Source organism: Sceloporus occidentalis, unplaced genomic scaffold (assembly GCF_023333645.1).
Source record: "Sceloporus occidentalis isolate IW3139 unplaced genomic scaffold, rSceOcc1.0.p SCAF_145, whole genome shotgun sequence".
In the NCBI taxonomy this organism is placed as follows: Eukaryota; Metazoa; Chordata; class Lepidosauria; order Squamata; family Phrynosomatidae; genus Sceloporus; species Sceloporus occidentalis.
The window spans coordinates 2,077,718-2,221,896 of record NW_028317125.1 but is presented as its reverse complement, the minus strand read 5'-3'; the positions used below and the strand labels follow the sequence as shown (position 1 = coordinate 2,221,896).

At 40.4% G+C, this 144,179-nt stretch overlaps 3 protein-coding genes across 4 annotated transcripts in view; all 3 read right to left on the bottom strand.

The window, feature by feature from the left end:
- LOC149280871 (CREB-regulated transcription coactivator 1-like) overlaps positions 1 to 12,411 on the bottom strand; it is a 99,301-nt gene extending 86,890 nt beyond the window's left edge. Inside the window, exon 1 of one of the 2 annotated variants that reach the window (XM_089500014.1) lies at positions 12,283 to 12,411. In XM_089500014.1, the coding sequence (XP_089356140.1) occupies positions 12,283 to 12,408 (126 nt within the window). In that variant the 5' untranslated portion in view covers positions 12,409 to 12,411. The remainder of the gene's footprint in view (positions 1 to 12,282) is intronic. The other variant, XM_089500013.1, reaches the window with a different exon arrangement.
- Positions 12,412 to 61,795: 49,384 nt separating this feature from the next.
- LOC149280870 (kelch-like protein 26) lies at positions 61,796 to 74,118 on the bottom strand. The gene is made up of 3 exons (XM_089500020.1): positions 74,072 to 74,118; positions 65,553 to 65,735; positions 61,796 to 63,377 (listed from the first exon to the last, which is right to left on the bottom strand). Exons 1-3 carry the CDS (start codon positions 74,116 to 74,118, stop codon positions 61,796 to 61,798), a joined length of 1,812 nt encoding a protein of 603 aa, XP_089356146.1.
- Positions 74,119 to 94,336: 20,218 nt separating this feature from the next.
- Positions 94,337 to 114,048, bottom strand: LOC149280869 (transmembrane protein 59-like). Its single transcript, XM_089500051.1, has 8 exons — positions 113,884 to 114,048; positions 108,596 to 108,698; positions 104,047 to 104,141; positions 98,945 to 99,094; positions 98,426 to 98,534; positions 97,872 to 97,983; positions 95,764 to 95,881; positions 94,337 to 94,498 (listed from the first exon to the last, which is right to left on the bottom strand). Exons 1-8 carry the CDS (start codon positions 114,046 to 114,048, stop codon positions 94,337 to 94,339), a joined length of 1,014 nt encoding a protein of 337 aa, XP_089356177.1.
- Between the last annotated feature and the right edge of the window lie 30,131 nt (positions 114,049 to 144,179).

Below are 144,179 nucleotides of genomic sequence, written 5' to 3'. Positions count from 1 at the left end.
AAGTACTGAAGTATTGTCACGTAAGGGGAGCCAGACATCACGGGAGATCCATGGTGCCGGATGAGGTGAAGCTGAGCACTATGAAGACTAAATGGGTGCAAGCCTGTGCTCACAGAGAAAACAAGGAAACAGACACCCATGGAAAAGTTTTCCAACGCGCCTAACACCAGCTAGCTAGGCACATAACACTAGGTGCCCTACTGACTCCACAACCGTACTGAAAATAAAGAAAAAAATACTATTAGAGTACTGTCTCAAGTACTTGTAGGAAGTGCATCCTTCCATCTATTCCATTTCCAAAAGCTCCCATTGGCAATCCATGAATTAAGCTGGATGTGCTACTAGGTACTTGCAGAAAAAACTAACTGTTTGTGATGAATAGCGACAAAGCGCACACGCACTGATGAATGCGTTATAACATACAAGGAGAGACCTTTATTGAATAAAATGTCCCCTATACATAGACAGTTATTATAGTTGTGTATGTTCCTTTGTTCAAGTTACTTTCATTCATTATACCTTTATTGAATAACATGTCCCTTATACATAGACAGTTATTATAGTTGTGTTCCTTTGTTCAAGTTACTTTATTGTTTTGATCAAAACTTTGCTGAGGAGCGCTGTGTCAAGAGCAGATGCAGCCAGTCAAATTTAGGGACAATGAGGATGTGTATGTTAACAACCGTCCATAACAATTGCACTGTTCCCTATTTCTGTCAGAGACAAAGCTCAGGTACTTGGAAAACAAGACTGCATCAAAGTCTGTTACAGTCATGTGGGAGAAGTTGATTCTCTTTTCCCCCCCAAATATATCTTTAATGGTATATTTTACGCATACATATTGCTACTGAAATTCAATTTTATTACCACCATAAGAGGTAGAGGTTTGTATTTTCTTGCACAAAAAAATTGCAATGATGCAACTTTAAGCACTGCTTACTTTGGCATTTATGCCAAAAAGACTGCTCAAAATGAAGACTATTGGTTATATATGCCGATATGCCTACATTTTTAGAAAAATAATCTGGGGTTCTAAATCAAATGCATTACAAAGTAGTCATGGCACATCCATTACAAAGGGATTTACCGTTACCCGTAGTATCATTGTACTGCGGGATGGCGTCCTATTCTGGCCAAGACATCTAAGAGAACATAGCACATTATATGTGTTAAAACAGGCACAAAAAATTGTGTTCCCGCAAATTGGTCGTAGGAGTGAATGGATTTGTTGATAATAGACTGCAAAAAAAGTAGCAAAATGGCCCTAGCGAAATAATCTGGGCTTGGCTTCTTTTACTTTTTTGTATTTATTTACTTTACACACAAATATTCCATTGCCTGGCTTTGAAAACAGAGACTTCTATTTAAATTAGAAACCCATCACGGCAACTTTTAAAGTTGTGATGGTCACCTTTTAGAGGCAAATCTTAGGCATACAAGAAATCAAGACAGGTAAATTAATATTTGTCTTATTCCTTTGGCACCTATACAAGAGGTGTCCAATATACACTTATATCCGTGTATGTATATATATATATTATATAAAGTGTGTGGGAACAGTAAATAAAAGAAATATAAAAACTGCTCTAGTGTAAAGTAGTTCTGGCGCTTAAAGTGTTATCATGTGGGTGGTTATTAGTGAGAATGGAGGTGTTTGTACAGATACTTGGGCCCGTAGCATAATGGATTGCAGTGTAGGAAGCAATAAAGAAAGAAAACCTTAGCCTGGAGATACCTATTCTACTCTAACAGCCATCATAGGGCTATTTAAAAAGACAACTGGAACTTGTTCCCTGAATGTGAAAGCAATCCTTTCTCTTCTTCCTATCCTGTACACTACTCACTGTTGGTTCATTTCAATATATGCTACACTCTATGGGGGGGGGGGATTTACAACAAGAGGAATAGTCATAATAACAATCATAATAAAAAAGAGTAAATAAGACTTTTTAGACCCAAACTGAACCAGGTAACTAATAGTACGCTTGGGCGCACTAAAAACTTAGCTACCCACAGAAAAGTTTTAAAAACAATGGTGAGCTGGCTTCGGGGATTAAAGATAAAGCCACAAGTATTTTTGTTAAATGATCCATCTTCAAGTTACAGCGATAAATATTTTCCAGTTGTGTTATTAATACAGGGCACAGTCCTTTGCACATGAACTTTTATTGACTTTGAATAATTTAACATACCCTCAACCTGAATCCTAAAGAAAGCATCCTTCCTCCCCATTTTCAATACCTCCACATTACACCCAGTACAGTTTAAATCGTCCCTCTCCTTCAATCTCATTCCCTCTTCAATCTTCAACTACATTGTAAGTTTGCAAGAGGTCTCCATCTGGACCACTATGTTTTATCATTGGAATCTTACTGTCTATTTGCATACTGTCAACTCTAACATTACTGTTAATTTTCACTCTTATTGTAATAGCACTAGGGAATCTACAGGCGTTCTAGAAATAAATAGAATGTAATTCATTACTCTAGACAGAGTGCATGGGTTGGACGTATTCTCAGATAGAGACACAGGTACAGTATGCGTATCATGCTAGTATTTTAGAAGTAATGGCTAAAGTTTACAGCACTGCTAGCTAGGGCTGCAACTAACGATTATTTTAATCGATTAGTTGGCCGATTATTTTTTCGATTAATCGGATAAAAAAATGCAATTTTTTTTCAATTTAAAATAATGTAATAAAAAAAACGTACAATTTACACTTTCATCTCTTTATTGCAATGGCTTCTCTCTCTCTATTAACCTTCTTATTTTACTGACATAATAAAAGCTACAAGAACCCAAACACTTTCTCAAACTAGGTTTTAATACAAAGTTATTAGTAAATATTAATTCATGTTAACTATTTTTCATATTTAATAAAAACTATGAGAAGAAAGCCTTGTTTAAATTTTTTTTTATTTACCAAACTGCTCCCGGTTATGCACATCTGACCCCCAGCTTGCCACTCTGCCCCCATATATGCCTTATACCTCTTATATGCCAGATTCCACTGTGCCCCCTGATATGCCACTGTGCCCCCGATATGCCTTATACTCCTTATATGCCAGTGATATGCAACTGAGCCCCCTGATATACCTTTTACCCCCAGATATGTTTTATTCCCCTCTGATATGCCTAATAGATATGCCTTATACCCCCTATATGCCCAGAAATTCATAATACCCCCCCATACACCACTATAACTCACACATATACCACTTTGCCTCCTCCCCCCTCCCATAATCCACTCTGGCTCCTCCCCCTCCCATACTCCACTCTGGCTCCTCCCCCTCCCATACTCCACTCTGGCTCCTCCCCCTCCCATACACCACTGTGGCTCCTCCCCCCTCCCATACACCACTGTGGCTCCTCCCCCTCCCATACTCCACTCTGCCTCCTGTCAGCAACGGAGGTTCACAAGACACCAGGGAGCCGGGTAGAGAGGCAGAGTGGCGTATGGGAGGGGGAGGAGCCAGAGTGGTGTGTGGCTCCCATACACCCCTCTGACTCCTCCCCCCTCCCATACACCGCTCTGCCTCTCTACCCGGCTCCGTTACTGACAGGCACTTTCACTGCAGCTTCATAGAAGCCTCAGCGTAAGTGAAGGTGAGTAACGGAGGCTGTCTGTGCGATGCAGACCCCCACCGGCTGACAGAGAGGATGATTCTCTGTCAGCCGGTGGGGGTCTGCACGATGCACACAGCCATCCTCCGTTACTGCCCTTCACTTACGCTGAGGCTTCTATGAAGCTGCAGTGAAAGTGCCTGTCAGTAACTGAGTTGGGAGAGAGGCAGAGCGGTGTATGGGAGGGGGGAGAGAGACGGAAGTGATAGACCGGCCGACAGTGAGGGGAATCCAGGTCCCCTGCAGCGTTGCGGGGGATCTGGATTCTAGTGTTATAATCCGATCTCTGTTTGAGGTCGGATTATATAAGGAGAGGAGTTTTTCAGAGCATTTGCTCTGAAAAAAAACTTTTTATAATCGATAAAAATCGATTCGATTAATCGATAATGAAAATCGTTGACGATTTTCATTATCGATTATTATCGATTAGTTGTTTCAGCCCTACTGCTAGCTTTGCACCCACTCACAATAATCACACCTTGAATATGACAATTTGTTCCAGGAACCATTTATACAAAGGTTTTTTTACCCCTGAAATGAAGTTTATTGGAATATATAACATCAGCAACATTTGTCATATGTCATTTACCTGCAACGCTTCTACAATGCATTCCCAAGCGGCCATCAGCAAAATGCTATTACATATTTATGTATTAACAGTAGGTTCAAACGACAACTATAATAATACAATCTCTGAGATGTCAAACAGAATCTTAGCCAACTTGTTATGCACAAGTATTGACGCTTGCAACTCACCATCAAGATTGTGTGTGTGTGTGTGTGTGTGTAACTTCTGCTGCTACTCCTAAAGTTATTTAAACAATGCACTATGGCAGGGGTGTCCAAGTTTTTTCTGCAGTGGGCCACTTCATCAGAATTGTATACGTGCGAGGGCCGCACTCATTTTTCACTGAGAGAAAATATGGCCTTTAATAAGATATGCAGATTAAAATAAAGTAAATGACACAAAACCTTTACTTTTCCTCTCACTGATTACTGGTTTTTCTGGGCCTACAAATTCAAGATTCTGGATAAGTAAAAATAAAATAGTTCTATTTATTTTAGCGATGCACTAAAATGAAAATTCTGGACCATAACCGAAAATTCAGGGTTCACTTAGCCGAAACTGAAAGTGACCACCCCCCCACATACTTTTAATAAAAGTAACTTACACACCAAAATTGTACAAAAAAATTATATATTATGATTGTTCACAGCAATCTCAGGCAAACCCAGATTCCAGCATGTACTGGTTGGCTGGGCATTGTATTTTTTGTCCAATTTTAGTGTGTAACCACACTTTTATTAAAAGTAACACACCACAATTGGACAAAAAAATCAACAATATGACTTGGCATGATAGGAGTGTGATTGCTAACAGCAAACACACTCTTTTTATACACAGGCAACCAGTGAATGCTGGAACCTAGGCATGATGGGACTGTGATTGCTGTTAGCAGATTGCTGTTAACAATCACACTCCTATCATCCCAAGTCAGCCAATACATGCTGGTACAAGGTGGCTGTAAGTGCAGACCCCATACTGCTGGCGGCATCAATACACAAGGGGGACAGCTAGCCAGGTTTCAGCATGTACTGGCTGACTTGGCATGATAGGAGCGTGATTGCGAACAGCAAACACACTCTTTTTATACCCAGGCAACCAGTAAATGCTGGAACCTAGGCATGATGGGACTGTGATTGCTGTTAGCAGATTGCTGTTAGCTGTTAGCAATCACACTCCTATCATCCCAAGTCAGCCAATACGTGCTGGTACAGGGTGGCTGTAAGTGCAGACCCCATACTGCTGGCAGCATCAATACACAAGGGGGGCAGCTAGCCAGGTTTCAGCATGTACTGGCTGACTTGGCATGATAGGAGTGTGATTGCTAACGGCAATCACAGTCCCATCATGCCTAGGTTCCAGCACTTACACATCCATGCTATCACACACACACTCATTCATTCACAGATTCATTCCCTTAATCAGACAGTCATTCACACAACCTACCCCACCCCCTTACCTGCTCTACAGCTCTCGATGCCGCTCACAGACTTCAGCAGGGGGCGCGGCCTCCCTCGTTCTCCCCACAGAGGAGGCAGGACTGGAGCAGAGAATAGACCCTCCCACAAGTAAGCAGCAGGGCTCTTGTGATCCTGGCTGCCGATCTCACGCGGGCCGCACCTCGAGGTTCCGCGGGCCGCATTTGGCCCCTGCGCTATGGCAAATTTAGAATTGTATAAATCTAGTACACACTTTGATTTGGTGATCAACGCTTACCTACGATATATTATTTACATTTGCATAAAGACACACTTAAATGTGTCAGTAATATAGAAGAGCATGTTTAGATTAAATAGCACATCCATAAAATATACTTTGGCACTGTATCTTTGTTTTACGTTACATTTCTCCAAAACCTTTACAGTAATTGACAGACAACAAAGGACAAGGATCAGTTGAGCTAAAATCTGTGAAGATGAATGCCATGCAAAATGTCCATGTTGCTGGTATTGAGAAATAACAATAGGTCATCTAGCTATCAGGTAGATGGGGGGTGTTTGGTACCTGTACGTTTGTAATACCATGGCGGTCGTGATCACCCCAGAGTTAACAACGTATAAGGTAGTATAACAACGTGAAATATTAAAATATCAGGCAGGAGTTTGCTGTTGCGTCTTACGACCCAGCTCATTAGTGTCGTAAAGCTCCTGGGTTACACCCCCCCCCCCCCCCACCAAAGGGCATCTCCAAGAGGCAAAAGGATGATGAATCAAATTGTGTTTCATTTCTGGTGGGTCCTGCCTGCCTGCCTCCTGGCAGCACCAGGTCTCATGTGTATCAGCACCTGGTCCCAGAGCAATCTCTCCTAGCTCAGGGGCTAAACCACCGAGTACAAAAGACTGCTAAGCAGGCTAAGCGTCCATCAAACTGAAGTGACTGAGGCTCCTTGCAGTGTTTTACACAGAAAAACTTGGCAGGAAAGGGAAAAGGCTACATTTCTGCAAACACAGCAGAGACATAGAAGGAGATAGAACATCTGGTAGAATTCACGTTTCCCATTTCTTCTTCCCCAGAACACTGAAATCTGTACAACACAGCAATTTGTATCCAATAGGTGCCTTTAATAAAGGTTTCTTTTTTTTTTTTGTTTTTAAACTACCCATACACTGAGTCTAAAACTCATACCCCATATTTTTAAGGATAGAATGAATAAATCAAACCTACAAGGTTAGCTTGATGATCAACAAAAAGACAACTGGGGATTTTCATAGAGAAAAATATATTTTTAATAGAAAAACCAAAGTGTCAATTTGAATAGCGAGAACCAATGATGCTTTTCAATGTAACGACAGTTGTGTCCCATTTTAAGAAATTGAACTGTCCAGAGGCGTGCGCATACCCACACACCCCCTGAAAAACTCTTCCCCTATACTGTCACTAAACAAAAATATTAAAATGTAGTAAATAAGTTCACATGTTGATGTATGGGAAATCTCTTAATCATTAATATTTTCCCTTTTAGAGCGAGTTTCACTGGTCTGCTGCCAGAACTATACATCCATTAAGGGATTAGATTGACTTGAAGCAAGAACGCTTCCACGAGTTGCTAGCCCAGATGAGAATGGATCAAGTGGCACAAATGCTATGGAGTATCTTTTTGCAGTCAATGAGTACTTTGCACGGCAGATGGCAAACAGCAAGAGTATAGCAGTCCCTACTACATTTTTTTTTTTAATAATAATACATAGTTCTTCAATTGACCCAACAGGGTTAATTTTTTGAGTTAGTGGGGAATGTGTTAAGTTGGGGTTAAAAAAACGAAAAAAAATACACTTAAATGAAAATGATATAGCCATATAGATGTGTTTTCTTAAATCAAGGCATGATAAATATATGTTTGGTATCTCTCCCATTTGTTCTAGCTGTGTATAATTTATATAACGGTAGGACTGAATAAATGTGTTTTGCTATTTTTTCTCCACTTTAAAATGTTAATTCTAAAACAAAAATTCTCACATAAATGAATATGGTTTGCTCGATTATAAGACGAGGTTTTTTTCAGAGCAAATGCTCTGAAAAATACCCCTCGTCTTCTAATCGGGGTCGTCTTCTAATCAGACCTCAAATAGAGGTCTGATTATGAGACCAAGATCCAGATCCCCCGCACCGCTGCAGGGGACCTGGATCCTCCTGTCTCCCACCCCACACACACACACTTACCGGTGCTTCCTGCTGTATTGCCGGGGCAGCGGGTTGACGTCTAAGCGATTCGCGTAGACAACGTCCGCTGCAGCCGGAAGGAGGTGTGGCTAGCAGCAGGGGTTGTCTGCGTCCGTCGCGGATACCTTCCCCGACTGTCAGAGATCAGGGGAACTCTGATCTCTGACAGCCGGGGAAGGTATCCGCGACGGACGCAGACAAACCCCCGCTGCCAACTCCACCTCCTTCCGGCTGCAGTGGAAGGAGACGTCAACCCGCTGCCCCGGCAATACAGCAGGAAATTGGAAGCCCGGTAAGTGTGTGTGTGTGTGTGTGTGTGTGTTAAATGGGGGCATAGGGCATTTCTGGAATGCCTTATACCCCTATATGCCACTCTGGCACTTAGGGGGTTAAAATGCATATTATGGGGCAGAGTGGCATATAGGGAGGTATAAGGCATTTCAGGAGGCATAGTGGCATTAAGGGGGCATTTAATAGAGCACTCTGCCTCCTGAAATGCCTTATACCTCCCTATATGCCACTCTGCCCCATAATATGCCTTTTAACCCCCTAAATGCCAGAGTGGCATATAGGGGTATAAGGCATTTCTGGAGGCAGAGTGCTCTATACAATGCCTTTTAACTCCCTTAATGCCACTCTGCCTCCTGGAATGCCTTATACCTCCCTATATGCCACTCTGCCCCATAATATGCATTTTAACCCCCTAAATGCCAGAATGGGAAATAGGGGTATAAGGCATTTCTGGAGGCAGAGTGGCACATAGGAGGTCAAAAGGCATACCATGGGGCACAGTGGCATATAGAGGGTTAAAAGGCATATCATGGGCCACAGTGCCATATTGGTGTGGCAAGCCTTGGGGCAGATGTGCGTAACTGGGGGACAGGTTGGAAAATACAAGGAAATAAAAACAAAAAAAAATATTTTTCTCAATCATAGCTTTTATTTAAAAAAAATAGTTTACATGAATTAACATTTACTGGTAAAACTTTTTTTCCTTTAGGGTCGTCTTATATTCAGGCTTTTTCTTTTTTTCCTAAGTTAATATTCAGATTTTGGGGGGTCGTCTTATAATCAGGGTCGTCTTATAATCGAGCAAATACGGTAAATCCTCAAGCCCCAAAAAACAATATGTCATTTATACGGGCACACTGCCTTAGAAAAGTGAATGTGCATTCGTTCCGTCTGAGAAAAGTGAAGTCTTTCAGCAACTGAACCACTTAGGGCTCATTTTTTCTTGCAATACACCTAAAAGCTTGTCTTAGTGCAAACGCTTTTTGGAGCAGGAGTCTAAATAATGTTATGATTTCCCTTCGTTCAATGTCCAAGGCAAACATGAGGCTATATTTATCAACATTAAGCCAAAATTGCGGTCAAAAGGTGTCACGCGATCATCTGTGTTAACGGAGGTCCACTGATGATTAACATAAGCATTAACATCAATAGGAAAAGCACATTTATAAGTATTTCAATCTTCCAAAGGCAGAATTCTTGCAAGAACACCACTCGGTAAACACCAGTTGGTAAAGTATTTTAAGAAGGAAAAAAAAAACAGTACTTGGCCGCAAGGAGAAGCTGAAGCCCCCTTCTCCGTGGCCAGTCTATTCCAACCACTGGCTGCTTAAACATTGAAATCAATGGGATACTTTTGCAAGAGGGAAACCATGTTAATCTACAAATGGCCTCTTGTTTCACATGCATTATTGTGTATATGATGGCCTTTTAATTATTCAATAGAACATCAACTCTGGGAATCCTGCAAATCGGAGAGAAAGGGTTTAATTCACTAAACTAGACGTTTCCAGGAAAGTTGAGGCTTAAATGTTATTAAAGGGCCGAGCGAGCATCTCGTGCATAAAGGACTGAGCAGGCCATGCATAATGAAAAATGAATAATTCAATCAATGGGGTGACTTTCAAGAAATATTGATTTAACTATGAATTATGTACAATCAAGTCCTACGTGGAGAAGCTCGCTGAGGTTAGCCCATCATAAGGTATAACGAAGTCGGTGGGTTGTGACTCCAACTCTCTTGCAGACTTGCGGAGACGCACTGGGGTTGATGAGGCAGCACTGGAGATGTAAGGCCAGCGGACGCCTGGCGGCGTAACTACGGCTGCCGGGGAGCTGGGCATGACAGGCCGCACGCTACGTTTTTATGGTCGCATGGCAGTGCCAAATCTGCTGAATGGAGCATTCGCCCGGGGTGTGCCAGATGGCCAATCCGGGCCGGCCCCAAACTCCGACGCAGATTAGCCATCAAAAAGCTATACATGCAGCTGGGATTTCAATAGTTTATTTATTACATGCCCCATTAAAAAAATCTATTGTTTTCCGGATGTTGCTCGAGTTGTGCATAGACACTTCCTTTTATATACATTACCAAAGTTACCAATGACACAACTGGGGCAATCACGATGTATGTTTACTAGCCCTCATCACTTATAACACAGATGTTGTTATCCTGAATATCTTGTGGCTGCCACGGGGAAATAAATCACTCATGCTCTTGAACTACACACTTACCTTACATTCTGTTTTAACCCATTTTGTTATACAGTCATTAAAAAGAAAATTAAACTTGTTCTAACAAAAACAGCTGGTTGACGTCTACTAGTAGTACTCAAGTGTCTTGTTACAGCGTGACATCTTTCACAAGAGGGCATTCACTGCCAAAAAGTACAGATAGGACATAAAAGGTAAACCTGGGCACATCCCCTAGTTAATTACGCATAGGAACGGTGATCAGACAGACTACATACATTGACATAAACGACCATGATCTATACAGCCAATGATACACCACATGAAATACAGAGGAAATTGGTTTATTTTTTACTTTTTTTCCAGCCACATCGAATGAAGAAAACAACACGAAACATCTTTGTACACGAAGGACAGACATTTCCTCGGCTGAACAAACTGCACATAGCTTTATACTTCAAGTGTTACTTTTAAACAAGAGAAGCGCACACTTCACATTATACCGGAGGGGAAAAAAAACCACAAAAACAGTGAAGCCAATCAACGCAAGCTTTTCTCGAGGCATTCGGAAATGTACTTTTCAGGAAAAAAAGGGTCTATTCACTAAAGGAAGGGTTGGCAGGAAAGTTTGTCGGAAGGGTTTGTTTTATCTATACATTATGAAGATGCAGGATGGCGCAGCATAACGTATAGGTTAAATCAGCATTCTTCAAAGCCTTATACATTGAATTATGCATTATACAGGGCCAGCCCCTTTATCTTCCGCAACTTGCTTAACATGAACAGCGCAACTCTCCCTTTAGCGGATATAGCCCAAAGGGACTTAGATATCTGAAATGCTTGAGAACCTACACACAAAATAGACAATATTGGGAGATCTTCCCCGTTCGGTATGGAACATATCTAACATGAGAAAGCATGATGATTTCTCACTCTAAAGGCAAGCGCAGATTTATTAAACACACAACAATATATATATATTTTATATGAATAATCATTTTAACACCTAGAATAACAAAGTGCAAGGAATTATACGATTGTATTAATGGTAATGCTGTCTCTCGTAAAATGCAAGTATTTTTTTCACATAGAGCAAAAAAAAAAAAAATATTTTAAATAATAAGTCTAATTACATACTTCTGGTGCCAACGGGCAGAGCCCGAGGTGGCAGGCAGTTGAAATATTAGCCTGAAGTGATCTTTTTTTAAAGCATGACACGCAAACTTTAGCAACCCAAATAATTCGACAGACGTAACGTTTCTTAACTGATACTACAACAGATTCCGCAACGTACACGCGTTACTTTATTCTCATCACGGGCAATCTTAACATGCCCTCCTGGACAGCAGGACACACATGAGAGAATGCCAGTGCGTTGGCAGGGTTACCCACCTATCCCCCTCTTTTCTCTGGGATAGTGGCAACCCCACCTGCAGGGGTGAATAGTCACCATGGGACCAGTGTCACCAGGCAGCATGCATGTCCCCCCATTCGGGAGAGGTCTGGTCACTCTGTGCCTGCCAGCCCTGGCACCAGCTGTGGGAAGAGGACGCTGACAGGACTTATGCTGTAACAAGTGGCAGGGCAGGAGATGAGTAAAGCCCGGCACCTGGGATGCTAGCTGCAGCGACTGACACATGCCAGGCAATGGGGGGGGGGCTAATGAGCCATTATTTGGTCGGCCAGGTGGCACAGATCAAGGGCTCGGTGGGATGTAGTGACAGGCCTGCTGCTCACTCTGCCTGCCCCAGGCCGCCCCTACTGCTGCCTCCTCCCCCTGGCCCTGCAGGAGGAGCAGCCTTCACTCCTGTGCAGGTGCTGGCCTCCACCTCCTCTTCCTCCTATACCGAGGGGGGGGGTATCTGCTAATGAGCTGCCCACTGCCCGTGTATCTCCCTTCGCAGCCTCCCCATACACCATCCTGTCCCTCCAGAGCCTGGAGCTTCCCTTACCCGTGCAGCCCGGGTGATGCTCAGGTCCTTCATGACCTCCTCGAAAGCGGCCGTCTCCTCTGCCTGCTTCTGGTTGTGCAGGGCAATTTTTTCACTGAATTTCCGCGGATTGTTTGAGGTCGCCATCTTCCCTCCTCCTCCTCCTCCTCAGGATGCGCGCTCCCGTTCTGGACCTGACGTCGCACGGTACGAGGAAAGGGAGAGTACGGAAAGTGCGACGTCACGACTGGCACTGCGAGCGCGCTCCCGACTGCCGTCCCGGGATCGAAGGGACTTGGTGTGTGTGCCCTATAATAAAACGAACATATTGTGCTGCTATATAACACTACGGGTTGTGCGTGATCCTGACTGGGGATGCAAAGCGTGATTTATATAGCTGTAGAAAGTGGGTGTTTACCTATTTTAATGTACATTAATGAACATTGATATACCTCTTAGGTTCGGATAATAATTTAAGGTCAAATATAAAATTATAAACATAATAATATAATAAGACATACGGTAGTTACCTGTATTTGCTCGATTATAAGATGAGTTTTTTTTCAGAAAAAAATACCCCTCGTCTTATATTCGAGGCTGTCTTATAATCGGACCTCGAGTAGAGGACTGATTATAAGACTAAGATCCAGATCCCCCGCGGCGCTGCGGGGGACCTGGATCCTCCTCTCTGGTAATCTTCCGACCAGGGAGTCTGAATTACTAGGTATGAGTCGGGGGTGGCATAATGGGAAATAAGACATTCCTGTAGGCAGAGAGGCATATATGGGGTTAAAAGGCATTTCTGGGGCACAAAGTGGTATAATGGGGGTTAAATAGCATATCATGGAGGAAGAGTGGCGTATAGGCAGGTATGAGGCATATATGGGGGTCAGAGTGGCATATAGGGGGGTATAAGGCATATCCTGGAGGGCAGAGTAGCACGCCGTGGGGCAGGTTGGCAAATAAAAACAAAAAAATACTTTTTTTCAATCATAGTTTTTATTAAATCTGAAAAATAGTTTACATGTGAATTAATATTTACTAGTAAAATGTTTTTTCCTTTAGGGGAAGTCTTATATTCAGCCTTTTTCTTTTTTTCCTAAATTAATATTCACATTTTGGGGGGTCGTCTTATAATCAGGGTCGTCTTATACTTACGGTATTTGTTGCCCTGGAAGACGGGCTAATTTTTCTAGAGTTAGAAACGTATACAAAGTATACTGTACCTAGTGGAAATAATTATACATATTTATGCATATATATACATATTATACGTGTGTGTGTATATATATTTTTTTCCCCAGTTCAAGTTAAGCTTTTAAGGGAAATTGTACACAATATAATATTAAAAATGCAACCAAAATTGTTTTTCCTTTTTATGTCAAACCCAATAGTAAAAGTAACAGGAATTAAATCATTTTGTAAAAAGCAACGTCACGCAAAACCCATGTACAGAACACGATACAGAAGATAATTAAGCTAAACAAAAGATGGAAAGAAAATACTGTTGCATTGTCCTGCCTGGAGAAGAAGGGAAGTGACCCAGGGAAGCAGTTCTTCACCCAGACATCAGTCTTTAATGGAAGTCAATTGTATAATTAATTTCTCAAGACTTCCAATGGGAGGTAAGACAAATATTTCCATTGCCTTCGAAGTCAAGCACTAGAGAAACGTTTCTCTATATACATGCCGGAAACCCTGCAACGCCACTACATGAATACATGGTTGGCTTCAGGGTTCCACTTTGCTAAGTACATATCGTGTTCTTCTTTGGCACTAACAGGATTTAAATCCCTTACATTTCTTAAAAGTGTTTTTTATCATTAATGAATTATTAATAAAAAAAACAAACATTGTAAGATACAAAAATAAGGCTGATTAGATGTGATGTAGGAAAGTTTTACTTTACTGAGAATGTGGAAGACAGAGCCATAGCTAGCTCCTTTTGCGCCTGAGGTGAGAATGGCAAATTGTGCCCCCTACCTATTTTTTATTCACACTGCCTTTACACATAACTGCCCATAAACACACATGTACACATACATTGCCCTCACACACCCCTACCTTTACACACATATGCACATACAGATGCACACACCAGCTTACAAACACACATGTACCTTCACTGCTCTTACACACACCTGACCATACACACACCTACCCATACACACTGCCTGTACACACACCTGCCCATTAACACGCATATACACATACACTGCCCTTACATACACACATGTGCACATACAGACACACACCATCTTACAAATACACTTATTGTAAGGAAGGTCTGAGATGTGGAATGGAACTTTGTGGAGTATGGCTACATGTGTATCATTGTCCTGAAAAGCTGGAAAGAAAATTACACAGGGAACCATGCTGCAGCTCTGAAGTGTAAACATAACATAAATGTGCTAACCTACCCATACACACAAACAAGCCCACAAACACACACATATACAGTGCATATATATATATATATTGTGACAAACCCTATAGCATGAGGGCCATACATGTCACTTTTAGGGGTCTTAAGCACAGTCCTCTAGGGCAATCAGAGTCAGGAACAGCAGCTTTGAACAAAACAGCGCTTTATTTTAACCGCTTAAACCACAAAAACCAAATCATAAAAAGAAAACCTAGCTCCCAATTGGAGCCCTCTCTAACTGAACTATGCTGGTCCAGACTGACCAGCCTAATCACCCACTACCTCAACCTCCCAGCCAGACCCAGCTACGCCAGGCTCTGGAAAACCTCCCCCAGACAACACACAATATGTCCAGGCAGGTATTGTCTCACTTGGCTCAGGGATTATCTTCTTCAGGGCCTCTCCTTGGAACAAAGGAAACTTCCTCTTCCCCTAACAGTCTCTCTGAGTATCAGGCTCCAGGGGTTTTTAATGCCCAGCACCTGTGCCTGACGCCGGCCCCATAGGAATCCCGGACCGGATCCTGCGGACTTCTTGCCTCCTGGAAAACCCAGCATGGAATTTCCACAAAATGGGGAAACGGAGCATTGGCCCACCCTGCTCTCCAATTGCTCCACCCCAGGGACCCATATGTATAATCTGCATAGCAGCTGTACCCAGATGCCATGCCAATCAACTCCCTGGGGTTCACAGTCTCACAATATATATATATATATATATATATATATACACATATACATACACTCCCCTTACATCCCTTTCTCATCTTCCATCCTCCAACCTTCATCCTCTATCCTTTCCTGTGAGCGCGAGGCCTGTCATTTCAGACCGGTGATTTAGTGCTCCCTCATCACTATGCGCCGGCTATGGAGGCAGAGCGCAGGGATGACGTCATATTCCGGCGCTCAGCATCATTTGCCAGCGCAAAGTGATTAGGGAGCACAGAAGCCAGGGTCTGAAGTGACAAACCTCGTGCTCCCTAATGTTGGGTCATTTAGAAGGGGATTGTGATTTCCCCTGACAGCCCAGCAGGCTGCAGCTGCTGATGGAGCGGCTATGTGCCTCTCTCGCCTCACCCTTCCTACGGCCCTGGTGAAAGATAAGTAGAATAACCTCCTAGAAGACGTAAAGTCTAATACAGCAAGGGAGTTTTACCCCTTGACAACAATTGATGTGCCAGGCATTTACCACCATTTCCTATGTGTGTGAAAAATAAACGCAAAACAAGTTTGACAATGGTCCTTTTCTTCTCAATTTTCCACCACATTTTATTTTTTTTATAGTACATTATATGATATGATTAAAATGGTAGCCCTTCTTGTCCTGAAAAACCAATAAATAACTTGTGTGAGTACAGTAAATAAGAGAACAACAAATAAAAAACAGCTCTACCCTTAAGGGGTTAACCATGCATTGCATACTCATAAAGACACCCTGAATCTAAGACATGACCAAGGAGTGATTAAGGTTTGAATCTTTACATCAGGGAAAAAATGTGCTGAGTGGATGGGCTGATCTGGTTCTTATCTGCTGTCAAATTCTATGTTTCTAACTGTGTTTTTTTGTAATAATACATTATTATTCATAATAATTATTCTTTCGCCAAATTACTTATTTAGTTATATCTGACTACCAATTGCCTGCAAAATTGCAGAATAAATATTTGTAAAGCCTTGCACTTGGCTATATCTGTAACCTCCCCACTACCTTAAAAAACACTTCAATCTGGTTTCCACTCTCAACTTTTCCAATGCTGCTCTTAACTAAAGTGGCCCATGATTATTGACTGCTAGGTTCAAGGGTCACATCTGTTTACCAATCTTTCTGGACCTTTCCATTGCTTTTGCCATAGGGGACTATTTTTTTCTTCGTCAAACATTGGTCTCAGTGACACTGTCCTTTCCTGGTTCATCCAACTTTCATTGTCTCCTTTTCTAGACACTCGTCACCAATTTCCTAAAACGTCTAAACCTCTGAATAATTCCTAAAAATCAATCTCCCTAAAACTGAACACGCCTTCCTTCCTTCCAGCGCTTTGACACTCTCAATGTCAATGGTGTATCCATCATGCCTACCCCAAATGCTCACTGCCTCTGTGTCACTATTGACTCTAACCTTCAGTTCAACCATCATATTCAATCTTTCTCCATACACTGCTGCCTACATCTTAACCCCTTAATGACAAAATGCATTGTTTTCAATGGGTTTAGGGACCGCCCATTGTCCTTAAGGAGTTGTTCATAGTACCCCTTTCCTACAAGATGCAACTAAAATACTTGTTGGTCATCTCCTGTTGTGACTGAAAATCTCGCTTATACCTAACTCACCTCCTTAAAGGTTTCTCTAGTTTATGCATCGCTCTTCCCTCTGTCAAAAACTTTAGTGACTGCCCATACATTTTTTTTATTACTGGTACAAGTTTAAAATAAGTATTAAGAAATATGCAGCTGTTTTCTTTTTAACAGTTCTAGTTTTTAATTAATAGAATATTTTAGGCAAAATAAGATATTGTACGCAGCTGCATATTGGCCATAAAGTGCTGTTGGTTGCCCATTTGACGATGTGGATTCCAATGCACAGTACAAACACAGCTGGCTTCTCATGTGGACCAATGCTGCAATGAACAGCAGGGAGAATCCCATATTTATAGGTATTATCAAGTATACATTGGAATGGGTATGCTCTTTAATTAATTTGCACATACCAAGATTAAATTAACGTGAAACAAATCAATTAAATGTGAACAAATAGCTACTGCAAAATCTATAAATAAATGTTGCGTAACATGCTGTTGTTTTGGAGGAACATTTTGGAACACAAAAGGAAAGACTTTACTAGAGCCAGAGTTATTTAGTTTATACTGATCATATAGGCATAATAAATATAACTTTACTGAAAAACACTGCTAGGTATGGTGCAGTGAAATGCTCCTGAATGTAAGCTAGCGGTAAACGAGCTGGCTGCGGTGTGCTTGAGGCTCATTAATGTTTGGCTCATGGAGTCTGCACAAAAGCCTAGGTGGACTCACCATAAAGTTGGTAAAGATTTAAGAGGGATTATTAGAGGTTTTGACTCCTGCCAAGCCAAGTCTGGCTACTGGGCTTGTGCACACACCAGGCTTTGGACTCAAGCCCAAAACTCTTCTAAGCTCTCTATTTATCTAGGTTTTTAACGTAGATGACACAGTATGCCATGCAGACACATAAATGAACCTATTCCATGGTACAGGGAGAGTTAACAAAGAATCTGTCCTGCCACCAAGATATCTACAAATCTGAAAGTGACAGATCCCAGCCATAATTTCTCTGGAAACTAACCAGACTCCTTTGTCAAAACAAGAAGCACATTTAAGTAGGATAGCTTCAAAGGGAACCAGATATACTGTCCTGGGTGATATAAAATTTCACAGGGACCAGGCACTGGGGTCACACAGGGGACATAACATGTTCATAGCTGTAATGTAAAAAATACGCTTAGCATTTTGTGCCTTAGACATAAAACATTAATATTTTCCACAGGCTGACAATGCTCTAACCACTTATAGTAAATATGATAGTAATGGGTTGTACACAGGGCCTGAGTATGGGATGTATTATTTTCCAAGCAGAGATACAAGAGATGTTCGGTAGCTACGCATGGTTAATAACACAAGGGATCTTGTGAACCCAACAATTCTTCACCTTAAGTATTATTACCGTATCAATTCTATACCTAATATTACATGGTGCTAGGTTTTGTGAAAGCGTTTATGACTTCATTTATTAGGAGAGTCATGAACTAGGGTCCATACTCTCATCCTATGTGGCACCCAGTGCTTCATTAAAAAAAAAAAAGTGCCAATCAGCTCTCCTTTATAATTTTCTTTAGCAGATCTATCATAATTTAAAACTTTACTATATAACCAAAAGTATGTGGACACCCCTCCTAATTATTGAATTTTAGTCATGCCCATTGCTAACCGGGGTATAAAATCAAGCACACAGGCAGCTATCACCATAGACAACATTGGCAGTAGAATGGGTCATACTGAAGAGCTCAGTGACTTTAAGTCAGTTCATAAAATTTCTGCCCTGGTCCATTTTAAGTGCTATTATTGTGAAGTGGAAGTAGGAACTGTTCAGCCACAAAGCAGTTGACCATGCACACTCGCAGAGTGAAACTGCTGAGTGCTTAAGTAAGTAATGAGTAAAAATCGCCTGTCTACTGTTGTATTACTCACTACAGATTTCAAAACTGGCTCTAGAAGCAACATCACTACAAGCATTGTGTGCCAGGAGCTTCCTGAAATGGGTTTCCATGCACCTAAGCTAAATATCTGCAATCCCAAGTGTCGGCTGGAGTGGTGTAAAGCACACCGCCACTGGACTCTGGAACAGTGGAAACGTGTTCATTGCAGTGATGAATTGAAGGCTTTTTTTGACAATTACATTAAGTTTATGTAAATTGTCAATGTTTGCCGTGTTGAACCATCTTTATTCAAGACCTCTGCAATACACCCTGGCATGCTTTCAATTAACTTCTGGGCCACATCCTGACTGATGGCATCCAATTCTTCCATAATCAATGCTTGGACTTTGTCAGAGTTTGTGGAGGGGGGGGGTTATCCACCCCGCCTCTTGAGGATTGACCACAAGTTATCAATGGGATTAGAGTCTGGGGAGTTTCCTGACCATGGAACCAACATTTCGATGTTTTGTTCCCCGAGCCACCTAGTTATCACTTTTGCCTTATGACAAGGTGCTCCATCATGTTGGAAAAGGCATTGTTTGTCACCAAACTGTTCTTGGATTGTTAGGAGAACTTTCTCTTGAAGGATGTGTTGGTACCAATCTTTATTCATGGCAAATTGTGAGTGAGCCCACTCCCTTGGCTGAGAAGCAACCTGAGACATGAATGGTCACAGGATGCTTTACTGTTGGCATGACACAGGACTGATGATAGCACTCACCTTGTCTTCACCGGATAAGCTTTTTTCTGGATGCCCAAAACAATCGGAAAGGGGATTCATCAGAAAAAATTACTTTACCCCAGTCCCCAGCAGTCCAATCCCTGTTCCTTTTGCAGAATATCAGTCTGTCCCTGATGTTTTCCCTGGAGAGAAGTGTCTTCTTTGCTGCCCTTCTTGACACCAGGCCATCCTCCATTCCTGAGCAAGCTCTGCATACTTGGCTCCCCGATCCCGCAGCTGAATCAGACGGTCCTGTCGATTGCTGGACTTTCTTGGGCACCCTGACGCATTCTTCAAAACAACTGAACCTCTCTCCTTGAAGTTCTTGATGATCTGATAAACGGTTGATTAAGGTGCAATCTTAGTAGCACCAACATCCTTGCCTGTGAAGCCCTTTTTGTGAAAAGCAATGATGACAGCGTGTGCTTCCTTGCAGATAACCATGGTTAACAGAGGAAGAACAATGATTTCAAGCACCACCCTCATTTTAAAGCTTCCAGTCTATTATTCTAACTCATGATCTCCAGCCTTGTCCACGTCAATACTCTCACCTCTGTTAAGGAGGGAATCACTGACATGATGTCAACTGGTCCTTTTGGGACAGGGATGCAATGCAGTGGAAATGTTTTTTGGGGATTACGTTCATTTTCATGGCAAAGAGAAACTTTGCAATTGATTGCAATTTATCTGATCACTCTTCATAACATTCTGGAGTATGTGCAAATTGCCATCATCTAAACTGAGGCATCAGACTTTGTGAAAATTAATATTTGTTTATTCTCAAAACCTTTGGGACAAAACTGTAGCGGCAAAGGGGGACAAGCCCATATTAACCCCCATTGTTTTGGAATGGGATCTCCAACAAGCTCATATACTGTAAGTGTGATGGTCTTGTCAACATACTTTTGGTCATCAGAAACAGACATGAACCTAGATGTATTTCTAGAATATTTGCAGACAAGCTACCTAAGGAACAGTGGTCAAGGTAACATCATGGCTCAAGAAAAAGGAATTAAATGTGCTGTATTTGCTTCTTTTTTTACCTCGTATATGACCAGTACTATGCATTGATTAAAACTGCCTTACTAAAATGTTTAAACCTCAGTCAAAACAGTCTTACTATAGAACAAAATTAAATACAATTCATCACTTATTAACTATGAGTAAGTAACCCAAACATATGTTATTAAAATTAAATAAATGTTAAAATTATCCACTAACTAAGCTTAGACCTAACAACTGCTAACTCACCAGTGCAACTTGCTTACTAGCTAAAGTAACCCTAAACCCAATTACCGTAATTTAATAGTACTTTCCTTACTAAACCCCCATGAAATTAATTATGTAATAATTTGAAAATAATAATATTACGTTTATAACAACAATGTAAAAATACCGTATTTGCTCGATTATAAGACGACCCTGATTATAAGACGACCCCCCAAATCTTAATATTAATTTAGGAAAAAAAGAAAAAGCCTGAATATAAGACGACCCTATAGGAAAAAAGTTTTACCAGTAAATGTTAATTCATTTAAACACTTTTTTTAATAAAAGCTATGCTTGAGAAAAATATTTTGGTTTTATTTCCTTCTATTTTCCAACCTGTCCCCCAGTTATGCACATCTGCCCCAGAAGTGCCTTATACCCCCTATATGCCACTGTGCCCCATGATATGCCTTTTAACCCTCTAAATGCCACAGTGCCCCATAATATGCCTTTTAACCCTATATGCCACTGTGCCCCATGATATGCCTTTTAACCCTATATGCCACTCTGGCACTTAGAGGGTTAAAAGGCATATTATGGGGAAGAGTGGCATATAGGGAGGTTTAAGGCATTTCAGGAGGCAGAGTGGCATTAAAGGGGTTAAAAGGCATTTCACAGAGCACTCTGCCTCCAGAAATGCCTCAAACCCACATTTAACACTCCCCCTCCCTCCTCCAAACTTACCGGTGCTTCTGAGTTGGGGGGGGGCGCATAACACAGGAGGGTCCAGGTCCCCTGCATCTGAGCCCCAGGTGCTTAGTCCGGGCAGCATGTAGAGCTCCACGCGAATCGCGTAGAGCTCTAAGCACCGGGGACTCAGAAGCACCGGTACGTTGGAGGGGGCATAACACAGGAGGATGCAGGTCCCCTGCATCCTCCTGTGTTATGCCCCCCCCCCCTCCAACTTACCGGTGCTTCTGAGTCCCCGGTGCTTAGTCCGGGCAGCGTTTAGAGCTCTACGCGATTGTATCGTGTAGAGCGTAGAGCTCTACACGATACAATCGCGTAGAGCTCTACACGCAGCCCGGACTAAGCACCGGGGACTCAGATGCACCGGTAAGTTGGGTCGGGGGTTAACACAGGAGGATCCAGGTCCCCTGCATCTGGGTCCCCAGTGCTTAGTCCGGGAAGCGTGTAGAGCTCTACGCGATTGTATCGCGTAGAGCTCTACACGCAGCCCGGACTAAGCACCGGGGACTCAGAAGCACCGGTAAATTGGGGGGGTGGGATTAACACAGGAGGATCCAGGTCCTCTGCATCGCTGCGGGGGATCTGGATCTTAGTCTCATAATCAGACCTATTTGAGGTCTGATTATAAGACGACCCTGATTATAAGACGAGGGGTATTTTTCAGAGCATTTGCTCTGGAAAAAACCTCGTCTTATAATCGAGCAAATACGGTAATCATAGGTGGTAAAAATACTACTGATATGTTTATTCTGGCAGACTTGTAAACAGGATGTACTCTTACATCCTGTACCACTTGTAAGGTGTAGCTGTCACAACTGCTAGCACCTAGGAGCACACACTGTAGAAGTTGGTAGCTTTTAATGGTTATGGTGAGGAAAAAACAGCTGCAGGAGTTGACAGAGCTTTGCCAAACTCAGATGAGTCCATAACCCTGGTATAATGTCACGACTGCAGTCACCCAGGAGCACACACCGCAGAGGTTCTTCACCCTGAATCACCCAGCAAGAGGCTGAGCCTCCAGTTAGGCAGATGATCTCAGGTATAGGCAAGTATAATAGGCACTGAGTATAGGTGGCAAAGCACAGTAGGATAGCTGGATAGGTCATTCTGCAGGTAAAATCTACAGGATGTACTGGATGCCAGGCAGCAACGCAGGATAGAGGGTCCGACAAGCCAAGGTTGGTTCAAAGAGTAGATAGACAAGCCAGGTATAGGGCACAGGTTAGGACAATCGGGTACAGAATCGCTAGGCAGGAGTGTAGTCAGGCAAGCCAAGGGTCAATAACAGCACTTCAGGAAACAGCAAATGCAGTATAGGAGGACCACACTAGGGTGCATTAGATTTGCAATTCCAGGGTTTAAAATCTGGTGCTGTGTTTGTCACGCTTCCTGATGTGCGTCACCAGCGCACCCCCTATTGTGCGTCAACAGACTCCTCAGCCAATCCACGTGGCCACGCTGGCAGCCATCAGGTAAGTGAAACAGAGACCTTGTTCCGGCTAGCTGTTCTCTTGGCTTCATGACAGTAGCATCAACAGAAATCAGACCTGTCCTTACCTTTTGTTTCTTTAACCCCTTCGTGACAATGGGCGTTTTAACATTTCTGCGCTGCTCGTGTTTAGTTGTAATTTTCTTCTTTCCCGTTTACTGAACCCACACACATTAGATATTGTTTTTTTCAGGACAAGAAGGGCTTTCTTTAGATGACATTGTTTTGATTGTATCATATTATTTACTATTAAAAAAAGTATAAAATATGGTGAAAAATTTAGAAAAAAATGACTGTTTCTAACTTTTAGTTGAAAAATCTTTTACTCATCTATAAAAGGTAATGAAAAAACCTGCTAAATAGATTCTACTATTTGTCCTGAGTTTAGAAATACCCAATGTTTTTATGTTTTTTTGCTTTTTTCTACACATTATGGGGCAAAAAGTACAGGTAGCGTTTTACTATTTCAAAGCCTTTTTTTCCAAATCTGGTAATTCTTCCCCCCCATGTGCCATTTCGGGTATCTTTGAAGCCGGCCAATGCAATTTACCCCATCAAGTCATATATTTTTGAAAACTAGACAGCCCAGGGTATTCCAAGTGCTAGTATTTTAACCCTTTCCAAGCACTAATTCTACCATCAGCCTTTGTCAAACTTTATGGTAGTCATTTTTTTTGCATTTGTTTTGTCACACACATTTTACTTTAGGTATGAATAAACAGGTTCTGGTATATGTCACTATCATAGAACACCCCAATATGTGTTTAGCAACATCTCCTGAGTACAGCGATACCTCACATCAATGATTTTGCCTGGGTGTTTGGGGGCAAAAGGGCCACATTTGGGGCATGCGCATTTTCAATGTTGAACTTTGGCATTTGGGGATCCACTGCCCATGCCCTATTTGGTACATCTTTGAGCCGGGCCATTTCAGTGTGCCCAACAAAACCATATATTTTTGAAAACTAGACACCACAGGGTATTTTAAATGCTGGTATTTTTCCCACACACACCTACTTTATGTATGAATTTACAGCTCCTGGTATATGCCGCTGTCACACGACACCCCAATATGTGTTCAGCAACATCTCCTGAGTACAGTGATACCCCACATGCATGGGTTTATCATTTTTGGGGGGAACTAAAAGGCATTTTTCTAATTGGAAATTAGATGTGTGGCCATCCTTCCCCCCGTGTTAATTGGGACATTGTTGAATCCAGCCAATTCAATTTACCCCATCAAATCATACATTTTTTAAAAGTAGACACCCCATGGGCATTTAATATGCCAGTATTTTAACTCTTTCCATGCGAAAATTGTTTTAAGCTAATGTGCTAATTTTAGGACTTGCTCACAAAAATATATTTTTATATATATATTTTAATTTTTTTTGCCTTTTTTAAAACATTTTTAAGATTTTTTTTCAACTTGAAGGTTCCTCTGATAGTGACATCAGAGGGAAATTATTTTTACATTTTACTGTTTTTTTACTATTTTTTTTCTAATGATTATTAATTTTATTTTATTTTTAATTTATTTTTTTCTAATCACACTGTGATTAGAAAGCTGGGCTCCATTGACTTGCATGGTTGAATGCAGTACCTGTATTCAACCTGCAAGTGGAGCCAGAGTTCTCTAGAGGGTCAGGAGACCGTCTAGCGAACTTTTTCGTCTTTATTATTTTTTTTCCCGGGCCGCCGCCATCTTGCTGATGGTGAAGATCACCGGCAGCTGCGGCTGTGACCGCTCTCCGGAGCGGTCACAGTCCATCAAGAGGTAAGTGTTTGGTGTCGCTGGATGCCTCCTGATCGAGGCATTCCAGTGACACCATTTAAGTTTAGGTTGATCGCCTCCTAAATGCTTTTAAAACGGGCGTCCGCCGCCATACATTGTATGGCGGATGTTGACGCCCCGGGGAGGGGCCAGACATGGCCCCTGATTCCGATCATGGCGTTGCTGAATGCCTCGAGGTCGAGGCATTACAGCAACGCCGTTTGGGTAAAAAAATCGATCATGAATCGATTTTTTTTACCCGTTTTAACAAATGACGGTCCTGGCACGTCATTTGTCGTTAACGACATGTTTTTCCGTGACGTGCCCGGACCGGCAATTGTCATCAAGGGGTTAAGTCAAAATTGTTGTTATGCACTACTTGTTATGTCCTGTTTGCCTTTATGATCTCCACTGGTCATAAACTCTGGGCACTATATTCTAGGACCGCTACAATTTAATGCCTATCCTGTTGTCACACAGATGTTCCATTTTTTCCCCCCAAAGTTGGTACTAGGCAGTCAAATGGCTTCTTTTGGCCTCCCTCCAAAAAATTCGAACAAGAGAAGGAACAAGGACAAAATGTAGAAGGAAATTACAAGAGTTGAGAAAACAAGAAAAGCTTCAACAGACACAAAATGTCTAGGTACTTTGGATTTTAATTTTAATTTTTCAGAACAAATTAGCACAATAGTTAGTGCAAGAGTTTAAATAACCAGCCGATCAGGTAACTGGTAGAATCTACAGTTATATGCAGCAGATGTGCGCATCACACAATGCTGAGAGGCTGCATTATATCTCCCTCGGGTGGCGAAGTCACTAAGTACATGCAGAAATCAGACACTGCAGTTCAAGCCTAACCACGTGGCATGACCTGTGAGGAGCCTGACATAAGGAGAACAGCAATGCAATAGACTTCAAAAGAAGATAAGTAATCAACGATTATGTGGAGTATAAGTTAATAAGTTAAGTTGTTCTGTCATCAGACCTGGAAGCAAGGCTATGCTGACAGCAACTTTAGAAAATTGCATGTTTATCTGAAGCTAAGTTTCTCAAAAAACAGAGATGAAATAATATTGACATGACATACATTTAATATAATTTAGACATCTACACGCTGCCCCGGCTGCATGACAGGGGAGTCAGAAGCACCGGTAAGTTTGGGGGGGCGGGGGAGTGTTAAATGGAGGGCATAAGGCATTTCTGGAGGCAGAGTGTTCTATGAAATGCCTTTTAACCCCCTTAATGCAACTCTGCCTCCAGAAATGCCCTTTTAACTCTCTATACGCCACTCTGCCTCCTGAATTGCCTTAAACCTCCCTATATGCCACTCTTCCCCATAATATGCCTTTTAACCCCCTTGATGCCAGAGTGACATATAGGGGTATAAGGCATTTCTGGAGGCAGAGTGGCACATAGGGGTCAAAAGGCATATCATGGGGCACAGTGGCACATAGGGTTAAAAGGCATATCATGGGCACAGTGGCATATAGGGGGTATAAGGCATTTCTGGGGCAGATGTGCATAACTGAGGGGGCAGGTTGGAAAATAAAAGGAAATAAAACCAAAATATTTTTCTCAATCATAGCTTTTATTAAAAAAAATAGTTTACATAAATTAAACTTTTTTCCTACAGGGTCGTCTTATATTCAGGCTTTTTCTTTTTTTTCCTAAATTAATATTCAGATTTGGGGGGTCGCCTTATAATCAGTCGTCTTATAATCGAGCAAATACGGTAAATTATACAACATGAATTATAACTGTGTCCTGAATTTACTCATTTAATTATAGTCTGAACATGAAACGCATACGAGCATTTTAGATGGCGGTGATTCAGATTACAAAATACATAATTCTTAAATCACAAAGAGGTGGTTTATTGTATGCCAAGAACTATATCTTACTCTTCATCCCCACTGATACATACACATTCACACTAACATCATACATACACCCACCCATGGAAACACAGAATACTACCGTATTTGCTCGATTATAAGACGAGGTTTTTTTCAGAGCAAATGCTCTGAAAAATACCCCTCGTCTTCTAATCGGGGTCGTCTTCTAATCAGACCTCAAATAGAGTCTAATTAGGAGACTAAGATCCAGATCCCCCGCACCGCTGCAGGGGACCTGGATCCTCCTGTCTCACCCGACTCCCCCCCCCATCATACACACACTTACCGGTGCTTCCTGCTGTGTTGCCGGGGCAGCGGGTTGACGTCTACGCGATCCGCGTAGACAACGTCCGCTGCAGCCGGAAGGAGGTGTGGCTAGCAGCGGGGGTTGTCTGCGTCCGTCGCATAGACCTTCCCCGACTGTCAGAGATCAGAGTTCCCCGCACCGGTGCGGGGAACTCTGATCTCTGACAGCCGGGGAAAGTATACGCGACGGACGCATACAAACCCCCGCTGCTAGCCACACCTCCTTCTGGCTGCAGCAGAAGGCGACGTCAACCCGCTGCCCCGGCTGGAAGCACCGGTAAGAGAGGGGGGAGAGCGGGGGAAGGGGGGGGGAGAGTGTGTGTGTGTGTGTGTGTGTGTGTGTTAGTTAGTTAGTTAAATGGGGGTATAGGGTGTGTGTGTTAAATGGGGGCATAGGGCATTTCTGGAGTGGCGTTAAGGGGGCATTTAATAGAGCACTCTGCCTCCTGAAATGCCTTATACCTCCCTATATGCCACTCTGCCCCATAATATGCCTTTTAACCCCCTAAATGGCAGAGTGGCATATAGTGGTATAAGGCATTTCTGGAGGCAGAGTGCTCTATACAATGCCTTTTAACTCCCTTAATGCCACTCTGCCTCCTGAAATGCCTTATACCTCCCTATATGCCACTCTGCCCCATAATATGCATTTTAACCCCCTAAATGCCAGAATGGGATATAGGGGTATAAGGCATTTCTGGAGGCAGAGTGGCACATAGGGGGTCAAAAGGCATACCATGGGGCACAGTGGCATATAGAGGGTTAAAAGGCATATCATGGGCCACAGTGCCATATTGGAGTGGCAAGCCTGGGGGCAGATGTGCGTAACTGGGGGACAGGTTGGAAAATACAAGAAATAAAAACAAAAAAAATCTTTTTCTCAATCATAGCTTTTATTAAAAAAATAGTTTACATGAATTAACATTTACTGGTAAAACTTTTTTCCTTTGGGGTCGTCTTATATTCGGGCTTTTTCTTTTTTTCCTAAGTTAATATTCAGATTTTGGGGGGTCGTCTTATAATCAGGGTCGTCTTATAATCGAGCAAATACGGTAATATAGTATATACATTATGTAATACCATGCAGTAGCACATTACACAGGCTAACACACATACATGTGAAAGCCATACACTTACACATACATACACACACTCACTCTCCTGTTATCCATGCAGCTCATATACTTCTCCCACCCTGTCCCTCCCTTCAGGGTGCTGCTGCCGCCCTACTACTATGGAGGTGACATGTGACCCTGCTGGGCTCCTCTGTTACTGGGTGCCTTGGTGCCATGTATTTGTGGCACCCTTCTTAGCCAACCCGTGTATAGAGCATTAGCCATCATTCCTTTTGGTAATATATTCACCATGCATATCTCACTCATGCGTCTCACAATATTTACAAGTGAACAGACTCAATATACTTTCAGTTATTGGCCAATTTATCTCACTAAAATAGCCCAAATGCTGTTATTTACATGTAGTGCTTGTTTTGTATTGCCATTTTTTTCCATCAAGAAATAAAAAAAGGATAGGTTGATGCTCTGAAAGGCTTTACATTTGCAGTGGACTGTAGCAAAATAAGGGTGATTCCAAGTTTTCCAGATAATGGATCTTTGAACCAAATAATAAGTAACATTAATAATCCTCTCTCATTGACACCAAGACCACCTCTATTATGTAGTCTAAATTGGTATGGTGTACTAGCATGAGGTTTGTCTTGTTTTAGGAAGGAAGTGCATTCAGAAGGGGCACTGCTACTCTAGTTTGCCTGGGTGCAACAAAAAGCTTGAAATCCTTCTAGACGCTTCCTCAAAATGCCAATATGTAGCATTAAAGCCTCGAAAAAACATTGGTCTTAAAAAAATGCATTGTAATGCATAGTAAGCAGAGAAGCTGAAATGTTTCAAATAAAATATGTAGACTTTTTATAGTTAGAACAAAAGTCTAGGTTATTAATCTGCTCTAGGTGTTAAGAGAGCAGCAATTACTTTGTGTCACAGATGGGGAAAAGTAATGTTTGAAACATTAACTTTTTGGCAATATCAGTTGCTAGCTAAATATATTAATGGTGATTCATTTTTTTAAATATTGCACATTAACCTGGCCAGAGGCCATTAAACAAATTAACACCAATAAATCCTGCGTTGTCCTTCCTTTTTTCTTTGTAGTTGATGGCAGCAGGAGTTTGCAGCTAAAGGACAGCTCTAATTGCAGCCTACCCACCCCATACTGACACTGTGATATCTGCCACCCAAACGGACTTCAGTCCCCTCTTGATACACTTCATATCTTATACTTGGCTGTTCCATTATTGATGTCTGCATACACAGTGGAACTGAGTTATGCATTTCTCCTACTTTCTAGGGATATATTAAAAGGACAGTATAATGTTCCCCCCAAAAAACATCATAAGGGGGTCATAATATCTCTCGCTGGTAAAGAAGGGGTGATTCAGTCATTTAGATCAGTTCTTTGTTGATTTCGATATTAAAATATAAAGTTCATATTAAAAGTCTAGGCCTAGAATGGGAATATAAATCATATTTTAGGCTGCCTGCAGATGTCCCATACTACTCCAGCATATGTCCTAGTCACCTGCTTCCCTAATGCTGATTAACAACAGACAGAGTCAGAATATGATGTTATACCTGCACTGTGCAGCCACTAGAAGGTAAAATGATGTAGATCTGTACAGGATGAGCTTAAAATAGACTTAGAGAGGAATAATTTATAATTAGTTTAGTGGATGATCATGTCATCCCCTAAAGGTTTATTGACACCAGGCAACATGGTCTCATGTAGTTTGTACCTAATTTCCACATCATTTTGTCATGAAAACCTCAATAATATAGCAATTTGTTTGCTGCTACTTGTAACAATTGAAGGTGACAAACTGTTTTAGCCTGAAAACACAGAGTTCTTCATGCTGAGATGTAGAACAGATTATGAACAGTTATAGTCACAAAGAATGCTGTGCTGTCAGCAGGACTTGCCCACTGCCTCCAACTCCCGCAGGGTCACAAGAATTACACAGCACCTGAACAGAATTTAAACCAATGGTGATTATACTAGATTCAGCAATTCATTTAATGCAATATGTTTATCTCAAATCCACGCAAATAATCATGCGGTTGTTAGTCTGCTGAAAGCTTGTAGATGCTAAAACAACTACACATACATATACACTTATGTGAAAAAAGTATAAAAAGTCTATACTTTTACATATCAGAACATGATACCAATCATCTGTTCCTTAGCAGGTCTAAAAATTAGGTAAATACAACCTCAGATGAACAACAGCACATGACATATTACACTGTGTCATGATTTATTCAAGAAAATAAAGGCAAAATGGAGAAGCCATGTGTGAAAAACTAATTGCACCCATACTGCTTCCATAGGAATAAAGATGCTAAGTATCTGATTAGCAGTCAGGTGCTGCTAATCAAAAGGCCTCATTATTGATCATCAGCAAGTGTGACCACCTCTATAAAAGCCAAAGTTTTAGCAGTTTGCTGGTCTGGAGCATTCAGGTGTGTGTTAACAAGATGCCAAGGAGGAAATACATCAACATCTTTGAGAGGCTATTGTTGTTGCCCATCAATCTGGGAAGGGTTATAAGGCCATTTCCGCACAATTTAAAGTCCACCATTCTACAGTGGGAAAGATTATTCAAAGTGGAAAACATTGAAGACAGTTGCCAATCTTCCCAGGAGTGAATGTCCCAGCAAATTCACCCCAAGGTCAGACCATGCAATGCTCAGAGAAATTGCAAAAATCCCAAGAGTTACATATAAGACTCTACAGGCCTCAGCTTTTAAAGTTCATGACAGTACAATTAGAAAAAGATAGAACAGAGGAAAAAGCCTCTTCTCACTAATAATAACATGGAAGCACAGCTTAAGTTTGCAAAGTTGCATCTGAACAATCAATAAGACTTTTGGAACCCATGGGACCTGGAAACCTTGGAGTCATTGGGTCGTTGAGTCGACCATGAAGTCCTTTGTATACCAAAGTATTAACAAATGCCTGCAAACTTTTAATGAATTGAAGCAACGTTGTAAAGAAGAGTGGGCCTAAATTTTCTCCACAGCGATGTGAGAGACTGATAAAGTCCTACAGAAAACAATTACTTCAAGTTAATGCTGCTAAAGGTGGCCCTATAAGCTATTGAATTCTAAGGTGTACTTAGTATTTCACATATAGCTTTTTTGTTGACTAAATCATGTAAACATTTCATGTGTTGTTCATCTGAGGTTCTATTTACCACATTTTGGGCAGATAATTCTTATTATGTCCTGATATGTAAAGCCATAGAATTCATACATATATTGTATCTGATGTCCCTGTTTTTTGCAGGACAGTCACGATTTTCAGAAGCTGTACCACATTTGCAGATAGTGGGAATCATGGGTCGATTTTGGAGATTTTCTGTTGCAGTGCAGACCTCCATTGTAGCTCCCATGTGGTGACCTTGTGGCCCTCTGAAACTAAGAACTATTCTATTCTATTAGGGTGCATACACTAGCACTGCTAGAAATACGTATTTTATTGTAGCACCAGTGTATACACTGCCCCTGTATTTGCCTGTATTTGGTCACTTACAGGGTTAATCACATTATGCTGATTAAGAGCTCAATAATTGGATTAAACACTTTAAAGGAAGTAGAAACTAAAGTAGAGCACATGAAAGAAGAATAAAGGATTATGTTGTTTAATTGGCTTCATGGAACACAGCAGGATAGAATGTATGCATTGTCTATTAATATTAGTCTGCACGGAAAAGGTGCAGTAATTTGAATTGATGATCTATAGACGTGTATATCAAAATTTGAAATAAACTCAAAAAAGAAATTGCCCATGGGGAATACTAAAACATTTAATTTTAAGAAGGCCAATTTCAATAAGATAAGGGCAGCTTTACAACATATTGACTGGCAAAAACTCTTCAGGGATAAAAATACTGAGGAAAAATGGAGTATTTTCAAACAAATATTAGCAGGGTACACTTCTCAGTATGTACCACTAGGAAACAAATATAAAAGAAACAAATTGAAACCGATGAGGCTTAGTGGGGACGTTAAGCAGAAAATTAAAAATAAGAAAATGGCTTTTACAGCATTTAAATCAGACGAATGAGAGGCATCCTATATAAGATATAAGGAAGCCAATAAAGCATGCAAAAAGGTGATTAGATGGGCTAAACTAGAAAATGAGAGGGTGATTGCCAAAGAGAGCAAAACTAACCTCAAAAAATTCTAAGAAAACAAAAAATGAAAACGTAGGTTCATTAAAAACAGATAGGGGAGTGTTGGTCAAGGAGGACCAGGAAAAAGCAGAAACTTTAAATGACTATTTTTCCTCAGTATATATTAAGGAGGAACCTATGGCAATGGATATACGTAGGACCACTGAGAAAAATTTTCAGTCAAACTGTGAGTGGATGGCTCAGGACAAGGTGCTGCAGCAACTTAAGAAAATGAATGTTAACAAAGCTCCGGGGCCTGACGGTATTCACCCACGAGTACTTAAGGAGCTGAGTCAGGAAATAAGTGAACCTCTGTTTCTAATCTTTCGGGATTCTTTTCTTTCAGGAATTGTACCAGAGGATTGGAGGAAGGCAGATGTGGTTCCTATTTTCAAAAAGGGTTCAAACTCTGTGCCCGGAAATTATAGACCTGTGAGCTTAACTTCCGTGGCTGGGAAAGTATTTGAAGGGCTGTTTAGGGATAATATTCAAGAATTCCTTGGGAAGAACAGTATTATTAGCAAAAATCAGCATGGTTTTATGAAACATAGGTCCTGTCAAACTAATTTAATTGCATTCTATGAAGAAGTAAGAAGAAGTGTCGATCAGGGTGTCGCAGTGGATGTAATCTACTTGGATTTTGCCAAGGCGTTTGACACGGTTCCACACAATAGTTTAGTATTCAAACTGAAGGAAATTGGTCTAGATGCAAATTCTTGTTCTTGGGTAGAACATTGGCTTAGAGATAGAGAACAGAGAGTTGTTATAAATGGTAAATTTTGGGCACCTATTCTAAAGAAGGATATCAGCACTAGAAAGGGTGCAGAGGCGGGCTACAAAATTAATAAAAGGAATGGAGCACTATAGTTATGAAGAAAGGTTAACCAATTTAAATCTGTTTAGTTTAGAAAAACGTCGCCTCAGAGGGGATATGATAACATTATATAAATATATTCGGGGCCAATACAAACCATTGTGTGGAAATCTGTTCATAAACAGGACTATGCATAGGGCACGTGGTCATGCGTTCAGACTGGAAGAAAGGAGATTTAGACTAAAGCAGAGGAAAGGGTTTTTTACAGTAAGGACAATAAGGAATGTGGAATTCTCTGCCTGCAGAAGTAGTTTTATCGGAGTCTGTACAGACGTTTAAACTGCAACTGGATGGATACCTGGAGAAACATAATATTCATGGATATAATCTTTAATTATGGGAAAACAGCTTATTGATCCAAGGAGAAATCTGACTGCCATTTTGGGGTCAAGAAGGAATTTTTTTCCCTGGTTAGTGCAAAATTGGAAAGAGCGAAACCGGGGTTTTTTTTGCCTTCTTTTGGATCAACAGCAACAAATTAACAGATATAGGAAAGGCTGAACTTGATGGGCGCTTGTCTTTTTTTAACTATGTATGTAACATATATGAAAAATACAGCCACTGTAATGTAACAGGCAAACCTTAACATTATTTATCTTTCTTCTGTATATTAAAGAATATTATTTTTAAACAACATCATCACTAAGAACAATAAATCACTAAAAAAGTAATGTGATTTATTCCATCTATTCAAATAAAATTATAACAAATAAATGACACATACACAATATAGACAAATTATTATCATTCAACATTGAATCAATATAATGATTATATCTGTCAGGCCTCATCCAGGCTATGGAGCTGCATATCTCTAGTTTCCCCTGTCTTGCTACAGTTTGCTGTGATCCATTCCTGGATTTCCTTGAGCTTTGCTGTTTACTTCTGACACTTTATTCCAGTTCTGCTCTTAGCTTCAGCTCTGCTTCCTTTATAAGTTGTGTCCCACTCATTTGTTATGTTTGTCTCAGTCTGCAGTCTAAAGGTATGTCCTTCTCGGTTCTGTGTTTAGATTAAATGTTTAGTTTCAGCTTATTAGTGATTCAGTAGACACCGAAATATTGAAGTAATTTGGCGTAGAGGTGGGCTAAGCATACTATGGCCATATGATGCGACGGAATCTCCAATTGTTATCACATAGTCCTAGGCTAGTTCTTGTGTTCATGTTTGTCTGTCTCTTATGTACCTTTGCCCTCATTTCCCTGAATCATCTGAGGATTTCGGTTCCTCTCTCCTCTACCCATGTCCCAGTCTCTTGTGGTCCTTGTTCCCTGTCCTTTGTTGTGTCCTGTATTATGTATGTCTTGTCTGGCTATGTTTCTTGCTCGGTCTCCCTGTCCCTTCCTCGCTCTGTCCCCCTTGCTTGCTATGTTTCAGCTGTTACTCTGCTTAGCTTCCATACTCCCAGCCTGCAGCATCCTGCATTCGTCTGGAGAGCTATGTCTCATGCCTGCTCCAGGGTGCCTGCAGGATATCTCCATGTTCTGCTTTGTTCTGGACAACATCCGCTGCTATGTCATGGCCCTGGTATGTGGGCGCACAACCCTAGATGCCCACTCGGGAGAGTGCAGTCAGCCTGCACCAGGCCCTGTCCAACTCGGCTACTGTGCAATAACTCCTGAGCTCCATCTTTGGGTGCTATGGGTCATTACAGTTGTCTTTATGGAAGTCCATGATCTATTACATATATCATACTCAAATTTACATAACTAATATTACTGATTAATTTAAAATTCATTATGATAGGGCTAATTACTATACTAAGTTGTATGGTTACAAAAACACAACAATGTTAACTTACTCACTAATATAACTTGAAGCTACACACGGTAATTAGTAACATCTGAATAACATCAGCTAAGACAATTAAAATAAATTGTAAATGGAAGCTGCTTGTGCACGGGGCAAAATTACAAAACACTTCTGTTCCAGATTCTTACAATAACAATACCTGTAAATAAATATATAAATAATATAAATATATACTAAATACATACGGTGCCAGAATCAACACTATAGTTAAGAGAAATAAACAACCACAAATGAAGCATGGTTTCTTGAGCAATTACGTTTCTGGTTTATTTATTATTGATGCTTCATTCTTAAACACTTTATGATATTAATACCCGCTGATTGAAAACACCCTATTAAAAAAACCTAAGGCTATAACAGACTCATCTATAGCGATGAAATACGTTTTGTACAAATACTTTGGACTATTTCGCCTTTCTGCACATAGTTGGACTTAATTTATTTTTATATAAAGAGAAAAGGAATCTGTTTTACACACTATACTATCTAATGTCTTATTGCATTAAACTAACATATATAGACCTCCTTGTCATTAAGGTCATAAACTCTTATAATGAGCCTAAATAAATGCAGTGTGTTTTACCTGTCAGAAAACTAGCCATTGATAAATTCTCATTGAAGCTCTTCCATGATACCATGTCAGGAGTTATAATCCAATAGGCTTTCCTTTGAAGCAGTCTTTTTGATCTATTGCCGCTTTTCAATAATTGTGGAATGGGATCAATAGCTGTGAATCTCAATGAAGACAACTGATGTTTCTTAATGAAAAAATGTTTTGCCACTGGCTTATCAGAAGATCCATCCCTATAACAATTCCTGTAGTGGATCAATGGCTACTGATTCTTTCCCATTAGAATCTGCACTCAGGTTTTCCCACAAATGCCAATCCACATGGACATGTGATCTTATAAATTACATGATCAGTCTGGCAGGAGATTACGTGTTGAATATCATATTGTTTCTGTCTATGCAGATGGTGAAATCTGTTGCCTAGTATCATATGGCTGCAAACTAGACATCCAAGACAATAAAATGAGCCACTTCCTGCAAAAAAAAAAGGTATTTGATGTATACCTTTCCCACTGGTCCGTTTTAACAACATTTGCAACACTTTCCAATTCACCAGGACCACTTTTATGATTTGTTCAGTTGCAGTATGATAGATCATAGGAAACACCATTTTGTTGTTTAACCGAAAGAATACATTTAGGGCTATAATTGGGCTGTATCTCTTTAGATATATATATATATATATATATATTTTGAAGCCCAACTATGTTTGTGCAGAAGGGCGAAATAGCTTTTTTGCAAAATTTATATTATCTCTATAGAATTCTTCAAGATGAGTCTGTGATTTTCTCCCTATGAAAAGAAGTGGTGGGCAGCAGCAGAGGTTGTCTACACACATCGTGCAGATGTCAACCAGCTGTCTCCACAACCAGCTGTCCCCAAGGATTCTGGAACACGGGGGACAGAGTAGCATATCTACAATTAAGTTACATTATGAATTAAGGGGGAACCTTTAAATGGCTATAAAGTATGAGTATTGTATTGTAGCCCCCACTTTATATCCTTTTTTTAAGGCACCCATTAATTTTATTTAACGTCGAGGTATTCAGCAACACCAAGATCGGCATCAGAGGCCATGTCTGACCCCTGCCCGGGGCGTCAACATCCGCCATACACTGTATGGCCGCGGATACCTGTTTTAAAAGAGTTTAGGAGGCGACCAAAGCCCAGCTTTCTAATCACAATGTGATTAGTAAAATATTTTAAAAATAATTAAAAAAAAATATGGGAAAAAAGCTAAAAAAAAAGTGGTAACATTTAAAAATAATTATGCATCAGAGGAACCATCCTGTTCCAGTAAAATGTAAAAAAAAAGTTGAAAAAGAATAAAATAAAAAAGTTTATTATTAGGAGCAAGTGCTAAAACTAGCGCTGTATTTTCCCAAAACGCTTTACATGGAAAGAGTTAAAGTAAAAGCATTTCAAATACCCAAACCCATGCATGGGTGGTATCACTGTACTCGGGAGATGTTGCTGAACACATATTGGGGTGTTGTATGACAAAGGCTGGTGGTAGAATCCCATGAATGGAAAGGGTTCAAATACTAGCAATTGAAATACCTCAGGCTCTCTAGTTTTCTAAAATATATGGTTTGATGGGGTAAATTGAATTAGCCGGCTTCAAAGATGGCCCTATAAGGATATGGCGGCAGTAGGACCAGATGTAAAAGTTGCAAGTTAAAGTTTTACCTCCCAAACTACCTGACAAACCCATGCATGGGGGGATATCACTATACTCTGGTGATGTTGCTGAACACATATTGGGGTCTTGTTTGAAAGTCACATACACCAGGAGCTGTAAATCCATACCTGAAGCACAATTTTTGTGATAAAAAAAAAATATATATATTATTACCACAAAGTTTGACAAAGGGTGGCAGTAGAACTAGTGCATGGGAATGGTTAAAATACCTTGAGGTGTCTAGTTTTCAAAACTAGATGGTTTGATGGGGATAATTGCATTGGCCGGTTTTAAAGATACCCGAAATAGCACATGGGGCAGAATGACCAGATTTAAAAAAAAATTGGTTTTGAAATAGCAAAACGCTACTTGTACTTATTGCCCCATAACATGCAGAAAAAAAACAAAAAAACATAAAAACTCAGGACAAATAGTAGAATCTATTTAGCATGTTTATTCATTAGCTTTTTGGATGAGTAAAAGATTTTTCAAATAAAAGTGAGAAAAAGTGTTTTTTTTCTAATTTTTTATCATAGTTTATTATCCAAAAATGGCCCTTCTTATCCTGAAAAAAATATAACTTGTGTGGGTACACTAAATGGGTGAGGAGAAAATTACATCTCCGTCCCAAAGGGTACAAAAAGTAAAAAACAGCCTGATTCCTGAGGGGTTAAAATGACCATTGGTTTTCCAGCATTCTCTTCTCTGTATTTAACGTATGCTGTCAAAAGCAGGACTAACTGCATAATCTATAGCAACAATTTTAAAATACATGTATTCCTGTTAATTAAATAGAATAGTTTTACCATTCCATTAAAGAGTGTGGTCTATAATTGGGCAAATACAGCCAATACTTATCACAAGCACTTATTCGGCTTCCATTTTTTAAGAGTTTGAAAGAAATTTTAGAATGAATTAAATGCCCAGTTCTGTAAGATAAATAAATCAATTATGTCTTAAAGAGGAAACTTATTTATTTTAACCCCTTAAGGTTATTTTTTAATTTTTTTCACACAAATTGTACTTTAGTTATAGATATACAGGTCCTGGTATATGCCACTGTCAAACAACACCCCAATGTGTGTTCAGGAACATCTCCTGAGTGCAGTGATACTTGACATGCATGGATTTGTCGTGTTGTTTGAGATTTAAAATGCCACATTTGGGAAGTGCGCTTTTTTTGTCCATTTTGGAAAGTCTGTACCTATGCCCTATCTTTGAGCTCAGCCACTCCAATTTACCCCATCAGCCATTTTTTTTTATATTAGACACCCCTTGGGTATTTGAAGTGCTTTTACTTTAACTCTTTGTTGAGATTTTTGAGAAATTTTAGCACTTGCTCAAAATAATAAACTTAATTTTTTTATTTTATTTTTTTAATACTTTTTTTTATATATATATTTTTTACACATTTTGCTGGATGGTTCATCTAGTGACATCACTGCATAATTATTTTTAAATGTTAGCACTTTTAATTTTTTCCATATTTTTTTTTTCCATATTTTTTTTTTTTTTGAATATTTTACTAATCACATTGTGATTAGAAAGCTGGGCTCCATTGACTTGCATGGTTGAATGCAGTACCTGTATTCAACCTGCAAGTGGAGCCAGAGTTCTCTAGACCATCTAGCGAACTTTAAAAACTTGTTTGTTTCTTTTACAGGGCGGCCGCCATCTTGTTGATGGCGAAGAACACCGGCAGCTGCGGCTGTGACCGCTCTCCGGAGCGGTCACAGCCCACCCAGAGGTAAGTGTTTGATGTCGCTGGATGCCTCCTGATCGAGGCATTCCAGCGACACCATTTAAGTTTAGGAGGCGATCGTTGATCGCCTCCTAAACGCTTTTAAAACGGGCGTCCGCCGCCATACAATGTATGGCGGCTGTTGACGCCTTGGGGAGGGGCCAGACATGGCCCCCGATGCCGATCTCGGCGTTACTGAATGCCTCGACATCGAGGCATTACAGTAACGCCGTTTAAGCGAAGAAAGTGATCGTTGATCACTTTCTAAGCTTATTTTACTTTTTGACGGTTCAGGACCGTCAAAGGTCATTTAGGTCGCGAAGGGGTTAATGGGCCAATACGATAGTCTCCACAGGTATACAAACTATACTATCTAATGTCTTATTGCATTAAACTAACATAATAACCTTGTCATTAAGGTCATAAACACTTATGATGAGCCTAAATAAATGCAGTGTATTTTCCCTGTTTTGCTTCAATCCATTCCTGGATTTCCTGTTGCTCTGTTCTGATTTTCCATTCCTTGTTTCTGCTTCAGCTCGTTGCTTCAGCTTTGTTTCCTTTATAAGGTATGCCCCTCCTGTGTGTTCTGTTTGTCTCAGTCTGTAGTCTAAAGGCATGTCTCGGTGCTATGTGTTTGAATTACATGTTTGGTTTGTTTCGTACCACTGTCAGCAGGGATTAGCGTTAGGACCCACCGCCATTGGAGTACTTTGGCGTAGTGGTGGGCTAAGCATACTATGGCCATAAGATGTGACGGAATCTCCAATAGTTATCATACAGTCCAAGGCTAGTTCCTGTATTTTATGTGTGTCAGTCTGATGTAACCTGTATCCCCGGGAGCGGGGTGTCCTGTCCTGTATCCCCGGCAGCGGGGTGTCCTGTCCTGTATCCCCGGCAGCGGGGTGTCCTGTTTTGTTCCCTGTTGTGCCCTGTAACATGTATATCTTGTCTGGTTATGTTTTGTGCCTGGTCTCCCTGTCCCTTGCTTGTTATGTTTCTGCTATATTTCTCTGCTTAGCTTCCATACTCCCAGCCTGAAGAACCCCGCACATGAGTCTTGTGTGATGTCTCATGCCTGTTCCAGGGTGCCTGCAGGATTTCACTTCGTTCTGGACTACATTCGCTGCTATATCAGGGCGCTGGTGTTTGGCTGCACAACCCTAGATACTCAACACCCAGGGGAGTGCGGTCGCCCTGCATCAGGTCCTGTCCATCTCCGCAACCGCGCAATGACTCCTGAATTCCATCTTTGGGCGCGCTGGGTCCTTTCAGTCATCAGCATGGACCCAGTTCCTTACAACAAGCCATAGATAAATTCTCATTGAAGCTCTTCCATGACACCATGTCAGAAGTTATAATCCAATAGGCTTTCTTTTGAAGCCACCCAGTTTAGCTACACCTATATTACCCACACACTATGGAATTTACTTTAAAATTCCTGAAAAAGCCTATTATGGCAAAACAAGCATTGGGTCACTTCATGCTGAGCATGTTACAGTTGTTTTCTTTTCGATTCAGGATAAGTAATTTACATACACAATGCTAATTAGTTTTAATTTTAATAGTATAAAGGAACTTCTGTTATGCACCTGTTTCTACATCTCATTTCATTAAGGGAGGTGTAAATAAAAAAAACATTAGTAACTTTTTATAAGGAGCCATTTGAGATTATTATTCTCCTACTGTTTTTAAAAAAGCTCTAGGCATTGATTAGTAGACTTGAGCATTCAGATTCATACAAACTTTATTTTTAATGAAAAAGCGAACTGCAAAATCTTCGAAATTTTATTAAGATTCATGAACTCATTTGCCACATTTTGGCATCATTACAACCCGTTTTGGCACTCTTTGACAAAGTAAACTATAACTGTGTAGGAAGGTACATATAAATGAATAAAAATTGGGGGATGCACTCATTGATAGTTATGACTGTGATTGATGGGCCCAACAACCTTTGGGGGTTTGTCCTTCCTTTTTTTCCCCTCGATCAGAATTTACAAGGAATAAGATAAACAGATATATCAGTTTGCTGATGCCATTTTAGTTAGATAGTTTGAGTGTGAGACAGTCAGTGACAGTGTTAAGGCTGAGATTGATGCCATAAGTGTCAATAGTGTAGTGCAGAAAATTTACTGGAGTGGATTGGAAGAGCTGTAGCGTATTAGTTCATTATTGATATACGAGGACTGCAGCAGACTTTTTTTTCGTTTTTATGTAATAATTCATTTATTAATGGCTGTTCTTTTCAATTTTAAAATTAATATAGACAAAACCTCTAGTTTGTGGACAATATACATAAATAACTCATTTATAAATATTGATGACAAAATTAGGTAATTGACTGTGCTTGTGCAGTGTTAGTTCTTAAAATACTGTTTCCGAGAATTAAAGACAGTTGTACATTTGCACTACCAGCAAACCCACTAGTTTGTGATAAACAAAAAATTCTAAATCATTGATAAATATTGGTAAAAAAAATAGGCATTGGGTTGTGTGGGTGCACACAGTTTGTTTCATTTCTTGAAATACTGGGGTTAAGACATTTCCACATTTAGGCTACCAGCATAACCTGTAGTTTGCAGACAGCACAAAATAATTTTTCGTTCTTGAACTACTGTTCTTGAGTTTTTGGTCCAGAAGACACAGAAGGTCTATTCTTGCAGCAGGAGTGGTCCTTACTCTGCCTTGTGCCCAAATGGAAAAGCGTATGCTCATTCACAATCTTGTTGATGACAATGACCAAGATTTGAATGATGCGCCAGAGGAGGAGCAAGTGACACATCTTCCAGTAATTTCTCTGTTAGATGTATTGGTCCTTCACCTCTGCACAAGTAGCTATGCCACGGGTTCCCCTACATGCACTGGCACCACCTCCACAACTGCCATCACAACCATCACTAATACTGTAATGTGAAAAAAATCACTACTTAACTTGTAGCAAAGTGTGGGATCATTTTGATAGTGTAGGAGATGGGTACACTGCAAGGTGCAAGTTGTGTCATAAGGAAGTGCGTTAGGGTAAGGTGCTAGGACGCGTCATCAATCCTGGTATAAAGCAGCACCTACTTACACAACACAGTACAGCTTTGCTTCTGGGGTAACTGACACCATTGGTGCCAACAGCAAATCTGCAGAAGCTAGAGCAAAACAGCGCAGTGAGGCTTCAGCCTTCTCTAAAAGTATTACTGGTTCCCAGATATAGGTGGAGCAAGGACATCCACTGCACCAGCCTACCCTAGAACACATTGGGGCTTTCCATCCAAGGTTCTGCATGTGCATTCCCAAGCTACATGCCTTACTAGTGCTGCTCCTCAGTTTCTTTCCTTACTCTGGTGTGGTCTATTTTTGTTTCTTGCTTTTTTCTAATATTGGGAAATCAAGTCTTGTACCACAAAGCTGGATGTGTCTGTCTGTCAGTGCCTGCCCTGCCTCTCTCTCTCAATCTCCTTCCTTACTATGAAGGATCAATTATATAACTATTTTGCTAATGGGGGGGATTCAATGTAGTGTACGGTAGGGCTGGATGCCAGCGTCTACCCAGTGGCCTGCTACTACTGGTGCTTCTGCCTTATCACCTTCCTTACTCTGAGAAATCAATTCATCAAAATGGTCCCGTTTTTGGAGACATTCAGCCCACAGCATGCTGCTGGATGTGTGTATTCATTGGTGTGGTGCTGCTGTTGGTGGTATAAAATCGAGCCTTGAATTCTTCCTAAACCTTGAGATGGTGCTCCTGTAAATGAAAGGTGAGTACAGAACCCCCCCCCCATTTTGTTTTGTTCAAACCAATTGGTTGGAAAAGTCAATTTGTCTGAAAAATGCAAATAAACATTTAATTGAAATGAATTTTGCTTGCAGTGCAGAAGTCTAGTGATTAGCAATGATATGTCGCAATTACTAATAGTAGAGGTACAAGTTAGCTACATTAATCTTAAAATGAATTATGATAATGAGGTCTTAGGATCAGAGTTTGGCAACATTAGATTGTTAATTTTTTAATAGGAATTGAATACAAGTTATATTACAACTGTATATATTATTTTAATATGGTTCCTTTAAATGTGATATAAAAATTCCTCTTTTCTATTTACAATCTTGTTGACCATGAATCCAACAGCATGAAAACCAACATCCTGGTAGATGGGGAAGAAACAGGACCAGTAATTCTTTTAGTACAGATCTCAATCTTTTCACCTTCAAATGGCTGTACAGTTGTTACTCTCACCGTTCTGAAGCAGAACCCTTGTGCCGAGATCAGTGTATACCAAAAGAAGAGAGACACCTCAAGCGCCTCCTTTGATCTGATAGTTAGAGATATTCAGTCAAGCCAAACAGTAAGGTTAGGAGAAATCAAGTAATTGAATGTCAAAGCCGAGGTCAGGATGCCAGAAATCAGGAGCCCCAGAAAACAAGTAGGGTCACAACAGGAACTAGTCACCAACAATGCACTAGCACTGGAGACTGGTACAAGGGCAAAGGATGACTTTGTGTGCGGCTATTTAAAGGCCTAAAATGAGGAGAAGCTGGGGCTGATACTCTGATCCTCCACAGGTGTAAGGTCCCTAGCTAGAGTACAGCAACAAGCCTGACAACAGCAAAACAAAAGTCTCTTGTGTCAAGAGAGCAGTGGGGCCTTGCAACCAGAGGGTCTGGAGCTCAATTTTGACCAGGAACAGTGACAGGAATGCAGACTAGTGGGATATGACATACGACATATGTAGGGCTATCTTCTTCTGTACTAGTATGTCTTAGCATGTATCAATTACATATATTGTCACATTTCATATGGTTGTTCATTTTCACTGTCCCCTACTGTAAAAGCTCTACAGATTCTACTGTAACTCTACAAATAAAATGTAACGTAATGAAATGCAATGTTCATCAGCATTTTGGAGCAGATGTTTGCTGATCGCCTGCCAACTCTCTTTCAGGGCCAATAGATGCCCAGCCATTCTTGGTTTAAGCCCTACAGTGCTAGCTACACGGGAGAAATGTAGCAGGCAAGCTGAGCTCAGAAGGCTAGCTATGTATCTCCTGTATTAGATACAGTGCTCCCTTTTTTCTTTCATTTAAATATGGATTTGCATGACTTATCTAATCTAACACTTAACTCTGCCTACAGAGGATCTATCCCACACATATTTTGGAATAAAATGAGATACTCACTTCAAGCACTTGTCTTATCCTAGACTTACTACAATTAACACATTTCAGTAGTTCAGAGTATACTTGGCAACAACCAATAAAGCTAAAACAATTTGGGACTATCTGGGTTTATAAAACCTCATTTCTAATCACACTCAATGCGCATTTGCAGCATTCGATGAGTTTTGTAATTGTGATGAAAACTGCTGTCCGTGGTACTGAAAAGAAGGCTGGAGCATAAAAGTACCTTTACAGAATTCTAATTCTAGTAAGAAACCTAACTTAAAATTGTCACATTCCAAAATTAATACATTTTTGTGGGCATTTATGTTTATCAGGATTGCATGACAGATGTAGTTAAGAACAGTTAATGCATCTGGATTCTTTCGTTTATGAAACATAAAAGATTAGGAAGTGGCTAGTAGTGGGCAGAAAGTTGACATCCTGAAACTGCAGGCATCATTTGCAGAATCACATATGGTCCAGCAATACATTCTGAAACTGGGAGCTAAATAGTTACTAATAAACAGATTTATACCATGTATCACCATTAAACATGGTATTATATGACATATATAAAGCACCAAGACATTCTGTAATAATAATGGAATAATACAAACTTAACATGAAAACCGACAATGCACAAAATGAACAATAACAATGAACACACATTAAGGAGTGTATTAGGAGATGGAGCAGGGAATGAGACAGAAGGTAAGGGATAGCTTGGGTGAGGATGATTTGATTGTGGTGAAGTGGAGTGCATGTGGAGAAATCAGATCAATGCAAAACAACTGTCCGGGAACATATTTGTCAAATAAGGTTGTATATAAGACTGAAGCTCACTTGAGCACTGTAAAGACTCATAATGTGCAGCGTTCAACAGGTTAGAAGTATTTAATTGACATACATGTCAGGCTTCGAGGAACGTGTAGCATTAACTAGAAATAAAACACTCTCATCCAAGGTATGTTTTTTGTTTTTACAATTTTGTACTTTATTTTTTAAACCAGAACTAATGACTGGCACATTTTAAAAGACAGGGGATAAAAAGCCAGTACAACAGCAGGTCAGTTAGACAAGTGAATGTAGTCTTTACATACTATTTGAAAAGATGTAAAATGTAAATAATAAACTATTTACAAAAGGTAAATTAAAGATGTACAGAGGAGGAAAGGTGGAAGGTAGGGTGTTTGTAAACACTATATAGAGTGGGAAATTCTAAAAACAGTCAAATAAATAAAAGAAAAAAACCCAATAGTGCATATCAAAATATCAAAGTGAATAAACAAACAATACTCCCTGTATGTTTTTATTGTGTTTATATACAATTTTTCTAAGATGGTAAGTTGACTCTTAAAAAAGAGAAGAAGCACTGGTAATGTAGTATCTACAAGCTCAATAGATTTATGTATTATGCCAAGTAGGAGACATTTTCTCGACCAGTTACTGCTCAAACAAAAGATGTCAGGTGACTTCAAGATCCCGGTAAACGTCACTGAAATGAATCCAAACAATTGTTTAAGCCTCATACTGAAAAAATGGAGAGAAACTGAGATACAGAGGCAGTATTAAAAAATAATAATTCCATATAGAATAAATATCTGTCTTACATCTAAAAATTTTTATTTTCAATTTCATTTTAAAGTTAATATTGTCATTAATAGACTCCAGATGTCACATGTGGAAAGGAGATATCTGTGGTTTTGTGACCTATGTAACTTTCTTACTCTATGAATCATGGCCTACTAAAATGTTTATGTATATCTTTGGACTTTCTTCACTGAGCCCAACATAGTAATATTTAATTTTGGGTTACGTTTCAGTACCAAATGCCTGAATTTATTTTAGTGATGATGTTTGCAATGAATCTATAACTAACTGTCATTTTCAATTTGTATGAATCTCTAAAAACAGCCAGATCCTCACAAAACGGAGGAAACACAGCAAAAAAGCTACACATTTTTGTCTAAAATTTGCAGGCTTTTTCACTCCCACTCTTTGAATGTCCTCCTTCTGTGCCGAACATTTCCGCTTCTGTATCTCACATCTCCTTGTTCCTCTCCCTTCTTTCTTCGTTTGCAACTCCACGGACATAACCCCCCGGCAAACTTCCGCCAAAATGACGTCCTCTCCCCCGACTGGTGTATCGGGGTAGAAGACATCACTGGAAGCTCCGTAAATTTGCGCTATGATAACCTTGTGTGAACTTCCACCAAAATGGCTTTGCTCCTGGTGACATCTTCTTCCCTGATTGGAGGATCAAAGAGGGGAGCATCAACTGTAGTTTGGCGGGAAGTTATTTCCGGGGACATAGAAAGAAGAGAAAAAGGAGAAGATAGATGAGAGGAGAACGAGAAGGTGCGAGACATGGAAGCAGAGCTGCCAGACACGGAAAAGAAAGTGGTCGGCAGAGAAGCGTGAACGAAAATGAGAGTGTGAGAGAGTCAGAGAGTATATATGAGCGTCAGACAACAGTCAGACAACAGATTTAGTTTTCAAAATCGTTGAAGCCCCGATTTTCATCTGAAATGAACAGGAAGGAAAAAAAACAAAAAACATTAGTCAGAATCGTTTTTGACCCATTTGCACATCTATCCAGCAGTATAAATTGTCGCATCAGGTTTACAGACTAGAGTAATGATCACTTTTTATGAAAGATCATAGTTCAAATTAGTATGCGAGTTTTGGAAACATACCGTATTTCTTATTTTGCCTGTTGCATTTTATAGTTGAACAGGGAGCTGTATTTAGCTTAATCTCCCTGTAGGCTTTCCCTAAAATGCAGGGATTTTTGCAGAAATAAAGAACAGTAAAACCTTATGATCTACACATATATATCCAAAATATATATCCAGTGAACTACTTTCTATAAAACCCTCATTACAATATTACCGACTCATTAAGGTCTCTGACTAGTGCATGCTTCATCCTAGCAAAACAACTGTGCATTTGAGTATCCCAATAAACTCATAGCAAATACTGGCCAGTGTTGCTCAATACACAATAGGATCCTAGATTGCCTTTCGACAATCTCTCCTATCCCTTCATTATAACTTTATTGTCTTTTCTCATAACATACCAGGGATAGGCACCAACATTTCTTTACTGAATTATGTGGTGGACACATTTAATGTTCTATGGACCTCAAGGTGTCCTTGTACAGACATTTTTACTATCCCCGTAACATACACTGCATTTAATGTTCTTTTATTACACATCCTATGTACCACTCTAAACTGAATCAATCTTTCTACAGTTTCTATAGTTACTCACAGCTCATTATCTCTCTTCCACACTTAGCCTACATTCAAAGCACTTTCTCCTCCTGTTTTCTGTAATTTGTCTTTTTACTTACCAGGTATTTTTATATATCACAGTAATGTGAATCATTGTAGCTTGCTAGGCTCCTGTCATACTTGCCAGATACAGTATATTATCCCTATTTATTATTGAAATCTGCTCAGGGACTGTATTTCATAGCTACACACATTCTATTATTTTTAAAATTTGGGGGCAGGCATTTTATTTAATTTCCTGTTCAGATGTGATATTCCCTTCTCTCCACACTTACAGAGCCTTTTTGAAACAAAGAGACACAAATCTTGGTCTTGGTCAGTGGCAGCATTAGTTTTAAAAGAAATGGTGATGCTATTTTTTTTTTTTTAAATAGTTTTTATAGATTACCGTATTTATGTTTTCTAAACTAAAAATGGTGCTTCCATTCACAAAATACAAGTTCATATAACATATAACATATTTTGTAAAGCAGTGTTACATTTAAGAACATTATGGTGTGCATGCATGTGCACAATTTATTATTATTATTTATTTATTTATTTTTTACAAGAGCTGAGGTCCTCTTCTTACTAGTGACACCTACTGGTAAATAGCAAGTACTGCAAAAGTTTATGTTTTGCAATTTGCATAAAAAAACATTTGTTCAATTTTGATTGCACAGGTGTTATACTCTACCAAAAACTTTTACTCTGGAACAACCACATCACTATCCCCATTAATCATATTTCTCTATACAGACTTGAGAAAATCTGGGAAAAGTTAGTCCACATACTCTAAGACATGTCTCTCTTCACTACATTTACATCTAATCGTATCAATTATAATTTCCTGAAATGTTCCTTAATTTATAAGAGTATATCTATAACTCGGGAGCAATGCAAATTGGCTAACAAAAGGAAATATGGGCTATTTTCATTACAAAGTAAACTTTGAAATAACACAAATATTTCATTGCAGAACTGCAGAGGGATATGATTACAAAATTTGTAGATAATAGACGAGAAGTCTTACCTTGTAAACACTTTGCTTAGTGATTTGATTTTGTAACATAAAGTTGGTTAACCCATCTGAGTTACAGAACATCAAATATAGCTTTACTTCTTTTACCTTAGTCATATGTCTTGTCTTAGATTTAGGATAGGTTTATGCCAATCTCACACATATTTAAATTCCCTCACTGCTGATGGGAGCCTGTTCTATTTATCTACCACCTTCTCAGTAAAGTAACATTTCCTTAAATTACATGTATGTTAAATAGAACTTCGGTTCTAGGAAGACTAACTAAAAGCAAATATTGGAAGGAAATTACCACATACATAATCGATAGTTTAACAAATATTGCTATTTAATAAAGTAATATAATTTGTAACATTAATTCTCGTTTTTAGACCTTTTACATCAAGAGTTTAGATAACATCCTACAGATAAGTGGTTAATTATAACATGATGGCGCATGTATTTATAGATCTTCACAAATTCAACAGCTGTTTTGTAAGTTAAAACAAAGAAATAAAGTGCTGCGCAAAATTTATATGTGTTTATGGTAATTGAGTGAATTTGTAAAGAAGGGGTTAATGGACTCAATTAATCAAGTGATTGACAGAGAAGAGGTTAATGGCTCTATAAATGGGAAGACTGGAGGTGGAGAGACTATGCACCTGAGGAAGCCGATTGGTGAAACGCGTTGTGCTGAATACGCCCATTGAGGAAGTGGACACAGAGGAATCCTGAAAGAACCAAGTTGTTCCTGCTACAACACAGCATTATTGCGGTTTTTCCCACGGGAGCGTTAAAGTATTTTTATATGTAAGATACTATTTTTATTTATTTATATTAAAGCTACTACTTTTTTTAACTCTTTCTCCTCCGGTCTTTTCTGATACACCGGTACAAAGAAGAAACTCCATTCCCCAGAAGGGGCTCTATGGGCTTCCCAACAGAGGAACCTATTGAAGAATCCATTTTAATGAATTTAAGTATTATTTAATTTTCGCACATATTGTGGTGTCGTTTGTAAATTTTGCGCAGCACTTTATTTCTTTGTTTTGTGTATTATCCTTTACACACTTGTGGTCAGTGTGTTGGTTCTGCAGCACTAAGGTATTATACTTGTTCAAGTTGTGTCATTACACCAGATATCTGGCATTTTCATTTTAAGCGCCGAGTATCACTCTTTCCTTTTCACTTTGTTTTGTAAGTTAACACTGCAATAATGGATTTCAAAAGATCACAACAGGCCATCATTTTGAAAAATATTTCATAACCAATAAAAGGATGAACCTATTACAGATTTACACTAGGTGGCGATAAAAGCTTAGGTAATATTGAATGTAAATTACAAGCACATAAATTAAGGCATGCATAATGTGGACATTTTCAATATTTTTGCTGCATGTACCCTGCAACATAATTCTTAACTTGATATTAGAACAAACTTGTATTATTGAGCAGCAGGTGCAATCTTTCCATCGTTAAGACCAATTCTCTTTTTTATGGTTCTGTGGAACAGAAATTAATACTTTAATTCAGACAAGAAATTACCACGGAAATGTGTTCATGTAACATGGCAAATAATTCTAGTTAACGCTAAAGATACAGGTGGTCAAGCACATATGTTTCATGAATTTAGTCTCTGGATGGTGTAGAGTCCTTGGTGCTTAGCCCCACCCACTTACCCCCCCTATCAACCCACATCCACCCACTTACCTCCCAGATCCACTCACTAACCTCCCAGATCTACCCCATCCCCACCCAGGTCTGACTCATTGCCTAGGTACTTCCACATCCTGCCCCCTCCCAACCCTATTCAATTCTTAGGATGGCTTCTCCAGCCTACTTATCCCAGGCACAACCTTTTTGTATCCAATAAGGATAGCTCTGGGAATGGGACATTCCCGTCAAAATTGTATACCCAAATTTTGGTGCACAGGTAAACCTTACTACCAAGTTTAATTTAGACCATGGGGGTTTTGTTCAAAACTTACAACTATCATATGACACATGGAAAATATTGCACACTCTCTATAATGATGATGGTATGACAGCTTTATACTGAAAAAGGTCTTCAACTTCCTGCATTTGAGTTATATGGCCTCGGTCCTTGTGAAATTTCAGAGATATCTTTTAGACACTATTGTGGCATTGTGCTACATAAAATTGTGCTATATATATTTGAATCCCCTTCCATACATTCTTAACTCAACAATACATGAATTCTACCTCAAAGGTTGTACGCTCAGCCCAGGTGTTAATCAGTGACATTTCAGGTAAGATGTAGATTGCCACAAGTTAGTTGCCTTTTGAGAGATAGCTTGCGCATCTTTGAAACCCAGCTTGGGCAATGAGTTGGCCTGTCATAAACTATAGACTGTACCTCTTGCAGTATAACAAAACAGTAGCTGCCAACTCCCTAACTACTTGGAGACAGGGGAAAGAGGGGTGTTGCCTTGTTACTGTATAGCATTAGAAATCCTTGGGTCCATTTCCGGATGAATTTGGAACACAGACAAACTGTTAATACCTTGAAATAGAGTGCAATGCTACTCTTACATAGGTGCACTGTTGAAATAAAGTTTTAGACAATTATTAAAATTTAGACATACATAAAGTTTGGTTTTGTGTGTTAATAAACATAAAAATGAATATATTCATGATCCAAATATTTATGGTTAGATATTTGATAGCAATAAATGGACAGCTTCAATTTTTCTTATAAACAAAGAAAAGGAATCCCAGCACTCCAAACTGCTTCCAATCTTTAGGATACTTTATTAAGCAAGAGCAAACAAAAGCAACGTTTCAGCCAAACAGGGCCTTTGTCAAGCTCAATTTTTCTTATAGGCTGGGTTATTATTTAGTGTGTCTAAGAAGCCCTCCTAATTTTTGACTTCACAACAGAACCTCTTTCAGGAAACCCACAACGTCTACATTGTCACTTCATCTGCAACAATACAAGACAATGCAGGAAATTCAATAAAGTCTAAACAATGTCCATCTAAGTTAGATAAATGCAGTGGTCTTGGAGAGTGCTAGAACACTTAGTGGTGTTTTCACTAAAGGGACAGTTAGCACAAGCGTTGTGGTTTCAACTACCTGACTTTACTATCCTTTACAAAAGGGACAACTCTGGCAAGTTTCTTAAGCAGCAAGGGCTTAGCTTGCATAATGTGCAATTCAATAGGTGAGGAGACTGAGGAAAAGAAAGCTCCCTAAATGTATTATACATTATATAGGGCCAGCCAAAATCTTCCTGCAGGAGAACCTCACATATAGCTGTCCTTCACAGTATAGTGTCAAGGAATTAAAAACTATACTATCCATTTAATAAAAGTAAAATGTGTCAGCTCAGAAAGGCAGCGATTAATATCAAAAGCTCAGCTAAACACATGTTTAAGATAATCTCAGGCCACTTGTACACCAAGACTCCAAGTTCTATAATGGGTCAAACAGATTTTCTGCATTAATAACAACAAAAAACAGAAAATTGGGCAAAATTGCTGATGGAAAAAAACCAAAAGCCTTATATCAAATTCTTGACAGTGGAGGTTTACATGACTGCATCTCCCCTAAAGAGGAGATGCAATTATCTAAAAGTTTATTTCTCTGAGGAAAAAGAAAATCACAATGGATTAAAGTTTTCATGGGTAAAGTTAAAAAGTTTCCCAGGAATCACAGTTAAATGAAAGGATGCAGAAATTGTGGAAAATGTCACTGCCTCCCAGAGGAACATTTGGCCAGACCCCTGGCACTAAGAGGGTAATAGTGAATCCCAGCCAGTGTTGGGCAAAAAATTTGGCCTTGGCCCAAGCCTTATTTGTTTTTCAACCCTTCACTCTTTTGTCTCATTTTTCTTTGCAAGGTGAGCTGCAATACCGAACACAAACAGCAGGAAGCTTGAGATCTCCACGGGAGATGAAGAATAATGGTTCAAATTCCACAGTATGCAGAAAATATCATATATATGATTAAGCCCCAAGTATAGCGCAAAACATGTTGTTTATCACGCTTCCCTTCTGGGCTGTAGTATCCCGCTGCTGTATACTATGTGGTGGATTTTAAATCTACAATAAAAAATCAATTTTCTGCATACTGTGGAGTTTAATCGTTTATTCATCGTCTCACGCAGAGATCTCCAGCTTCCTGCTGTTTGCGTTGTGATGATTTTGTGAGGTTTTGAGGAGAGGAGAAGACATGAATGCTACAGAACTTATTCCAAGGTGAGCTGCAACCCTGGTTCAAAAATACGTAACTGTGCTTAGTTAGTGACCTGTTCCATCATATCAACAAATACTCCAAAATATAATTAAACTCTACTTTCCACTACCAAGTGGGGACAATTTATGTTCTAGTTTTCCAGATCCTTTGGTCCTCCTCTTCAAAGTTCCTCTCAAAAGAAAGCTAAGGAAATCACCTTGGAAAGCTTACATTATTTTGGGCTAGAAAGCTGCTGAGGATTTTATCTCCACTTAAGATGGTGCCACAATCCCTAAAATGATATTGTTGATATTGCTAATTATAAGCGTAGAGAATATGGAGGGGGAAGAATGAAAGAGAACTGCCGTCTCCCTGCCGAAGGTGAAATCTCTTACTTAAGCACTACTTGGATGACCTGTTCTCTAACACCGTGTTTAACCTCAAACCTATAGGATGTCAGGTGTTATTATATGCTTCCTTATTTTCTAAGAAAAAGCCAACATCCTTTTTGAAACACTCAAGGGAGTACATCTTCAGTCCCTGTCCTCCCTCACTCACAAGAAACATGCTTTTCTCCTTTCTTCAGAGCAACATCTATTTTGCTTTAACCTGCCAAACCCAGTAGCTTAGCACCGTACAAACGTGTCTGCTTCAGTGATCATTCCCTCTCCTTTATTATCTTTTATTTATATAGCGCCAATAATTTACGCAGCGCTTGAAAAAACATCATTGGCTCCTGGCATTGAATCTTTTGCATAAAAGCAAAATTTTTCAGCACACGTTAATGAGCCAAGCTTGGGTTGCATTCTTACCATTCACACAATTAGCAGAGAGCCTCTTTACCAGCAGAACAATCTACATGAAGATGAATATGCATATTAAAATGGTTTTAGGATACATTTCCTGATAAAGGCTTGCATTTAGGTTCTCTCCAAACACAGATTTTTAGATGGGTTGTCATAGATGTTTGAAGGTATGTCAGGCCAAGATGAGCGTAGGAGGGCAGCAAGACCAATCTGCTTCACCAGTTTGTGGGCTAGATTAGCATTTATGAAGGACTTTGCAAACAGTTAGCTGGCCCCCTAGTTTAAATGCTAACAAAAACAACAGATTTAATGCAATCTATTAAAATGCAAAAATTAACCTCAGCAGAATTGTGAAAACAGTCTAAAACATGTAGGTTGTGTAACTATTTCTAGTCTTAATTTAATTACTTGCAAAAAAATGCTATTTTCACATAAATTCTGGACACTTTACCGCATCATTTAAAACATACATAAAAAATAAGTGTTCTATTGTCAACGGTAGTGTCCAAACAAATTGTTTAGAAAAATTATGTAGTTTAATGCAACCAAACTTATCTGCAATCACTACAATAATGTCACAATTATATTTATAATACAAAAAAGGCACGGTTTGCATGTCCCCATTAAAGACGAAGTAGAATGAGAGATTGTTTGTAGTATCTTTGCCTAAAATGGTAATTTACTTAAATTAATAGGTTGCTGCATGTTTAGTATATGCATTTCGTTGAACAGCATATGGACGAAAGGATCGGGACACCTGACCACTACAACAGCATGGACTTTTATTGCATATCCCCTCACGCTGCTTTTAATGCGGATATTAATGCCAGTGGAGGATTAGTACTCTTCAGGTATGGAATCAGCAGAGTGTTGGCGACTTTTACGCGCCATGCGCCTTATCTCTATTTGACCCCGCTCTGTGTCTTTACATGGTCTTCTGCTTTTTGGCTAAGTTGCTGCTGTTCCTAAAAAAGCTTTCAATACTACTACTTTGCAAACTGTTAACACAACTAGATTCAATGTTCTGCTCCTGTTGGGAATTTAGCAATCCAAGGCTAAGCTGGTACATACCCCTACCCAAAGCCTAGGAAAAAGCAATGAACTGTCACACTGGAACACAAAAATAGAGTGTTTAAGTGTTTTGTTTTTTTAAACACATAATTACATACATTTTATGATTAGGTCACTTTTAAGTACCGACGGTTTCAGAGTAGTTCAGACAGTAATACACAACATATATATTCAAATATTTTCACAGTATACAGGGCCGGCCCGACAATGGAGCCGAGTGGGGCAACCGCTCCAGGCGGCACTTTTACAAGCCGGCACCGAGACCGAACAGGGAGACTCGCCGCAGGACTGCTGAAAGGTAAGTACAAGGGGGGGGAGGGTAGATAAGGGGGGCGGCAGGGGGTGGAGAGGAAGGGTAGATAAGGGGGGGGGGGGCGGCATTTTAAAATTCGCCCCAGGCGGCATTTTGCCTTGGGCCGGCCCTGACAGTATAAACACTAGTTTAAGATAATATTCAAGAAAAAAAACTACATTGGAAAAGTAAACATAAATTAAAACCTAAAAAGTGTAGAAATGTTTCCATACAAAGGGAATTCCGCAGTAGCTACAGCTCTTCATCTAGATGAAATCTTCAACTAGACTGGTGTTCTAGTTTAACCCCTTGATGACAATTGCCGATCCGGGCACGTCACGGAAATTCATGTCGATAACGACAAATGACGTGCCAGGACCGGCACGTCATTAAACGGGTGCAGAAAGCGATCTATTTTCGCTTTCTGCACCGAAACGGCGTTGCTGTAATGCCTCGACCTCGAGGCATTCAGCAACGCCATTATCGGCACAAAGGGGCCATTTCTGGCCCCTCCCCGGGGCGTCAACATCCGCCATACTTTGTATGGCGGCGGACGCCCGTTTTAAAAGCGTTTAGGAGGCGATCAACGATCGCCTCCTAAACTTAAACGGTGTCGCTGGAATGCCTCGATCAGGAGGCATCCAGCGACACCAAACACTTACCTTTGGATGGGCTGTGACCGCTCTGGAGAGCGGTCACAGCCGCAGCTGCCGGTGATCTTCGCCATCTGCAAGATGGCGGCGGTCCGGGAAAATTCAATACAGAAACAATAAAGTCTAAAAAGTTCGCTAGACGGTCTCCAGACCCTCTAGAGAACTCTGGCTCCACTTGCAGGTTGAATATAGGTACTGCATTCAACCATGCAAGTCAATGGAGCTCAGCTTTCTAATCACAGTGTGATTAGAAAAAATAAATTAAAAATAAAATAAAATTAATAATAATTAGAAAAAAAATAGTAAAAAAACAGTAAAATGTAAAAATAATTTCCCACTGATGTCACTATCAGGGGAACCTTCAAGTTGAAAAAAAATGTAAAAAAAAAAAAAAAGGCAAAAAAAAAAATATATATATATAAAAAATATATTTTTGTGAGCAAGTCCTAACATTAGCATATTAGCTTAAAACAATTCTCGCATGGAAAGAGTTAAAATACTGGCATATTAAATGCCCATGGGGTGTCTACTTTTAAAAAATGTATGATTTGATGGGGTAAATTGAATTGGCCGGGTTCAACAAGGTCCCAATTAACACGGGGGGAAGGATGGCCACACATCTAATTTCCAATTAGAAAAATGCACACGTACCAAATGTGGCCTTTTAGTTCCCCCCAAAAATGACAAACCCATGCATGTGGGGTATCACTGTACTCAGGAGATGTTGCTGAACACATATTGGGGTGTCGTGTGACAGCGGCATATACCAGGAGCTGTAAATTCATACATAAAGTAGGTGTGTGTGGGAAAAATACACACACAAAAATACTACTGCAAACTTTAAAAAAATGCTGGTGGTAAAATGTGTGCATGCAAAGAGTTAAAATACCAGCATTTAAAATACCCTGGGGTGTCTAGTTTTCAAAAATATATGGTTTTGTTGGGCATACTGAAATGGCCCGGCTCAAAGATGTACCAAATAGGGCACGGGCAGTGGATCCCCAAATGCCAAAGTTCAACATTGAAAAATGTGCATGCCCCAAATGTGGCTCTTTTGCCCCCGAACAGCCAGGCAAAATCATTCATGTGGGGTATCACTGCGCTCAGGAGATGTTGCTGAACACATATTGGGGTGTTTTGTGATAGTGACATATACGAGAACTTTTTAATTCATACCTGAAGTAAAATGTGTGTGACAAAACAAATGGAAAAAAATGACTATCACAAAGTTTGACAAAGACTGGTGGTAGATATGGTGCATGGAAAGAGTTAAAATACTAGCATTTGAAATACCCTGGGGTGTCTAGTTTTCAAAAATATATAGCTTTATTGGGCACACTGAAATGGCCCGGCTCAAAGATGTACCAAATAGGGCATGGGCAGTGGATCCCCAAATGCCAAAGTGCAACATTGAAAAATGTGCATGCCCCAAATGTGGCCCTTTTGCCCCCAAACAGCCAGGCAAAATCATTCATGTGAGGTATCGCTGTACTCAGGAGATGTTGCTAAACACATATTGGGGTGTTTTTTGATAGTGACATATACCAGAACCTGTTTATTTATACCTAAAGTAAAATGTGTGTGAAAAAACAAATGCAAAAAAATTACTACCATAAAGTTTGACAAAGGCTGATGGTAGAATAAGTGCTTGGAAAGGGTTAAAATACCAGCATTTGGAATACCCTGTGCTGTCTAGTTTTCAAAAATATATGACTTGATGGGGTAAATTGCATTGGCCGGCTTCAAAGATACCCGAAATGGCACATGGGGGGAAGAATTACCAGATTTGGAAAAAATGGCTTTGAAATAGCAAAACGGTACCTGTACTTATTGCTCCATAACGTGCAGAAAAAAGCAAAAAAACATAAAAACATTGGGTATTTCTAAACTCAGGACAAATAGTAGAATCTATTTAGCAGGTTTTTTTATTACCTTTTATAGATGAGTAAAAGATTTTTCAACTAAAAGTTAGAAACAGTCATTTTTTTCTAAATTTTTCACCATATTTTATACTTTTTTTAATAGTAAATAATACGATACAATCAAAACAATGTCATCTAAAGAAAGCCCTTCTTGTCCTGAAAAAAACAATATCTAATGTGTGTGGGTTCAGTAAACGGGAAAGAAGAAAATTACAGCTAAACACGAGCAGCGCAGAAATGTTAAAACGGCCATTGTCACGAAGGGTACAAAAAGTAAAATCAGCCTTTGTCACGAAGGGGTTAAGAGACACACATCTCTAAGCAGGAAAGCCTATACTCTTGTGTGCAGTCATATCGCATGCATGTCATTTTTAAAATCAACATATTTAGATGGAGCATAGCCAGCATGAGATACATGGGCAGTCGTGAGCACAGACATCATTTTTGCCCTGAAATGCATGACATTCTAGGCAAGGGCCTACTCTACACTTTGGAGATTAAACTCACCTCATTTACTGGTATTACTAATGTGTAATGGTCGTAAAAATATAAATGTACTAATTAATTATATCCACAAATCACTGTTATCCAGCTATTCATATGAAAAATCAAACCTAACATCCAAGTTCTTAATTTAACGTATCACTACAATTTATTTTTTTAATTCATAAATGGACATCAGGAACCGGTAAGGAAACTTTCCAGTTAATTTGTATATAAGCAGACATTAAACAGGTATATGTGTCCATGATGTATGTGGAGTACGATGAGAAACGTTCCACTATTTCCCCCACTCTCACTTTTTACAGAAAATTACAGCTTCGGTTATACTATTACCTGCAAGAGTTAGTATTGGCATTAGTTTAATACAATTCATTACAAATACAGGAATAATGATCCCCAACTCAAAATGTTAACTGATGATACTAAGAGAGAGTCAGAAAAAACACTATTTGCTTATGACGTAATTCTGCTTTGGACTGGGTTGGTGCCAGGCCATTACAATACAATAAATTATATTGGGAATACAATATATGGTTAAGCAACGCATGCACATAACACCTAGTATTTTTGTGTAGTTTTCACTCATTTAAACAAAATATCTGGAGCATCATAATGACCAGGTAAACGCAAAGCATAAAATGTGTCCCCAGTTGCAGAAACCTGGCTTCATAGCGTATCAATTCATCTGTGTTTTCCATGAAATCCAGGCTAGCACATACATGTAAATGATTTACAGTTTACATTTACCTGGTAGCACGTCTCATGGAAACAACACATTACCGTGACCACATTATTGGACACAATATGCATTCAATGAACCAAAATTCAAATATGTTTTGATTCTAGTTGATCTTTAGTTTTAACCCCTTAAGGACAATGGGCGGTCCCTAAACCCATTGAAAACAATGCATTTTGAACAGGCTTTGTCATTAAGGGGTTAATCTTGGTATATGAGACATGTGATGTCACAAAATATTGACACTCATGCAAGATGTGTTGATAAGTCCCTCCCCCCATGTATATATCTTGTTTTTGATCCAAAATGATGTTTAATGGCATGTCATTGCACATTTGTGAAACTGGTAGTAAGGTGCCATTGGTACGCAAAAATAAGACAGTGGCAGCAGATGTCGTTTTTGTCACCTTTAAAGGCCTAACAGTGCTGCCGGCGATATAAATCAAACGAAAATAAGAGTTGTGCATCAAATGAAGGACTTTTTACTTAAGTGGCACAATATGTTAAGACTGTACAGAAACTAAAACACAGTTCACCCTCATTGTGTTTTAGAAACTCTGAGGTTCATACACATTTTTTTGTAGTTTTGATGTTGAATGTAACTCATATTTAGGTGCTGGCCTACTGCTTACATAATAACCTGGGTATCGTGTAATATATATATATATAAGATAAGGACAAGGTAAGATATACATAGATACCTAGTAGAAGGCAAAACCATGCACATGATCACACAATTAAAATGAAGAGATCTTTCTCCCATGTCTGGCATATATGAGTAAACAAAATTGTAAAAGTAATAAAATTGAGATACTAAAAAAGTTTATCCAATTAATATACTTGTTTATGCACATAGAAAGTGCATGAAGCCCATTTAAAGATGGTACAAGGGTTTAGTGTGATGAGAGTTACACTGTTTTTAATTAAAAAATAGACACTCAATGTAAATCTGTATCTTTGGGTATTTTTTTTTTTTATCTGGAAGGGAGTTTACAGTGGGATGAGGAAGTAAGCAGCAATTTTAGGCCGTCTGCTCTATGGAACAACCAAGGCAGGTCTTAACATCAGCTTTATTTTTCCTACAGGGAGGGCAGCCCATTGGTTTAGCAGCAGATAGGCAGCCCAACCACACAAAGAAAACTATTTTTAGTGATCCCTATATAATGCACATAGAATGCCATCAGTTACAGTGTATGTAGTTGGCATTCTTAGCGGAGATGGTACTCTAAGGGTTAAACCAGCATGCACATCCACAAGTTGCAGTACTTTGGTGAGAAGAGTGGGCTCAGCCCGTGCTAAAGCCAAGTACCGGGTTGTGCCCAGATCGTCTGGACAGGAGCAGCAAAAAGTGAAGCAAAGCCTTAACTGCCTCCCCCTGGCTTCTTTGGAATCTGGAAGTATCTGCCTCCACTCATGCGCAGCTATGCAGGCTAGTCGTAGTGGTCTGGCTAAACACATACTAGGCACAGAACACACCATGACCAGTTCACCTATTTTCAATAATTTTCCCATAATTTCAAAAAGTATCACTGACACCAAATTATAAATTATGTGGCTGGCACATAGGATTAAATAATTTATTGGTGTACTTCATTGAAAATGATGTTTTTTTGATTGTATTGGTCCCTTAAATATAGTTATAGCAGAATTATGGCAGATTTGTTTTTTTCATTAGCGTTCCTTTCCCTTGCTACATATAACATAAATGCGAGAAGATAGAGAGTGTTATTAGAAACCCAAGCACAAGTGAAAAACAGATTCTAATAAAAGAAAATAAAGACACACATGGAAAGTGGGTCACAGATCAGCAACAAGTGGCTTTTTTTGTTCACCAATTGGGTGAAAAGGCACTTCCAGGCTACCAATTAATAATAGAACAGAGAGCACAGATAATTCTCCACTTCCTCCAATGATGGGCGACAGCTATTTGCTACAATGATACTTGCTTTAAATTATGCACCAGCAGGTCTGTTGAGTGCAATTGCACAGACATTGGGTTGAGTGTTCAGGCGCTCCCAGTAAGGGATGTGCCAAGAAGCGTGCCATGAGAGTGTGGCCCTGTGTTAGTAGGGGGGCTATCAGTGGTGAGCCTGTGAAAGGGGGAGGGGCAGATGTATATATGTGTAAATAGTGTAAATTGGAGCAAGTTTGCATGTTAGTACGTGTGTGTTTTAATCATGGGGGATGCCATAGAAAGATTGGTGCCACTAATACGAGGATCTCAGAACATTTTTCCTTTTGGCCAGTCTGGATCCAACCCATTTATCATATCAGCCAGCTAGCCTGCTGCAGAGATTAGTGTGTTGAATCATAAAGAGAGGTGGACTGAACAGCGCTACACAAATGGTCTGCCCAAGCACAGAAAGATTGCAGCTACTTCAGTTTAAAGAAAAAAAATGACATGATTGGACCTGTAAAGAAAATAATTGCTTCAGTACTTCAATGAACTAGGTGAACAAATAATACCATATAGAATACAATGCACACTGTATTGTAAACTATAGCAGCAAACCTCCAAAAAAGGTCTAAATCACAATACAGTAAGAATAAGTCCATCATATAATATACTCAACTTTACACTTGCAGTTACCATCCATACCACCTAGTGTAACAAATGTATTAAATGTACCCTTATTAGATGGGATGACCTCCATAGGAGGCAAATTATTCATCTTTTACATGAAAAGTTATTTGAAAAAATGATATAGCAATGGGGAGGCCATCCAGAAACACGTACTCAAAATTTTAAATACTTAGGCAACCGAATGTAGCGGTGAGGAGATTGGAAATAGTCTTCAATCGATGCCCTTTTTAATAAAACAACTAAGCCACTATGTTTGTGCCTATAAATATTAAATTGTGCATTAAATTCAGTTTTTCATCAAAATTAAAAAATGTAAAGAAGACCTCACATCATATGCATAAAAGATAACCATGTGTATACTATACAGTCAATTTCTCTTATTGCTGATCACATCACAGTATAATTCAGAACAAAAGTAAAAAAAAAATATTATATTAACACAACCGTCCCTGTATTATGTGCATATGATATGTTAGAGAGGAATATTACATATGCAACATTTGCTCATATCTGTAACCTTACGTACAACACTCAAAGTTATAAAAATATTAAATACATAAAACAAAAATGTTGGTCCATAGTCTTCTACAATAAAATGTCCAGTTACCTCTGAGTTGTTATTTGGGGTAGTATAATAGGTGCACACGCTATCCCAGCAAATGACTCCGGAAAGTGTAAATCTCTTTCCCACTCATCATTTTCTGCATTATACACTTGCACAATACTAGTCACATTGTTTAAGTGCCAGTTGTAGCCGCCTACAATATAAACCTTTTTATCCAATAAACAGCAGCCTGCTTCAGACTGCCCAGCCCTCATTGGACTTACTGTTGTCCATGCATCAGTCTCTGGGGTGTAATATTCCACAGCTAACACATCAAAACATCGATCCACATGATCCATTCTTCCCCCAAGAGCATAAATTCTGTTTTTGGTCCCAACCATTGCATGGAGGACTCTTGGCTCATTCATTGGTGTTTTGAACTCCCACTGATCTATAGAAGGATCATAACAATGTAGAGCTTTCTTGTCTTCAACCGATATTCCATAGCCACCTGATATATACAGCTTACCACCAAGCGTTGCACCAGCATGCCCCCATGTTCTGCGTTTAAGAGAACAAACATAGGTCCACTCGTTCTTTTTAGGGCAGTATCGCTCCACAGATGATAGACTGCCCGACCGATTCCTTCCTCCAGTAGCATACAACATACCATACAACATGTGAAGCTGGAACTGAATTCTGCTCTCTTGCATAGCCTGAATGCGCAGCCACTGATTTAAATGGGGATCATACCGGAAACAGACATCCACAGCTCCTTCACCACTCCTGTACTGCAGATGCTGTCCTCCTACAACATAAATAAAATTGTCCAGCACTGCAACACAAGCATGGCTGCATCCTACCTCCATTTCATTTAGGTCCTTAAACTGTCGAGCATTAACATCTGGCAAGTAATACACTTTGCTGCTCACTGTCCGGTCGTTATCTGTATAAGGCGTGCCACCAAACGTTATTAGAGAACAGGCATCTGATCTAATGATAGTTCTAGGAGATTGCATCTCATGTTGCCGGAATGGGAGAATTTGGTAGTTGAAAGCTTCAAGAAGATACTGTCTGCACAGAACATCCTCCACCATAATATCAACAGTCTGAACGCTATCCACCAATTCCGAAGACTTCATCAACGGAAACCGAATATGGCATAGAACTTGACTAGCACAGGCACGGCGGGAATAATCAAACTGCAGCCAACGAATTGCAGAGCGAAATAAATCTATTTCACTACAGTTTTTAAGCTTGTTGCTTTGGAGGAAGAAAACCAGTCTCTCTAAAGGCAAATGAAGGAAGTCTTCTTCCTCAGAAATTTTAAGGAAGTGTTTGAATGTAAAAGAATCCACCGATTCTTTCAGAGATGCCAGACTAAATGTTGTTGCCATTTGTCCAATGTTCAAACAGGTTTCAACGCTCATGGCAGATTTTAGGAACTCTTCACAGAGTTCAACAACTGGGACCATTTGGAGAAAGACAGCAGCTCCCAAGACATCATGAATACAGTCAAGGTCAAGTGTAACTTCCGCACTGTAAGCAAAGTCAATTATGTGACGCAGTCCTCTAGGAGACACACCTTTTAATTCAATAACATCTTGATTGGCTTCTCTCATTCCTCCTGTAAACATTGCCCTGTAGACAAAAAAACATTTTTATCAAGGTTGTGTTGGGTACATTTCTTTTTTTTGTCATTAAACAGTGGATTTATGTACACAATTATGGAATAATTATTGGAATACTAACAACTTTTCTTCCCCAAAGTACTAATATGTTACAGTTGAATTCCTTACCCAATGTTACATCTTATTTTTAGATAGATTTCCCCACCATTGTTCATCAAGCATCTCTCATTTTTGGCACAGGCGAATAAATATTTTATGTTGTTAAAAAAAAGCAGCCCAAAATCCTACCAATGAAGAATGTATGTTTTACTTACTTTGTAAGTACTAGAACATACATGAAGGGCAAAGAAAAAAAAAAGCTGCAGCAGAATGTCCCCTACTTAACCCACATTATGTGTCAGTTTTGAAACTGGAAGACACTAAACAGTACTGGTGCTGGATGGTGAATGATGTGTGGAGAAAATACATAAGGAAGAAGGAATAGCAAAAGGTCTTCCAAAACTATTAAACTATGCAACCTTAGCAGGGGCAGATTAAGCAAGGGGCCCTGATATGTCATGGGGCCCTGAGTTGCCACCCAAAAATAGACCTACTTGATTCATAGTAGCCTGAGCTACTCCACTGTTGTCGTAACGTGTGCTGCTTGTAAACTCTGGATAAATATAAGGGACTGCGACACTAGCAGAGAGGAGCCAGCTCTACAGAAGGTATGTCCATTACATGCTTAATCAAGTGCAGTCCTCTCTCCCATTGTCCATCTGCTCCCACACAGGAAGAGTGGGAGGGCTTTAGGCCACAATGTGCTCTGATTGGCTGTTTAGTTTCACCTTCTTCACTTGAGTCATCCCTTTCCTTTCTCTCTATAAATTACCTTATAATTATTTATATAGCACCAGCAGATTCCTTAGCGCTATTACAGTAAAATAAATAAAAAAAAATCACAAACAATAGCAAATTGTTGCAAAGTAGAAGAGGGTCCTGCTCTTGTGAGCTTACACTCTAGTCTGTGGTTGAGGGGAGGTGAAACAGTATGAGAGGACTGATGAGTTGGTCCAGTTGGACATAATGTGATTATGTTTAATAGGCTCTTCAATAAACATTTGTTTTAAATTATATTATGTTTTGTGCTAAGTTTTTGACCAACAAAATAGTTGGCCAGTACTTTTGTACTTTAAGGCCAAAGGTGTTCCCATTTCAGAGGTTTTGGGTACCTTTCTGCAGAGGTGGGCCTCTAGGCTGTGGATGAGCTCCCAACGTGTTGTGAAAAGGGGTATATGGAGAGGTACACTAGCACATGGTGCCTTTGGCCAGATTACATCTGTGTTCCATCTACAAAGGCTAAGCCAGCAGAGGGTATGCTGGTCCCTCTTTCCTGTCAGAAGTCCAGTGAACTACACCAGTGAAAACCTTCCTTACACTGGTCCCCAAGAATGTTGATTTGCTAAAATACTCCCGTCTCTGGAGGAAACCCTATAGTCTTGTCCTACATGCTCTGTGTGCTCCAACCATGCACAAAGCGTTATATCATAAACCTGAGAATGTAAAACGTTATACAAGTAAACAAATGCAATTCTGAATGATCTACATCCACATAAAAGTCACCACAACCATCAACTTAATGCTATACATGTGTTATAAAATGAAAACGTAATACATTCACATTTAGAATGGATACATCAATGAATAAAAAATAAAAAAAAACTATTGACAATTTCATAAATATAAATCTATCAACATTTCAACAATACCACTACTACATAACATTGTTTAGACTATTTATACATAACTTTTTTGGTCTTAAGATAGTAAGATACGTAGCAGTTACCCATAAAGGTCTTGTATATACACAATGTACATTTTTGCCAAAATGAGTAGAATAAATGTACAACACTTTTTTTGCTCAGCTAAATCTCTCAAGGTCTTGTACGAGCAAAGCGAGGTCTTGTAGTTCCGAACAAATGCAGTCAAACCCTACCAAGCTTTGAGGTGGTAGTTACAAATTTACCTACATCACCAATGTCAATGCGTTCATATGAAGGCAAATATTCAACTTTTTCATAATCTAAAACAAACAACACGAGTTCTTCAACAATGGTCAAGCAGCAGATCTACAAAAGGACTAATTAAGGTGACACTTCATCATGCATCAGACGGCAGAGATATAAGATCTGATACCAAATCTCACCTGAAATAATCACTGCAGGCAGCCAGGACTACTTTGTGCACTTGAAACACTTCACTGTTTATAGTCAGAATAACGTCAAGCAACTGACCCTGAGCACGCAGCGCTGTCAATCCCTGTAGAAGAGTAGTACTGTGTCCAGGAGCAGAGAAGGTACATTTCATGATGCTGCTCTTGTCAGCCATGCTAAAGAAAAGTAGGAAAGAAGCGAACAAGACCATCAGTTACCAACCGCCTGGCTTATAATCTTGTAAAACACAACATGACCGAGAACAGACTTAGCAATATTACTCAAAATTGTTCTTATGCAAAGTCAGCTGTCTTGCATTGTGGGAATGAAGAAACATCCTGAAACAGTAAGTTATAAATAAACCAACAATGCATATGCAGCAATATTTCCAGTTACAGTTTTTATAATTTCCATGGTAGTGGCAGAAAGCAGTACAGAAACAAAACTGTAAGTTAGTGATACAGGACTATGCAAAAAATGTAAACAAAAAAAAATAAATGGAGGGCATAAAAAAAAAAGCCTTCTTATTTCACCTTACAATTTGGAGATGGTTAAGTCATTGCAAATGTGCATTGTTCAGTTGTAGTTGTTAAAACGGGTGGAAAAAAAAAAAATCACGATCCGTGATCGATTTTTTCACCCAAACGGCGTTGCTGTAATGCCTTGACCTCGAGGCATGCAGCAACGCCACGATCTGGCCCCTCCTCGGGGCGTCAACATTCGCCATACATTGTATGGTGGCGGACGCCCGTTTTAAAAGCGTTTAGGAGGCGATCAACGATCACCTCCTAAACTTAAATGGTGTCGCTGGAATGCCTCGATCAGGAGGCATCCAGCGACACCAAACACTTACCCCAGGATGGACTGTGACCGCTCCAGGGAGCGGTCACAGCCGCAGCTGCACGCAGTCTTCACCATCCGCAAGATGGCGGCGGCCCGGGAAAAAACCAATAAAGATGCAAAAGTTCGCTAGAAGGTCTCCAGACCCTCTAGAGAACTCTGGCTCCACTTGCATGTTGAATACAGGTACTGCATTCAACCATGCAAGTCAATGGAGCCCAGCTTTCTAATCACAGTGTGATAAGTAAAAATAAAATAAATAATAATTAGAAAAAAATAGGAAAAAAAAATAAAATTCCGAATTGGCCGGGTTCAACAATGTCCCAATTAACACGGGGGAAGGATGGCCACACATCTAATTTCCAATTAGAAAAATGCACACGTACCAAATGTGGCCTTTTAGTTCCCCCAAAAAATGACAAACCCATGCATGTGGGATATCACTGTACTCAGGAGATGTTGCTGAACACATATTGGGGTGTCGTGTGACAGCGGCATATACCAGGAGCTGTAAATTCATACATAACATAGGTGTGTGGGGGAAAAATACACACAAAAGAATACTACTGCAAACTTTGAAAAAATTCTGCTGGTAAAATGTGTGCATGCAAAGAGTTAAAATACCAGCATTTAAAATACCCTGGGGTGTCTAATTTTCAAAAATATATGGTTTTGTTGGGCATACTGAAATGGCCCGGCTCAAAGATGTCCCAAATAGAGCATGGGCAGTTGATCGCCAAACGCCAAAGTTCAACAATGAAAATGCGCATGCCCCAAATGTGGCCCTTTTGTCCCCAAACAGCCAGGCAAAATCATTCATGTGAGGTATCGCTGTACTCAGGAGATGCTGCTAAACACATATTGGGGTGTTTTATGATAGGGACATATACCAGAACCTATTTATTCATACCTGAAGTAAAATGGGTGTGAAAAAACAAATGCAAAAAAATTACTACCACAAAGTTTGACAAAGACTGGTGGTAGATATGGTGCATGGAAAGAGTTAAAATACTAGCATTTGGAATACCCTGGGCTGTCTAGTTTTCAAAAATATATGACTTGATGGGGTAAATTGCATTGGCCGGCTTCAAAGATACCCGAAATGGCACATGGGGGGAAGAATTACCAGATTTGGAAAAAATGGCTTTGAAATAGCAAAAACGCTACCTGTACTTATTGCCCCATAATGTGTAGAAAAAAGCAAAAAAACATAAAAACATTGGGTATTTCTAAACTCAGGACAAATAGTAGAATCTATTTAGCAGGTTTTTTCATTACCTTTTATAGATGAGTAAAAGATTTTTCAATTAAAAGTTAGAAAGTCACTTTTTTCTAAATTTTTCACCATATTTTATACTTTTTTTTAATAGTAAATAATATGATACAATCAAAACAATGTCATCTAAAGAAAGCCCTTCTTGTCCTAAAAAAAACAATATCTAATGTGTGTGGGTTCAGTAAATGGGAAAGAAGAAAATTACAGCTAAACACGAGCGGCACAGAAATGTTAAAACGGCCATTGTCACGAAGGGTACAAAAAGTAAAATCAGCCTTTGTCAAGTGACTTTGAACGTGGTGTGGTTGTTGGTGCGAGAGGATGGAGTATTTCAGAAACTGCTGATCTACTGGGATTTTCTCGCACAACCATCTCTAGGGTTTACAGAGAATGGTCTGAAAAAGAGAAAAATCCAGTGAGTGGCAGTTGTGTGGACTAAAATGCCTTCTTGATGTCAGAGGAGAATGGGCAGACTGGTTCGAGATGAGAGAAAGGCAACAGTAACTCAAATAGCCATTCGTATGCCACGAAGAATGAAGACAGTTCTGAAGGCAAAAGGGGGTCCAATGCGGTACTAGCAAGGCTTACCTAATAAAGTGGCCGATGAGTGTATGTATTGAGCATAAAGTGTATCCATACTCTCTTATTAAGGGTTCATTATATAGATATCATAGATATGGGTATCCATGCAAATTTTGCACAAAACACACTGCACATTACTAAGAAATGCAAGATGTATCTGGTTATCAAGGTCTAGCAGTGGATAAAATCCAAACTACCCAAAACGTCTTTCAGGGTAAATGTATATAGACCATATCTGGAACAAAATATGCAAGACTGACATATTTCTTTCCAAAATACCAAGTCTTTTCCTTTCAGGGAGGTATAAGAACCTCAACTGCAAACTTAAGGAGGGCCTACAAAAAGTATAAATGTTACCTGGGTATTTTTCTTACCAGATCTGGAACTTCACTGAACTTTCAGAAAAGGATCACAGTAAATTGGGCATTGTGTTCATACAAAAGGTAGGTAGGCTCTTTAACCTTCTTTTGTCTCATCTCCTTCAGGTATTTAATATCCACTTTGGTGATCCACTGCCCTTGCCCTATTTGGTACATCTTTGAGCCTGGACAATTCAGTGTGCCCAATAAGACCATATGTTTTTGAAAACTAGACACCCCAGGGTATTTCAAATGCTGGTATTTTAACTCTTTCCATGCACTAATTTTACCACCAGCCTTGTCAAAGTTTGCAGTAGTATTTTTTGTGTGTATTTTTCCCCACCCACACGTCGTACTTTAGGTATGAATTTATAGCTCTGGTATATGCCACTGTCACACGACACCTCGATATGTGTTCAGCAACATCCCCCGAGTACAGCGATACCCCACATGCATGGGTTTGTCAGGTTTTGGGGGTGCAAAAAGGCCACATTTGGGATGTGAGCATTTTTCAAATTGGAAATAAGACATGTGGTCACCCTTCCCCCTGTGCAGAAAGCAATCTAAAAAAAAAAAAAAAAAAAAGGGCAATATATATATATATGTTCTGTCACCTGAGCTCTGGACCAAGGGAGTGCCCTGCAAGGCTTGTGCACCATGAAAAAGGCTATATTTACAATGGCATACTCCAGCACTAGACCAGCAACTAACAAAAACAAATAACTGCACCGCCAAACATGCACATAGAGCTTCAGGGAAGGGAGAAAATAGCTGGATCTTGGAATTTCAGCAAAGGAAGTGTAAACTGTTCCTTTACATTTACTTGACATTCACATGAATAGTTTAGAGCATGCTACTGTTACATACATTTAGTAGCAATCAGTATGAAAACTACAGTGCTAAGAGTAAACATACTATCTCCTTGTTTAAATAATTTAGACCCAATCTACATCCGGGTGTGAATGTATTCACCAGGGAAACATATTGCCAGGCAATCATTGTTTGTTGCTATAAAATTTGCATTAATAATCCAAGCGACACAAAAGGCAACACAATATGGTTACACTCTACAAATCATGCAAAAAGTAAGGTCACTGTGTACAGCAACATAACGCTATTTCAGAACAGTCTTTTTTCAAACTGGTTCATTTTTCTTTTACTTCTAGCTATATCTAATGTAGATGTACTACGCATTAACTACTAGGAAGAGAAAAGCCTCACTGAATAAATATCTACAGGATTTACTTAGGTGATCCAACCCTAACTAGCTGGAAACAAAAAGGAAGAAAATAGAATCTTCCATCACCATACTACAATTCTATACAACATCCAGTAATTAACTGCACCCCTTGTCCTGAAAGGGTTACTGGCGGCAGGCAGAACTCATACTAAGTGACCGGATCCTCAGTGTGGAGATTAGTGAGGTCACCAGGTTGTGTAAGCAGCCTATTAAGTGATCACCATTTATGGTAGAGGAAGTGAAAAAAAAGTTTGTTTTGGTTGCCATATGTTGTTCAAGTATGTTTTGTAAAATGGATATGTTTAAATTGTCCATAAAAGAGATTTTGTAGACCCCATTAAAATTCTTAACTAAAAATTAAATAACTCCTCTATTGTGGCTCAAAACTAAAAATTAAATAACTCCTCTATTGTGGCTCAACTAGTGCATTTCTGTTAAGTGATAATTATTTTAACAGGGAAAAGAAAAAATGTCGCTGCGCTAAGCTAGTCTCAGGCTCAAATAATACAAATGTATAATATGAGGCCTACCAAACAGTGTGAGCATGCTGCAAATACAGTGTTGGCAGTACAATGTATACAAAAAACAAAAACTGTCTGCGCTTCTGGCCAAAGCATAATTAAGCTCACCCGCCTAAATGGGAGGAGGTTTAACCCCTTCAATCCCAGGGGTTTTTGGTAACTCAAAGCCCAGAGCAATTTTGCCATTTTTGGGGTATGTTGGTTTAGCAATGATTCTCTTTTCCTGTGAATAGTGTACCCATATAAACTATATATCGTTTTTTCAAGGAGAGATAGAGCTTTCGTTTGATACCATAGTTGGATGATTAGCTCGAAATTTAGAATGAGAAATTTAGTAAAAACTAGCGAAGATTAGAAAATTAAACTAATTTTTTTTTACATTTTCCCTCTGAATCCTCACAAAATTAGGTAAAGTGATGGAAACTCCCCTCCAAGTTTATTAATTCAGGTGTCCTGATTTCAGAAATACCTAATTTATATAGATTTTCCAGACTTTCCCAGCACCAGGGAGCGTTCTATTAGGTGTATAATTTTTATGCCTATGGCTTAACGGGTTTGGGGGTTGTGAACGGGGGCAGGAGGGTTATACTGGCTAGATGTTATGCTAGGGCAATGGGAAGTAAGGTTTTTTAATAATTTTTTTTTAATCTTTTTTTTATATATTTTTTTTAAATTTTTTTTATTTTTAATTTTTTTACATTTTTTTTTTTATTTTTTATATATTATTTTTACACAGAAATGGTTAGAGGTCCTCCTAGGGACCTCCTGAACATGCCAGTGATGTCACAATGACATCACAGCCCACATTATAATTTTTTTTAGTATTTATATTATTTTAATGATTTTTTTAATATTATTTTTAAATGGACTAACGTTTTTTTTTTTCAGCTTTTCTGTTACAGGCCGGGAGGGGGAGTGAGAGAGATGGTTTCTCACTCCCCTCCCCGCGATCCCCCTGCACCGATCACACTGTGATCTCTATGCAGGTCCTCACAGACCTGCATAGAGATCGCAGCGTCTCTGTGCCTCATCGGAGGGCAGGATATCCCCGCAGGGGATATCCTGTCCTCCGATGACCTTCCGGGTTATGTCAGCAGTGACGTAACCCGGAAGGGAATGCCCGATCGCGCGTTTGCAGCTGCGCGGTCGCGCGATCGGGCAGTTTACCGGTAACAGCTTACCGGCTTTCATGCCGGAAGCTGTTACGGGCGATCGGACCGCAGAAAGCCGGCAAAGCCGGCTTCTGCTGTCAGTGGGGAGTCCAGGCTGTCAAACGACAGCCTGGTCTCCCGTGCAGCGGCAGGGATGTGTCCCTGACGCTGCACGAAGGGCTGGACGTACCGGGACGTCCATAGGGGTTTCTTTGTGGGCGTTTTTTGGACGTCCCGGTACGTCTATAGGGGAACTAAGGGGTTAATTGCACCTCCCCCAACACATTAATAAGGTTTTGGTAACAGTATAAACTGCTTTGTGTGCCCACTATGTAGGAGGTGAGAGTAGGTTCTCACCCTATTGAGAGTGTGCCTTGACGTGGCGGGGGAGCTTAATTATGCTTTGGCCAATTCATATAACCAAAACCTCTCATTTATATTATGTTTATATATTTGTTGCCAACTTTATTAGGGTGAGAAGCGCAGACAGTATTTTGATAATTATTTTAAGCATATATGCACACAACTTCTTCAACATAGATAACCCAGAATATTCTAAGCCCAACAAGCACAAATATGTATACCGTGCAAATCATATATGATATCAAGCAAGCAAGCCAAAAGGGAACATGTCATCCATCAGTCTGTAAGAGACACAATCCATTGAAGGTAAGTGTGAATGTCGGCAAGAAATCTGACGACACCAGTTCAATGAGTTGAGTAAGCAAGAGCTTCTTTATTCAAGTGCGCACAGGGGAGAGTCCAGTTCGCAGACTTCTCTACCCCTCCTTAATTTTCTAACAATATATAGGCAAAGAAGCGCAAACAGTTATTAGCATATTGTCTAGCCATCTGTTGGTATATTTACTTTGATTTGCTGACACACACGGTTTAAAGAGGTCAATAAAAATACCCCCCCACCCCAGACATGTGAAATCTTTACTTACAGAAGGTCAAGAAAGGGACAACTTGTCCTTTGTCGTGGCGGACTCTGATTCTTTTGCAACAAGGCACTTAGAGCAAAGAAAACATACGAAAACATACCATATGTACACATTCTTCCGAGACACAAACAAGACATAAGTAAACTAAGAAATGAGGTAGACAGGTGATTGTAGTGTTATCTTATCTGCTATCAGCAGAATAAGCAATGAGGTAAAGATCATTGTACTGACATCCAGAATCAGCAAAATTCTTCAACTTCCACATAAGGCATACACAATTTTATTTAAACACTGTGACAGAAAACCAGAGCTCCAACGGAACCTCTCCTCAGTGGTCTGGCATTTGAGCATCACTGATTGACTGCTTGGAGCTGCCAATCAGCAGTAGCAAAGCATTCCCATTCACTTCAATGCTAGTGCATTATGTGCATGAGCATCTGGGGTGTCATTAAACCCCCCGAAGTGCTTGCTGAGCCAGTGCTAGAGCTAACTGGTGGGGAGTATATTTTATGGCAAATTGTTGGGGGGGCGGGCAGGAAAGGGGCAAATGCATATTTGGGGATTCTGTATTTTGAATCCCTCTATGAATTTCCAATAGGAATTGGAAGTGCACATGATGGCTGGAGTGTCCCTTTAAATTATTTCTATTACGTCATCTCTCCTAAAAATTTGCACATTTTTTGTATATTGTAAATTTGAACATACTTAATTTGGTAAGTAATACATTGTTAGCCTAATCAGTAACACTATTCCTGAAAAAGCTTACAAATTATGCTAAGGTAATGTTTTATCCCCATTTTAAGTTCTGCAAATTAGGGAGAGCCCGGATTATTGAACATAATTCATATAACAAGAAGGAATTATTCTGTTCCTGTTAACTCATCCCCAAATACCATTAAATGTGATATAATAGTGTTTGTGTATATATATATATATATATATATATATATATATATACACACACACACACTATTATATGTATATATGTAACATATATCTCCTATATAATCACATTTCTAAAAATTACAGAAATTTTAACCAAAAAAAAGTTTCTTCTTTGTATCCATATGGTGGAAATACATACACAAGCATTTCACTTTAACAGACCATACATATGTCTAATTAAATACAATATAATTAAAATACTAACTATATAATTATATATAGTTCAGATAAGAAATTCTTCAGATTACACTTACTAGTGTTCATCTTAAATGCTTGTCAAAAACACACTTACCCTGCTAGGTGTGTTATTTTTATTCGCAGTCTTCTTGTAAATTAAGGAACTTTCTCACTTAAGATAGTTCTTCACATTTAATAAGGTATCGTAGTAACGCGAAGGACCCACAACCTGCCAGCTGGCATTTCGTTTATGTTTGGAGGTGATTTGCGTGATATCATCACACACCCCTTTCTGAGGCCTAGAACTCCTGTCAATCCCCGGGCTCTCCTGCTCCACTTCCCCGCCTCCAGCCTGCACACTTTCAGCTCTGTTCCGTGCTCTTAGGGCGGCATAGGTTAGCTTGGGCTTACCCAGGACGGAGTGAAAGCAGGCCCAGGGTGTTATGAATGCACCATGGCCATTCGCATAGCTCTCACCTGCTCTGCCGGACCGAAACGAACTCCCCTCCTCCGGACTCCGCCATGTTCCCGGGGCTGGCTCAGGTAACCGGCTTAAAGGAACAGCGACAACTGTGTAAGTCTTGTCTTATCTCTGCCAAATAATAAATATATAATAAATATATTACAATATTCCAAATCCAATAAAAGGATATTTCAAAATCCACATGACTAGAAATCTGGATTTTAGAATTTAAAGGGACAGTGCAGCGTTTCACAGGTAAATACAAGTGACTCCATCAGATCCTTGCCCCCCACCCTGTAACTCACTCACACAAACACACTCTAACACACACACTTACAGACTCATGCCTTATACCTACACATTCATGTTAACAGACATACACATTCATGCCAATGCACTCCCTCCCTCCCCCTCACTCACTCACACTCACACACACATACACTTTAGTGCTCAGGGCTGGTGCAAAGTTTTTTGCCACCTCAGTTTGCTGGCCCATTGGCTCTGCCCCTTATTCCCCTTTTGAGTCCCACCCTTGGGACAGAGCCCCTGCATTGGTACTGCTTAAGTCTCCAGTCTTACAAAATGAAGTTGGAGCCGGGACCATAGAGGAACTATAACGTATTAAAGTCTGGTTTCGACCTCTACATGTAGCCATGGTGTGGAGTGATGGCTATAATAATTTGCTATGTTTAACTGCTATGGTCATTGGCTATGATCATACCTAGGAACTCTCCGGGGTGTTTCCCGCTGAACGCCCTTGATCGGGACCGCCCAGTAACATCAGGGGAACTCCCACTGAGGTTAGTGGGACCTCCTAACGATATCATGGACCGTCCGCTGACGTCAGTGGGCAGTCCTGGCCGCGTCCCGCAAGGGAAGGCTCCGGGTAGCCGGAGCCCAGAAGTTCCCAGGTATGACTATGATTCAACTTTGAATACTGATTGGATCAGCTCGAGGAGGGCATCTAAATGTTTCGAACGACTCTGAGTAGTTTGATTCGGTGCGAAAATACCAGATGGTCCAAAAATATCTGAGGAAACAAAAATTAACAGAGGTTCTGAGCTGGAGCACCAGGAGTCCATTACAGTTTGTAACGTGGATAAAACTGTAATTTAAAGGCTACATTCAGGAATTATATGTATTAAAGTCCTCCTCACTTGTTTTTCTGTACTAGACTACATTTTGGTGAATTTAGCGATTTGTACGAAGCCTTGAAAATGAGGTCAGACTCCCTATAAATCAGACGAAAACAAAGCAAAAAGCTCCGAATTTTTGTCCCAAATTTGTGGGCCCACATTCACTCACACTGTTTCACACTCTCACTTATTCTCTTGCGCTCTCTCTCACGCTCTCTAAATGTTTCCCTTCTCTGCTGCCCACTTTCGCATCTTCCTCCGCATTTTCTTCTTCATCATCTTTTGACTTCTATCTTCTCCCTTCCCTTCTATCCTTAGTCTTCAATTTGCTATCTTCGTCCACATCTCAGTGGACATGACCCTGCGGGAACTTCTGCCAGAATGGCAGTGCTTGCAGTCATAACCTCTCCCCGATCTTCCAATGGTGTCATTCACGCCCTGATTGTGAGAGTGAGTGAATTCGTTCCCGAATTAAAAATGCCCCCAAATGTTTGACAGAACCGAATGAACAGGGAACAAAATTAGTTTCCAGAGAACGAATGGGTCAAAAACGAACCAAAAAATGTGTCTGAATCATTTTAGGCCCATTTGCAGGTCTTTTATATACTACTTGTTATGTCCTGTCTACCAATTGTACAGTGCTACAGAGTATGATGGATCTATATAATGTCATAAATAATTACAATGACTGAAGCATTTCTTTCAATGACTGATGTAGTGGCAGTTGTAATAGCTGTAAATGCAACATATACTGCGCTCAAAGAATTTTCCACAAATTAATTCTTAAATTTTTTGTAGCAAGATTTGAAAATGTTTGTCACGTGTCACAAAAATAGAGCTTTGCTGCAAACACCTTCATTGCAAATAAATATGAAATCAATGTTTATGTGGATACATTTTACAAGGAATGTGTATTCCTCAATATGACCCGATAGACATTTATTGTAATTCTAATATGAAGGCCACCATGTGCATTTCTGTCTATGCAGTACAGACAAATGTTTTAATTATTGTCAGCTGCCATAAAGAGATATTGATGGAAGTTCACTTTAGCTTTTAAACTTATGGCTACAAAATGTGTTCCCTTCTTCTACATCACAACAGGGCAAACTTAAATTTCATGAAGACAATTCGCAGACTGGATGAAATTAATTTCTGTCCAGAAATGAACCAACAATAAATATTGGTGGTACGAGAAATGGAATGTGTTACCAAAAAACATATGTTTCAAAAAGATTACTAGAATGCTAGCAGGGCTGGATTAACGTAGGGGCTGATGCAGGGGCGTAACTAGAAGCCTTAGGCCCCCGGGTGGGAGAATCTGCGACCCTGGATGTTCTGCCACTGGGCTGATGGAGCTGCAGCTCCAGGCCCCTACCTGAAAGGGAAATTTCTTGGTGGGCTGGCCGCGCACTGAAGTGGCGATGCGGCCACATGACCGACCGGGCCGCCTTTAATACATGGCAAAAGCCTGCAGCATCCGCAATCATAGGGGTCGCAACTGCGACCGGGCCTGCCACTCTAGGGGTCCTGGACGACCCCGGCGATCACTTCCACAGGGGCCCTTCTGTTTACCTGTGCAGGAACCCAACATAGTCACATGAATTTACGTCACGTCACATGACCCATGCTCTGTTCCTGCTTCCCCTGGGCAGGGTAAGAGAAGTCTGCGAGCGGCACCAAGCTAAGGGGGTGGGGGAGGGTGTATGAACAAGTATGCGTGATTGAGGGAATGAATAAGTATCTGTGAATGAGGAAATAAGTATCTGTGAATGCGTATATAAATCAGTGAATGAATGTGAATGAGTATATGAATTAATATCTGTGTGATAGCATGGATGTGTAAGTGGAGGAGGAAAGCATGGCACAGGGAGGCTGTTTGAGGCTAGGATTTGGGGGCAAAGGTGGCAAGTCCTATGCTTCCAATCTGGGTGTTGGGCAGATCCTGTGGATGCAATCCCGGTGCCAGGGCTGACACTAAAGGGGAGGGCATTAATTCACAAGCGGGTGCTGGCTGGGGGCATCACATAAATCAATACTAAGGGGGGGCTGGGTGGTGGGATAAATACATAATGTGGGGCTAGCTGGGGCAATACACAAGGATGTGTTGGCATTAGGGTGACCACATAAGCCATGTTTTCCAGGACACATGAAAACTTATACATATTGCTGACCAGCCCAGATAAAATGCTGGCGACATCAATACACAATGGGGGCAGCTTGGACCATTACATAAATCAATACTAAAGCGAGAGGCAGGCTGGGGGCATAAATACACATAGTGCTGGATGGGGGCGATACACAAGGGGGCAAAAATACAAAAGCAGTGTGGAAAATACTTTTTTTTTATTGTTGTACCTTAGCCCATCTGGATTTGGGTGTCAGTGTGTGGCAGAGCCTGTCCTGTGTGTATGTGTTTGGGTGTCAGTGTGGCAGTGTTACCTCTCTCAAGGCTCCGATGCTGCCACAAGCAGGGGAGCCGAAACGCAGCCTGCCCTCGTACAGACTCAGGGCCGGCCCTACCATGGAGCAATTGCCCCAGGCGGCACATTTGAAGAGGCGGCACTTTGCCGCCCCAAGCGCCGTTTTTTTTTCACATCTGATGCGGCTACTGGTTTTAAAACAGCTGTAAAACGCCTCCGTTTAATTATTTGAAAGTGGTCGGCTTGCCTGCATGCCGATCAGTTCGGCTCTTCGTCCCGCCCCCTTGAAGATGCGCTGTGACGCTCAAGGGGGCGGGCTCACGCAGAACAGTTGCTCGTCACCGCGTGACAAGGAGAAGATCTCGAGGGAGAAGAGCACGTCAGTGGAAAGCATTTTTTTATGCTCTTAGTAGCTTATCCTGTCCTGATGTGGCTGAGCCTGTCCTGGTGTGTGTGTTTGGGGGTCGGTGTGGCAGAGCCTGTCCTGGTGTGTGTGTGTCTGGGTGTCAGTATGGCAGAGTCTGTCCTGGTGTGTTTGTCTGGGTGTCAGTGTGGCAGAGCCTGTCCTGGTGTGTATGTTTGGGTGTCGGTGAGGCAGAGCCTGTCCTGGTGTGTGTTTTGGTGTCGGTGGCAGAGCCTGTCCTGGTGTGTTTGTCTGGGTGTCAGTGTGGCAGAGTCTGTCCTGGTGTGTGTTTTGGTGTCAGTGTGGCAGAGCATGTCCTGGTTTGTGTGTTTGGGTGTCGGTGTGGCAGAGCCTGTCCTGGTGTGTGTTTGGGTGTTGGTGGCAGAGCTTGTCCTGGTGTGTGTGTTTGGGTGTCAGTGTGGCAGAGCGTGTCCTGGTTCGTGTGTTTGGGTGTCGGTGTGGCAGAGCCTGTCCTGGTGTGTATTTGGGTATCTGTTTTCTGGCACTTTACTTACTGTAGGGATAAATAGAACTTTGTAATTTTTATTTATCCAGAGATAAAACTCCTTCCTGAATTTCTAGTCACTTCAAAGGACAAAACTCCAGAAATCAGTGTGAGGAAAAGTGAAGGTATTGTGTTATTTATGCTATTTCAATCTGAATATATTATGAAAAAGGAAACTTAAATTGGTTCTTCGGAGTTTGTGAAACACAATTGCTGATGTCATTATAGAGGGGCTGTATACCACACATACAGGGGGGGACTATAGAGGGGACTATATACCACACATACGGGGGGGGGCAGCATTTCACACTTCGCCCCAGGCAGCACAATGTCTTGGGCTGGCCCTGTACAGACTTTTAAAATCCTGGTGCGGCAACTTGGCCGTCAGAGACCACTGGTCTCCCTGCTCCAACAGTTGAAGGTCCGTACAAGCGACTTTATTGGTTTTCTGGCATCAACCAATTGGAGCAGGGAGACCAGTGGTCTCTGACGGCCAAGTTGTACTGTAAGGAGTATGATAAGGAACAAGGATGTTTTTCTGGTAGCTTAAGCTAAGATAGCACAGCTAGAACATATACACATAACTAATATGTTACCGTATTTGCTCGATTATAAGACGAGGTTTTTTTCAGAGCAAATGCTCTGAAAAATACCCCTCATCTTATAATCGGGGTCGTCTTATAATCAGACCTCAAATAGGTCTGACTATGAGACGACTAAGATCCAGATCCCCCACAGCGCTGCAGGGGACCTGGATCCTCCTCTCTGGTAAACTGCTGCTGCCGGCATTTCCTTTGGGGCTTCTATGAAAGAACGCCGGCGTGACATGACCTTCCGGTGCTTCACAATAGTAGCACTTACAATCCTCCTGTCTCCCCCCGCCCGCCCCACTTACCGGTACTTCTGAGTCCCCGGTGTGTAGCTGGGGCAGCGTGTAGATGTCTACGCGATTCGCGTAGACAACTTCCGCTGCAGCAGGAAGGAGGTGTGGCTAGCAGCGGGGGTTGTCTGCGTCCATCGCGCAGACCTTCCCCGGCTGTCATAGATCAGAGTTCCTGACTGTCGGGGAAGGTCTGCGCGATGGACGCAGACAACCCCCGTTGCTAGCCACGCCTCCTTCCGGCTGCAGCGTAAGTGCGTCTGATCTACACGCTGCCCCGGCTACATGACAGGGAAGTCAGAAGCACCGGTAAGTTTGGGGGGGGGGGCGGGGGAGTGTAAAATGGGGGGCATAAGGCATTTCTGGAGGCAGAGTGCTCTGTGAAATGCCTTTTAACCCCCTTAAAGCCACTCTGCCTCCAGAAATGCCTTTTTAACCCTCTATACGCCACTCTGCCTCCTGAATGCCTTAAACCTCCCTATATGCCACTCTTCCCCATAATATGCCTTTTAACCCTCTGAATGCCAGAGTGGCATATAGGGGTATAAGGCATTTCTGGAGGCAGAGTGGCACATAGGGGGTCAAAAGGCATATCATGGGGCACAGTGGCATATAGGGTTAAAAGGCATATCATGGGGCACAGTGGCATTTAGAGGGTTAAAAGGCATATCATGGAGCACAGTGGCATATAGGGGGTATAAGGCATTTCTGGGGCAGATGTGCATAACTGGGGGGCAGGTTGGAAAATAGAAGGAAATAAAACCAAAATATTTTTCTCAATCATAGCTTTTATTTAAAAAAAATTGTTTAGATGAATTAACATTTACTGGTAAAACTTTTTTCCTATAGGGTCGTCTTATATTCAGGCTTTTTCTTGTTTTCCTAAATTAATATTCAGATTTGAGGGGGTCGTCTTATAATCAGGGTTGTCTTATAATCGAGCAAATACGGTATATTATGAAAGACTACAACAGTTTTAGAAAACATCACAATACTTGTGAAAGTTCCCCTTTAACCCCTTAAGGACCGGGCTCATTTTTCGTTTTGTACCCTGTGGGACCGAGGCTGTTTTGACACTTTTGTGGTGCTTGTGTTCAGCTGTAATTTTCTCCTCACCCATTTAGTGTACCCACATAAGTTATATATTGTTTTTTTCAGGACAAGATGGGCTTTCTTCAGATACCATTATTTTGATCGTATCATCTTATTTACTATAAAAAAAATAAAAAAAACATGGTGAAAAATTGAAAAAAAAACACATTTTATGACTTTTATTTGAAAAATCTTTTACTCACCTAAAAAAGCAAGTAAAAAAACTAGCTAAATAGATTCTACTACTTGTCCTGAGTTTAGAAATACCCAATGTTTTTATGTTTTTTTGCTGTTTTTTGTAAGTTATAGGGCAATAAGTACAAGCAGCGTTTTATGATTTCCAAATCTTTTTTAACAAATCTGGTCAGTCTGCCTCCATCTCCTCTTTGGAACATCTTTGAAGCCGGTTAACTCAATTTAACCCATTCAAACCATATATTTTTGAAAACTAGACACCCCAGGGTATTCCAAATGCTGTTATTTTAACCCTTTCCATGCACCAATTATACAACTACACTTTGTCAAACTTTGTAATAGTAATTTTTTTTATTTTTTTTTCCACACAAATTGTACTTTAGTTATAGATATACAGGTGCTGGTATATGCCACTGTCAAACAACACCCCAATGTGTGTTCAGCAACATCTCCTGAGTACAGCGATACCCCACATGCATGGGTTTGTCAGATTGTTTGGCTGGTAAAAGGCTACTTTTGGGGCATGCGTAATTCAGGTGGTCATTTGGTCATTGTGCCTCCCTCTCCTCTTTGGAATATCTTTGAAGCCGGTTAACTCAATTTAACCCATTCAAACCATATATTTTTGAAAACTAGACACCCCAGGGTATTCCAAATGCTGTTATTTTAACCCTTTCCATGCACCAATTATACAACTACACTTTGTCAAACTTTGTAATAGTAATTTTTTTTATTTTTTTTTCCACACAAATTGTACTTTAGTTATAGATATACAGGTGCTGGTATATGCCACTGTCAAACAACACCCCAATGTGTGTTCAGCAACATCTCCTGAGTACAGCGATACCCCACATGCATGGGTTTGTCAGATTGTTTGGCTGGTAAAAGGCTACTTTTGGGGCATGCGTAATTCAGGTGGTCATTTGGTCATTGTGCCTCCCTCTCCTCTTTGGAATATCTTTGAAGCCGGTTAACTCAATTTAACCCATTCAAACCATATATTTTTGAAAACTAGACACCCCAGGGTATTCCAAATGCTGTTATTTTAACCCTTTCCATGCACCAATTATAGAACTACACTTTGTCAAACTTTGTAATAGTAATTTTTTATTTTATTTTTTCACACAAATTGTACTTTAGTTATAGATATACAGGTCCTGGTATATGCCACTGTCAAACAACACGCCAATGTGTGTTCAGGAACATCTCCTGAGTGCAGTGATACCCGACATGCATGGGTTTGTCGGGTTGTTTCAGATTTAAAATGCCACATTTGGGAAGTGGGCTTTTTTTCTCCATTTTGGTCAGTCTGTACCTATGCCCTATATTTGAGCTAGGCCACTCCAATTTACCCCATCAGCCATTTTTTTTATATATTAGACACCCCTTGGGTATTTGAAGTGCTTTTATTTTAACTCTTTGTTGAGATTTTTGAGAATTTTTAGCACTTGCTCAAAATAATAAACTTTATTTTTTAATTTAATTTTATTTTTTTAATACTTTTTTTATATTTTTTTTTACACATTTTGCTGGTACTGGATGGTTCATCTAGTGACATCACTGCATAATTATTTTTAAATGTTAGCACATTTTTTTTTAATTTTTTTTTCCATTTTTTATTTATTTTTATTTTTTTTGAATATTTTACTAATCACATAGTGATTAGAAAGCTGGGCTCCATTGACTTGCATGGTTGAATGCAGTACCTGTATTCAACCAGCAAGTGGAGCCAGTTCTCTAGAGGGTCTGGAGACCCTCTAGCGAACTTTTTCGTCTTTATTGTTTTATTTCCCGGGCCGCCGCCATCTTGCTTGATGGCGAAGATCACCGGCAGCGGCGGCTGTGACCGCTCTCCGGAGCGGTCACAGCCCACCCAGAGGTAAGTGTTTGGTGTCGCTGGATGCCTCCTGATCGAGGCATTCCAGCGACACCATTTAAGTTTAGGAGGCGATCGTTGATCCGCCGCCAGACATGGCCCCCGATGCCGATCTCGGCCTTGCTGAATGCCTCGACATCGAGGCATTGCAGCAAGGCCGTTTAAGCGAAGAAAGTGATCCTTGATCACTTTCTAAGCTTATTTAATTTTTTGACGGTTCAGGACCGTCAAAGGTCATTTAGTGACCTTCTTGTTATGACGGTCCTGAACCGGCAAAGGTCGCGAAGGGGTTAAGTAAAAAAGTTAAGGTATGACCACCCTTTAAAACCCCTAATTAGGTTGTGGGACTAAATAAATAAAGTGCATTTTGTTAATGTATTTTAATTTAAGTAGTAGATTTGTTTATAGTAGTACAAAGAAATTAATATTATACTGGCAAACATAGGATTAGTGATCATCTTCTTTGTTCCTGTTCAGCAGGGCCATATGAAAAAGGTGGCGCTAATGACATATTTTTTACACAGCAAGATAACAGCAGGGCAATAGCCAGCCCCGTCTCTATAGACTCAGGCTTTGCTTGAATATAACAACTGGAAAGTTTATGAGACAGGCAAAATAATAGAGAAACTGATCCTGGACTGTGTATTGTACTTAAATTTCATTGTATTTATCTTGTTCTTTGTTATCCTACACTGTTATATTCCCAGACTTCGATTTTGCTTTCTTTAAAGTCTTATTTTGCTGCGTGTTACATACTATAAACACGTCTTCCCAAGTCCCAGTGGGCTATTAAATATCTCAATCATTCCTGCTAAAGATTAAAACACACTGTTTAAGGTACAAAAATAGACTTTAATCTCTGTGGCAGCCAGGTGCAGCACATTTTTCTTGTTCTACTGGGAATTTAGACAGAATAGGGTCATCAGAGGCAGCCAATAACCCTATCGTTTTACCAGCAAGACAAGAGAGGGCCAATTTTAGAGTGTACGCATGTACACATATGGTAACACATGAGAGATTTACTGATATAGAACAGATTCTTGACAAACAGTTTGATCTGACTGTTCAGGTGATAGTTCTAAGTACAGATTCTATAGTTACGAAAAAAACATAAAACAAAGTGGAGCTGATGCATGTTAACGAAATCGCTCAATATTTTTTAAAAGTGCCTAATAATTCAACCTGCTTGCCTTAGCATCCATTATACAACAGATATAGCTCTCCATTTATTGTTAACAATTATAGATTTATTTACTGTTGATAAAGCAAAGTGATTTCAACAGAAAACTATTCTAAAAGTAGGTTGCTTACAATCTTACAAGAGGGAATGAGGAACAGGTGAAACACAAGTTACAGGAATAGCTGAAAAGATAGGGAAATGGAACTGAGGGCAATATAGTGGTGCTTGCGGTGATGTCATATCCCGATCCTCCAATCGGAGGAGAGGACTTCCCCGCAAGCGCCGTTACGGGAACTGAGGCATTTGTACAGTGGGGGGTCAGGCCATCGGATTTGTTGATGCCCTGAACTGTCTTCAAGTGGTAAGCATTTTTCTTGTCTTGCTGATGGCTCATTGTGTGTCTCTCCATGTCTCCTTGCAATGGGATCATAAGAGGTCCAGCAGGCAATAGTGAATTCAGATAGTAAGAAGGGGGGGTATATAGTGAGAAAGGGGAGGAGATTGTGAGAAAGGGAGGTTGTAAGAATCTTGAAAGAAACAGTGAGAATGAGTAAGAGAATTAATAAGTTAATGTGTGGATGAATTGTGTGAATGCGTGAGGATGAATTGGTATGTGGATGAATTTTGTGAATGTGTGAGAGAATAAATGAATAAATGTGTGGATGAATTGTGTGAAAGCATGAGATAATAAATGAATTAATGTCTGGATGAATTGTGTGAAAGCGTGAGATAATGAATTAATGTCTGTATGAATTGTGTGAATGCGTGAGGATGAATTGGTATGTGGATGAATTTTGTGAATGTGTGAGAGAATAAATGAATAAATGTGTGGATGAATTGTGTGAAAGCATGAGGTAATAAATGAATTAATGTCTGTATGAATTGTGTGATTAAGGACGATAATGAATTAATGTATGGATGAATTGCGTGAATGAGTGAGAGTATAAATTAATGTGTGGATAAATTGTGTGAATGAGAGAGAATAAATTAATGTGTGGATGAGCTGTGTGAATGATTAGAGAATGAATGAATTAATGTGTGGATAAATGGTGAGAATGGGTTAATGAATATGTGTAAATGATTTGTGTGAATGAGTGAGAGAATTAATAATTGTGTGAAGGAATTGTGTAAAAGTGTTTTGTGTGTATGATAGATGCATAAGTGATTTGAAGGCAAAGATGGACAAGCAGGGTGTTTGAGCTTTGGGGACCAAGATGGCACGGGCAGGGTGTTTATGGGGCAAAGATGGCACAGGCAGGGTGTTTATCGGACAAAGATGGCACAGGCGGGGTGTTTATGGGACAAACATGGCACAGGCTGGGCTGTAATTTGTGTGTGTAATCTGGGTGCTGGTCAAGTTCTATGTGTACACCAGGGATGGCTTTGGGGTGTGCAACCTGTCATCTATGCCTGTAATTTTTTTTTTTAATGCTGAGTTTACATGTGATTTCCAGTTGAGCTATACCTGCAAAGCCAGATTTGTGTGTTATTCTGTTGATCTATATCTGCTATGCTATGTTTCCATACATTATTTATGTATACTTGCAAATACAGGGTTTGTAGATCTTATTTAGTTGATCTATACCCGCAGTGCTGTTTCCATGTGTTGTTTATTTGATCTATATCTTCAGTGCTGAGTTTGCATGTGATCCCCAGTTGATCTATACCTGCAAAGCTGGGTTTGTGTGTTAATCTGTTGGACTATACCTGCGATGCTATACAGGCAAGTGTTGTTTACATGTGTTGTTTATTTGATCTATACCTGAACTAAAGGGAGGAAGGAAAATAGAGGTGTGGCCTAGAAAATGAGCGGACAAGGGGGGAAGAGTACGGGAGAGAGGACCTTTCAAAGTCACAGTAGAGTCAAGAGGGAAGACTGCAGTGACTCTCACAGTCTTCCCCTAATCTGCAGTCAGTGTGGGTGTGGGAGCGGAGGGAGTGATTGCATGCTAGGGTATGTGGAGGGGGTGCAAATGAAAATAATTGCCTAGGGTCCAATTTTTTCAATATTTAATGGGAAAATTGTTTTTCTTACAAAGATTGCACTGTTAGCTGTCTTTTTTCCTATATTTAATGTATTTAAGGTACATTATTGTTACCAGTGTTTCCAGTTATATATTATTGTGCTTGTTTGCACTTGCACATAAATAATCTCTAATTAAAACTAGATTTGTTCCCTTTCTTTTTTGTTGAGGGGGGCACCAGAGAACTAGTCCGCACAGGGCGTCTGAACACCTAAGGCTGGCCCTGCCTGTACTCCTGTCCATGGGCACATCAAGAGACTATACGATTTAAGTAATATTAAGGTTGTCATGGTTACATTACTACAACCCTTGTATAGATTGGGCCACTGGATTGGTCAGGATTTCCTTTGCTCACTGGCATCAGCACTGCATAATCCATTTCCAGCTTGGCCTTACCTAAGAAACTGGGACTACCCACTGCATGGTGATACCACACTCCTATCGCGCCTTTCGTAAAGTCTTTGACAAGAAGAGGCAGCAAGGGTACCACCCAATAGACCATATGACTGTTCGATGGATCTGTTTCCCAGAGCTGCAATCCCTTTTAGTCGCATATTCCCACTTTTGGAGCCAGAACTTTTGGAGGTCTTAAAAGAGTATATTTAGGAAAGTCTAAAAAAAGGAATTCATACAACCTTTCAAGTCTCCAGCAGGGGCAGAAATCTTTTTTATAGGGAGAAATGGAGGGCAGCATCCTTGCATGGATTACCAAGAACTGAATAACATAGCAATTAAAAATATTTATCCACTGAATTAATGGACGGTTAGATCTTTGTGGGGTTTATAAGTTAGTGCGCATACGTAAGGGGCATGAGTGGAGGACAGGGTTTCATACCAGATATGGACACTTTGAGTACTTTGAATGCCGTTCAAATGCAACATATAAGCCATCTTCCAATGTTTCCTCAATGATGTCTTTTGGGAACTATTGGATACCTGTGTGGTAGTGTACTTGCATGACATTCTGGTTTATTATGCTTCATTATTGCAACACTGAAACAACATGATACAAGTATTTACATGTTTGCAAAGGGTGAATCAAATTCTAGAGCACTACCTTCATTGGTATGTTACCAATCTGCAAGATGACTGGCTACCCATTTTACCCCTTGTAGAATTATCCTACAACAATCAACTAAAAAGGTCTATTGACATGTCTCCATTCAAGGCAAATTGTGATACTTCTTTTATACTTGGTCTTCCATGTTTGAATCATGTACCTCCAGCTACCGACAGTCTTTAAGGATTTTCACCAAGGATCATTAAGGAAAAAATCAACAGGAGTACAAGAACTGTGGTGATCATCACCGGAGCCCCACTTCAACTCTGCTTCTGTAAAACTCACCTGTCCCTCGAAAAAAACTGGGACCCAATCAACCTACCACATTTCGATTATGTGCAGTCAGTATAGATGAAACGCGTCAGGTCCGAAAATTGCATTAGTTTAAAATCTGATGGAAAGATAATGATCTGGGGCTGTTTTTTTAGGGTTTGGGCTATGTCTACAGCATGTAAAGACATTTTAGACAATTTCATTCTTCAACTCTGTGGCACTAATCTGGAAAAAGCCCTTTCCTATTACAGCATGACTATGTCCCTGTGTACAAAGCAAAGCCAATAAAGACATGGTTTGACAAGTTTGGTGTGGAAGCTTGTGGACTCAAGTGGCCTGCACAGATCACTGACCTTCACCTCACTGAACACCTTTGAGATGTGCGATTCTTGTCCAAGATCAGTGCCTGACCTCACAAATGCTCTACTGGATGAGTGGGCACAAATTCCTAAAGGCACACTGCAAGATCTTGCAAAGTCTTCCCTGAAGAGTGGAAGCTGTTATCACTGGAAAGGGAACTCTATATTTATGTCCATATTTTTGGAATGTCCAACAAGCTTATATAGGTGAAATGGTCATGTGTCTTCATACTTTTGGTCATATGGTATTTTATGAGCAGGGTGTTCTAGAATAGAACTATTGATCCAGAGGCTAGCGGCAGACCCTGTCCCATTTTACCAGGGGAGCTCTCCCTAATGAGCAATCAGGCATCCTGGTTGACCACAGCTTAATGGGTCTGTGAGGAGAACAGAACTGACACAGACTTTCCTAGTATCTCTCCCTTGTACTGTGTGGTTTCATATCCTGTAGCTCTATGAGGTCCATCAGGGTAGGAAACCCTAGAAAATGGCCTAATATTATGTACAATAATCTAATTGTGAAGTGTGCTTACAGTGTCAGCAACACACCCTTTTTGGGAATCCTCAAAAATACTTACATTGTACAAATTCTGCCTCATGAGACTGAAATACTTAAGTATAAGTATCATGCTATATGGTATGTGTGGGATTATGTGAGAAATAAACAAGAACGTGTGGTTGGAAAGCAAATATGCAGCTCCTGGAAAATAATGGTTAACAAATGGAAATTGTATGTCATATGCCAAATGAGACTGGAAAATCTTCTCAGTAATATTTTTGTCACATGAAACAATTTCCATTTAACCATGACATTTAAGAAGATGTGTTTGTGTTTAATATCACACAAGTAAAAGGTCTCAGATGGTAAACAATAATAAAGCCAGGGTATTGGTAAGAAGTTTGCTATAAACGCAAAGTTCAATTGAATATCATCTGGCATAAATCATTAGCACATCATTAGGGAGGCAGAAAGTTCAGGAAATGGCAAAATGCTGCCACTTTTACTTTTCTTTTAAACTTGTTACCATAGTAGCAAGCATCCAAACTATATTTTTCCTTTTTTGTTGGAGAAGCAACAGGAAATTTAATCACTCTGGATCTGCTGAGTTGATAAGGGCTGCACTCTGTACTATATCTTTGGGCAAGTTGCAAATAAAATCCTGATTTTGCTCCTGAGGAAGCCAGTTGCCGGCAAAATGCATTGTGAGAGAGAGGGATATACTGGGAAGCTCCTGCTGCTGGAGGGTGGACTGTCCCTGTGCCTGGTTTTTGTGTTATTTTTTACACGTTTTCGCACATTTCATTTGTAAGTGCAATGCTTTACCTTATCCACTAAATTGAGTGATACTGTACCATTGCTGCTGTGTTTTTATATTTTCCAGTTATGAAGAATTAAAGAATATTTTATGATGATCCCATTTATATCCTTGGAAATGTGAGTGCATTACTTACCTGTACTACTGCTAAGCCTCTATTCCATACCCAGTTACTCTATTTACTGTCCAATTTTGTTCCCCTATACGGATGTGCACCCCATTTGGAAGAGTTTTTCAGGTTGATCTCTGACTGTTCTTTGGAACTCTCCGGGTGAAATGCTGATTTCTCTGATTTCCCGGGACATTTTGCTTCCTCTCCAGGCAGAGGAGTGGCGTTTTGTCCAGTTTCGTCCTCCCTGTCAACCTATGGTTATTTGGGGTTAGCCCTGCATTCTCTTTATTGTAAGAGGAATCACTAGCGTTTAACTCCAAATGTAAGGCTTTCCTCTTTAATGGAGGTCTTGTGTGTGCAGTTAAAGACTCAAGATGCCTTTTGAGAGTAGGGAAGATAGATTCTGGTCAGGGGACCAATAGCAATCTCCTCTGCACTGTCAAGAGGCTTTTCCTACTGTCTGTAAAAGCACAGATGTGGTATGTGTTTAGTGTCCTGTGCTCATTTTGCCAACCATGTACCACATGTGTGGTTGGCAATGAAAGTGTTAAACATGCACCAGGCATAGGACTATCCTTAATATAAGAGAATAATAACTCTGAATTTTAGTTTTTTCACTCACACTCTTTCAGACTTGAATTCACTCTCTCATACTCCCGTGTCCGTGTCTCCTTGATTCGCTCCGCTTCTTTTCTTGCTTCTTGTTGTGCTACAAAAGGGCACACCCTCATTCCCAATTGGAGGAATGGGGATAGACTGTACCCCTGGCTCCACCCTTTTGCAAAAGTATTCCAAGAGGCAGAAATAATGCAGACAAATTAGTGGAGAAAGAGAGGTGCAGAAATGCTTCTCTTTCTTAGCGAATCCATCTTCAGAAGAACACATCTCCAGTCAGCTCCAATGCTGACACAATGAAAGCTTTGCTTAGACCCCTTGTGTACATGTGTGGAAAGCATTCCCATTAATTTCAATTACACCAAATGCTGGAAAACAGGGGAGGTAGGTTACTGCAGCTCACAAGTCATAATCTGTGAATTGTTTAAAAAACATTTTTGTTAAAAAGCAAAATAATGCATAATTAAAAAAAGAAAAGAATGAAACAGGGGACCCCAGAACCCTTGATCAAGGGACGGATGAAAGTTTCCCTGCTGTTGACCCACCCAATGTGGGAAGTAATTAACCAATTAAGGAAGGCACACAGAAAATAAATGGTTAAATAATAATACACAATACACAGTTTACATTTTAAAAAAGATACACAAGTATGCCTGCCTTTTGCTACTACGCACACAGAAGGGCAAACTTCTCCCCCATTCCTCCTATTGGGCGAGAGGGAGTGACTGAAGGCTCTGCCCTTTTGTGAAACCACTCTCTCGCTGAAAATCAGACATTCAAAACATCCAGGCATTTGGCTGTCTAGCCAGAAAACTGTTAATGGCAGCATAGACCTAATCTATACCATTTGATCTGAGTAAAGCTTTCAGTATCCAAATCCCTCTCTGCAGGGTTATCAGTCTTCAGTGGAATTGCACTGATTGAAGCTTCACTTTGTCCAGTAAACACCCAAAAAGGTGGACAGTAAGTCCAACTGTTTTTTAGAAGCTTCTTTTGTTCTTTTACCGCAGAACATGTATGATAATTATTTTATCAAAGTCTGTTCAGATTCATAGAACCAAAGAGAAAAAAAAGCTGTTCAGTCACCCAAGCGTTCATTACATATGGATCTCAATGAATTTAAGACAAGACCATTGCCCTTACAATATTTTTTAATATTTGCACATTAATATCCTCATAATCTTTGTGTTCATATATATATATATATTATATATACAGTTCATATATATTATATATATACGCTATATGTTTTGTTTATACATTTAGTGTCTTTGGTCTATTGTAAGACTCCTTGATGCATAAAATTATACATATCCGATTCTAAATTATGAACAAATTTGAAAATGGACACAACAAGCAAAATCCTTTATAAACTATCATTTTATTGTGTTCTTGACATTTTACATGATTAATTCACATAAAAAACAGCGATGCATTCTTTACATAATGATTTAGATTATACAAGATTATGGCTCTCTGGTGCTTTGGCCTAATGTTTATAGATGCTCACTGAATTGAAAGTGTTCTAAGAAAGTTTGTTGTCTTTCTCGTGTTGAATAGAACAACAATGTCATTATAAAGCAGTTCTATTTGCATATAGTGTTTGTTCCATAGAGCTACAGCAATGAACAGCAATTGTAGTGAAAGAAACATTGAAATATCTATTAAATTGACACATTGCAGATGTGGATTTTGGCGAGTGGGGCAACCATTAGATAATTTATCAACTAGAGGCTCTTTAGAACTCAATGGTTGAAAGATGAATTAACATTTATTAACTCAATTATAGTGATAGAAACAGAAATCACCAACAATATATATTTATATATATACCAATAAAGGGTATGTCTTTAGGTGCAAAATAGGGCAGAACAGCAGTAGCATTTAGAATTTACAAATGGCTTAAATGCGAAAGGGTTTGCTTTCCTTACTCAGGTGAATTGAAATAAATATGAAATTGTACTTCCCATTGCGCCAATAAATAATAAAAAAAACTTAATATTGTATCATAACAGGAATCCATCTTAGAAATATAATCAATCATACAAGCCATCCAAAGGCTAATGGGATATGTTCATGCATTAGACAGAGAAGACTGCATTACTCTACCTACATAACTATATACATATATGTATATTTCATATGAATACAAATCTAAAATATATTCTAAGAACACTTTATACGTTCACTGAAAGGCCAACAGACAATCAAGGACACTGTATTCTACAAATGGTAATTTGACAGGGCTTTAAGTAACCCTTCCTTGATCTGTCCTGGATAAAATGCAATTTCAGATCTGTAATTATGTTATGTGTATAGGTTTAACTGCAAAGTGATTCTGTCCAGCGCTGAGAATAACAACAATGCAGAGCCCTTTTAAATAAATATAAGTTGGGCAATCACTTCTTCTAAGAAATAAAAATGAGCACGTGTTATCGGATGGTTACCCCACTCAACCCACCCATTTTTACAATGCATTTATAAGCTTAAACTAGCAGTAGAGAGAGATACGACACTGTACAGAATCATAAAAATCACCACCACTGGTGAAACACCTTTTCACTCATCCAATCCTAGATAAGAGTTTAAATAAAAAAATACATTAATCCCAAAGCAGAAACAAAGCAGGTTTTAAGAATTAAAATGTAAGATTTATAATTCAGTAGGAAAAGGGGTTAGATAGTACACAACGCAAAGCAGCACAGTGAATTTTATTCAAACCACAAATTATTTTTGAAGTCTGTACATATACTGAAATCTTATGACTGCTCCAAACATATGAAGAACCCTGGTGGAGGCTGCCAATGTTTTAGAGATGACACTATTATTATTTTATTTTTTGTATTGGCATTTTATTTATTTTAAACATATCTAACAATTCTATATAAACGGCAAACGTACTGTCAGTATCACAAGACCTGTGGCTATTTACATTTCCCGTATGTGATATTAAACAAAAGGCACACAAAATATATTTTAAAACTTTATGACGAAGTAATGATCAAACATCTCTGTTGTCAGCTACTAATTCAAACACCTATGTAAAATGTTCTTAGGTTTCTAACTACCGTAAATACGTGCTGATATATCATAATGATACACAACTTGTATTTCCAAAAAATAGACTGTATTTTTGAACATTTCTTTTCAGTTGTATATAGTCAATATTTCTGGTTGTGAGTGTAAGAAAACTATTAAAAAAAAGTGGACAGTGGTATGCGAATTTGCTTCGACATCAAAGCTTTTGTTTGGTAAGTTAGGACCAAATCTGAAATGCTGTGTATCGGACCTTGATGGGTGTGTGAGCTGGGGCTTCTCTCAAAGGTAATTTTTGCAGCACTTTTTTATGCGCTGTTTAGGGGATACTGGAGTGTCCCTTTAATAATTACCCTTTAAGTATACCTTTCAAAGTGTCTCATATGTACTTGGCTCAGGCATCAATTTTAGGAGTAAGTGTTGCTTCTTAATTTAGCCATTTATCATGCATGATACAAAACAGACAAGCTTCAGATGTGGGAGCAAATCTTAACTGCATATTAGAATGCACACCCAAGTACGAACTTACAAACATACACAAGCAACACGTGGTGGACATGAATAGCAAAGCAGCATATGAGTATACAACAGCCTTAATTTGAACAAAAACATTCGGGCCAAGTTTCCTGTGAGAAAAGCCAAGTTTTTTTTGCATATAAAATTAACATTGGGAGATTTTCTTGAATGTTATCTTGCATTATGGAAACCTAGCCCTTTTTGGAGCAGTAGCTCAATGGAATTTGGATAAAACCTCCTTTGTAGCCTTGTACCCAATAGTGTTGTAAAATATTACATATTACAAGAAGAGTGTCAGCTCTTCAACTGTGATGCAGATTTGAGATTCTTGTTTGTTGTGTGGAACTCAAAGTTGCATTTAAAGATGATCAAACACTACACACTAGATTACAATAAAGGGCCACCTCTAAAAATACAGAGTTTTTTTGTGAAAGCCACATCACAATTCACACACAAAACGGTTGCCTTTAAATTATATTTCAGCAAACATGATAGGGATAAAAGTTGACAACAGGATTCATGTTATAGCAGGAATTTCACATAAGCACATGTGAATGACCAATACAGTATGGGGAAAATGAAAATTGTCTGCTGTAAATAAATGGGTCACTGAGCATAGTTCATAGCTGTAACCAGGTCTATTTTCCACAATGGAACAAGCGGCAGCTGCCAAAAGACTAACACCCTCAAAGGCTCACAAGGCCCTGTGCCAAAATCTGGGTCTCTTAATCCGCAATAAAAATTTAACTCCATAGGACATAGCTTAGAAACTATAAAAAGAGTTTTCCCATAAACTTCACATGCCATAATCTGCACTAAAATGTATATATAGCGTCCTCCAACAGAGGTATGACAAGGTCTCTTTAACCATTAAAGAAGTCTCTGCCTTGTAACTTTTAAGTTTCGCTTTAAAACATGTGACTTTACATCCAGTTCTTCATGTACTAGAAACAAGCATAGAGGTTATTATATATAGCCTTTCATTTGAAATACATCTAGGAAGAAAATCTTACCAGCCTCTAAAGAATCTTATTATTGATGAGAACCATCAAGGGCTACTGGAGCCTTTCACTCACCTAGGTAAATACCACAAAAACTAACAGTTTTTTGTTGTTGTTGTGGTACTTAAACCATAGCTATGCTTCGCAAACAAAGAAAGCAAAGGGAGTAAAATCCTGAAACCCAATAAAAAAGAGACAGACAATTATCCCCTCTAATGCTGTAGGGGATTACAATACATTGTGGTGCACGCCCCCTCTAGTACTACACAAGACTGTGTTAGATGATGGTCTTGTCCAGGTCAACCTTGACTGGGAGTGGTCCTGCCTCCTCACTTTCTTCAGTAGGACAGATAGTAACTGCAACAACTGGTTGCAAAGGGAAGGGCACGGGCTTCTCCACGTCATCAAGATATTCTTTGTCACCGTTAATGCTCAGCGGCTATAGTAAAGGAAAATGGAAATAAAGGATTTTGAGTTTCATTAATTAAATACAGCCACAGGTGTTAAATATAACCATGGTATGGTTAGAATTAACCATCACTTTTTCCACATTTAAATTAAGTTTGCTTGGCCAAAAGTACATCATTAAAAGTGGACTGTCACTAAATACTTAATATCAGACAAATGTGTACAGCCTGTCTATATAGTGTCTTAGCAATTTATCGTTGATCAATATTTTATTAAATATATAATCCTCCCCACATACATACAAACTAGACTTGTGCATTCGTCTTCGGGCGAACATGAAAACGAACACGAAGAGTGCGTTTTCGTGTTCGTTCCGAAGACACGCCGAAGAGAAGACAGCGGTGGTAAAACGTAGGCGAAGACGAAGACACACACCACGAAGATCTTCGTGATCGTCTTCGTCTACCATTCTTCCCCCCCTTCTAACTTACCTTGTCATCGCGGCAGTTCCTGTCACGGGTTACAGGGCAGTGCGAAAGAGCCTATTGGTCGCCTACAGGGACCTCCTCTGGCATCAACCAATTGGTTGATGCCAGAGGAAGACCCTGCAGGTGACCAATAGGCTCATCCCACTGGTCTCCCTCCCTGTTCAATTAGTTAAATGTCCGTACGAGCGACCAATAAAGTCGCTCGTACGGACATTTAACTAATTGAACAGGGAGGGAGACCAGTGGGATGTGCCGGGTAAGTTACGGCACCAGGAGTTTAACAGTCTGTACGAGCGACCCTATTGGTCGCCAGCAGGGGGCTCGTCTGCCATTGCCTCCTGCTAAACTCCTGGCGCCAGAGCTGCGTTAACCCCGTATTAACCCCTTAACCGGGGAAACGAAGAATAACCGAACACGAAGAATGTCCACGAATATTCGCCCGAAGAGAAGACAGGAACAGGTGAATATTCGCGAACACGAAGAGCCCCCTGGTGCCCAAGTCTTATACAAACGGAACATCTGTATGTTTCTCTACTGTCTCTTGTGCATAGAGACATTATTTAGAAACATGCACCTGACTTTGTGTTTTATTCTGTGAATCTTTGTTAACTAGATTCACAATTGGACCATTAGTCTAAACTAGAAGGAATGAGAGCTTTGTGTACCCAAAGTTCCCATGACATAATGAATTCCATGTCCGCTTAAATTTTGAAGGTGTGTATCACCATAACATAACACAAACATTCAGTTGCTTAATTTTAAGATGCACACAAATTTCAGTTTTAATGTCATTACTGAAGAACAGTACCTGAGCCTTTATGTGTTGATCAGGAGCAGTCACTAGACTAGCACAGCTAAGCCAAAGCATCACCATGATAGACAAGAAGAGACAAGCAGCCAGAATCCAGCGTGGCAACCCTGAGCGCCTAGATGGGGTTTATTAATAGATAGGGATTTTAGCTATATAAAACATCACTTTCTTGGTGACAACAATATTTTAATTTTGAAAGCAACATCATTAATAATGAGGTCAGTCTATGTCCACAATGTTTATTCACATTTATATGCACCACAAATTCATTTGTTATTTGGAAAACCTGACTTCTTTTTCATGGAACAATGATAGGGGGTGCTTACATATAGACTACCAGGTAGAGCAGGACTTCCAGCCTATAAAAATCATGAACCTCTCCATGCCTTCAAGGTTTTTTTCCCCTGCTCTTAGTGAGCAAGCGAGCAGGTGTCCTTCGATGACCTTTTTGCTTTACAGAAGCTCCAGGCTACCAGGCTATCTGGCCACACACTGCCCTTTTCTTTTTGCTCCATCTTTGTGTTACTATATTTTTTATCAGTGGACATGCCTGAATTCCTAAAACACCTGTTCTAGTGTTAAGGAGGAATCTGATATGCACCAAATTATCAATCTCTGGTGGTTTTCTTATTTTGCCAGTTTTTTGTACTGTTTCGGAACCGTATCCCTGAGCAACCTGGTCCCTGAGTTGGATGGCAACCAGGGACCAAACAGCAGTGAATATCACCACAGCAGGATATTGGACCACATGGTCAATAAAAACTGGATCAAGCCCAGTCAAAAACCCAGAGAACTGGACAGAACACTACTGGATAAAAGCTCAGGAGTAAACCACGAAAAAGGGCAACATCCACAGAGGGTGCAGGGTTAACATAGGGTATGCGGCCCAGATATTATTTACAGGAGGAAGCAGCAGGTGCATTTGCCCTAGCAGCCTAAAGCTGACCATTGTTCCTCCACTTCAGAACCAAAATTTGTGTCCTATGAGAAACCTTCTTCTAATAAAGATGGAGAAAAAAAGCCCCAGGTTTTGGCAAAGACAAGTAAGCGAAAGGAAGTGAATCTTCTCTTTCAGAGCTGCATTTTCATGGTTCATTCTCCTTTAGACATCCTCATTAGAAAACAATGGATGTACCTAAGACAGAAGCTGAATGCCTCTAAGAGGATGATATACTTTCTTCCCTTCACAGACAAAGTTGGTGGCCACTGTGGGCTATCCTGAGGGTGGAGAGCACACAGTAAATGGCTTATTCTCTGGAAGATGCTATCCCAAACAACTGTAAGGCAGAGTGTGTTTAACAGAAGGCCAGAGCAGCTCCTAGGTTTAGTGAAAAGCCACAAATTGTCAGGAACCTTTACACAAAGGAAGATCCTCCAGAAAAAACAAAGAGATTCTGATGCCAGGCAGATTTTGGTAGAGAAGAGGATAAGGATCTTCCTACCATACTTTAGCATGCCCACCTTGGACTGGTGGCGCTCAGAACAATTGCTGGTGTCCAAACTGCTAAAATGACACGAGAGTCTTTAGAAAAAACGCTCTGGTTCTTGTGCATGCTCATTTGAAGTTGCTAGTATAGAAACTGTGATACAGAGCCAGGTAATAGCTCTTTGAATATAGCGATAAAACTATTCCAGCTTATAACTTTCTGTTCAGACAATAGTATTTATACTGTAACTTGATTCTTTAAGTTTGTAAAATGTATCTACTAATATAATTGATATAATTGCTGACAATGTTTATTTCAAATATCTTACTATTACTTGTAACATAAGCTATCAATCTTCTAAATCAGTGACTATATTTGCATATTTTATCAAATACTACTATAGTAATGACTGTATGTTTTATTTTTAAGTTATTCAAAGTTATATCTTCTAGCTGTGACTCTTCCTGGGCTACCTGCGTTGTTTAAATCAGCTACATCTGATGCTGCTTACATACCCAAAAATGCGGAAACTAAACCATTATAGGAGGTAAGAAATTAAAATTAATGTTGGTTGGTTAATGTCTTTAATTGTACTAAACATTTTTAAAATGTAGTGGTCTAGCATGAAAATCTCCAGTATGTCTCAAAATGAAAGCTGCTCAAGAACTTTCTACCTACTTGGACATGCAACCCAGGAAATCATGCTCTGACTGTGGTGCTTCCATATGGGGTAGCTTGTGCTTCACCTTTGAGTCCTTTACAGAAGGTTTCTCAATTTTGTCCTGGAGACCTACACAAAATTTAGAAGTTAGCTTTGTTTAAGTACCATACATATAATTCTAGGAGTACTTATCTGCTTTTATTTTATCTGCCACCGATCAAGATCAGAAAGTCTATGTTCTAGAAGCGGGAACAGCCTACCATGCAGTCCCTTTCGGTCTCATGTTTACATACCAAGTCTTGTTAATTTATTAAATACATCTCACTATACCAACTGCTTGCGATTGCCAAATAGCTTTACTGTATACAAAGCAGTTGTTACAGCCATCCAATTAATTACATGACATCGTAGATAATGCTGTAGTTGTTAATAACAGAATTTTTAATTTAAATGGAATCTGGTTCTTAATAATGTGCAATGCATTATATTTTGTGTATACTACTTGGTCTCCTGTGTAGCCTACTTATGACAATACATCCAACATATCTTGACATATGACATGGTTCCTTACCTGTGTGTGGTTTTAGGGTGTTGAGCTTAGATGACAGCCAAGTCTTCTCTGTGACATCTGATCTAGGAGCCTGAAGCTCTAGAACTGGGTACTCAATTTCTGGCTGAGACTATAAAAAGACAGATGAACAGATTTGCATTTGGACTAAGAATGTAGAATGGACAACTCTACGTTATGCTAAGGAAATTAGTAGATCTATAATTGTATTTCCTGGTCCTGGGGAGCTGGCAGCCCCTCTGCTGCAAGGTTACCAGACTCACTTGGCCAGTTGGGGAGATCATAAATCTCTTTTATACTGGTCCATTATCACTACGCAAGTATGTGCCTAGCCAGAACAGCCTCCATAGTATCTTTACCCAACACTCAGCAAAGAGGCAGACCCTGAAGTGTGGGTAGGGACACTGCCCTGGTTCAGGCCTTAGGCCGCACTAAACATTTACATATACTTCTGCCTACTTACAACTAGGGAGGCAGTTATAGAGAAGGTTATAGAAAGACAGCGATACAGCTGCTTCTCACCTGGAACACCACTACTTTCCCATCATCCTCTTGCAAGTAGAAAGTCCAAGTAGAGGAAATAAAACTTTGAGCAGAGCTGACAATATCACTGCAAAATCCTGAGATCATGTCAAACATGGAGAAAGCTGAGGGAAGCCGGAGATCCAGGATCTGTGTTGTAAAAGAAAAAAATCACAGGCTTTACATTATAGTGAACAAAAATAGGAAGAAGGCGCAGATATCAAGACTTCCGATATACAGATTTGCTCACTGGAAAGGGGATCTATAATAAATTGTCACTATAAAAATTACTTTCATTCCTACCCTTACTTTAAAATTTTTTTTTAAATATATACCGTATTGGCCCGAATATAGGCCGCACTTTTTCCCCCCACTTTAAGTCTTTAAAGTGGGGGTGCGGCCTATATTCGGGGTCTAGCGCATGGGACATGCAGTTCCGGGCGCCGGGCAGGCAGCAGGGTTAGGACACAGATCCCCCGAAGCGGTGCAGGGGACCCGTATCCTACTCTCTGATATGCTCAGACAGCCTCCCCTGTCAGCACTTTCCACGGAGGGGAGTGCCGGCACGGGAGATTGTCTAGGCTCATCGTGCAGACGTTCACCGGCTGCGGCGATGCGCGTGAACGACCTCCGCTTCCGGCACGTCTGCTCGATGTGCTTTAACAATCTCCCTTGCCGGGAATTTTCACGAGGGGAGTCCCGGCAAGGGAGATTGTTAAAGCACATCGTGCAGACATGCCGGCAGCGGAAGTCGTTTACGCACATCGCCGCAGCCGGTGAACGTCTGCACGATGCGCTTAGACAATCTCCCGTGCCGGCGGAAGTGCCGGCACCGGAAGTTGTCTACGCGTATTGCGTAGGTGTCCCCTGCCGGCCCCGCAAGACACACGGGAGTCTGCTTTGGTAAGTCGTGGGGGCACATCTTGGGGGCAGAGTGGCAGCGTATCTCGTGGCGGGGCAGAGTGGCAGTATATATCGGGTGGAGGGCAGAGTGGCTGTATATATCGGGTGGAGGGCAGGGTGGCTGTATATATCGGGTGGAGGGCAGAGTGGCTGTATATATCGGGTGGAGGGCAGAGTGGCAGCATATCTATTCTACGTTTTTTTTAACTAAGAAAAAAATTTCCTTAAAAAAGCACCTAACTTTAAGGGTGCGACCTATATTCGGGTGCGGCCTATATCCGAGCCAATACGGTATATATATCTATATATATATATATATATATATATATATATATATATGCAAACGTCTCATAGACAGATCTGGCAGGGTTCTGGCACCCCGAATCCAAGATGAAAGCTGTCAGCTGGGCCTGAAGACAAAATCGAACAGTTTGTTTCCTAGTATTTTAGCTGCACAAGAATTGCTTCACATTCCTAAAGATGCTCCAAAGAATTCAGTGTGAGCATTTACCCTAGAAACTTGTTTACGGCATCTTTCAAGATTAATCCTAGTACTCTGCTATTATTTTGGACTTTAATTTCTTATGAAAACACATATTATAGCCAAACCTTTTTAAAATCATACAGATTTAGGCTGATTCCTGTATCCAATTATCTTACCTTATTTATTCTGCTTGTCCTCTGTTTGATCCAAGACAAATCATTTCTCTTATTTTTTAATTAGCACAGAGCTTGATGCATGGTAATGTTATCAAGCCTCTGTCAATTTAATTCTGTAAAGCTGGCCCATACGCAGACATGCCTCTAGCTAACATTAATTAGAATACATTTAATTCTAAAGTCTTTCATCATGGTAACACAGCCTGGGAATGTGGTATACAATAGTTTTGCCAAGAAAAATATTGCTAATAATCAGTTCCATGTTCACCCAGTTTAAAATCCAAAAAAGGAGTTATCTTTTTTTTTTATTTTCTTTTGTTTTTATTCCACATTAAGTGTACTGACGGGGAAAGTATGTGACACATGTAGCTAGTAATCCCAGCCCCAAAACAGGGGCCATGCACTTTAAGAAAAAATCCTCACCAATGTGTGCCTACTTTAGCTTCCTGTGTGCCTACAGCAACCAGGGTTTCGTGCAGGCAAAGGCCACCTTTTGCAAATTTTCAAAAAAACATAACTGCATACTGTTTTTGTGGGTCACAGTGATGGCTACATGACACATACATAAAAAAAAAATCACTCAAAATAAATACAACGGGTATATTCATCCAAATTTTAATAAAAGCAAGAAACTGGGGATTTACAGACCGACCATAAAGTTATATTTATGGCAATGATACGTTTGGTGATCGTGATCTACAATGAGAAGAAAAAATTAGATTACTGTAAAACATCACCAAAAATGGTCATATTCATATGTGGCAACTCTCTGGATTTCACCAGGAGTCTCTGGGAGAAGGACTCATTCACAGAGTCTCAGGGTCACTTCTCTCTTTCTTTGGGTAGGTGGAGGCGTGTTAGCTATGGCCACTTTCCCTCCTGTAACCCTTTGGCGAGGCCTAAGGCCAATACAGTGTCTTTACCACCCTCTCTCCATCTTCTGTCCTGGGCAAAGGAGTACACTATTACATATAAGAAAGGACGCCTGGGGCGTTTATATTCCTTAGATCATACCTGTTATACAGGCTGTACACTCACTACTTTACATTGTAGCAGAGTGTCATTTCTTCAGTGTTGTCACATGAAAAGATATAATAAAATATTTACAAAAATGTGACGGGTCTACTCACTTTTGTGAGACACTGTAACTTCACTTAATACTGTTCAGCTGTCCACTCCCCCCACAAATATGTAAAATAATACAAATGTTTACTAAAGAAAACAGTATTTGTCAGGAAAAACTGCCTGACTTAATTTGCATTTAGGTGAGCAAACTCAATTATTTTATTACCATACATAAAATGTATGTAGACAATTAGATCTGCATGAGAAGTGAAAATGCCCAAAGCGACAGATATGGCAGTAAGCTGGATACAAAAAATGCAATATTTAAACATGAGGAAATCAAACTCTTTTAATGTTTGTAGTTAATATTTATAGTTTTCTAAATGTTATCAGTAATGAATATATAAATAACACACCAAGATGATATATTAGAACCATAAAAAAGGTGTGATTTTCTTTCCACCCACATATAAAAATGTACACACCTAAGCATCAAGAAGTCCTGGTTTTTTTTGATGGCTCAGAGTTTCTTCATTTGCAGCCAACTTCAGCTGAAATGCCTTCCAAATCACAAAACTTAACACAATGATAAAAACTCTACCATACCTTGAAATGAGAAAGTAATGGACAGAATGAGGGTGGGGAGTTGCATGACTCTATCACAGACATCTTTAGATGAAATGCCCTGGAGGCTAGGTAAACAGCTCTGACTCATGGTGTCTCCAAACCCAGAGTTATAAAAATAATAGTCCTTGGATACGGTACATAATTTAAAAAATGTTCAAAGAGAATAGCAAACCTCTACACTGCATGATATCTCCATAGACAAACAATGACAGTAGAATGAGCTCTGTGACTTTAAACATGGCACTGAATGTCATGAATGGTCATTGAATGCCAACTGACACAAGTCACTTTGTGAAATTTCTGTTAGAACTGCCAAGGTCCGTTGTAAGTGCTACTATTGTGAAGCACCGGAAGGTCATGTCACGCCGGCGTTCTTTCATAGAAGCCCCAGAGGAAATGCCGGCAGCAGCAGAGTTTACCAGAGAGGAGGATCCAGGTCCCCTGCAGCGCTGCGGGGGATCTGGATCTTAGTCTTATAGTCAGACCTCTATTTGAGGTCTGATTATAGGACGACCTCTAATATAACCTTGTCTTATAATCGAGCAAATAAGGTAATACAACTGGATATTTAGTCTGAGTGGATGAGTGTCCAGTCTGCTATAATAAATATTATAATAAGTTATTTATTTATTTTAGCACCATAGCTAAAGCTTTTGCTACCAGTAATGTTTAAAAATGTATTTTACACTTCACATCATAAAGAAACGTGAAAAAGACCTAAAGTCACGTGTTGTGTGTTGAAGTGAATAAATAATAAAGGTGAAAAAACAAGTGTGTTATTTCCCAAATAAGACTGCAGCTACCCACATAAAAACACTCTTCCTCAAAGTGTAGAAATACAGGCAAACAAAAAGAAATATGGGGCGCAGAACCATATACGGGAAAAGACAACTAAAGTAAAATATAATGATATCTTTAATAATAAATATAAGTCTAAATTGAACTAGAAAGTGCAGTATATAAGCAAAGTGCAATATATAGGCAAAGGATCAATATAGCCAGCAAAAAGCACTTACATCAAGTCCATGCACCCAAAGTGCATAAAGTGTGTATGTAAAAGAACCACCGATTGTGGCATAAAAGACAAAGTTCAGGTAAGTCCTTCCGAATTCTTCCAAACGCGTTTCGCCGACTTGGCTTCTTCAGTAGAAGTTTATTCAGTCAGGTAAGTGGTTTTCCTATGTTTCTATGTTGTTTTTATAAGTGTATCCATATACAACGTCATCCCATGGAAGAAAATACATGAAATACATGAAACGCGGTAGTCTCTAAAGAAGAAAAATGGATAGTACGGGATGCACGCATGACACGCAACAAGACGCGATGACATACACAATACGCGACACAACTACTGGACGGGAGATGGGCGGCGTGGGATGACGTTGTATATGGATACACTTATAAAAACAACATAGAAACATAGGAAAACCACTTACCTGACTGAATAAACTTCTACTGAAGAAGCCAAGTCGGCGAAACGCGTTTGGAAGAATTCGGAAGGACTTACCTGAACTTTGTCTTTTATGCCACAATCGGTGGTTCTTTTACATACACACTTTATGCACTTTGGGTGCATGGACTTGATGTAAGTGCTTTTTGCTGGCTATATTGATCCTTTGCCTATATATTGCACTTTGCTTATATACTGCACTTTCTAGTTCAATTTAGACTTATATTTATTATTAAAGATATCATTATATTTTACTTTAGTTGTCTTTTCCCGTATATGGTTCTGCGCCCCATATTTCTTTTTGTTTTCACATCATAAAGCAATATCTGTTTCAATATTTGGCATCTATCAGGTAAAGACTATCCCAACCTCTGTAATGCGCTTGTACAACTGATACCTTTTCTTTCTGGCTTTCCATTTCTGGAAGCTGTTTCCGGCACCCAGTGATGCATCCATACTGTTCATCTGCTCTGACATAGGCTTCCACGCAAGCTATAAAACACAAACATACGGTTATATAAATCTTAATCTCAAACTTATATAAAACATCTGTCATATATAATCACAATAATTTTTACTGTTCATAAGGGGTTATTTATTAGTAAGGTGGGTTTAGGCAGACTATTAAATAATGCATTTGTATTATTAGATCACTTGGCTGTAAATGCTGTATTATAAAGTTTGGTCATAGCAGGAATGAGTAGGAAAGTTTTGACATAGTAGCAGGCTAAATAAAAACCCAGAGGATACTAAAAGATGTTTGCAAAAAAAAGTCCATCAACGCATTGTGCAGTTCATCATAGATAATGACATCATAACAAAATTATACTTTCATATAATTATAATAATATATAAATGGAAAGGAAGGAAAACGTGTAAATATATATATATATTCAATAAAATGTGGTGTTCTATTTAATTAAAGTAGTTGAATTTTAGATTATTTGGCCTTGTCATCTACAACGTTTACTAATGTGTATTCTTATTTAATTATTTTAGTTGTACTCTCTTCTTTCCTGCCTTTGCAGAATATATTTTGCTGTTGCATAACATAGAAGTCTGTTTCCTCTCCATGCATACCATTGCTATGTCAGTAGTCTGTACACCACCATCTAGTGATGAAACTGTGCAAAGGTCCTTGCTACCTATTCTAAGGCCTTTGTATATACCGTATTTGCTCGATTATAAGACGACCCTGATTATAAGACGACCCCCCAAAATCTGAATATTAACTTAGGAAAAAAAGAAAAAGCCTGAATATAAGACGACCCTAAAGGAAAAAAGTTTTACCAGTAAATGTTAATTCATGTAAACTATTTTTTTTAATAAAAGCTATGATTGAGAAAAATATTTTTTTTGTTTTTATTTCTTGTATTTTCCAACCTGTCCCCCAGTTACGCACATCTGCCCCCAGGCTTGCCACTCCAATATGGCACTGTGGCCCATGATATGCCTTTTAACCCTCTATATGCCACTGTGCCCCATGGTATGCCTTTTGACCCCCTATGTGCCACTCTGCCTCCAGAAATGCCTTATACCCCTATATGCCACTCTGCCTCCAGAAATGCCTTATACCCCTATATCCCATTCTGGCATTTAGGGGGTTAAAATGCATATTATGGGGCAGAGTGGCATATAGGGAGGTATAAGGCATTTCAGGAGGCAGAGTGGCATTAAGGGAGTTAAAAGGCATTGTATAGAGCACTCTGCCTCCAGAAATGCCTTATACCCCTATATGCCACTCTGGCATTTAGGGGGTTAAAATGCATATTATGGGGCAGAGTGGCATATAGGTGTATAAGGCATTTCAGGAGGCAGAGTGCTCTATTAAATGCCCCCTTAACGCCACTCCAGAAATGCCCTATGCCCCCATTTAACACACACACACACACACACACACACACACACACCCCCTATACCCCCATTTAACTAACACACACACACACACACACTCTCCCCTCCCCTCCCCTCTCAGCCCTCTCTTACCGGTGCTTCCAGCCGGGGCAGCGGGTTGACGTCGCCTTCTGCTGCAGCCGGAAGGAGGTGGAGTTGGCAGCGGGGGTTTGTATCCGTCCGTCGCGTATACTTTCCCCGGCTGTCAGAGATCAGAGTTCCCCGCACCGGTGCGGGGAACTCTGATCTCTGACAGTCGGGGAAGGTTTGCGCGACGGACGCAGACAACCCCCGCTGCTAGCCACACCTCCTTCCGGCTGCAGCGGACGTTGTCTACGCGGATCGCGTAGACGTCAACCCGCTGCCCCGGCAATACAGCAGGAAGCACCGGTAAGTGTGTGTATGATGGGGGGGGGGTGAGACAGGAGGATCCAGGTCCCCTGCAGCGGTGCGGGGGATCTGGATCTTAGTCTCCTAATCAGACTCTATTTGAGGTCTGATTAGAAGACGACCCCGATTAGAAGACGAGGGGTATTTTTCAGAGCATTTGCTCTGAAAAAAACCTCGTCTTATAATCGAGCAAATACGGTATATATCGTTATATTTGTTATTATTATTATTTTTTTTTATATAGCGCCATCAAGTTCCGTAGCGCTGTAAAATGGGTAGACAGGACATAACAAGTAGCATGTAATATAACAAATTGACTAACAGAGACAACAGGTAAGGAGGGCCCGGCTCAAAAGAGTTTACAATCTAGAGCGGGGTGTCCAACATGCGGCCCGCGGGCCAAATGCGGCCAGCTAGACCTCGAGTGTGGCCCAGGTAAGATCTGCAGCCAGGGAAACCGATCTTACGCGGGCCGCACCTCAAGCCCTGCTACAACAAGAGCCCTGCTACTCCCAGTGGGAGGGTCTTTTGTACTGCAGAGGAAGCGGAACCCAGCAGAGTTCGCGTGACATCACATGACTCTGCTCCAGTCCTGCTTCCTCTGTTCAGTACCAGTGCTGTGAGCGGCATCGAGGAGCTGCAGTGCAGGTAAGGGGGTGGGGAGGGTGTTTGAATGAGTATGCGTCATTGAGGGAATGAATCTGTGAATGAATGAGTATATGAATGAATGAGTGTGTGTGATAGCATGAAGTGCTGGAACCTAGGCATGATGGGACTGTGATTGCTGTTAGCAATCACACTCCTATCATGCCAAGTCAGCCAGTACATGCTGAAACCTGGCTACCTGCCAGTGTATTCATGCTGCCAGCAGTATGAGGTCTGCACATCACTTACAGCCACCCTGTACCAGCATGTACTGGCTGACTTGGCATGATAGGAGTGTGATTGCTAGCAGCAATCACAGTCCCATCATGCCTAGGTTCCAGCATTTACTGGTTGGATGTGTAAGTGCTGGAACCTAGGCATGATGGGACTGTGATTGCTGTTAGCAATCACACTCCTATCATGCCAAGTCAGCCAGTACATGCTGAAATCTAGCTAGCTGCCCCCCTTGTGTATTGATGCTGCCAGCAGTATGGGGTCTGCACATCACTTACAGCCACCCTGTACCAGCATGTACTGGCTGACTTGGCATGATAGGAGTGTGATTGCTAACAGCAATCACAGTCCCATCATGCCTAGGTTCCAGCACTTACACATCCAACCAGTAAATGCTGGAACCTAGGCATGATGGGACTGTGATTGCTGTTAGCAATCACACTCCTAGCATGCCAAGTCAGCCAGTACATGCTGAAAACTAGCTGTACCAGCAAGCACAGTCCCATCATGCCTAGGTACCAGCATTTACTGGTTGCCTGGGTATGATAGGCGTGTGATTGCTGTTAGCAATCACACTCCTATCATGCCAAGTCATATTGCTAATTTTTTTGTCCAATTGTGGTGTGCTACCTACTTTTATTAAAAATGTGAGTTTTTATTATTATCATTTTCGGTTTTGGCTAAGTGAACCGTGAATGTTTTGGTCCAGAATTTTCATTTTGGTGCATCCCTAGAATAAATAGAACTATTTCATTTTTAATTATCCTGAATTTGTAGTGCCAACACTTTCTAGGCCCAGAAATCAGTGAGAGGAAAAGTAAAGGTTTTGTGTCATTTACTTTATTTTAATCTGCATATTTTATTAAAGGCCATATTTTTTCACAGTGAAAAATGAGTGCGGCCCTCGCACGTATGCAATTCTGATGAAGTGGCCCACTGCAGAAAAAACTTGGAGACCCCTGATCTAGAGGGATTTAGGGTGTATTACACAATAGGTAAAAGGTAAAAGTGCCAGTGTAAGGGATGGACCAGCCACAGTAGTAGAAGTATTGCAGGAGAGGGACTAGGAAAGGTGAGCTAAAGGAATATAGGAGGGTGTTAATGTGCTATATATATAGGTTTGTCAAGCCCTGTGTTATACATGAAACCTCCAAGAAAGTTGAGTGAGGTCTCAGGTATGTTACTGTGTTCATTGGATATTAATAAGAGGATGTCAAAGGGCAAACATTTTACCAAAGAGGGAGAAATGAAAAATATTCAATACCCAAAACTCAACTGTGTAGTGACACTTAGACAAGTACCTTCCCTTCTTTTTGGTCCGATCTTCCCATTGAAAGGATTGATTGTCTGATGTATAGAATCCTCCTTTGGTGTGATTTATTGTGATAAACAAGGCCTCATAATTGTTTGTGTAAAAACTTGTATGCTCATTTATTTAAAACTACAGGTTATCAAGACACTCAAATACTACATTGGGACATTGTGTATTTATTGGTGGCTAGATAGTATAGCTGAGGATATACACAAACAAACCTATGTCATAAATATATAAATGCAATAAAAAATTACCCCCCAAATAAGCATGTGTGTATCAAGACATGTAACCAACACTAAGCTGTTAGAAGGAGGGTTTACATCCCATTACTATGGATGGATTGGCTTTATTGTCAAATAATGCAACCTTCTTTCTTGTAGACTAAAACATTTATACATTCTGAAGAAATCTTAACACCTGTCACCAGAAAACATACACAATATAGTTTTAAGACGAAAAGAAATGCTACCTGACTCGCATTCAACTCTTGTAGTGTTCAGTTCAGAAGTTACATCAACAAAGTGACATATTGAGAACAGCCTGCATCCTCTAGAACAAGCTCCAATGACATCCTATAGGGAAGAAAGCAAAAGACCAAGTTAATAAAGAAAAAGTTAATGCCAATAGTGAATATATTTAAACGGAAACATCGTAAATTTGTGTTTACATTTTTTAATAGATGTACAAAGATGTTTTCATTTATTCTTTCTTAAAAGCACTGATACTAAACAAAAATGGCACATACATTTTTCAGGCGTTATGTAAGGAACATACAAGTAACTCATTTTCAATACTAATTTGAGGACTGTGAACTGAACTACATTCATATCAACAAGTATGGTGACCTTTTTGCTCTCACTTTTGAGGACTACATTAACATTCTGTGTGATGGGAGGTCCACTAAAGCTCAACAGTCCACTTTAAAGAAGAATGGAAAGTACTGTATTTATATAAATGCATGTACAAATGTGCGTGTTTATTACTGAACTGTTTAAAAAAAATAATATGGAGTGGGGGGTACATGTGACTGATTTTTGCATATTAGCAGGGATCATATTTTGGGACTCGGCTAGAACTGCACACTGACGTCAGCGGACAGTCCCCCATTTAAAGGGGAAATGGGCAGAGAGCGGGGCGTGTCGCGACCCCGCTCGTGCGGCCCGGAAGATTCGGGTCTTGACCCGGAGGAGCAGCGCTCACCCGGCAATCTCCGGGTCAAACCTGGAGAGTTCCCAGGTATGCATATTTTCTTTCCAAGAGGCTGTCCTGCACTATACGGACAAAGGTATTGGGACACCTGACCATTACTCCAACAAGGGCATTGCATTCTAAATTCATATACGTTAATATGTACTTGGTCCCTCCTTTGCAGGTATAACATCTTCCACTCTTCTGGGAAGGCTTTCCACAAGATTTGTGAGTGTTTCTGTTAGAACTTTACAAAACAGGGATTATGTTAAAACTGTTTGTTTTAATGGCCTTGTGTTTGTGCCATCTAAATGAGTTTGGCATTATATTCAGATTTTCATGACAAAGACATCCCATGTTGTGCTTCTATGTTACATGTACCTGGTTCAGGGTATTGATTAACTATGTGAATTTTAGCACAGAACAAGCAATTCAAACACCGTCTTTTTTTTGATGCTGAGGAGAGAGGCAACAAGTGGTCGCTCATGAAAAAGCTCTCCGCGAGGCCTCTTTCTTGGTTGCGGTGCCGGCATTTCATGCTGAGCGCAGGAATATAACGTCATATTTCGGCGCTCAGCAGTGATGCAGCATGCACTGCGACAGAGCAGTGAGACAGAGGCAGGACTTCTGCAAGGTAAGTGAACTACAAAGGGGGGAGAGTGGGTAGATTGTGAGAAGGGAGGGGGGTTGATTGTGAGAAGGGAGGGAGGGGGTAGATAGTGAGAAGGGAGGGAGAGGAGGTACATATTGAGAAGGGAAGGAGAGGGGGTACATAGTGAGAAAAGAGAGGTGAGGGGGTAGATAGTGAGAAAAGGGGGGAGGGGGTAGATAGTGAGAAAGGAGGGTAGTAAGAAGATTGAAATAAAGGGTGAGAATGAGTGAGAAAATGAATAAATTAATGTGTGTATGAATTGTGTGAATGAGTGAGAGTATGAATTAATGTGTGGATGAATTTTGTGAATGAGTCCAATATAAAATATATTGGCAGCAGGGTCTAATATTTATATATATTGGCAGCAGGGTCTAATAATTATATATATAAGCAGAAGGGGCTAATATTTATATATATATGTACAAAGCTGCAGGAACCAATAAGGTTCAACAAAAGAGGAATAGTAACTTAATAAGCAGAAGAGCCAAATCCGAAGAATATGAAGCTGAGGCATCTGCTCCCACAGCACAGTTGGAACATACATATATAATGTCATGGAATGACCATGCTCAATCTGATCATCAGCTTCTGCAAGAGGAAAGATGTTGATTGTATTTCAGTCACTCTAGCAACTGACAAACATCATGTTCCTGTAAAATGATTGTGTGCTAACTCCCTTTCAATAACAGTATGTAATGTTCCCCATGTGTCATCTTGATACCCCTCCATCACAGCTATTTTGTACTCTTTCTAATGCTAGACACTTCTGGAATGGTATGTTCACAATTGTTATGTATACAGAAAAGCTTTGTGCTATATTTTATTGCTAATCACAGGGGACACGTGATGGGATATGCATAAAGCTATACTGAATCTAAGACAAGACCAAGGCCTGATTAAGGTCTGAATCTTTACACCAGGAAGACTGGACAGACTAAATGCACAGAAGGATTCTTATCTGCTGTAAAAATTCTAGATTTTGTATCACTTATTCTTTTTTTTAACTGTTCATCTGAAAAATAATGGACACTCAAGTCAATACCTGTTTTTCTATAAACCTATAGTTTCCAGGATTCCAATGCACAGAATGCGTTACATAACAAAGTCTCAAACGCAATAGCTTTGTTATCGATTTCTCCAGTAAACAGAATTAATGATCCACTGTGGAGAAATGACTGATAAATACATCTTACCCTCAGTTTTTCTCTGGCCCTTGGCATGTGCACTTTAGACATTATTTCCTCACTAAATAAACAACTATTTAGGTGTAATTACATGGAACATATGTGGTGTGTGTGAGTAGGTTTGCCAACCTTTGTTCTGCATGATGTGACAAGAAGGTGTTGACATCTAATATGGTATTACAGCTGCAGACATCAAATGTAGCTTGAGAGAGCCATTCTTTCTTATAACATAGTTCGCAAGATATGCTTAGCCATAATTCTGCAATCAGTACCGGTCCTAGCATCCTTGGCAAACTAGGTCTCTGTTGCCCTCTTGTATGCCCTTGCTTGCGAAGATTGATAACATCATGCCCCCTACCAGCTCTGTGCCATAGACAGCCACCAAGCTTGCCTGTATGGCTAGCCCAGTCTGCAACCAGTCCCTCACTCAAATTAGAAGAAAGCTTTCCCCTCTTCTTCTCCCTCAACATTCCAAGTCCAAGTTATGAGGGCACCAAAGTAGTGGGAACAACAACGTCCTACATCTACATCTCAACAAGTTGAGATTACAGCATTGTTTCATTTATAGGAAATCAGATCAGCTAATAGCTTGCAGGAAAGCTTTCTAGGCATGCATGCGTGGAGGTCTTATTACGCCCCATAAAACTCTTGCATAAACCTGTGCTGGAGCTGGCTGGTCAATGTATATCTAGTATATGAGCATCTGTTCACTGGAAACAGCTGGAATCATGGAAAACATTGGAAAGGTTACATTCAGCTATCATATGCATGTATCTTGAATTCCTAATGTGTAACAAGTTTCTCTGGTGTGAAGGGCTGAACTAGTCCTGTCTAATGTATATCTGAACTTGTAAAGCGAATTTGAAGAAATCTCACTTATTTAACAACACATTATATGGCCAACCATGGTCCTCCTGCAGTAGAAGCTCACTGGGGCTGGCTCTTCTTAATGCATAGTGAGGTCAACGAGATGAAACATTCTTGCAAAGTCTCCGGTTTCCAATTATACATCTTTGTATTTTTGTTTTTCGATATGATTTGCTAATACTGGTTCCCCCTTTAGTATAGTTAGTCCCTCTTTTAGATATAAATCCCACTATGCCACTTTCTCTCCTTGATGTCACCACCTCCTAGGAGCTCAGCATTAAAAATAACAATACTGTGTATATAACAAGCAGAAAAAGGTGTAAATAAAACCACATTATTTTTCTATATGGCTAATCTCACATCAATATATCACAATGTCCCATAAATTAAACCACACTCTCTAAAAGCCATTTGAGATGTTGAGAGATAGGGACATAAATGCTTATTTTGATGGTGGAGGACATGAGAGAATGACAAGGCTTTGTGGAGAACTTTATGGAGAACCTCCGTCTCTATTACAAAAACCTTGGCATTACAGTACGGTACTTTAATATGCATTCTTCATTAGTGGGCTGTAAGGGATGGCAAATTATCCCCTAATTTCCGGTAAATATATTTCCTCAACCAGCACCTGACCCCATCTTTCTGAAAATGCAAATGGCTTCTCTAAAAAAAAGACAGATAACTAAATGTTATTATTTTAACAAATGGAATTTGTTGTAGAGTGAAATGAAAGAAACCCAACATTTTATTTATGCAAAAATCAGTGAATATTGACAAACATGGTTACTCTCTGTGTATGGGCACTTAATCTGGGTTCAATGCTAATGTCAAGGTCAACCACCAATAAAACAAATTAAAAATCTGTTTTTATTTGTATAAATCTGCTTTCGGGGATAGGTTTAGGATAATAACTAGACGTCTACAAGAAACTTTGCTTCAAACCGATATAATCCGGGAAAACATGCGTTGCATTTGTTAAAACTCATTATGGAAATTATTCATCAGCAAAGTCCAACATTCAACCTGTATCACTGTAAACAAGACCATGAACGTGTCAAATCTCCAATAAATTTGGCCACATAAATAACTAGTGCCACAGCTGGAATAACGGCACAGCGTATGCATTATACATAATGCATTTATACAGACGTATAACATTTTATATATATATATATATATATATATATATATATATATACATACACACACATATATATATATACACATATATATACAAATTTCATACATATACTCTAAACACATTTCATATATATTTATATGTGCAGATTAATTGATTTATATTGCATGCTGATATATATAGCAAAGCTAACAACAAAGGAGAAGTGTGTTATTGTGAAAGCATCCCTTGGGGCATGGGATTAAGTATGTACAGGGAATGCAGAGAGAAGGAGAGAAGCAGGAAGGGACCCACACCAAAATAAGGACGCCATTTGATTGCTCTACATGAGATTTTCAGCATCTTGGTACAGACTGTACACGGATACCATTACAACCACTGCACCATCTCATTCTGCACATCAACCTCTATTGGCGAGCAGCGAAATATCACATCAACCCACAACAACAAAGAGATCGCAACCGATCTCCGAATAATTACTCCGAATACGAACTGCATTCTTTATTTTAATCGGAAATTAGGACAACAAAATACTCTTGATGTTTATAATATTTTAGGACGTTGCTGGTCGGTCTAGGGAATGCTAAACATGGATGCCTGTTGTGGTACCTCTTAAGAGGGTGTTGTTTATAAACATCAATTGCACAATCATCACAATGGAAAGCATCCATCCTGCCACACAGGGATGCTGCAAAGCTTCCAGGACTGGAGCCATAAGCACTTACTTCTGCTGACTTCTTGTCCTTGAAGAGGAGCTCACATTGATTGTTGCAAGAAGTGATGTCCCCTAGCTGGTAGTCAAAAGGGTCCCCTGCATAGACTGTAGACACTATGACTATTAAGGAAAGCAGCAGGCTGATGTCGCAGCTCCAGTGCTCAGGGGCCCCCATTCTGATTTATATACCGATCCAGGTGAGGATGCACAGACACAGGCTGGCTATACAGGCAAGCAGCAGCAGCAGCAAAGTGCAGTGTCAGAGCTGCTCTTACGTCATATGTGCAGTGTAAAGGACTATGGGAGAGAGAAGGAGGGGAATGTTGTGTAATGTGCTGGGAAGCAACACCTGACCTCTATCTTTCTAGCATTATTATCCATTGCTGTCTTATTATCATATTATTCAAGTGGTAATTATATCATAATACTATAACAGCTACTGGGATATTTATTGTAGCAAAGTACTTATTTGAATAATTAGTGCAGGGGTAGCCTCTAGTACCCCCTTATTTATCTAAAATAGAGAAATATATAATGCCATCATTACAAACTTTGGCCCTAAACTCCTGTGCGCGTACATTGAAAGAGCTTCTATTGATTTCAATGGGAACTCTTTTGTGCCACTGATTGGCTGCTTAAAGCATTAATTACATTTCTACCTCAAGTAAGTACATTCATTTTTACACAGAGTAATATGCATTCTTCCATAGTTGGCTTGTCAGGGACATTAAATGATATCTCACCTGAATGGTATCAATAATAGGGAACATTGATGAACTCATGACCTAATGTAAAACTATATATTTTTTTTTTATTTTGAATAATGCATATTAAAGTTCTCACAGAGTACAATGCATATCAATTCATTGTTCTTTAGTAGGGCTGTCAGGGACACTAAACTGTCCCTTTAATGATTGCAGAATATTCTCTTGAATTTTACAGTGATACGTTGTAGCAAGTGGCTGGCAAACCTTGCAAACTTTTGTAGTTCTTAATGTATCTATTAATATTACACTAAATTACACACAGGGCCGGACTGGGAAATACTTGGACATCAGCCCCATGTATTTTATCGTGTGGTCAAACCCTTGTGCCCACACCACTTATATATACCTATATGAGTCACACTATTTGCCATCCAAATAGCTATAAATCATTATTTTTGAAATTATGTTAGATTGTTCCCTAATGATAACAGAATACTATATTATTACTGAAATTCCAGGAACCAAAAGTGTTAGAAGGTCCAAATAAGTACCTGGGGAACAGACCCCTGACCCTCCAGCTTCACAAGCAAACTGTCCCACAGTGCCACACCTGTAAAACAGCTTGTCTGTGCAATCTTTGTCCCTGTTATTTTTGCCCCAAACAGCTTGTCTGTTCCATCTTTTTTCCCCAAACAGCTTGAATGTGCCTCCAAACAGCCTGTCTGAGCCATTTTTGCAACCAAAAATCCTGTCTGTGGCACTTATACATCCATGCTAACACACAAACACTCACACTACCACATCCATGCTAACACGCACTTATACATTCATTCGCTAATACAGTCACTAAGTCAGTCATACTCCTTCTCGCACTCCCCTTACCACACCTGCAGTTTTCTCTGTGGGGGTCTCACACTGTGCAAGCAACCTCTGATTTACCGCCCAGGGCAACCAATAACGGAGCGGGGATCACGCAACGTAACCCTGCTGCATTCCTGCTACCCCTGGTCGGTAAAAGAGAGCCTGCTCGCACAGCGTATGACCAATGTTCCCTCTAATTTTCTTAGGTGGTGTATGCTTCTGCAAACGTTAAATTTAAATTGTTATTCTATATTTTTGGTACAGCTCGCTCATGGTTAATAACACTACATTATAGTGTGATAATGTAGTATTAGTTACACAAAAGTATTACTTACTGTAATGTTTTTTTAAAGGTGAAATTCTCATTGCATAAGTAAACAGCCTGTCTGAGCCATTTTTGCAACCAAAAATCCTGTCTGTGGCACTTATACATCCATGCTAACACACAAACACTCACACTACCACATCCATGCTAACACGCACTTATACATTCATTCGCTAATACAGTCACTAAGTCAGTCATACTCCTTCTCGCACTCCCCTTACCACACCTGCAGTTTTCTCTGTGGGGGTCTCACACTGTGCAAGCAACCTCTGATTTACCGCCCAGGGCAACCAATAACGGAGCGGGGATCACGCAACGTAACCCTGCTGCATTCCTGCTACCCCTGGTCGGTAAAAGAGAGCCTGCTCGCACAGCGTATGACCAATGTTCCCTCTAATTTTCTTAGGTGGTGTATGCTTCTGCAAACGTTAAATTTAAATTGTTATTCTATATTTTTGGTACAGCTCGCTCATGGTTAATAACACTACGTTATAGTGTGATAATGTAGTATTAGTTACACAACAGTATTACTTACTGTAATGTTTTTTTAAAGGTGAAATTCTCATTGCATAAGTAAATTATGAGCGAATCACGAGCGGAGGCTCCAGGCCACATAAAGGATAAAAAAAAATTGGGAAAAATTGTTGTGCGCAAGGGCGTACCTAGAGTATTTGGCACCTGGGGCGGATCCTGTAAGTGGGACCCACACACAGTTTAAAACTGCATAGCTTCTATCGTTAGGCAAACATTGACAGGGGTACAGCATAACTGTTATCATTATTTACTAAGGCAGACATTGACGGTGGTACAACATAACACCTATCACTATATACTGAGGCAGACATTGACGGTGTTACAGCATAACTGCTATCATTATATACTGAGGCAAACATTGACGGTGGTACAGCATAACTGCTATCGTTATATACTGAGGCACGCACTGACGGTGGTACAGCATAACACCTATCACTATATAGAGAGGCACACATTGACCGTGGTACAACATAACACATATCACTATACATTGAGCCAGACATTGACAATAATGCAGCATAACCCCAATCACTATATACTAAGCCAAACATTGATGTGGTGTAGGCCTACCACTTTAGTGTCTGGCCTAGTATCATATTATATATATATATATATATATTCTGGACCTGAAAATTTAGCATTCACTTGACTGAAACCGAAAATGACCCCCCCACACACATTTAAAAACAAAAACAAAAAAAACACCTTTATTAAAAGTAAAACCAAAATTAGACAAAAAAATCAATAACGAGATATATATATATATATATATATATATATATATGATTAACAGCAATCACACTCCTACCATGCCCAGGTTCTAGCATGTACTGGTTACTTGGGAATGATAGGAGTGGGATTTAATATAAATTAATATTGTTATTTAATTTTTCTGTCCAATTTTGGTGTGTTACTTACTTTTAATAAAGGTGTGGTTAACACACCAAAATTGAACAAAAAAATATATAATTGTTACCAGCAATCTCACTCCTATCATGCCCAGGCAGCCAGTACATGCTGGAACATGAGCATGATAGGAATATGATTACAGCCTCCCTATGCCATGCTATCCCCCCACACACACACTTACACATCCATGCTATCACACACACACACTCATTCACATTCAGTTTAAACTACAGCATAACACCCATCACTCTCACACACTTACTAATTCACTCTCACAGAATGTTTTCCTACGCACGGCATCAGTTGCCGCACGCATAGCAAGGGAGCAGCATCGGAGGTCTGTATTAACAGACCTCCCGCTCCCTTGATTGATTTTAAGCCGGTTGGAGGGAGATCCTTGATCTCCCCAACCGAGCTTGCTCCTCTAGCGTCTCTGTCCGTCTCTGGAGGGGTGCTGTGCACACAACCAGTAGCGGACCGCCCCCCCTTCGGTACGCTACTGGTTGTGCGCACAATTTTTGTTCGTGTGCGCTCCCTCTGAAAGCTATGTGCGCGTGCACAAGCGCACAGCTTAGAGGGAACACTGCAGTGGTTGTTGCACCACTGGCTGCACCAATAACAGGCGACTGTCAGGCCGCATAGACATCAGTGCAGCCCCAGAACGTCTAGCCCACCGGGAAATATCCCTGCTAAATTATATATCATAAGTATGATGATGTGTAGTGTTTTAAATATACAGTATATACGTAAAGGTTGTATTAGTCTTGTAACCTTTCCATTCATATAAAGAGGATCTTGATCCATTTTCACAGCTAGGTTAATTGATTCAAATTTCTCTGCTAACTGCTCAGAGGTTTCCTTTATTTGCCTAGACATTCTGCGATTTTTAATTGAAGATAGCATTCACTATGATATATAGCTGCTCCTTGTTGGGCCTCAGGAGTGCGAAACAAATTGCTTTTGAGCCTTAAGACTAAGGATACATTGAAGTGTGGTCTGGAGCCCCAGACTTGGTCCATTTTACGTCCACTATAGTAGTGTCTCAATGTAGGGGTATGCTGTGCAGTCACCTTGTTGATGGTTCTGGTAAGTGTACTGAATCACATTTTAGACCATTCATGCAGTATCTTTTTTTTTTCCTCACCAGTCTGCCATTAGGCAGATGAAGGTTTTAATTTTTATATTAGCCATGGGCTGGGGCCAACTACACTTTTGAGTTCTTTTGTGCATGTGTGGTTTTTTTATTTAATTATTTCTTCACAAGCTTCTTTTTTTTTCACTAAAAATGATACAGTAAAACTTCAGAACTTTTAGATGAGCAAAGTGGAGGAGCATCCCTCCTTTTATAGATTTTGATGCTCCTTTTTAGGTAAGGGCAGATGAGATTTGCACCATTTTGTAGTTCTAAGTGGAAAACCTATATTTATTTTGTATTTTTATGGTTAGACACTGGGCATAAAGTTGCAAACATGCTCGTACCAGAACCTTGCTTAAAGGTGAGCGGTGCTTGTGTCATTTTTTCATTGCATCTGTAAATAAATTGCCTCCTAGCCACTAGCCAGTAAATCTGGCACAATTGTTGTCCGCGCCCTATGAATAGACATATCACAGTCTATGACTGCCCTACGCAACCTCTGTCTCGTAACGCATGTCAACATATCATCGGGAAAACTCAAAACCAGGAGCCTTGCCAAAAAAAGGAACAGGGGATAATAAAAGAGAATGTATTGGTTTCAGATACAATGTATTGCAGTGCTGGGATTAAGAGAATTGGATTCTAACTTTTGGAATACAGCTGTAGCTTCAATCCACATTAAGATATATGTTTCCAGATGCTCACAGATAAGTCTTCTTTATTTCCCATGGTAATTTTGATGAGCAATGAAAGGCAGTAATGATTCTATATGTGATGCTAAAGTCAATTTGCAGAGTCCTCTGGGGGTGTTCCCATTCAAGATTAATGTGATGCGTCTGTCTTACAACTGCACAAAATTGTGTAGGAAGAAGTTTGTTAACCCATCGGTTTCGAAAACCTTTCAAAAGCTCTGAACTCTGTTACAAAAATACAAATGAAAATGTGACAAGCACAAGTCAACTTATGCTGCTCATTCTGTCCTTTTGCTGTAGAGTGTTAGATTTATCAGATTTTTTACCATTATGCAGAAAACATTTTAGCCGTATGTATGTACAGTACAAAATATTTTGTAATACACTATAAAAATGTAAAAGCTTTTCCAGCACCCAAATAGAGCCTTCAAGTGCCCACAAATAGTTTCATTAACTTAATGGATCGTTCACAAACAATACAATATAATTTATGCATGGCCTTGTAGAAATATGGGATAATAGAAAGGTGTTGTGTGTGTTTTATTATACTTAGACATTAGTTGCTTGGGTGCTGGCTAAGTAGTTATCATTGCCAGGAACGTGTTTGTCTAGTAACAAAATTGATCTTGTAGCCGAGAAGCAGAGGGAAATCCAGGCAAGTAGTTGGGCATTGGATCCAGACCTAAGAGCAATTCTTCACACATTCTTTTATTTCTGAAATAGTTTTCATATCAAACACATACTTCATACCTGAGAACCCACCGGGTATGACCTGGATTCTCTGTATAAAGCACTGCTTTCCTGGGCCTCCAGGTCCTTTTCTTCATTTTCCTTGTAGCAGACCCCCAACCTTGCACCCGCACTAAAGGCTATATGGGCTTAGAACCTATACACAGCTAGTCCACCATTCACGAAGCCAGAAGTGGGAGAGCTCAAATAAACCACATTTTACACACTTTTACTAGTATGCTTAAAAGTGAAATATGAATTTTCAGTGGCAGTGTTGATTCTAAAATTGGAGTAGGGATACTGATTTTTTTTCTTTCTTCCCTCCCAGATCTTGTGTGCTTTTGGATAGGCATGTTAAAACTATGCCTATGGGACAGGGATTAAGCGTTCATGCCCCTGTATTATGTTTTACAATCTTTTTATTATAATATGTTACATTAAAAAAAACATTCAAAAAGTTATCCAGAAGAAGAGGATGTTGTAGGATCTTTTCTATTTGCTGCAGCAGTAACACTATGTATCATTTTCATGGTAGATTCGGATCATTCTGATTGATTGAAGAGTTTACAGATTTTATTTTCTGTAGAAAAATGGTGCACCTCTTGGGAAAGGAGTAAGCTGTGTGTGCAATTGTAAATCATCTGTTGGTACGATGATGCTGGGAGATGTTTAAGTGCTGCTTACGTAGCTTTTGTCAGTTCCTTTAGATCAGGGGTTCTCAAACTGCGGCCCTCCAGCTGCTGCAGGACTACATCTCCCATAATGCTCCTTCAGCTAAGGGGCTGGCTGAGGAGTATGGGAGATGTAGTCCTGCAGCAGCTGGAGGGCCGCAGTTTGAGAACCCCTGCTTTAGATTAACTGAAACAATGGCTTGTCACTCCCTGGTTGCATATCCTGGCTGTGTGCAATATACTTCTGGGGGTAGCTGAAAACATGGGGAGACACAGGGAAAAGTTATAATATACAATACAAATCTCAGTCCTCAGAGTCTCTCATATTTAGGAAATATGGTAAAACCTGAACCAGGGAGAAAATCAGTAGAAACTGACCCCCTGTACTTACGGAAGGTTCTGTCACATCCATTATTTTTAGGGTATGGATTTTTTTTAGATGCAGTATCACATGATTTTTCAGCATCTTAGCTTAGTAGCCCTTTCTGTTTCTTTATGGGGTATTACTGCTGCAATTGCATATCATGGTATTATATATTGATCCCGATCCCACTGCATATGGATGAGGTTAGCATCCCTGTCCCATTCTAACCTCCCTCATTGCCCCACACACAAAGTGATGGTAAGTCCTTCCCCAAGTTAATAGGGATTTATGAAGATGTATTTATACTTAAAGGGAAAGGGGTACAGTTAAGTATTACTTTGGCATCCCTTGAAACACTGTTTAAACTTGTATTTTCTCTAATTTAAGTGTACAGTAGACAAAAATACAGAAATAGTAGGAGATAAACAAGATCATGTTTTATGTAATGTAATAGGATTTATTTGCATACATTGGAGTCTTTGCAAGATGGAATCCATGACACATTAAAACGTGATTATATCTAGGAAGTGGAGAAACAGCAGATAATATGTTTATGAATCGTGTAAATAACATTTTTCTCAGCCACACTTCTAACCATACCCTTAAAACAGGAGTGTTCTTCTTGGGTTGACACATTGAGAGGTATGAGTTTATCTTATTTAGGCCAAGGCTGGCCATCTGGCAAATGTCCAGCGGTCTGGTGGCTGATGATACCTACCACCATAGGCAAAGTAGGTGCCCGCCCAGGGTGCCTACTTGGAGGGGGTGCCGCCAGCCACGGGTCCTGGTCACTATGGGTGTGGCAAAAGGGGAGGGGCTTGTGGGTGGAGCCAGGGGGCGGCAACATTATGTTTTGCCTAGGGTGGCAAACATCTTTGCACCAGCCCTGCCTAACACTTACCATTTCTGCCACTTAAGGCAGATACAAACATGCGTGTTAAATAGACGCACACATACCTCATTTTGTTTTTTTTAAGTTGGTTATTCTAATTAAGGTATTTGCTAAACAAGTGACAAATCTGCAAATTAGCAGTTTGAATGTTAGTAAGAGATTAGTCACATTCCAAAATAAATCAAGCAATGGTTATACAAATAATTATCTCCGGTAATTATTCACTGCTAGAAATGTAGCAGAATGAAACACTGGGGATAATTGAGCTTGTCTGTTCCTGGAAAAACATACCATCCATTCAGCATTTACATGCTGACTGATGCTGCAACTTGGTCGGCATGATCCCTCCAGGAAATCAGCCTTTAACCCCTTGCATGAAAAAGTATACAATATAGATCTGCGACCACTTCAAAATTGTTGATAAAGGGCCCTTCCAGCCTGGCAGGTATCATGCAACGGTCCTTTTAAATCTATATAAATGGTTATGAATGCACACGCTCCCTATTCTAGGCGCGCATTCCATTCATTACGCGTGCACATCATAGAAGCCTTCGGATCCCAGGTATGGCGTTCTCCCTTGTACGCAAATTTCAAAAGCTCTCAGAAAACCCACCCTTTTGGAGAAGCATACAACCTTTTTTTCCTAACACTCAGCCAGCATCCAAATCAAACCATCTGAATGACCAACAACCTCTACAGATCATCCTGAACTCAAACCTATCCAAGCAGTCCTCTCCTACTGTTTTACTTCTCACTCAACCACCGACTAGAATGTAAGCTTCCAAGAGCAGGGCGCTTTTCTCCTTTGGTACCAAAATTGTAAAACACAAGAGACCGGAGATAACGCACACTATGAATATAGGCCACTATCAGAGGGCAATGAGTCTTGGAAAATGGAAGATTAAACAGGAGCCAGGCGGAAGGGGCATGGTTTCCCATTTGGCGCCAAAACCTAATTTCCGCATGTCATCTTGACTGTGGCGTAACTTTCCAGTATAAAGTCCTGTAGTTCCGGGCACCGAATCCTCCGTCACCTACCTGCTGCAATGAGGAGGCTCTCCCCTTCTCCGTGGCAGTTGCAGCGGCAGCAAGGAGGAAAGGGGTCTCCCTTCCTTGAGAAGACAGCGAATAGGAGCGCCCGGATTGCAGGTATGTAACAATTACAGTCCTAATAACCCTTTATTATTCAAAAGCTGTATTGCAAAAACAGGTATATAGGTAAAAGATATGCAAATATATTTGGCATCTCATAAAGTAGGGCTACCTTGTAAATAAACAGATTAACTGAATTTCACATGCAAACCCTACATTGTGTATATACATCAATTAAGAATCACATGGAAAAATTGGGATCAATTAAATATCACATGCAAACCCTGCATTGTGTGTATACATCAAATGAGAATCACATGGAAAAATAGGGTTTAACTGAATATCACATGCAAACCCTACATTGTAGTTTCTGAAATTCAGACCTGCCTGTCTGGCACCAACAACCATGCCACGTTCAAAGTCACTTAAATCCCCTTTCTTTCCCATTCTGATGCTCGGTTCGAACTTCAGCAAGTTGTTTTGACCACGTCTACATTGCAATGCAGGCATTGGAGGTATGTGCAAGCATGTGATGGTGCTTAGGTAGCCTATGATTTCAGCAGCCATAACCTCACTCCTCAAAAAAACATGTATTTATTGATTAATAATAAAGAGTGATCAAGGGATGTCGATAAATGTTGTTCAACCTGCTGAACATGTACCTGTTAAATGTTTACTTGACTTAGTGTCTGCTTTTGTGGCATATGTCAACTAAGCATTCCCAGATAATAAAGATAATTACTGAGGCTCAATTTGACATGATTAAAGAATTATTTTGGAAAGAGTTTAGACAGTCAACCATACTAGGGCTGATGTTTCTATTGAAATACTTAATACTTAGTTACAAAAACATTATGGTGAAGCAGCATTATTAATGCACCTCCAGTGCCTTTTCACATGCGGTTCATTTTACAATGAACCCAGCAAATTCTATCCATGCAGTCAACCCAGTAGCACATGAAATTTTTGGCACCAATAAGGTTTATGATCAAAAGTATATATAATATAATAAAAGTATATATAATATATAATTTACAAAGTATTAAGGGCACTGAATGAAATGAAAAGGGTGGAGCTTAAGTGCCGTGTGTAATGGTTTACTTTGAAACATTTTGTGCTACAAAATGTCCACTCTTTGTTAAAAAAAGAAAAACCTTAAAAAACAGTTGAATTTCCTTTACAATTTGTTTAAACAAAAATGAACATATAGTATGCTTATAAAGCTAGCCCGAACCTGGTTACAGACAGTTAACACAGCCAGGGAGGAAAACCATATTTGGCCACCTAGAGACAATATTTTCTTGTGTTTTGAGTAGAAGAGAGAGGAAGAAGGTCTGGAGTCTAGGAGGACTTTATATTATGTGATTTCCTGCAGAGGATATGATAGAATAGAAAAACGTTTTCAGTACCATGGACAGAGTAACAGCAATAACCAATCAATCATATTAGGGAAATTATTTCCAAGCAACATGTGGATATTCAAAAGTAATAGGGATACTGTTTATTTGTTTTATTTCTTTTATTTATTTGTGTGTAACATACATCAAAGTCTGTGGGTCAAAAGTCAGAGGAGGTGTATTAGCTCACAGGTAAGTTATTGTGTAGAATTGAACAACTATTAGATCTTTGGATTATATCAGAATATTGGAGCAGGTGGATCTGGGCAGAGGATGCTGGGTCAGCCACATATAGGTCATGGTTAACTATGAGTTTGAAGGCTGGTAATCAGGAGCAGACAATCATCAATTTTCCGTACTTCATACTTTGCTAACCTTCTAATCAACTTCAACTTCCAAAATCCTTTGGCACACAGAAACTAGCTAGCAATATATGGGGCTGCTGCCCAATAACAGATCAGATCAAGATTAGGATGTCCCCCAGGATAACACTGTTCCAAGGGGTCCCCAAAGTGCCAGTACATCGGCGAGCTCTTAAGAAGGCACTATTATGACCGAAAATATAGTATCATCTGGAGGCCACATCCCAGCTACCTGCCTGGAGACAGGTTGTTGTCAACCCTCCATATCCACCAGAAGGTACCCTCCATTAAGTGGGCTCCCAACTACAATAAGCCATATCGGATCCAAAGAAGAATCAACCCTGTGGCTGATTATGAATTTCACCCCCCTCTCATGCTCAGGATCCCCAACAACTTCCATATGCCCAGGCTCGGAATGGCCATCTGGCACACTGGACAAATGCCCAGTGGGTCACTGGCCAACATACACAATCTGTGTTGCTCACTTGATAGGTTGGGGAACATAGTGCGTCACCTCTCACATCCAGCTGTCGGCCGCACTTACATCATTGTTGGACACCAGCCTTAAACTGGCCGGGACATCTTGTTGTCCCCAGTCTGGCCCTCCATGTGCCCTTCTTGAAGCTGCTCCAGTGCAATTGTTTGTCTAGACATGTATCTGCACCAGGCCTTGAGGCTGCTGTGGGGGAAGACAAGTTCAAGGCACAATCTATTATTGAGTACATTGTCTTGATGTAATTATTGAGTATTATTGTCTGATGTAATGAAGTTTTTATGGCCCTGGGAGAGATCCTGTTGTCCTCAGAAAACATACAGGCAGGTGTGAAAAAATGCTGTAAAGTAAAAATGCTTTTACAAATAGACATGGTAACAGTTTATTTTTATCATTTCATAACATGCAAAGGGAAGGAACAGAAGAAAATGTTAACTCAAATCAATATTTGTTGTGACCACCCTTCAAAACAGCTTGGCAGGTAGGTTGTTCCAAACATCTTGGAGAACTAATAACAGTTCTTCTGTGGATTTTGAATGACTTTGGCTGTATGTTTGAGGTCATTGTCATGCTGCAGAATAAATTTGAGCCTGTCAGATCCCTCCCCATTGATGAGGTCATAAATTCTGACCAAATCCACAACTCCATTTGCAGAAATGCAGCCTCAAACTTGCAAGGAACCTCCATGCTTCACTGTTGCCTGCAAACATTCAAGTTTTCCTGGCTGACCGCTGCAGTCTTCAACATTGCTCTTTTCTTTGTGCATACCACCGTGAATAAACCTAAAATACGTGCTGCTGTAGTGAAAGTGAAGTGAAATAAATAAATGAATTAATACTTCCCCAATAGACCGCAGCTGTCCAAACGACACTCTTCCTCAAAGTGTAGAAATATAAACGAACCAAAAAAGTATGGGGCGCAGGTACATATATAGGGAAGAAAAATAATACAATATAGTGTAGATTGTATGTTCAGTGTTAATGAAAGATGATGTGTTGTACTCACAAGTGAAGAATGTGATTCTGACCCATCCGCATGGAGTATAAGAAATTCTTTAATATTCTTCGTAATAAAAAAACAAACTAAAATGGTGCAATAACTTCAGATAAAACACAAGTTTATTGGTAGAAATGCACTCACAATTTTGTTCATGCAAAAAAGTGCATATGCAAGCGTTTGTATAAAGTCCACCAAAAGGTAAAAAGTAATGAAAGTCCACTTGGATCCTTCTCTCGACACGTTTCGCCCCTTGGGCTTCCTCAGGAGATCAAACGGTGAGTAAATCAGTGATCGGTAAGAGATTCCGTTTCTTCTGTCCGTTTTCTTATAGCCGCTTCCGTGTGTGTCATCACGTATTCACGTCTTCCTCTGATGTTGTCACGTAACATTGATGTTCTTTAGTTGTTCCCGCGTATACCAATTAAGTTAGAAGAAAAGAAACGAAGGCTATCTAGCCTATATTCGGGGCGGTTCTTTGAACGAACCTCCCGGTAGGCGGGGAAAGAAGACACACAGTTTAATACAGTACACGGAGCTCGGCACTAAGAGGATGATCGATATGATCAAGAAAAGAGAAGAGGAACAAAGGAAAGAGCAAAAGAAAGAGCCGGAAAACCCACCCAAGGCTCTAATGTATTTAATGTGTGTATGTGTATAATGTAACATCGATAGTATTGTGAATTGAACCGAACGGTTCACAGTGCTAGCACTTATAGTAATTTATAGGGATGTTATATATAGCTATATAGTTGTAATTAAAAGAATCAAGAGATATAAAAGGTTATTTGTCAACTCATTATGTCTGATCAAGTATTTGGAATCATGATGTATACGAACATGTAATTAAAATCTAGATCTATGTTCTATATGGTTTAATAAGTTAAGTAAATTGCATGTAATATAAATATATTAAAATGTATAATATTAAATGAATTGGAATAAATATTTAAAATTGGAATTATGTTGGCTGATTTGCCTTGATAAATTAAATGTATTACATATCCAAGTTTGATTAATAAGAGTGTATTGGAAAATTAATTTGATAGATATAAATTAATTTAAATAAATATTAAATTATGGTGATATCATAAATATTATACATATGGTGTCATAAATTGTGATTATATGAATTAAAATAACTTTTGCACAACACAGGCCCCTCGCCTGGTGCAGTAGTACTCATGCCTGGTTCCCTTCTCATCCCTGAGGTTGTCGGCTAGAGGCCGGCCCTCAATTAGAAAGAGTACCGTCACAGTTTTAGGTCAGATTTAAACTCCAAGCCCTCTGGTTGCAAGGCCTAAACACATCTGACTTGCTACAAGTGACTTTTTTTTTGTATTTGTGAGATAAAAGGCTTCTTGCTGTACGGATTAGAGTATTAGTTCCTGCTGCTCCTCATTTTAGGCCTTTGCCCTTGGATGGTCCTGCCTGTGTCCAGTACCGGTGCATAGTTGCTTCTCTAGTTCCTGTTGTGACACTGCTTGTTTCCTGTGGCTCCTGATTTTTGGGATCCTAACCTTGGCTTTGGTATTTATTAATCCGATTTTTCCTAACATGACTAGACTAACTATTCTACCATTAATCTACTACCAGATCAAGGGACGGACTTGAGGTTCCAGGTAGATAATTGGTAAGCCCCACGGTCGAGCAAACCCAAGGGCTTATCCTGAGGGGGATCCAGTTAGATGGTGAAAAGCTCAACTCTCTTCTTTTGGTATACATGGATCTCCACTTGAGAGTTCTGCTTTAATGTGTTGAGCATAACGGATGGCCAACAGGCCACAGGGGATTTGCAATGGGAGATAGATTTTGTACATCCTGCTCACCGCCATCTAGTGAACTCAAAATAACAACTGAAAGTAGACTTGCCTCAACTCTACTTGAACTGTTAATATAAGTAGTAGAGTGTTGATGAGTTGATTCATATTACATTGATTCATATTATCTGTGAGTCAATTGATCACTCAAAACTGTATGAATTTACCTGCTCATGTAGTGTTTTTTTAGAAATATCTGGGCAAATGTGGTACTTACCGTATTGGCTCGGATATAGGCCGCACTTTTTTCCCCCACTTTAAGTCTTTAAAGTGGGGGTGCGGCCTATATTCGGGGTCTAGCACCCGCCGGGCAGGCAGCGGGGTTAGGATACAGATCCCCCGCAGCGGTGCAGGGGACCTGCATCCTACTCCCCGATACGCTCAGACAGCCTCCCCTGCCAGCACTTCCCACGGGGGGGTGCCGGCACGGGAGGTTGTCTAAGCGCATCGTGCGGTTGTCTAACCGCACGATGCGTTTTACCTCTGGCCCCCCGCCTGACTTACCGGAGCAGACTCCCGGGTGTCTTGCGGGGCCTTCGGGGGACATCTACGCAATACGCAGGCCTCGCAAGACACCCGGGAGTCAGCTCCGGTAAGTCGGGGGGCAGAGGAGGACAGTGGCAGCATATCTCGGGGAGGGAGGAGGACAGTGGCAGCATATCTCGGGGGGGGGCAGAGTGGCAGCATGTTTTTTTGGTGCTTTTTTAAAGAAAAAAACTTTTTCTTTAAAAAAGCACCAAACTTTTAGGGTGCGGCCTATATACGGGGGCGGCCTATATCCGAGCCAATACGGTATTTAGCATTACTTCCTCCAAGGTATACAAATGTATCTGTTTTAATCAAAAATTAACAATGAGCTTAAAGAGAGGTTATTAAATAGTTCATTATCAAGCAAATGTTCTGGGAGTGATATTTATTGAATAGCAAAATTACCATTTGGGGGAAAAAAAGAATTTGGAATGAAACAGATTGTGCAGTTAATAAAAGTTGAAACAAATAGGATGGGTTCCAAGGTAATAAAATAAAGGCCTAAATGGGTGTGTGTGTGAGTTTTTAAATAATGCGGGAAAAGATTTTATCAATATTCTCTACAAACACAAGTTGTATTCATTATCTTGGGAACAGAACTACAGTGAACATTACTATATCCGTTTAAGTATTTCTGACAACTACACCCAGCTCTTTTTATCTTGCCCTAACATATGGTTTCAAATATCCCATTGATAGGGTGTGAAGTCATATAAAAAGGGAAATGAGTAGGTAGAACAGCACACTGGAAATTTCCTATGGGACATGTTCATCTTTGACACAGAAAGTGGTGTTGTTTCATATACTTAACCAAGGTCAGCAGCTGACACTCAGGGTTTAGATTAACATTTTATATGTATTGCAGAGTTTGATTCCTGTGTTAATGTACTGGTCGGGCAAAGAGCAAATTATTTCCTTACGAGAAGAAATACATTGACCCTCTACATATTTTAAGGTTTCCAAAGGTTAACATAGGAGATGCCATAAACGTAATATGCTAAAGCTAAGCCTAAACGAAGTCAAATATGGGGAGAAAATAAAGAAAATTGAACACCTAGGACTCTGTTGCTCTACATAATAAATTATATAAGATATATTATGCTGACAAAACAATACAAGCTGAATGTCCCTTCCTGAATTAGACCTGAAAAGATTGTATGAACCAACTTTACTTACAGATCTACGGTCTGGGCAGTATTGCTCAGACATGCTCACTTTAAAGAGTGATGCTTTTTCCTGCTTTTGACATATACAGTAGAACAGTCATTGAATTATGTAGATCATGGAGGGTTTTCTGATTTATTTTTATTAGGTTTTTAGTATGCCACTTTAATAAAAAGTTAAGGTTGGGTTGTTGGGGTTATATTTGAGGTACAAAACCAGCAGTATTTGCAGATTTGTTTTGTTACTTACAATGTTCATCTTGATAAGCGTTTCTACCCTACTACCTCCCAGTGACCTGTTTTAAAATGAAGTCGATATGCTGCATGGATAAGGTAGGTTAGATGGGGAAGGGACTAGGGAGATTGGTAAACGAAGACGAACACGAAGATTCTTCGTGTTGTGTGTCTTCGTCCTCGTATACGTTTTGCCGCCGCCATGTTCGTATGTTTGGTATTCGGGCTGAACAACGAAAACGCACCATTCGAGAATGCACAAGTCTATTCCTCAGCATTGCCCGTTTCTTTGTGCCTCTTCAAAAGAGCTTGGACAGAACATCTGGAAACCCCTGTCTGCCTTGAAATTTCTGCCTGGGAGAGATCTTGCTGATGCAGTATAACTATCTTGTGTCTTGTTGCTGTGCTCATTCCTGCCATGATGCGTGCTGCATTACCAATTGACAATCTACAGTATATATCAATATTTAGAAATAGTAAACCATGAAGTGGAGAAATAAGTAGATTGCAAAAATATTGAGTAAAAAATATTTTCAATTTAATACATATTTTACATATACTGTGCTTTTCTCCCTAAACATATTTTTTCTAGATACCATTGCATTTGGGTGCATGTCAGATCTGTAACCACAGCAGTTTAGAACAATTTATTGTGGTTAGTCCTTATGAGCCTGTAATACAAAGCATATGCATTACGTATGATTAGATGGTGGTATGTATGAGCATCTGCCAGTTTGTCCTCCAGGCAAGAACTGATCAAGAAGGGAGCAGGAGAACTGAAGTCGGATCTGATTTCCAGATACGGGAATTACAGCAACCACCCTCTAAACACCAAAACATAAAACCTACACTGATTTGTTTGTTGGTATCATGTTACAGGAATGTAATTACTAGAGTGTCTAATCAACCAGAAGCTGGGATTTGAATTCTTGTTATTACAATGCCAACATTACATTGTAGTTTTATATATATATATATATATATATATATGAGAGAGAGTATACAGTATATGTGTGTGATGATTACAGTGGTAGTTAGAATGGTCAACCCGCTAAACTCAGTGTTAATTTCATTATCTCAGTTAATTATTCTAAGTTATCTCTAGTTTGCCTCATTCTTTCGTGTATTTTATGTGCGCATTTTGAGTTAAGCCCCCCTCCAACAGCACAGGTGCCTCATTAATGGTGCCCCGAGAGGCCTTTAAATTGCAGGTGGGTCTCAGTTGGTTAAAAAGTCTTTTCTGCTCTTCTTCCATATGTCAACCCGAGTCTTATATTTCCAATAAAGCAAATCTGATAATTCTCTAGAATGACACTTTTTAAAGGGCACTATGAGAGAAAAAAAATCGATAGTCTTCTGTTTAAGAGTGGAAAGTATGTGAAAGTTCACAACAGATATTTCATATACTTACGGATGCAATTTGTGAGGTACGTTATTTTGTCATTTTTTTTATTGTTTAGGCTTGTATTGCTATTTTCCAGAAATTTTCTTTCTTTGAGCACATACAGAAGACACTAAAAATATGAAACATACTAAAATATTTTGTAACAAGTCTAGCACCATGAGTTTCCATCCATTTATTTGCAATAACTTTTTATTTTCATATATTTTATTCCCAATTAAATAGAAACATAGCATGGCATAGTGCTCACTAGTTTGCAGAAATGTTAGGACCCTCTTAGGTTTGAAATACGTCTCTGCTACTTTATACTGACAGTGTCCTTTATTTTTATGAATAGGTAATGTACAATGGCAATTTTTCTTGCGTTAAACTCACCTACAGTAGATTTAAACACATGACCATCTGGCTGGGTTTGGCAGGGATTTTATTAGAAAAGAATCTCCCACATGCATTTTAAAAGCACCATCTGTTATTCATCAGTGACTTTACCTTATATATGCTGTAAGTGGTTTGTCTGGGTAATAAGCAGTTACTCACATCATCAAGTGAACAAAGTCTTTCAGATCACCTGTACTTCTATCACAGAGGACGGTGACCAGGAGGAATTTAAAATATGCCCAGTAGGCTGGTAGGCAATAGGGCCACATACTTACCAATACTGCTGTTTCGAGAGGCAGATTGCAGTGCGTGGCCACAGACTGGATATGTGCAGCTGCACCCTGTGTGAGTATAAAAAAACATAACATGTGACTGTGAGTATACACCTGGCAGCCACATGTACGTCATTTGGTGTCCGTTGGCCTTAAAGTGCGTTGGACACCTAGTCATTCTCAGTCTCGCCTTGCCAAGTTCCTTGCTGTTTTCCTACTTTGCCTTGGTGTACATGGACCAACATTTCACATATGGATTATACAGTATATGGAGTATACAGTGAAGGAAAAAATTATTTAATCCCCTTATAATTTTGTAGGTTTGCCCACTGGCAAAGGCATGGTCAGTCTATAATTTTAATGGTAGGTTTATTTGAACAGTGAGAGACAGAATAACAAAAAAAATCCAGAATAACGCATTTCAAATAAGTTATAAATTGATTTGCATTTTACTCAGTGAAATAAGACCAAAGAGTTGTCCAAGGATGTATGGGACAAGATTGTAGACCTACACAAGGCTGGAATGGGTTACAAGACCATCGCCAAGTAGCATGGTGAGAAGGTGACAACAGTTGGTGCGATTAATCACAAATGGAAGACAAAATAACTGTTAATCTCCCTCAGTCTGGGGCTCCATGCAAGATCTCACCTTGTGGAGTTTCAATGATAATGAGAACAGTGAGAAATCAGCCCAAAACCACACGGGAGGATTCTGTCAATCAGGGGCGTGCTGGGCCGGGGGGCAGGGGGGAAATTGCCCCCCAGGCCGCCCTGAATCCGGGCCGGCGGGCTGGCCAGGTGGCCGGCAGACGAACATTCATGGCAGCCGCAAACTTAAAAACTAAGCGGCTGCCACCGGGACTGTCCGCCGTGTAGCGGTAGCGTACCTGGATGGGGGCGGTCCGCCTGGAGTGCGGGTCACTGAGGGGTGCTGGCACGCCTCCAAAATCCCGGCGCACAACACTGAAGCCACGCCCACCGTCTTCCGGAAGGACAGGACACAGAAGAGGAAGAAGAAGAGGAAGAATGAAGAGGAGGAGGAAAAGCGACAGTGCCAGAGGAAAGGTAGGAAAATATTAGTAAGTGTGTGAGAGTGATGGGTGTTATGCTATAGTTTATGATGAATGTTTGTGAATGAGGGTTTGAGATTGCATGGAAGTGTGGGGGGATAGCATGGCATAGGGAGGCTGTCTAGGCATGATAGGAGTGTGATTGCTGTTATCAATTTTTTTTTGTCCAACTGTGGTGTGTTAACAACACTTTTATTAAAAGTAAATTACATACCAAAATTGGACAAAAAATTCAATAACAGTATTAATATATATGATTGCAAACAGCAATCACACGCCTATCATGCTAAGTCAGCCAGTACATGCTAGAACCTGGGCATGATAGGATTGTGATTGCTGTTAATTATATATATGTATATATATATATAGATACATATATATTAATATTGTTATAGATTTTTTTTTGTCTAATTTTGGTGTGTTACTTTTAATAAAGTATTTTAAAAGTTTTTTTTTTTCGTTTTTGGCCAAATGAATGCAGAATTTTCAGTTTCGGTCCAGAATTTTAATTTCGGTGCATTCCTACTATGTACTAAGCCAGTAACACCAGAAGTGTTAGGCCTACACCACATCAATGTTTGGCTTAGTATATAGTGATAGGGGTTGTACTGCAGTATTGTCAGTGTCTGGCTCAAAGTATAGGCACACATTGACAGTGGTACAGCGTAATCCCTAAGTATATAATGATAACAGTTATGCTGTACCACCGTCAATGTGTGCCTATGCAGTTTTAAAGTGTGTGTGTGTGTGTGGGTGGGGGTGCCACATACAGGATCTGCCACAGGTACCAAATACTCTAGGTACGCCCTTGCGTCGTGCGGCAGTCAGGCCCAATGGCCATTCCTCAGCTCTTTGTCCCACGTCTTAAAAGGGGTGGGATAAAGAGCTGAGGCACGGCTATTGGGCGGCGCAGTGCGTGCACGCCGGTCGCTTTAATTTCATTAGGCGCCGGTGGAGTGACTGCCGCACGACGGCCGCTTTCAATGACGCTCGCAGCCGCTTTGGTGGCGCAATGGGCCACTTGACTACACTTGCCCCCCAGGCCTTAGGCTGCCAGCCCTCCCCTGCTGTCAATGATCTCAAGGCAGCTGGGACCATAGTCACCAAGAAAACAATTGGTAAAAAACTATACTGTGAAGGATTGAAATCCTTCAGCACCCGCAAGGTCCCCTGCTAAAGAAAGCACATGTACAGATCCGTCTGAAGTTTGCCAATGAACATCTGAATGATTCAGAGGCGAACTGGAAAGTGAAAGTGTTGTGGTCAGATGAGACCAAAATCGAGCTATTTGGCATCAACTCAACTCGCTGTGTTTGGAGGAGGAGGAATGCTGCCTATGACCCCAAGAACACCATCCCCACCATCAAACATGGAGGTGGAAACTATTCTGCCTCACTAACAAAGCTGTGAGCTGTGGGTTCCTGAGACTAACTGCTAAGTCTGTATTGACCAGTACTCACACAATGAAAGTTCAGCAGACAGTGTCAACTCAGCAAAACTGACATGAAGAAGAGGATCTCAGTAAAGTTTTAATCTTCAGGCTGACAATCCTTGTAAATATTAGACTTGCGCATTCGTCTTCGGGCGAACATGAAAACGAGCACGAAGAGGCCGTTTTTTTGTTCGTTCCGAAGACACGCCGAAGAGAATACAGTGCCGGCAAAACGTAGGAGAAGACGAAGACTCACAACCACGAAGAATCGAAGATTCTTCGTGATCGTCTTCGTTTTTGCCGCGCAGCCGCCAAAATTTCAAACAGGAGTGAGCTGATCTCGTCTGTCCAATCAGCTCACTCTTGTGACGTCACGCTAAGGGTCTCGTCCAATGCCTGTGCTGCTGTTTTTTGAATTCTGAAGGCGCCTTTATAAGACCAGAGCTTGTCTGAGAGATCCATTCATTTTTCGCTGTGACTGCTTTGGCAACACTGCTGTGCTGCATCCGAGCGTTACAGAGAGAGATTGTTCTGTTCTGTGTGAGACTGGTAAGCCTTAGCCTGCCATTTCTCACAGTGTACTTCATCCTCACTTCAGTGCTACTTAATATAATTAATAATAATAATTTGATTAATTTAATTTTTTTTATTTAATTTGTCATCAACTGTAGTGTAAGTGCTGTTGAGTTGACAGTGCACCCAGTGCCTCAGTGGCACTGGGGTGCCCTTGCCCTGGGCTGGCACTAGTGCCTATTGCCTGTCCTGCTTAAATAAATTAAATAGAATTTATAAATAATAATTTAATAGAATCTATAATTTAATAGTTCATTATTATATATATATATATTTGTCAGTCATATATATATATATTCTATAGTATACTAGTGTAGAGTGTACTGTAGACATTCATCTACTAGTGTCTAATTTAAAATCAGTAATATTAATTAATATAATTAATAATTGAATTCATTATAAAATTATATATATATTTGTCAGTTATAGTTAGTAATAGTATACTAGTGTAGAGTGTACTGTAGACATTCAAGACATCTACTAGTGTCTAATCTAAAATCAGTAATATCAATAATTCTATAATTCTTTCTTGTCTTAATAGTTAATTAAATTAGCTATAAATAAAAGTAATAATATTAAATAATTACTACTAGCGTATAGTTCAGCTAATCTTATTAGTACTGGTGCTGCAGCTCTATAGTTTGTGCTTTGTTTTAGCAACAGCAAGAGACCAAGTCAATTTTTCTTAATTAATCTTTCATTTTATTTCATTTGTTTTGCTCACCTCAGTCCATCAGTGAAGTGAACTTGTTGGGCTAGTGAGTGCAGCCGCATAAGTGCTGTGTTTTTTTTTGATCAGCAAGCAGTGACGTTAACTGTTTTGCAAAGATTTTCTCATTTATTTTACATTTTATTTCAATTTTATTAAAAGTACCCTTAGTGTTTTGCTCACCTCAGTCCATCGGTGAAGTGAACTTGTTGGGCTAGTGAGTGCAGCCAGCAGTGAAGCTAACTGTTTTGCTGTGACATTTTATTTTATTTCTAATTCTTTTCAAGAAAAATTGACTGTGACGAGCTGTACTAAGCAAAGCTTCAAACTACTAGCTGTAGTACTAAAATAATTCTAATCTTCTTTAATCTTAATCTATAATATATTATAAATAATATATAACAATATAAATTCTAATTCATAATCTATAATATAAGTAATTCTAATTCTAAATTCTAATTCATAATCTATATTCTTCTATCTATAATACATAATATATAAGTAAATTATTTCTAATCTATTAATATTATATAACTTAATATTAATTAATAAATCATATACTGAATCTGATTTAACCTCACTTTAGCTTAGTGGGTTTGAGAGCGTCTGCCTAGAGGTAGACTTATAGTAAGGAAATATAGCTTTAGGCTAGCATAGTAGTAGGCTAAGCTCTTAGGCCCGTGTAAATTCAAATTAAAAATAAAATACTGCTAGTTATTAAATAGTTAATCTTGAGTTAATAATTTAAATAACTTTAGCACTTTGGCAGATTGCACACAGCACAGTGCAGTAGTGCATAGTTTTACTTTTTAAGCAGTAGCACTGAAGAGAACTTCCTCAAATTTTTTGTCTTTAATTCGTTTTTCCTTTTTTTTTATTTTTATTTTTTTTTATTTTTTTTATAGTTTTTTAAACACTACACTACACTACACACACAACACAAAATTTGAAATGGATCCTCCTTTTGGGACTAAGGAGGGACAAGCTCCATCTACCACCGCCACCACCAGCACCACCACCAGTTCTAAGATGCAGCCTTTGCGTCAGTCTAGTCGGCCAAGTAGGCCAAGCTCTCGCTTATCATTTGGGGAAGCATTGCTTGAAGGATCATCAAGTAAAGGAAAGGCACCAAAAGCAGGCAGTAGTAGTGCGGCTAGGCCCACAAGCTCTATGGTTTTTTACGGAAAGCCTAAAGCACCAGAAGCACGTTCAAAGTTAAAGGGTAGCACAAGTAGTACCAGCCCAGTGACTAAAAAGAAGTGCCTTTTGCCCCAAGCAGCATCTTCCCCATCCACCAGCAGCATGCAAGGTACCAAGCAGAGCCAAATTAGCAGCAAGACTCAGAGGGGTCCCAAACCAAAGCGATCTCATTCCTTTGTAGGGAAAACCACCACCACCACCACCCCCACCTCTACCGCCTCTACCACCACTAGTGCTGCGCCTACTGTTCCCACTGGTACCGCCACGCCATGTCCTCCTAGTACCTCTAGCAAGCCACCAAGTCCTTACAAAATTTTTGTAAAGACAGTTAGAGAGAGGGCTACACATAGTGGAACTCCACCTAGCGAGGTAGCAGAGGAGCCTGAGACTGAGAGGCCAGTCTATTCTTCCTGCTTGCACTACTACTAGTCACGAGTCTCACGACGATATCAGTCTTAGCTCCAGCCTAGCAGGAATTCCATTCGATCTGGCTAATGAAGAGCTAGACTATGAGCCAGAGGAAGTAGAGGAGATGAGTGGTCAGGAATCAGATTCCTCAGGGAGCAGTGTCCAAATGACTAGTGCACAATTTTCCCCTGAGCCTCCACCTTCTCCGCTACGATCATCACCACCACCACCACCACCAGCAGCAGCAGCAGCAAAACCTAGCAAATCTAAAGCAATTAGCAGTCCCACTATGGCCAGTACTGTTACCACCAGTCCCACCACCACTAGTTCTGCCTCTGTTCATCCACCCCGAGCAGTAGGATCAGCACCCAAGGCACACTCCAAGGCTATGCGCGCCCCAATTTGGGAGCACTTTGAAAATGTTGAAGAAGGGCGCTATGGAAAGTGCAAACATTGTGGGAAGCTAATAAGCAGAGGGAAAGTGTCTGGCCATTTTACCAGTGCTAGCATGAAGCATCACCTCAGCACTCAACACAACGCTGTGCTATTGGGGAAAGATGCAGAGGGAAAACTTAGTGCAGGCAGCATAGCTGGTGGCCGTGGAAAAACCCCAACAGCTTCTTCTTCTGAGCCAATAGCAGCAGCAGCAGCAGCAGCAGCAACTAGTGCTGGCAGCCAGAGACCAAGGCAGGTTGGAGCACTGCATGTCCAGCCCACCCTGGAACAATTTGTGGCATTCCAATCCAAAAGGTCAATGCCCAAACAGCAGGCCAATAAAGTAACGCGACTGATTGGTCAGTTCATTGCTGTTGGAGGGGCATCCTTCTCTATGATCGAAGGGGAGCCTTTCAAACAATTGATGGCGGCTGTGGCTCCACAATATACAGTTCCGTCACGTTCCACTTTCAGCAGGAACATTGTCCCCTCATTGTATCGGTCCTGTGTTGCAGCAGTGAAAGAGGAGCTTTCCAAGGCTGCTGGTCAGTCTGTTCATTTCACTACAGATTTGTGGAGTGCACCTAGCGGCCAGCATGCCTTTCTTTCTTTGACAGCACACTGGTGGCAGCCCGGTGTGTCTAAGGAAGCTGCTGCAGCAGGCTACCGATCTTTCCTTCTCCATGCAGAAGTGATGGATGAAAAGCACACTTCCCAAAACATTCTGCATGCGATGAGGAAAATGTTTAGCCTTTGGGTGGGAGCAGAGGCGGGCACCAATGTTGAAGTTGGTTTTGTGGTAACTGACGGAGGTGCCAATATGGTGAAAGCGCTGCGAGATGGTCATATTGTTGGTGTGCGCTGTGCAGCCCACATCATCCATCTTGTAGTGAAGGCAGCAATGTCAGAAGGAACTAATGTGGCAGCAGTAGTTCTGTCCCGCTGCAGAAAGATCGCTGGGCACTTTCACCATAGTGTTAAGGCTAGCCAACTTTTGAGGGAAGAGCAAGAGAGGTCAGGTCTTCCCGTACACTGCCTACGTCAGGATGTCAGTACACGGTGGAACTCCACGTTAGACATGCTCGAGAGGATTTTGGAGCAGCAGAGGGCAATCCATAATCTTGCCTCAGAGCACAATATTGGGATTACCTCTCCATTGAATAGGGAGGATTGGACAGTGATCGCCCAGCTAGTGGCAGTCCTTAAACCATTCAGGGATGCCACAGAAAATTTAAGCTCAAACACTGCCAGTCTGGCCCAGGTAATCCCAGTGTTCTCCCATCTAGGCAGCAAGATGGATGTGTTCCTTGGAAACCGTGAGGCTGTTCAAGGTGGCACTCTACATCCTGACATAGCAGCCATAGTCAGGAAGCTGAAGGATCTGCTAAAAGTACACCTTCGCAAACGAATGGAAGAGAGTCCCGAAATGATGCTAGCGTGCCTTTGCGATCCAAGAATTAAGGGAAAGCTAGCTTTGAAATTTAATGTTCTCAGTAGCTACCGGGAGCAATTGGTCAACAAGGTGCGTGACTGGCAGCGTAAAATGGGAATGCTGTCCGAGGAGGGAGAGGTGCAGGAGGAGGAAGAGATGATGTGGTCTGCTACTCCTAGCAGCAGCATCAGCAGCAGTGCCACAAGCAGCACAACACAGCTGAGTGGAGCAGCTGCGTTTTGGGAAGAGGCACTTGGGAGTATAGTTGGACCATCTGACAGAGCTAGCAGCAGAAAGGAGAGTAGTGCTGCTGAAATGGTCAAACTTTACCTCTGTGAAGTTCCTTCTGCGCCTAATGTTGATCCTCTTAGCTACTGGGATGAAAAGAAGAGTGTGTGGCCTGCACTCTCATGGGTTGCGCAGCAGCTACTATCATGTCCGCCAACCACTGTTCAAAGTGAGCGCGTGTTTTCTATGACTGGAAACATACTGAGTCCACAGCGCTCACGCATGGCACCTCATCTGATGGAGCAGATTGCCTTCCTTAAATTCAATCTGCCCAAGTTGGGTTACCCAGCTCTTAGCTGGGAAAGTAAATTTTTTTTATCTGTAATGTTTAAGGTAGTTACTCCCCCTGGTTGCACGTGTTTGCGGTGTGGCAACGTCTGCTACCTCCGCCGGTGTAGCCAATTTACGCTAGGGCCTAGTGTCTGAGTTCTGGAAGTCCGCTCCCAAACGCCATGGACTGACAGACTTTCATGCTTTGCCCTGGGGTGAAACAGGTGAGCGGGTCGTCAATTGCCCACTCATTCACCTTTTTCCTTTTCCAACGGTGCTGCTGGTGGTGGTGCCAGCATCTTTTGCCAGTTCGCTTCCTGGCTGAAATCATGCCTCAAATGTCCCTAATGGAGAGGGTAGTTTCTCCCCCTGGTTGCACTTGCTGCGGTGTGGCAATGCCTGCTACCTCCGCCGGTGTAGCCAATTTACGCTAGGGCCTAGTGTCTGAGTTCTGGAAGTCTGCTCCCAAACGCCAAGGACTGACAGTCTTTGGATGCTTTGCCCTGGGGTGAAACAGGTGAGCGGGTCGTCAATTGCCCACTCATTCGCCTTTTCCAATGCTGCTGCTGCTGCTGCTGCTGGTGGTGGTGCCAGCGTCTCTTCTCTGCCAGTTCGCTTCCTGGCTAGTGTCATGCCTTAAATGTCCCTAATGGAGAGGGTAGTTTCTCCCCCCCTGGTTGCACTTGCTGCGGTGTGGCAACGCCTGCTACCTCCGCCAATGTAGCCAGCTTACGCTAGGGCCTAGTGTCTGAGCTCTGGAAGTCTGCTGCCAAACGTCTAGGACTGACAGTGTTTGGATGCTTTGCTCTGGGGTGGAACAGGTGAGCGGGTCGCCAATTGCCCACTCATTCGCCTTACCCAATTCTGCTGCTGCTGCTGGTGGTGGTGCCAGCGTCTCTTCTCTGCCAGTTCGCTTCCTGGCTAGTGTCATGCCTTAAATGTCCCTAATGGTAAGGGCAGTTTCTCCCCCCTGGCTGCGTCTGTTTGCGGTGTGGCAACGCCTGCTACCTCCGCCGGAGTGGCCAGCTTACGCTAGGGCCTAGTGTCTGAGCTCTGGAAGTCTGCTGCCAAACGTCTAGGACTGACAGTGTTTGGGTGCTTTGCCCTGGGGTGAAACAGGTGAGTGGGTCGCCAATTGCCCACTCATTCGCCTTTCCCAATTCTGCTGCTGCTGCTGGTGGTGGTGCCAGCGTCTCTTCGATGCCAGTTCGCTTCCTGGCTAGTGTCATGCCTCAAATGTCCCTAATGGTAAGGGCAGTTTCTCCCCCCTGGCTGCCTCTGTCTGCGGTGTGGCAACGCCTGCTACCTCCGCCGGAGTGGCCAGCTTACGCTAGGGCCTTGTGTCTGAGCTCTGGAAGTCCGCTGCCAAACGTCTAGGACTGACAGTGTTTGGGTGCTTTGCCCTGGGGTGAAACAGGTGAGTGGGTCGCCAATTGCCCACTCATTCGCCTTTCCCATTTTTCAATGCTGCTGCTGGTGGTGGTGGTGCCAGCATCTCTTCTCTGCCAGTTCGCTTCCTGGCTAGAGTCATGCCCAAAATGTCCCTAGTGGTAAGGGCAGTTTCTCCCCTCTGGCTGCGTCTGTTTGCGGTGTGGCAACGCCTGCTACCTCCGCCGGAGTGGCCAGCTTACGCTAGGGCCTTGTGTCTGAGCTCTGGAAGTCCGCTGCCAAACGTCTAGGACTGACAGTGTTTGGGTGCTTTGCCCTGGGGTGAAACAGGTGAGTGGGTCGCCAATTGCCCACTCATTCGCCTTTCCCAATTCTGCTGCTGCTGCTGGTGGTGGTGCCAGCGTCTCTTCGATGCCAGTTCGCTTCCTGGCTAGTGTCATGCCTCAAATGTCCCTAATGGTAAGGGCAGTTTCTCCCCCCTGGCTGCGTCTGTTTGCGGTGTGGCAACGCCTGCTACCTCCGCCGGAGTGGCCAGCTTACGCTAGGGCCTTGTGTCTGAGCTCTGGAAGTCCGCTGCCAAACGTCTAGGACTGACAGTGTTTGGATGCTTTGCTCTGGGGTGAAACAGGTGAGTGGGTCGCCAATTGCCCACTCATTCGCCTTTCCCATTTCCTTTTCCATTTCCATTCCATTATTTTCCTTCTGATACACAACCAACCAAACATAACACACACAATAACACAAATAACACAGTGACATAACACATAACACACATAACACATATAACACAGTGACAAGTGACAACACACATAACACACATAACACATACACGTACAATGCAAAAATCACAAGGACCTTTCCTCTTGTTATTTGTCCTGGCCTTCATTTCTACACTCACTAGCATTAACGCTATAACTCACACTTCATACTATAACATTTTTCCATCCACATACCTGCCAACAGACCCAACTTTTTCAGGGACAGTCCTGCTTTTTTCCAGTCCTGTCCCATCTAATTTAGCTAAACTAGGTATGCAAATACACGTTGGTAGTTATAGCTCGGTAGGTAGCACTAGTATAAACATTAAATAAATATAATAAAGTACTAAATAATAAATCTAACTTTAAAATACATTTAAATAAACCCCTAATTTTTTTTTAAAACCCATTAAAATTAAATTATTATTTAGACATAATACATCTTTAACCAAAGTAGTGCACTGCTACTAATCTTAAACATAACCGTACATTAACCCTAAGCTATTTTTTAGTTCTTGTCCAACATTTTTCCATCCGCATACCTGCCAACACACCCAAGATTTTGGTGGACAGTCCTGCTTTTTTCCAGTCCTGTCCAGTAAAAGTTGGGTTGTTGCAAAGTATGCCATTGTAAATAGGTAGCAAATGTTAGGCATGTATTACAAGCGGTCCAAAATCAATTTAAAAATGTAAAATAATCCCTATTCTTTTATTAAACATCTATGGATGTGTGATTGTGTATGATAAACGGAGGCCAAGTTCCTTGGAGCATTTGTCTCTAGGTCATTTTGTGTACAGTACACCTCAGTACGTGTGTGCAACTCTATTGGTCGTTTCGGCAGGGGGCTGGCCTGCCATCAACGAATGAAGTGCGTTCTGCAATTCACTAGTTGATGCCAGACCAGCCCCCTGCCGAAACGACCAATAGAGTTGCACACACGTTCCTTCACGGCAGCTGCTGCTGCTCCGATGTGTTGTTAACCCCGTATTAACCCCTGCAAGGCAACCGGGAAGGAAACGAAGATTAAACGAGCACGAAGAATGTCCGCGAATATTCGCCCGAAGAGAAGACAGGAACGGGCGAATATTCGCGGAATACGAAGGTTTTTTCCCCCCCGAAGACGAGCACGAAGACGAACACGAAGAGCCCCCTGGTGCCCAAGTCTAGTAAATATGTACAGATATGCAGGTGAAAAGACAGTAGTTCTTGCTAACAAATCACATAAAACGGCTGCTACCAGACAGTACAATGAACAGCACCAGAATGAACCGGAAAGGGGAGGGGTTAGCTGAATACAACCTGACTAAGGGAGCCCAGCAGGGACAAATAACATGATAGCCAGTAGCAAACAGCATATAAATCAAAATACAAAATAAACCATCATGAGACATTATGCTTTGGGGGTGTTTTTCTGCTAAGGGGACAGGACAACTTCACCTCCTTCCCTCAGCCAGGGCATTTAAAATCTGTCGTGGATGGGTATTCCAGCATGACAATGACCTACACACGGCCAAGGTAACAAAAGAGTGGCTCAAGAAGAAGCACATTAGGGTCATGGAGTGGCCTAGCCATTCTCCAGACCTTAATCCCATAGAAAATCTGTGGAGGGAGCTGATGGTTCGAGTTGCCAAATGTCAGCCTTGAAACCTTAATGCCTTGGAGAGGATCTGCAAAGAGGAGTGGGACAAATCCCTCCTGAGATGTGTGCAAACCTGGTGGCCAACTACAAGAAACATCTGACCTCTGTGATTGCCAACAAGGGTTTTGCCACCAAGTACTAAGTCATGCAAAGGGGTCAAATACTTATTTCACTGAGTAAAATGCAAATCAATTTATAAATTATTTGAAATGCGTTATTCTGGATTTTTGTTGTTGTTATTCTTTCTCTCACTGTTCAAATAAACCTACCATTAAAATTATAGACTGATAATGTCTTTGTCAGTGGGCAAACGTACAAAATCAGCAGGGGATCAAATAATTTTGCCTTCACTCTATATAGTATGGACCAAGCTTCAGGGACATAGTATTGAGAGGCCTCTACCTAAGGATATTTGTGCATGCTAGAATGTTTTGCAGTTCCAGACACTGCCAACAGTTCACCATTGCAGTGGGGACTTTACCACATTTGTGTCCTTTTGTACAGGCTTTCTTTTGTCTCCACTGACTCTGCGAGGACAAAGGTCCTCTCTTACACCTCTAGTTTGTATGGACTTTTTCAAGAACTGCTTGATCCAGAGGAGAAACGGGTCACTCTCAGAGACTGTCATTTGCTGATACATAACGTGCTTAAAGGCTATTCAATCACTGACAAGTCTGAGGAAGTGGAATAATACCTACCCTATTGCTCTATCCCCCATATCCTACCTTTCCAAGTTGTTGTTTCTT

Coding starts and splice junctions, on each gene's coding strand:
- LOC149280870 (XM_089500020.1), bottom strand. CDS start 74,118: ATGGCGGAGTCCGGAGGAGGGGAGTTCGTTTCGGTCCGGCAGAGCAG. Junction 65,736..74,071: donor GTTTCGGTCCGGCAGAGCAG/GTGAGAGCTATG, acceptor ACTTTTCTTTAG/CATGGCTGACAAGAGCAGCA. Junction 63,378..65,552: donor GCCTGCAGTGATTATTTCAG/GTGAGATTTGGT, acceptor TTTTGTCTACAG/GGCAATGTTTACAGGAGGAA.
- LOC149280869 (XM_089500051.1), bottom strand. CDS start 114,048: ATGGGGGCCCCTGAGCACTGGAGCTGCGACATCAGCCTGCTGCTTTCC. Junction 97,984..98,425: donor CACCCTAAAACCACACACAG/GTAAGGAACCAT, acceptor AATTTTGTGTAG/GTCTCCAGGACAAAATTGAG. Junction 95,882..97,871: donor TTCCTGGGTTGCATGTCCAA/GTAGGTAGAAAG, acceptor AACCCCATCTAG/GCGCTCAGGGTTGCCACGCT.